This window comes from Salmo trutta, unplaced genomic scaffold (assembly GCF_901001165.1).
Source record: "Salmo trutta unplaced genomic scaffold, fSalTru1.1, whole genome shotgun sequence".
NCBI classification, from domain to species: domain Eukaryota; kingdom Metazoa; phylum Chordata; class Actinopteri; order Salmoniformes; family Salmonidae; genus Salmo; species Salmo trutta.
In genome coordinates, this window is record NW_021823445.1 from 25,743 (window position 1) to 150,251 (window position 124,509).

The 124,509-nt window shown below is 41.9% G+C and overlaps 2 protein-coding genes across 4 annotated transcripts; one reads left to right on the top strand and one right to left on the bottom strand.

Moving 5' to 3' along the window:
- Window positions 1-5,965: 5,965 nt before the first annotated feature.
- On the bottom strand, window positions 5,966-100,885 carry galt (galactose-1-phosphate uridylyltransferase). 2 transcript variants are annotated; one of them, XM_029749019.1, is made up of 11 exons: window positions 100,757-100,885; window positions 99,869-100,038; window positions 74,907-75,031; window positions 67,529-67,658; window positions 60,447-60,503; window positions 50,617-50,739; window positions 40,103-40,235; window positions 20,499-20,582; window positions 8,439-8,593; window positions 6,936-7,076; window positions 6,431-6,526 (listed from the first exon to the last, which is right to left on the bottom strand). In XM_029749019.1, the coding sequence occupies exons 1-10, from the start codon at window positions 100,791-100,793 to the stop codon at window positions 6,957-6,959; spliced, it is 1,134 nt and encodes a 377-aa protein (XP_029604879.1). In that variant the 5' UTR covers window positions 100,794-100,885; the 3' UTR covers window positions 6,431-6,526; window positions 6,936-6,956. The 2 variants fall into 2 exon arrangements, with proteins under 2 accessions (XP_029604880.1, XP_029604879.1); XM_029749020.1 differs by lacking the exon at window positions 6,936-7,076 and having other exon boundaries at window positions 5,966-6,526.
- Window positions 100,886-100,942: 57 nt separating this feature from the next.
- On the top strand, window positions 100,943-110,405 carry sigmar1 (sigma non-opioid intracellular receptor 1). 2 transcript variants are annotated; one of them, XM_029749022.1, is made up of 4 exons: window positions 100,943-101,051; window positions 106,903-107,103; window positions 108,884-108,976; window positions 109,966-110,405. In XM_029749022.1, exons 1-4 carry the CDS (start codon window positions 101,024-101,026, stop codon window positions 110,193-110,195), a joined length of 552 nt encoding a protein of 183 aa, XP_029604882.1. In that variant the 5' UTR covers window positions 100,943-101,023; the 3' UTR covers window positions 110,196-110,405. The 2 variants fall into 2 exon arrangements, with proteins under 2 accessions (XP_029604882.1, XP_029604881.1); XM_029749021.1 differs by lacking the exon at window positions 100,943-101,051 and adding an exon at window positions 103,058-103,397.
- Window positions 110,406-124,509: the final 14,104 nt, after the last annotated feature.

Consider the following 124,509-nt stretch of genomic DNA (forward strand, 5'->3'; position numbering starts at 1 on the left):
TTACTTTAAGACATGGAGGTCAGTCAATTCGGAAAATTTCAAAAACTTTGAAAGTTTCTTCAAGTGCAGTTGCAAAAACCATCAAGCGCTATGATGAAACTGGCTCTCACGAGGACCGCCACAGGAAAGGAAAACCCAGAGTTACCTCTGCTGCAGAGGATAATTTTACCAGCCTCAGAAATTGCAGCCCAAATAAATGCTTCACAGAGTTCAAGTAACAGACACATCTCAACATCAACTGTTCAGAGGAGACTGCGTGAATCAGGCCTTCATGGTTGAATTGCTGCAAAGAAACCACTACTAAAGGACACTAATGAGAAGAAGATACTTGCTTGGGCCAAGAAACCCGAGCAATGGACATTAGACTGGTGGAAATCGGTCCTTTGGTCTAATGAGTCCAAATGTGAGATTTCTGGTTCCAACCGCCGTGTCTTTGTGAGATGCAGAGTAGGTGAATGGATGATCTCCGCATGTGTAGTTCTCACTGTGAAGCATGGAGGAGGTGGTGTGATGGTGCTTTGCTGGTGACACTGTCTGTGATTGATTTAAAATTCAAGGCACAGTTAACCAGAATGGCTACCACAGCATTCTGCAGCGATACGACATCCCATCTGGTTTGCGCTTAGTGGGACTATCATTTGTTTTTCAACAGGACAATGATCCAACACACCTCCAGGCTGTGTAAGGGCTATTTGACCAAGAAGGAGAGTGATGAAGTGCTGCATCAGATGACCTGGCCTCCACAATCACCCAACCTCAAACCAATTGAGATGGTTTGGGATGAGTTGAACTGCAGAATGAAGGAAAAGCAGCCAACAAGTGCTCAGCATATGTGGGAACTCCTTCAAGACTGTTGGAAAAGCATTCCTCATGAAGCTGGTTGAGAGAATGCCAAGAGTGTGCAAAGCTGTCATCAAAGCAAAGAGTGGCTATTTTGAAGAATCTTACTACATGATTCCATATGTGTTATTTCATAGTTTTGATGACTTCACTATTATTCTACAATGTAGAAAATAGTAAAAATAAATAAAACTCTTTAATAGGTGTGTCCAAACTTTTGACTGGTACTGTGTATGGAATGTGGACTGGAAGCTATTGGAAAATTGATCTGTACATTAATTAATAACCACAGCTGTAACATGTAAAATATTTTTACTAAATCAAAGTTGAGCAATTCAAAAATAATAAAAGGTGACAGATTAAAATCTAAAAATGTCTGAAAAATGAAACATATATCTTGATGATAGTTTACATAAGTATTGTCCCCCCTGAGACAATACATGTTAGTATCTTCTTTGGCAGTGATCACAGCTGTGAGTCTTTTTGGGTATGAGCTTTACACACCTGGATTGTAAAATATTTGCACATTTTTCTTTAAAAAAATTCTTCAAGCTCTGTCAAATTGGTTTTTGATCGATGCTAGAAAGCCATTTTCAAGTCTTGCCATAGATTTTCAAGCTGATTTAAGTCAAAATTGTAACTAGGCCACTCAGGAATATTCAATGTTATCTTGGTAAGCAACACCGGTGTGGATTTGGCTTTGTGTTTTAGGTTATAGTCCGGCTGAAAGGTGAATTCATCTCCCAGTGTCTGTTGGATAGAAAATTTAACCAGATTTCCCTCTATAATTTTGCTTAGCTGTATTCCATTTCTTTGTATCCTAAAAAACTCCCTAGTCCTTGCCGATGACAAGCATACCCATAACATGACACAGTCACCACCATTCGGTTTTGCCCTTAAGACCCTCACAAACTTTTACATATGCACAATTGAGAGCATCCTGTTGGGCTATATCACCACTTGGTACAGCAACTGCACCGCAAGCAGCCGCAGAGCTCTCCAGAGGGTAGTGAGGTCTGCCCAACGCATCACCGAGGGCACACTGCCTGTCCTCCAGGACACCTACAGCACCCGATGTAACAGGAAGGCCAAAAAGATCATCAAGGACATCAACCACCCGAGCCACGGCCTGTTGACCTCGCTATAATCAAGAAGGCGAGGTCAGTACAGGTTCATCAAAGCTGGGACAGAGAGACTGAAAAACAGCTTCTATCTCAAGGCCATCAGACTGTTAAATAGCCATCACTAGCCGGCTACCACCTGGTTACTCAACCCTGCACCTTGGAGGCTGCTGCCCTGTATACATAGACATGGAATCACTGGTTACTTTAATAATGTTTCCATACTGCTTTAATAATCTCATAAGTATATACAGTATTCTATTCTACTTTTAGTCAATGCCACTCCAACATTGCTCATCCTAATATTTACAGTTGAAGTCAGAAGTTTACATCCACTTAGGTTGGAGTCATTAAAACTCCTTTTTCAACCTCTCCCCACATTTCTTGTTAACAAACTATAGTTTTAGCAAGTCGGTTAGGACATCTACTTTGTGCATGACACAAGTATATTTTTCCAACAATTGTTTACAGACAGATTATTTCACTTATAATTCACTGTTTCACAATTCCAGTGGATCAGAAGTTTACATACACTAAGTTGACTGTGCCTTTAAACAGCTTGGAAAATTCCAGAAAATTATGTCATGGCTTTTAGAAGCTGATAGGCTAATTGACATAATTTGAGTCAATTGGAGGTGTACCTGTGGATGTATTTCAAGGCCTACCTTCAAACTCAGTGCCTCTTTGCTTGACATCATGGGAAAATCTAAAGAAATCAGCCAAGACCTCAGAAATAAAATGGTAGACCTCCACAAGGCTGGTTCATCCTTGGGAGCAATTTCCAAATGCCTGAAGGTACCACGTTCATCTGTACAAACAATAGTACGCAAGTATAAACACCATGGGACCACGCAGCCGTCATACCGCGCAGGAAGGAGAAGCGTTCTGTCTCCTAGAAATGAACGTACTTTGGTGCGAAAAGTGAAAATCAATCCCAGAACAACAGCAAAAGACCTTGTGAAGATGCTGGAGGAAACAGGTACGAAAGTATCTATATCCACAGTAAAACGAGTCCTATATCGACATAACCTGAAAGCCGCTCAGCAAGGAAGAAGCCACTGCCCCAAAACCGCCATAAAAAAGCCAGACCACGGTTTGCAACTGCACATGGGGACAAAGCTCGTACTTTTAGGAGAAATGCCCTCTGGTCTGATGAAACAAAAATAGAACCGTTTTGCCATAATGACAGTAGTTATGTTTGGAGGAAAAAGGTGGAGGCTTGCAAGCCGAAGAACACCATCCCAACCGTGAAGCACGGGGGTGGCAGCATCATGTTGTGGGGGTGCTTTGCTGCAGGAGGTACTGGTGCACTTCACAAAATAGATGGCATCATGAGGTGGGAAAATTATGTGGATATATTGAAGCAACATCTCAAGACATCAGTCAGGAAGTTCAAGCTTGGTCGCAAATAGGTCTTCGAAATGGACAATGACCCCAAGCATTCTTCCAAAGTTGTGGCAAAATGGCTTAAGGACAACAAAGTCAAGGTATTGGAGAGGCCATCACAAGCCCTGACCTCAATCCCATAGAAAATGTGTGGGCAGAACTGAAAAAGCGTGTGCGAGCAATGAGGTCTACAAACCTGACTCGGTTACACCAGCTCTGTCAGGAGGAATGGGCCAAAACTCACCCAACTTATTGTGGGAAGCTTGTGGAAGGCTACCCGAAACGTTTGACCCAAGTTAAACAATTTAAATGCAATGCTACCAAATACTAATTGAGTGTATTGACTCACTGGGAATGTGATGAAAGAAATAAAAGCTGAAATAAATCATTCTCTCTACTATTGACATTTCACATTCTTAAAATATTTTGGTGATCCTAACTGACCTAAGACAGGGAATTTTTACTAGGATTAAATGTCAGGAATTGTGAAAAATGGAGTTTAAATGTATTTGGCTAAGGTGTATGTGAACTTCTGACTTCAACTGTATATATTTCTTAATTGCGTTCTTTTACTTTTAGATGTGTGTGTATTGTTAGATATTACTGCACTGTTGGAGCTAGGAACACAAGCATTTAGCTATACCGTAATAACATCTGCTACACATGTGACCAATATGTTTTATTTATTTTATTTGATCATGCTTGAAAATGAAGAGGGGTACTCAGTGATGTGTTGTGTTGGATTTGCCCCAAACATAACGCTTGGTATTCAGGAAAAGCACCTTTAGTAAATCCGCTTTCTCTGTGAGAGCGTCCCATGTCTGGAATACACTGCCATCAGACACACATAACTGCACCACATATCACACTTTCACAAAATGCATGAAGACATGGCTAAAGGTCAATCAGATTTGTGAACATAATCCCTAGCTGTGTATTGCCGCTTTCCATGTTGTCTGTTGTCTGTAGCTTGTGAGGTGTGGAAACACTTTGTTTTTATGGATTTTGTCTTGTTGCTTTTTGTTCTATGTTGCTCTGTCTGTATGCTACATCTTGCTTGTCCTATGTTGCTCTGTCTGTATGCTATGTCTTGCTTGTCCTATGTTACTCTGCGTGTGCTCACTGTTCTATGATTGTCTATATTGTAATTGTTTTTAATAACCTGCCCAGGGACTGCGGTTGAAAATTAGCCGGCTGGCTAAAACCGGCACTTTTACTGAAACGTTGATTAATGTGCACTGTCCCTGTAAAAATAAAATAAACTCAAACTCAAACTCAGGACAAAAAGTTAATTTCTTTGCCACATTTTTTGCAGTTTTAATTTAGTGACTTGTTTCTATCACAGCTATAAATCTCTGTAACTGTTTTAAAGTCAACATTGGCCTCAGTGAAATCCCTGAGCGGTTTTCTTCCTCTTCGGCAACTGAGTTAGGAAGGACACCTGTACCTGTCACGACTTCCACCGAAGTCGGCTCCTCTACTTGTTCGGGCGGCATTCCGCAGTCGACGTCACCGACCTTCTAGCCATCGCCGCTCCATTTTTTCATTGTTCCGTTTGTTTTGTCTTATTCCCTGCACACCTGGTTTACATTCCCCAATCGCACGTATTTATTCCTCTGTTCCCCGCCATGTCTTTGTGTTAAATTGTTTTTGTTACGTGTTTCGTGTTACGCGCCAGGCTGGTTTTTCCCCTGTATTTCGTGATATTTCACGAGGATGTTTAATTGTTAAACATATGCTTATTTTTGTGACTGTTTCGCACCTTGCACTTTTTCCTTTGGCTGGAGGTTGACGCAGTGGCGTCGGTCTGTTTTATTGCCTCTGCCTAAATAAAGTGTGCGCCTGTTCACAACTCTCTGCTCTCCTGCACCCCGACTCCTCCTGCACCCCGACTCCTCCTGCACCTCGACTCCTCCTGCACCCCGACTCCTCCTGCACCCCGACTCCTCCTGCACCCCGACTCCTCCTGCACCCTCACTCCTCCTGCACCCTGACTCCTCCACCAGTAGAGCACAACATGGACAGTATCTTTGTAGTGACTGGGTGTATTGATACGCCATCCAAAGTGTAATTAATAACTTCACCATGCTCAAAGGGATATTCAATGTCTTTTTTTTACCCATCTACCAATAGGTGCCCTTCTTTGTGAGGCATTGAAAAACCTCCTTGGTATTTGTGGTTGAATCTGTGCTTGAAATGCACTACTCGATTGAGGGACCTTACAGATAATTGTATGTCTGGGGTACAGAGATGAGGCAGTTGTTCAAACATCATGTTAAACACTATTATTGCACACAGAGTGAGTACATGCAACTTATTATGTGACTTGTTAAGCAAATGTTTACTGCTGAACTTATTTAGGCCATAAATACTTTTTTATTTATTTTTTTTAATCAATTTACAAACATTATTCCAATTTAACATTATGGGGTATTGTGTGTAGGACAGTGATACAAAATCTTAATTTAATACATTTTTACTTCAGGCTGTAACACAACAAAATGTGGAAAACCTCAAGGGGTGTGAAAACTTTCTGAAGGCACTGTCAGCAATATTATATATTTCCCTTCTCGCCAAATCATCCCAAAAAGTGATCTAGTAGTATTTGTATCAAACTGTTTTGATTTCCTGTTATTCATACTTTAATATCTAATGTCAATGTGATAGACCAGGGTTCACAAACTGGTGGTATGCTGCTGAATCTAGTTGAATATCCTGTGGTAGGATCAGAGGTGTGGTAGGATCAGAGCTGTGGCAGGATCAGAGGTGTGGTAGGATCAGAGGTGTGGTAGAGGTGTGGTAGGATCAGAGGTGTGGTAGCATCAGAGGTGTGGTAGCATCAGAGGTGTGGTAAGATCAGAGGGTGTGGTAGGATCAGAGGTGTGGTAGAGGTGTGGTAGGATCAGAGGTGTGGTAGCATCAGAGGTGTGGTAGGATCAGAGGTGTGGTAGGATCAGAGGTGTGGTAGGATCAGAGGTGTGGCAGGATCAGAGGTGTGGCAGGATCAGAGGTGTGGTAGGATCAGAGGTGAGGTGTGGCAGGATCAGAGGTGTGGTAGGATCAGAGGTGTGGTAGAGTCAGAGGTGTGGTAGGGTCAGAGGTGTCTCTCCACCAATCTCTCCTCCCGTCTCAATGGTCTTGTAGTGTTCTTCTGGAAGGTTCCTCAGTCGTTCAGCAGCCTGAGGATGGAACACACACAGAGAGTAGTCACAGTAAAGTACAACAGAGACAGTTGAAACTGAACTAAGGTCATAATGTAATGTGGCAGACCAGGGGATTGGCTCAAGACGTTTACACAGATCAGACATGGACAGAGTATGATTAGCTCGGTTTCAAGGGTGTTTATTAAATAATAAATAAAAAGAAAATTATAGGTCTCCCCCATGAGACCCTCTCCGGGATACCGTCTTCTGAGCTCCAGGTCTTGCTGTATCCTGTCGGACACACAAACTCCCTCGTCTTAGCTCGGGCCCCGTCTCCAACTACACGGAAGTCACCTTACTTCCCCCAGTCCTCTCCTATGTGCTGCCTTCTGGCAGCTTCATGGGGCTTGTACAGCTGGTGAGCAATCAGCCCTTGATTACTCACCAACTCCGCAATCAGCCACAATTAGTCCTGGGTGGAGAGCCCGTCGAGACCTGGCACGTCCAGCAGATGGAGCCATTGCCTCGTAATGTATACTCCGTCTGTAACCAGGCCTTGACGAGTCTCCCCCTGGTGGCTGACCTGCTGTACGCCACAGTACATTATGTCATCAGCGACGGTCATGTGGGAAACAACAAGGGAATCCCTCCAATGTTTCATGACAGATTGGGCCTCATTCTGACAACCCAGAAGAGACTGTATTACTGCCAATAGTAGCAGAAGCATTTACTAAACCTTTTACAGTGTGAATAGCGTATGTCTGCTGCATTCCAAGCTAACCCAGGGTTGTAGAGTAGTGAACTACAGTACTGTATGTCCGCGTCATCTGTGGATATTTTGGGGCGGTATGCGAATTGGAGTGGGTATAGGGTTTCTGGCAGGATGGTGTTGATGTGAGCCATGACCAACCTTTCAAAGCACTTCATGGCTACCAACGTGAGTGCTACGTGACGGTAATCAATTAGGCAGGTTAACTTTGCTTTCTTGGGTACAAGAATGGTGGTCTGTTTGAAACATGTAGGTATTACAGACTCGGTCAGGGAGAGGTTGAAAATGTCAGTGAAGACACTTGCCAGTTGGTCCGCGCATGCTTTGAGTACACGTCCTGGTAATCTGTCTGGCCCAGCGGCTTTGTGAATATTGACCTGTTTAAAGGTCTTGCTCACATCGGCTATGGAGAGCGTTATCACACAGTCGTCCGGAACCGCTGGTGCTCTCATGCATGCTTTAGTGTTGCTTGCCTCGAAGAGAGTATAAAATACATTTAGCTCGTCTGGTAGGCTCACGTCACTGGGTAGCTAGAGGCTGGGTTTCCCCTTGTAGTCCGTAATAGTTTACAATTACGGACTACATTAGAGACACCTATTAGAGACACGTATTTCCCTCAGATTACACAGACCCACAAAGAATTTGAAAACAAATCCAATCTTAATAAACTCCCATATCTTTTGGGTGAAATAACAGTGTGCGACGACAGCAGCAAAATTTGAGACCTGAAAAGGGACACCAGAGGATTGGAACAACGCTGTCCATGTTTAATGACCAGATAGGAAGGATAATGCCGAAGGAGGAGTCTATCAGAGTTACAGCCTGGACCCTCCCTCAGAGTTACAGCCTGGACCCTCCCTCAGAGTTACAGACTGGACCCTCCCTCAGAGTTACAGCCTGGGCCCTCCCTCAGAGTTACAGCCTGGACCCTCCTTCAGAGTTACAGCCTGGACCCTCCCTCAGAGTTACAGACTGGACCCTCCTTCAGAGTTACAGCCTGGGCCCTCCCTCAGAGTAATACAGTTGAGGTAGACTGGTAACTTTATTAGGAGCTGTGGTAAATAACATGGACACATTGGAATACTTTAGCTAAATACCAAATGTTTTAGACCAATGAAGATCTGTGCTTATATATACTGTAGCATATGTTGCAGTAATACTGTTTCCCAAATGTATTACCTGTTCAGGTGTAAGGTCTCTCTGCTCCTGTGCCAGCATTTCATATCCCACCATGAACTTGCGTACGCTGGCGGATCGGAGCAGGGGGGGGTAGTAGTGAGCATGGAGCTGCCAGTGGAACTGGTCCTCTTTAAGATAGGGGCCGGTAGGGGCGCCTGGGAGGAGGAGAGAGAGGAGGAGAGAGTGAGAGGACGGTCTCTATGGGCTTAGAGAAGACCAGCAGTTTCTACTGTAAACTAATGGCTTAGTGAAGACTAGCAGGTCTCTACTATAGACTACTGGCTTAGTGATGACTAGCAGGACTAGGTCTCTACTATAGACTACAGGCTTAGTGAAAACCAGCAGGTCTCTACTGTAGACTACTAGCTTAGTGAAGACTGGCAGGTCTCTACTGTAGACTACTGGCTTAGTGAAGACAAGCAGGTCTCTACTGTAGACTACTAGCTTAGTGAAGACTAGCAGGTCTCTACTGTAGACTACAGGCTTAGTGAAGACTAGCAGGTCTCTACTGTTGACTACTGGCTTAGTGAAGACTAGCAGGTCTCTACTGTAGACTACTGGCTTAGTGAAGACTAGCAGGTCTCTACTGTAGACTACTGGCTTAGTGAAGACTAGCAGGTCTCTACTGTAGACTACAGGCTTAGTGAAGACTAGCAAGACGTGTAGTGTGGACGTATGGACCCGTTAGCCTCTCTCCCTCCATGCACCATAAAAGCGCCTGCTGGAAGGAAGGTTTCGTCATGGTAAATATGAACATATTAAGTTCTAAAAGGCTGTGAGAACCAGAGGTTTGGCTACGCTCCCAATCCCTATAAGCTCCTCTCCTATCCCCATATAATGAATGAATGAACAGCGTATCATGCTAGTTAAATCACATTCATCCTGTCTCCTCCTCCCCTCCTCTCCTCTCCTCCCTCCTCCCCTCTCCCCTCATCTCCTCCTCCCCTCTCCCCTATTCTACACTGCTATTAATTTCCTCTGTTACATTCAGGACATTCATGCTAAACTCTATTAAACTCGACTCTGGAAATGTCTACTCTAGATGTTTTAGGGTTTAAGACTATCTATACATGCTGTTGGTCCTGTTAGACTATGGGTTTGGGCCAGACACCCCCTTATCCTCGTCCTCAGAGTAGCTCAAGCGTCTCTTCCCATGTAACTCTCCCCTCTATCTCAGTGTAATAATGACAGCCCTGTCAAATAAAGGTAATGACAGCCCTGTCAAATAAAGGTAATGACAGCCCTGGCAAATAAAGGTAATGACAGCCCTGGTAAATAAAGGTAATGACAGCCCTGGCAAATAAAGGTAATGACAGCCCTGGCAAATAAAGGTAATGACAGCCCTGGCAAATAAAGGTAATGACAGCCCTGGCAAATAAAGGTAATGACAGCCCTGGCAAATAAAGGTAATGACAGCCCTGGTAAATAAAGGTAATGACAGCCCTGGCAAATAAAGGTAATGACAGCCCTGGCAAATAAAGGTAATGACAGCCCTGGTAAATAAAGGTAATGACAGCCCTGGCAAATAAAGGTAATGACAGCCCTGGTAAATAAAGGTAATGACAGCCCTGGTAAATAAAGGTAATGACAGCCCTGGCAAATAAAGGTAATGACAGCCCTGGCAAATAAAGGTAATGACAACACTGGCAAATAAAGGTAATGACAGCCCTGGCAAATAAAGGTAATGACAGCCCTGTGAAGGTGACAGCCCTGTGAAGGTGACAGCCCTGTGGAGGTGACAGCCCTGTGGAGGTGACTTCACTATCTCTCCTTTAAACAAAAATAATTAAGGACTGGAGACCCGCCCCTAACGAGCCGCCTGGCCGTAGCCACGGTAACGACACCCTGCTCGTTAAGCAGTTAAGCCACAGGCGAGAAATGAACCAACAACTCAATGCTGTTGACAACATCACCAATACACACACACACACACACACACACACACACACACACACACACACACACACCATTACTGACTCACATTACCAGTGAGGAAGCAACGATACAATCTGAAATGTGTCCTCTGATGTGACAAGATCAATTACCATCTACATGAATATAAGGATAGGAGTTCTGACCTGTGGATAGGAGTTCTGGCCAGCTGACCTGTGGATAGGAGTTCTGACCTGTTGACCTGTGGATAGGAGTTCTGACCAGTTGACCTGTGGATAGGAGTTCTGACCTGTGGATAGGAGTTCTGACCTGTGGATAGGAGTTCTGACCTGTTGACCTGTGGATAGGAGTTCTGACCTGTTGACCTGTGGATAGGAGTTCTGACCAGTTGACCTGCTGACCTGTGGATAGGAGTTCTGACCTGTGGATAGGAGTTCTGACCTGTTGACCTGTGGATAGGAGTTCTGACCAGTTGACCTGTGGATAGGAGTTCTGACCTGTTGACCTGTGGATAGGAGTTCTGACCTGTGGATAGGAGTTCTGACCTGTTGACCTGTGGATAGGAGTTCTGGCCTGTTGACCTGTGGATAGGAGTTCTGACCTGTGTATAGGAGTTCTGACCAGTTGACCTGTGGATAGGAGTTCTGACCAGTTGACCTGTGGACAGGAGTTCTGACCAGTTGACCTGTGGACAGGAGTTCTGACCAGTTGACCTGTGGATAGGAGTTCTGACCAGTTGACCTGTGGATAGGAGTTCTGACCTGTTGACCTGTGGATAGGAGTTCTGACCTGTTGACCTGTGGATAGGAGTTCTGACCTGTTGACCTGTGGATAGGAGTTCTGACCAGTTGACCTGCTGACCTGTGGATAGGAGTTCTGACCTGTGGATAGGAGTTCTGACCAGTTGACCTGTGGATAGGAGTTCTGGCCTGTTGACCTGTGGATAGGAGTTCTGACCAGTTGACCTGTGGATAGGAGTTCTGACCTGTGGATAGGAGTTCTGACCTGTGGATAGGAGTTCTGACCAGTTGACCTGTGGACAGGAGTTCTGACCAGTTGACCTGCTGACCTGTGGATAGGAGTTCTGACCTGTTGACCTGTGGATAGGAGTTCTGACCAGTTCACCTGTGGATAGGAGTTCTGACCTGTTGACCTGTGGATAGGAGTTCTGACCAGTTGACCTGTGGATAGGAGTTCTGACCTGTTGACCTGTGGATAGGAGTTCTGACCTGTGGACAGGAGTTCTGACCAGTTGACCTGTGGATAGGAGTTCTGACCAGTTGACCTGTGGATAGGAGTTCTGACCTGTTGACCTGTGGATAGGAGTTCTGACCTGTTGACCTGTGGATAGGAGTCCTGACCAGGTGACCTGTGGATAGGAGTTCTGACCTGTGGATAGGAGTTCTGACCTGTTGACCTGTGGATAGGAGTTCTGACCTGTTGACCTGTGGATAGGAGTTCTGACCTGTTGACCTGTGGATAGGAGTTCTGACCAGTTGACCTGCTGACCTGTGGATAGGAGTTCTGACCTGTGGATAGGAGTTCTGACCAGTTGACCTGTGGATAGGAGTTCTGACCAGTTGACCTGTGGATAGGAGTTCTGACCTGTTGACCTGTGGATAGGAGTTCTGACCTGTTGACCTGTAGATAGGAGTTCTGACCTGTTGACCTGTGGATAGGAGTTCTGACCTGTGGATAGGAGTTCTGACCTGCTGACCTGTGGATAGGAGTTCTGACCTGGTGACCTGTGGATAGGAGTTCTGACCTGTTGACCTGTGGATAGGAGTTCTGACCAGCTGACCTGTGGATAGGAGTTCTGACCTGTGGATAGGAGTTCTGACCTGTGGATAGGAGTTCTGACCAGTTGACCTGTGGATAGGAGTTCTGACCTGCTGACCTGTGGATAGGAGTTCTGACCAGGTGACCTGTGGATAGGAGTTCTGACCAGTTGACCTGTGGATAGGAGTTCTGACCTGTGGATAGGAGTTCTGACCAGTTGACCTGTGGATAGGAGTTCTGACCTGCTGACCTGTGGATAGGAGTTCTGACCTGCTGACCCGATAGGAGTTCTGACCTGCTGACCTGTGGATAGGAGTTCTGACTGTTGAACTGTGGATAGGAGTTCTGGCAGGTTAGAGCCGTGGATACTGATACTCAGCTTAGATCAGAAACAATGTTCTCCATCACTCTGTGAGGGATCTCTCATATCTTAGATCAGAAACAAGGTTCTCCATGACTCTGGTGAGGGATCTCTCATATCTTAGATCAGAAACAACGTTCTCCATCACTCTGGTGAGGGATCTCTCATATCTTAGATCAGAAACAAGGTTCTCCATGACTCTGGTGAGGGATCTCTCATATCTTAGATCAGAAACAACGTTCTCCATCACTCTGGCCTCTAAACTCTCATATGTGACCGACCGGCTCCAATCGGTCTTATGTCGCAAAATATTAAATTGTGTTTTTTTACCTTGGATAAAAGTAGAGACTCAGAGCCACAAAATGGTATATCACACACTGCATTTGAGGAACAATGGGAAAGTAATTCTGCTTTGAAAGTTGATCAACTTGTAAACTCACTTTTGAGAAAATCCCCTTTGAATGTTTTGGTATCTAGTGAAGAGCTCTTTGTCTACACCCATTCGGCATCGTTCACACTCTTTTAAGCTTTAGCCCCACCCATCTCGTTTCACTCTCGGAGTGCACACTTGACGCTCTGGCCGTTGATTTGTTTACCTCTGGATTACATGAAAACAGCCGAACCAGCTCTGCTGGCAACAATTACATGACTCTTTTTTGCAGACGTTTACTGACACCGGCCATATTAAACGGGTGTTGTACACACGTCACGTAACATTAGCTAATGAGCCAGCCAGCTAACATTAGCTACTTAAAAAACAATGAACAGTGCCAACAATGCCACAGTGCTGGGAGCTAACCAATCAGGTTCAATGTTATCTAGCTAACATTAGGCTCTAACTAGAAAAGCAAATGGCTCTGGGAAACAAATAATGACGTCCGCTAGGGAGCCAGCCAGTTAACATTAGCTAGCTAGCTCACAGTACACTTTAGCTTAAGACATATAGCTAGCTAGCTAGGTAAATAATGAACCTAGCTAGGTAAACAACGTTTAAGATCACACACGACACGTAACATTAGCTAACGAGCCAGCCAGCTAACGTTAGATAGTTAAACAACAATGAACAAAGTGCCAACAATGCCACAGTGCTGGGAGCTAACCAACCAGGTTAAATGTTAGCTAGCTAACATTAGGCTCTAACTAGAAAAGCAAATGGCTCTGGGAAACAAATAATAACGTCCGCTAGGGAGCCAGCCAGTTAACATTAGCTAGCTAGCTAACAGTACACTTTAGCTTAAGACATATAGCTAGCTAGCTAGGTAAATAATGAACCTTGCTAGGTAAACAACGTTTAAGATCACACACGTCACGTAACATTAGCTAACGAGCCAGCCAGCTAATCGTAGCTAGCTAGCTAACAGTACACTTTAGCTTGAAATGAAACCCCTTTCTGTCAAAATTAGAAATGTGTAATATTTGAAAATGTAGCGAGCTAGACCATCTTACCTGTATACATCATCATGCATGATGGACGCATCTCCGTGTCAGGAATGCCATACCACGGTTGCCCTTAGTTTGAAGATGTAATCCAGAGACAGGTGTTTTCTCCATCTCTTTAGCTATTCCACTGATTTCAAAACTTGATCCTCCAGAAAGTAGAGAGCAACACTTATGCAGCTCCACTACACAATACATTTAAAAAAAAAATGTCTCGACAGGATTACCAACACAGACTGACCGGCTCAAATAGACAGAAGCCTTCTATATGGCAGACCAATCCGAACTCCTCTCTCGGCATGTCCAGCCCACTCATTATCTCAGCCATTCATGGCTAGTGGGAAGGTTGCTGACTTTTTCTGTGGCTTAACCAACAAGGCTCGTAATTTAACAATTGTATTCATATTTACAGATGGCATACAACTTTGTTATTAAGGCACATGAAATTTCACATGTTCGAGAAGGCATTTCTGTAAAAAAAAATAGCATTTTGCTAAAAAACAAATGTACGTTCAAACGACTCGGAAGTCATGACTTGCGCCATATGCCTAGTTTCCTGAATCGGGTCACAAATAGACAGCTAAGAAAAATATAGATGAAAACTCTCTTGGTAAATATTATGGTCTGCAGCTTATCTTGAGCTATTCTCTCAGGCGAAACTAGAGACTTCCTTAACATTAGAGATCACGCACCAGAAGTTGCTAACAAAGAGACACACCCCTCTTCCCTTCGTCTCACTCAAGTCTGCCGTCCAGTGTTGATGATGCATAGAAAACCCCCAAGTCTGCCGTCCAGTGTTGATGATGCATAGAAAAACCCCAAGTCTGCCATCCAGTGTTGATGATGCATAGAAAAACCCCAAGTCTGCCGTCCAGTGTTGATGATGCATAGAAAACCCCCAAGTCTGCCGTCCAGTGTTGATGATGCATAGAAAAATCAGCGAGATGTATATCCAACTGGATATCGCCTTGAACGGAGCTGATCCGGTTTGATCTGCAGTTATTGCAGATTCTCCAATAGGACAGAGGACAATGGCAGTCTATTTGCTCACCAACGTAGTCTCGTTAGGTTGCCTGCCTCTCTTTCGCCACTGCTTCCTCTTTAGAGTCCCAGGGATCAGGGCCTGGTCCGGAGTAAGCAGAATGTCCAGAGCTGCCGACTAGTTGTAGTAGAAATGTTCATCCAAATGGAAGTTAGTGATCGCCTGTTCTGATGTCCACAAGCTACGATTAGGGTAAAAAAAAGAGAGTGTCTGCTATCAACTGCAACGCCCTCTTATATACTCATCAAACAGGCAAAGCATCAATACAGGATTAAGATGGAATCCTACTACACCGAATCTGACGCTCGACGGATGTGGCAAAGCTTGCAAACTATCTCAGATTACAAAGGGAAACCCAGCTGCGAGCTGCCCAGTGACGCAAACCTACCAGACGAGCTAAATGCCTTCTATGCTCTCTTCGAGGCAGGCACCAGTGAACCATGCATGAGAGCACCAGCTGTTTCGGATGACTGTGGGAACTCGCTCTCCGTTGCCGATGTGAGTAAGACCTTTAACCTATCTAGGGTAGGGGGCAGTATTTTCACATCCGGATAAAAAACGTACCCGATTTAATCTGGTTATTACTACTGCCCAGAAACTAGAATATGCATATAATTGTTTGATTTGGATAGAAAACACCCTAAAGTTTCTAAAACTGTTTGAATGGTGTCTGTGAGTATAACAGAACTCATATGGCAGGCCAAAACCTGAGAAGATTCTGTACAGGAAGTGCCCTCTCTGACCATTTCTTGGCCTTCTATACCCTCTTCATTGAAAACAGAGGATATCTGCTGTAACGTGACACTTTCTACTGCTCTCAGAAGGCGCCAGAACGTTGAATGATGACTTTGCTGTCCCTGGCTGAAAAACATTAGCGCATTTGGATAGTGGTCGATCTGAGAACAATGAGACGGGTGCGCGCGTGCACGTGAAGAGTCCATTTTAGATTTTCAGTCTATGAACGAAAAAGACGTCTCCCGGTCGGAATATTATCGCTATTTTACGAGAAAAATTGCATAAAAATTGATTTCTAACAGCGTTTGACATGCTTCGAAGTACGGTAATGGAATATTTTGAATTTTTTTGTCACGATACGCGTCCGCGCGTCACCGTTCGGATAGTGTCTTGAACGCAAGAACAAAACAGAGGATATTTGAACATAACTATGGATTATTTTGAACCAAAACAACATTTGTGGATGAAGTAGAAGTCCTGGGAGTGCATTCTGATGAAGAACACCAAAGGTAATCCAATTTTTCTTATAGTAAATCTGAGTTTGGTGAATGCCAAACTTGGTGGGTGTCAAAATAGCTTGCCTGTGATGGCCGGGCTATCTACTCAGAATATTGCAAAATGTGCTTTCACCGAAAAGCTATGTTAAAATCGGACACCGCGATTGCATAAAGGAGTTCTGTATCTATAATTCTTAAAATAATTATGTTTTTTTGTGAACGTTTATCGTGAGTAATTTAGTAAATTCACCGGAAGTTTTCGTTATGTTTGCTAGTTCTGAACGTCACATGCTAATGTAAAAAGCAGTTGTTTTATATAAATATGAACTTGATTGAACAAAACATGCATGTATTGTATAACATAATGTCCTAGGAGTGTCATCTGATGAAGATCATCAAAGGTTAGTGCTACATTTAGCTGTGGTTTTGGTTTTTGTGACATTATATGCTAGCTTGAAAAATGGGTGTGTGATTATTTCTGGCTGGGTACTCTGCTGACATAATCTAATGTTTTGTTTTCGTTGTAAAGCCTTTTTGAAATCGGACAATGTGGTTAGATTAATGAGAGTCTTGTCTTTAAAATGGTGTAAAATAGTCATATGTTTGAGAAATTGAAGTAATAGCATTTCTAAGGTATTTGAATATCGCGCCACTCGATTCCACTGGCTGTTGACTATGTGGGATGATTTCGTCCCACATACCCTAGAGAGGTTAAACAGGTTCAAATTTGCAAACGGAAAACTCAGACAAAGTACTCAGAGCATGGGCTGACCATCTGTCAAGTGTCGTCACTGACAATTAAAACCTGCTTCAAGCAGACCACCATAGTCCCTGTGCCCAAGAATGCCAAGGTAACCTGCCTAAAAGACTATCGCCTAGCAGCACACATCTGTAGCCATGAAATGCTTTGAAAGGCTGGTGATGGCTCACATCAACACCATCATCTCAGACACCATGGACCACTCCAACTCGCATGCCGCCCCAACAGATCCACAGATGACGCAATCTCTATTGCACTCCACACTGCCCTCACCCTCCTGGACAAAAGGAATACCTATTTAAGAATTCTGTTCATTGACTACAGCTCAGCTGAAACGCATGCAGTGCTGTAGGAAAGAGTTACGCATCAGGTCTGCTCTGGCATACAGTACAAGAAGGTACCAACACACGTTGCCCAGGGTGGAAGAGTGGAGTAGGTCGGCGACGCCGGTCAGCGAACCGTTTCTGGGAGAGGGACGCTTGATGGAGGTGCCGATGTGTGGCCTCCCAAACCTGCTCGCTCCATCAAATCCACTTATCGACGGCAGGCACAGTTCCTGGCTCGGTCTCCCATGGGAACATGGGGGTTGGTACCAAAGGACACACTGAAAAGGAGTGAGGAAATCACCAAGGAATTCTGTGCATATTTGGCCCAGGCTAGATAGCGACTCCACTCGTGTGGTTGGTGGGTGCAGTGTTGGCGAAGGTACTTCCCTATTTCCTGACGCAGATGTTCCGTCTGCCCATTGGTTTGGGGATGGTATCCGGAGGATAGGCTGATGGAGACTCGGCCATATCTATGAACCAGGCCAACACCAGTAAGGGTCTGAATACTTTCTGAATGAACTGTATATCTAAGAACCAGGCCAGTAAGGGTCTGAATACTTTCTGAAAGGACTGTATATCTATGAGCCAGGCCAACACCAGTAAGGGTCTGAATACTTTCTGAATGGACTGTATATCTATGAACCAGGCCAACACCAGTAAGGGTCTGAATACTTTCTGAATGAACTGTTAATCTATGAACCAGGCCAACACCAGTAAGGGTCTGAATACTTTCTGAATGGACTGTATATCTATGAACCAGGCCAACACCAGTAAGGGTCTGAATACTTTCTGAATGGATGTTCCCTCTGTGGCTGTGGATGCCCCTCCAGCTACCTCTCCCTGTCCTAGTCAATCAACTGCCTGGGCACAGCCTGGACCACCGTGGGCCCTCTCCGCTGGGCAGTGCTCTCTGGATCAGAGATCTGTCCCTTTGCCTGTTGTGGCCTGCACACAGCCTGAACCACCACTCTCTGGATCAGAGCTCTGTCCCTTTGCCTGTTGTGGCCTGCACACAGCCTGAACCACCACTCTCTGGATCAGAGCTCTGTCCCTTTGGCTGTTGTGGCCTGCACACAGCCTGAACCACCACTCTCTCGATCTGTTCTCTGTCCCTTTGGTTGCTGTGTCCTGCACACAGCCGGTGTCTCAGCAGCCCTCTTCTCTACTGTTCTGTGGCTCTGGCCTCGCAATCTGCTTCAAGACACGACAGAGGCCGGATCATTCTGGCTATTGTGACTGGGAGTTCGATGGTGAGGCATATATCTGTACCTGGGGCAAAGGCTTTGTGTTTTCCTGGGGAAAAAGTTCACAATATCAGCAGGGTACTTCCCGAGGCTGTGAGTCAGTCACCAGGGGCTGATACTGTCATGGTTCATGTGAGGTCAAAGTTCACGATATCACCAGGTTGCTTCCCGAGGCTGTGAGTCAGTCACCTGGGACTGATACTGTCATGGTTCATGTGAGGTCAAAGTTCACGATATCACCAGGTTGCTTCCCGAGGCTGTGAGTCAGTCACCTGGGACTGATACTGTCATGGTTCATGTGGGGTCGAAGGGCATTATGAAGGGCAGCTCAGAACAGCTGAAGATGGATTTTAAAGAACTGATTGGGTCTCTACTTGACACCAACAAACGCCCCATAATATCTGTCCCTCTGCTCTCCCTAAATCGTGGCATTGAACGGTTCAGCAGACTGTTAGCCCTCCATAACTGGCTACCAGACTACTGCAGCTCTGTGGGTGTAACATTTATTGACAAATTTGATACCTTCTGGAAACAAAGCTTGTATTATAAAAATGGAATCCACACAAATCATGTGGGTTCCTGTATGCATGATAGCATACAGTAGGATGATATTAGATAGATGGTCTACAGTAGGATGATAGTAGGTATATATCCTACAGTAGGATGATAGTTGATATATAGCCTACAGTAGGATGATAGTAGATTTTAATCCTACAGTATGATGATAGTAGATAAATAGAATACTGTAGTATGATAGATAAATAGATATATAGTCTACACTAGGATGAAGATAGATAGATAGATAGATAGATATAGTAGTAGATAGATATCTATATGCTGTCATCCTACCTAACAGTAGGATGATAGTATATAGATATCCTAAAGTAGGATGATAGTATATAGATATCTAACAGTAGGATGATAGTATATATATATATATATATATCCTACAGTAGGATGATAGCATATAGATATCTAACAGTAGGATGATAGTATATAGATATCTAACAGTAGGATGATAGCATATAGATATCCAACAGTAGGATGATAGTAGATTTTAATCCTACAGTATGATGATAGTAGATAAATAGAATACTGTAGTATGATAGATAAATAGATATATAGTCTACACTAGGATGAAGATAGATATAGTAGTAGATAGGTAGCCTACAGTAGGATGATAGCATATAGATATCTAACAGTAGGATGATAGTATATAGATATCCTAAAGTAGGATGATAGTATATAGATATCTAACAGTAGGATGATAGTATATATATATCCTACAGTAGGATGATAGCATATAGATATCTAACAGTAGGATGATAGTATATAGATATCTAACAGTAGGATGATAGCATATAGATGTCCAACAGTAGGATGATAGCATATAGATATCCAACAGTAGGATGACAATATATAGATGTAGAAAATTGTAAAAATAAAGAAAAACCCTTGAATGAGTAGGTGTTGTAATACTTTTGACCGGTACCGTACGTCTACTATCATCCTACTGTAGGATATCTATATACGGTCATCTTACTGTTGGATATCGTAGAATAATAGTGAAGACATCAAAATAAATAACACATATGGAATCTAGTAGTAGCGAAAGAAAGTGTTAAACAAATCAAAATATAGTTTATATTTGAGATTCTTCAAATAGCCACACTTTGCCTTGATGACAGCTTTGCACACTCTTGGCAAAAGCTGTATTTGTCAATACAAAATTGCTTTTTAATTCTGTCATGGAAATAAATGTATTTCCTGTTACCAAGCAATTTACGGTTTCTATGTCTTTAGTTTTCCATGTGGTCCAATTTATCGGTGAATTTTGAAAACACTTTTGATGAACACATTTTCAAGAAGCAAGACAATTCCCTCCAAGCAATTTGACAGCTGTTATAATCTATAATAAATAATAGCTATATTTGGCAGTATAATCTTCTTTTTTCATATTGTTTCTGAGAATTGTTTCTCTCTTACCGTGCCAGCCCATGGAGTAGGGGAAGGAGATCTGAAACAGGTTATCATATTTAGTCAAGAGTCTCTTCATAATGGAGGCCAGTCCTGGAATAGAAAGAGTTAGAAAGAGAGAGTTCAGACTAATATACCTGGAGCAATCTGGAACACATTCATATACATAGTATCACTTACTACACTTCCTGGAGCAATCTAGAACATATACATATTAGCACTAACTACACTTCCTGGAGCAATCTAGAACACATTCATTTACATAGTAGCACTTACTACACTTCCTGGACCAATCTAGAACACATTCATATACATATTAGCACTAACTACACTTCCTGGAGCAATCTAGAACACGTTCATATACATATTAGCACTAACTACACTTCCTGGAGCAATCTAGAACATATACATATTAGCACTAACTACACTTCCTGGAGCTATCTAGAACACATTCATATACATATTAGCACTAACTACACTTCCTGGAACCATCTAGAACATATACATATTAGCACTAACTACACTTCCTGGAGCAATCTAGAACACATTCATATACATATTAGCACTAACTACACTTCCTAGAGCTATCTAGAACACATTCATATACATATTAGCACTAACTACACTTCCTGGAGCAATCTAGAACACATTCATATACATATTAGCACTAACTACACTTCCTGGAGCAATCTAGAACACATTCATATACATATTAGCACTAACTACACTTCCTGGAGCAATCTAGAACACATTCATATACATATTAGCACTAACTACACTTCCTGGAGCAATCTAGAACACATTCATATACATATTAGCACTAACTACACTTTCTGGAGCAATCTAGAACACATGCATATACATATTAGCACTAACTACACTTCCTGGAGCAATCTAGAACACATTCATATACATATTAGCACTAACTACACTTCCTGGAGCTATCTAGAACACATTCATATACATATTAGCACTAACTACACTTCCTGGAGCTATCTAGAACACATTCATATACATATTAGCACTAACTACACTTCCTGGAGCTATCTAGAACACATTCATATACATATTAACACTAGCTACACTTCCTGGAGCCATCTAGAACATATACATATTAGCACTAACTACACTTCCTGGAGCAATCTAGAACACATTCATATACATATTAGCACTAACTACACTTCCTGGAGCCATCTAGAACATATACATATTAGCACTAACTACACTTCCTGGAGCAATCTAGAACACATTCATATACATATTAGCACTAACTACACTTCCTAGAGCTGTCTAGAACACATTCATATACATATTAACACTAACTACACTTCCTGGAGCAATCTAGAACACATTCATATACATATTAGCACTAACTACACTTCCTGGAGCAATCTAGAACACATTCATATACATATTAGCACTAACTACACTTCCTGGAGCAATCTAGAACACATGCATATACATATTAGCACTAACTACACTTCCTGGAGCAATCTAGAACACATGCATATACATATTAGCACTAACTACACTTCCTGGAGCAATCTAGAACACATGCATATACATATTAGCACTAACTACACTTCCTGGAGCAATCTAGAACACATTCATATACATATTAGCACTAACTACACTTCCTGGAGCTATCTAGAACACATTCATATACATATTAGCACTAGCTACACTTCCTGGAGCCATCTAGAACATATACATATTAGCACTAACTACACTTCCTGGAGCAATCTAGAACACATTCATATTAGCACTAACTACACTTCCTGGAGCAATCTAGAACACATTCATATACATATTAGCACTAACTACACTTCCTGGAGCCATCTAGAACATATACATATTAGCACTAACTACACTTCCTGGAGCAATCTAGAACACATTCATATACATATTAGCACTAACTACACTTCCTAGAGCTATCTAGAACACATTCATATACATATTAGCACTAACTACACTTCCTGGAGCAATCTAGAACACATTCATATACATATTAGCACTAACTACACTTCCTGGAGCAATCTAGAACACATGCATATACATATTAGCACTAACTACACTTCCTGGAGCAATCTAGAACACATGCATATACATATTAGCACTAACTACACTTCCTGGAGCAATCTAGAACACATGCATATACATATTAGCACTAACTACACTTCCTGGAGCAATCTAGAACACATGCATATACATATTAGCACTAACTACACTTCCTGGAGCAATCTAGAACACATGCATATACATATTAGCACTAACTACACTTCCTGGAGCAATCTAGAACACATTCATATACATATTAGCACTAACTACACTTCCTGGAGCTATCTAGAACACATTCATATACATATTAGCACTAGCTACACTTCCTGGAGCCATCTAGAACATATACATATTAGCACTAACTACACTTCCTGGAGCAATCTAGAACACATTCATATTAGCACTAACTACACTTCCTGGAGCAATCTAGAACACATTCATATACATATTAGCACTAACTACACTTCCTGGAGCAATCTAGAACACATTCATATACATATTAGCACTAACTACACTTCCTGGTGGAATCTAGAACACATTCATATACATATTAGCACTAACTACACTTCCTGGAGCTATCTAGAACACATTCATATAAGCACTTACTACACTTTCTGGCGCCCGATCTCTCTCTTAGACGGTGTCACAGCCGCACGTACACACACACACACACACACACACACACACACACACACACACACACACACACACACACACACACAGCATCGGAGTCTGCTGGGGGAGGATGTCTCGTAGTTATGGTTGGAATGTTTGATACCATTCCCTTCACGCCAATCCAGTCATTATTATGAGTCCTCCTCTCCTCAGCAACCTCCACTGACACACATATATACACACACACAAACACTCCAAACAAACCACACTCCAGGCTGCATAGTTTATTATTTCCCAGAATTAACCTTCTGCTGATATTTGGATCAAATGAAATATGTCCTTCAAGGGCACCATACTGCTGGGAAAACAAACTAACCCACCAAGATAATTTTATGACAACACAACAGCTGCCTGTCATTTAAAAACAATGACAATAAAACAGGACAGAGGAATCTGTGTGAAAACACGTGATTTCTTTTCAAGCAACAGATTATAGAATGAGTCACATTCATGCTCCAATAATCCACAGTCTGTCCATGATAACACCATTACTGATGCAAAGATTAAATTGTGTTTCTCGCTTTACAATACAGATAAGGGGATTATATTATTACGGACTACAAAGGGAAACACAGACGTGAGCTGCCCAGTGACACGAGCCTACCAGACGAGCTAAATGCTTTTTACGCTCGCTTCGAGTCAAGCAACACTGAAGCATGCACGTGAGCACCAGCTGTTCTGGACGACTGTGTGATAACACTCCGTAGCCAATGTGAGCAAGACCTTTAAACAGGTCAACATTCACAAAGCCGCTGGGCCAGACAGATTACCAGGACGTGTATTCAAAGCATGCGCGGACCAACTGGCAAGTGTCTTCATTGACATTTTTAACCTCACCCTGACTGAGTCTGTAAATACCAACATGTTTCAAGCAGACCACCATAGTCCCTGTGCCCAAGAACACTAAGGTAACCTGTCTAAATGACTACTGACCCATAGCACTCACGTCTGTAGCCATGAAGTGCTTTGAAAGGCTGGTCATGGCTCACAACACCATTATCCCAGAAACCCTACACCCACTCCAATTTACATACCTCCTTAACAGATCCACAGATGATGCAATCTCTATTGCACTCCACACTGCCCTTTCCCACCTGGACAAAAGGAACGCCGACATGAGAATACTATTAATTGATTACAGCTCAGCATTCAACACCATAGTGCCCTCAAAGCTCATCACGAAGCTAAGGACCCTGGGACTAAACACCTCCCTCTGCAACTGGATCCTGGACTTCCTGACTAGCCGACCCCAGGTGGTAAGGTTAGGTAACAACACATCTGCCACGCTAATCCTCAACACCGGGGCCCCTCAGGGGTGCGTGCTCAGTCCCCTCCTGTACTCCCTGTTCACTCACGGCTGCATGGCCAAGCACGACTCCAACACCATCATTAAGTTTCCCGATGACAAACACAACAGTGGTAGGCCTGATCACTGACAATGATGAGACAGCCTATAAGGAGGAGGTCAGAGACCTGGCAGTGTGGTGCCAGGATAACAACCTCTCCCTCAACCTGATCAAGACAAAGGAGATGATTGTGGACTACAGAAAAAGGAGGACCGAGCGCATCCCCATTCTCATCGACGGGGCTGTAGTGGAGCAGGTTGAGAGCTTAACTTCTTTGGGCTAGGGGGCAGTATTTTCACATCCGGATAAAAAACGTACCCGATTTAATCTGGTTACGACTCCTGCCCAGTAACTAGAATATGCATATAATTATTGGCTTTGGATAGAAAACACCCTAAAGTTTCTAAAACTGTTTGAATGGTGTCTGTGAGTATAACAGAATCCTATGGCAGGCAAAAACCTGAGAAGATTTCATGCAGGAAGTGGCCTGTCTGACAAGGTGTTGTTGTTCTTGCTTCTGTTTATTGAAGAGTCAGGATCTTAGCTGTAACGTGACACTTCCTACGGCTCCAATAGGCTCTCAGAGCCCGGGAAAAACCTGAACGATGACAAGGCAGCCTCAGGCTGAAACACATTAGCGCCTTTTCCAAGTGGCCCATCAGAGGACAATGGAATTAGGCGCGTGCCCGATTCGACCCCGTGCAGTATTTTCCTTCGGCTGTTTAGCTAATTGCAGATTCCCGGTCGGAATATTATCACTTTTTTACGAGAATAATGGCATAAAAATGTATTTTAAACAGCGGTTGACATGCTTCGAAGTACGGTAATGAAATATTTAGAAATCATTTGTCACGAAATGCGCCGTGCGCACGACCGTTATTTACCATTGGGATAGTGTCTAGAACGCACGAACAAAACGTCGCTGATGGAACATAACTATGGATTATTTGGGACCAAACCTACATTTGTTATTGAAGTAGAAGTCCTGGGAGTGCATTCTGACGAAGAACAGGAAAGGTAAGACCATTTTTTGTTATAGTAAATGTGATTTTGGTGAAGGCTAAACTTACCGGGTGTCTAAATAGCTAGCCCTGTGATGCCGGGCTATCTACTCAGAATATTGCAAAATGTGCTTCATCCGAAAAGCTATTTTAAAATCGGACATATCGAGTGCATAGAGGAGTAACGTATCTATAATTCTTAAAATAATTGTTATGCTTTTTGTGAACGTTTATCGTGAGTAATTTAGTAAATTGTTAGTAAATTCCCCGGAAGTTTGCGGGGGGTATGCTTTTTCTGAACGTCACATGCTAATGTAAAAAGCTGGTTTTTGATATAAATATGAACTTGATTGAACAAAACATGCATGTATTGTATAACATAATGTCCTAGGTGTGTCATCTGATGAAGATCATCAAAGGTTAGTGCTGCATTTAGCTGTCTTCTGGGTTTATGTGACATTATATGCTAGCTTGAAAAATGGGTGTCTGATTATTTCTGGCTGTGTACTCTGTTGACATAATCTAATGTTTTGCTTTCGTTGTAAAGCCTTTTTGAAATCGGACAGTGTGGTTAGATTAACGAGAGTCTTGTCTTTAAATCGCTGTAAAATAGTCATATGTTTGAGAAATTGAAGTAATAGCATTTCAAAGGTTTTGAAAATCGCGCCACAGGATTCAACTGGCTGTTACGTAGGTGGGACGAATTCGTCCCGCCGGTCCTATAGAGGTTAATGTTCCTTAGTGTCCACATCACCAACAATCTATCTTGATCCAAACACACCAAGACAGACGTGAAGAAGACACGACAATGCCTATTCCCCCGCAGGAGACGTGGCCCTTTTGGGTGTATATCGTGGCTCCACCCCTCTCTCATTCTCTCTCCCACATCAGGTTTTACAACGGTCATAAATTCCTGGTTAGAACTGCCATGCCGTATTGAGGGAGAGAGTCTATGGATAACAAAGAGCTTCTCTTGCAAAAACTCCTAATCCCCAAAATGGGAGAATTAAACAATATTTCTATTTTTGAGAATGTGGGAATGGTCCGCGGACAATAAAGGGACAGTCACGTCGAGTATGTTTCATTTGGTGATCTCATGAAGGACAGGAAACCCACATAACTGTATCTGTTAAAGTGTACATTTCCCATCTGAATGTTGTATAAGATGGATGAATAAGTATAAGAATACTTTTGAAAAGATAACAATGTGATTTAGTCTTCTAAATGAGAATTGGTTGTTTTATGGTAACTTAAGCACAGTCAGTGGCCACGCCCCTGTGAGTCAGACATTACGTCAGGTGTCATGGCACCGCCCTTTTCTACTTCAGAATAAAAGGACTCATGACATAATGTACATTTAGTCAAGATAACGCCGGGACTGTCACAGGATCCAACGAAAGTGGCGCCCCTCCTCGGTCGGGCGGCGCTCGGCGGTCGTCGTCGCCGGCCTATTAGCTGCCACCGATCGTTGTTTCTGTCGTTTAGTTTTGTCTGTCTGTTCCGCACCTGTTTTGTGTATGTCATTAGTGGGGACTTATTTAAGGTGTGTTTTCAGTTGGGATTTTGTGCGGGATTGTTTATTGTCCACGTTGTGTGATTTCGACAGTTTTGTTTTTGTATAAAGATTTACCGGGCTGCGCTCCTTGCCTTAGGAATTATATTTTTTGTGTTGTACGGGCGCAGTTAACTATTACTGGAACTTTGTGTAGCGCCCTGTGCTTTTCGGCGTGTGTGTGAGTAGGATCATTAAAAGACACTCACCTCCAGCACCTCTGTCTCCTGCACTTGATTCCACCTATCAGCCAGTCCAAGTCCGACGTGACAGAATCCCGCACCTGAAACTGATGGAGTCAGCAGGAGCAGAAGCGCCATCCATGGCTGAGCAGGTCTCCCAGCATGCCGGCCTCCTCCACCGCCTAGGCTCGGCCATGGATCAGGTGTTGGCCCGATTGGAGAGATGGGAGAGAAGTGCCTCCCCAGCAGGACCAGCTCCGGTCCCTCACCCTGCGCCCCTACCCACATCCACTGAAGCGGGTGCAAGCGGGATCCGGATTTCACCTCCCAGGGAATTCGATGGGACGGCCGCTGGGTGCAAGGGGTTCCTCCTCCAACTGGAACTGTACCTGGCGACCGTCCGCCCCCCTCCCTCCGACGAAGAGAGGGTGAGCGTCCTCGTCTCGTGTCTCACGGGTCGAGCCCTGGAATGGGCCAATGCGGTCTGGGATGCTCCAGACTCGGCCCGGGGTGACTACCCTGAGTTCACCCGCCGCTTCCGGGCGGTTTTCGATTATCCCCCGGAGGGCAGGGCGGCGGGTGAGCTACTATTCCATTTGAGACAGGAGACGAGGACCGCTCAGGATTTCGCGTTGGAATTCCGGACTCTCGCCGCTGGATCGGGGTGGAACGAGCGGGCCCTGATAGACCACTATAGGTGCAGCCTTCGCGAGGACGTCCGCCGGGAGCTGGCATGTAGGGACAACACCTCCACTCTGGACCAACTGGTGGATTTGTCCATTAGATTGGACAACCTGCTGGCTGCCCGGGGACGTTCCAGTCGGGGCCTGTTCGTTCCGCCTACCAGTCCTCCCGCTCCACAGCCCATGGAGATAGGGGGGGCTGCACCGAGGAGGACCGGAGGGAGGGGTCTCTCCTGCACCCGATGTGGACACAGAGGGCACACTGTGGACCGGTGCTGGAGAGGTCCCTCCGGGAGTTCGGAGGGCAGGCAGAGCACTGCTTCGGCCCCCCAGGTGAGTCCGCACCAGCCACACCCAGAGCCCCCTGTCGACCACTTGTACACCTCCGTTTGTTTCCCTAATTTTTCCCCTCACTTCCAGTATAAGGCGCTAGTCGATTCAGGTGCAGCTGGGAGTTTTATGGACCATGGGTTAGCGAAGAGGTTAGGGATTCCCCTGGTTCAGCTGGACCACCCCTTCCCCGTGCACGCCCTAGATAGTCGACCGCTAGGGTCAGGCCAAGTAGGGGAGATCACAGTGCCACTGGTTATGCAGACGTGGGGGGGTCATGTGGAGCGTATCAGCCTGTTCATCATTGCCTCCCCAGCGTTCCCAGTGGTACTGGGAATCCCCTGGCTAGCCACACACAACCCCCAGATTTCGTGGGGGCAGAGGGCTCTAACGGGGTGGTCGAGGGAGTGCTCAGGTAGGTGCATAGGAGTTTCCATCGGTGCGACTACGGTGGAGAGTCCAGACCAAGTCTCCACCGTGCACATTCCCTCAGAGTATGCCGATTTGGCTATCGCCTTCATAAGACGAAGGCGACTCTATTACCACCCCATCGACGAGGGGATTGTGCGATAAACCTCCAGGCTGACTCGGTTCTTCCTAGGAGTCACGTGTATCCTCTGTCTCAGGAGGAGACAGTGGCTATGGATACATACGTCACTGAGTCCTTGAGACAGGGATACATTCAGCCCTCTAAATCCCCCGTCTCCTCGAGCTTCTTTTTCGTGAAGAAGAAGGATGGAGGTCTGCGCCCGTGCATTGACTATAGAGGTCTAAATGCTATCACAGTGGGTTTCAGTTACCCGCTACCTCTCATTGCTACGGCAGTGGAGTCATTTCACGGGGCGCGCTTCTTCACGAAATTGGATCTCAGGAGTGCGTATAACTTGGTGCGTATCCGAGATGGAGACGAGTGGAAAACCGCATTTAGTACCACATCTGGCCATTATGAGTACCTCGTCATGCCGTATGGGTTAAAGAATGCTCCCGCCGTCTTCCAATCCTTTGTGGACGAGGTCCTTAGGGACATGCTCGGGCAGGGTGTGGTGGTGTACATCGATGACATCCTGATCTGCTCCGCCACACGCGCCGAGCATGTGTCCCTGGTGCGTAAAGTGCTTGGGCGGCTGCTGGAGCATAACCTATACGTCAAGGCTGAGAAATGTGAGTTCTTCAAAAGAGCCGTCTCATTTCTAGGATATCGCATTTCCACCTCGGGGGTGGAGGTGGAGTGTGACCGCGTGACGGCTGTGCGTAATTGGCCAACCCCAGCCACTGTGAAGGAGGTGCAGCGGTTCTTGGGGTTCGCTAATTACTATCGGAGGTTTATCCGGGGTTTTGGCCAGGTAGCAGCTCCCATTACCTCACTGATGAAGGGGGGGGCCGGTGCGGCTACGATGGTCAGCAGAGGCGGACAGAGCCTTCCATCGTCTGAAGGCTCTGTTTACCAATGCACCTGTCCTGGCGCATCCGGACCCCTCTTTGCCATTCATAGTGGAGGTGGACGCGTCCGAGGCTGGGGTAGGAGCTGTGCTATCGCAGCGCTCTGGCGTTCCTCCGAAGCTCCGCCCATGCGCGTTCTTTTCTAAGAAGCTGAGCCCGGTGGAGCGCAATTATGATGTGGGTGACCGGGAGCTGTTAGCCGTGGTCAGGGCTTTGACGGTGTGGAGACATTGGCTTGAGGGGGCACGTCACCCTTTTCTCATCTGGACCGACCACCGAAACCTGGAGTATATTCGGGCAGCGAGGAGGCTTAATCCCCGTCAGGCGAGGTGGGCTATGTTTTTTACGAGGTTTAACTTCACTCTCTCGTACATTCCAGGTTCCCGGAACCGGAAGGCTGACGCACTGTCGCGTCTCTACGACATCGAGGAGCGGACCATCGATCCTACTCCCATACTTCCTGCCTCCTGTCTGGTGGCACCGGTGGTATGGGAGGTGGATGCGGACATCGAGCGGGCGGGTCGGTCAGAACCTACTCCGCCGCAGTGTCCCGTGGGCCTGAAATACGTTCCGCTTGATGTTCGCGATCACCTGATCCGATGGTCCCATACTCTACCCTCCTCGGGTCATCCTGGGGTGGAACGGACAGTGCGGGGCCTGAAGGGGAGGTACTGGTGGCCCACCTTGGCTGAGGATGTCCGGCGTTATGTCTCGTCCTGTTCAGTATGCGCTCAGTGTAAGGCTCCTAGGCACCTACCTCGAGGGAAATTACAGCCCCTCCCTGTTCCACAGCGGCCCTGGACTCACCTCTCGGTGGATTTCCTTACGGATCTCCCGCCGTCTCAGGGGAACACGGCGATCCTGGTCGTTGTGGACAGGTTCTCTAAGTCCTGCCGTCTACTCCCTTTGCCCGGTCTTCCTACGGCCCTGCAGACCGCGGAGGCCCTGTTCACTCACGTCTTCCGGCACTATGGGGTGCCCGAGGACATCGTATCTGATCGAGGTCCCCAGTTTACGTCCAGGGTGTGGAAATCGTTTATGGAGAGGCTGGGGGTCTCGGTCAGCCTGACCTCGGGGTTCCACCCAGAGAGTAATGGGCAGGTAGAGCGCATTAACCAGGATGTGGGCAGGTTCCTGCGGTCGTATTGCCAGGACCGGCCAGGGGAGTGGGCGCAGTTCGTGCCATGGGCCGAGATGGCCCAGAACTCTCAGCGCCACTCCTCCACTAATCTGTCACCCTTCCAGGTGGTGCTGGGGTATCAGCCGGTCCTGGTGCCATGGCAACAGAGCCAGACGGAGGCTCCTGCGGTGGAGGCATGGGTCAAGCGCTCTCAGGAGACCTGGAACGCGGTCCAGGAATGTTTATGGAGGGCGAGCGAACGGCACAAGGAGAGCGCTGACCGCCACCGCAGTGACGCCCCCGTGTTTAACCCGGGGGATAGAGTCTGGCTCTCGACCCGGAACCTGCTTCTCCGCCTGCCCTGCCAGAAGCTGGGTCCGCGGTTTGTGGGGCCGTTTAAAGTCCTGAGGAGGATAAACGAGGTGTGTTACAGGTTACAACTTCCTTCGTATTACCGTATTAACCCCTCGTTTCATGTGTCTCTCCTCAGGCCGGTGGTAGCTGGTCCGCTGCAGGACAGTGAGGTGCTGGAGGCCCCCCCGCCCCCCCTGGACATCGGGGGGAGCCCGGCGTACACAGTCCGAGCCATCCTGGACTCCCGACGTCGGGTAGGGGGCCTGCAGTACCTCGTGGACTGGGAGGGGTACGGTCCGGAGGAGAGGTGCTGGGTTCCGGCGGCGGACGTTCTGGACCCCTCTATGCTGCAGGACTTCCACCGTCGCCGACCGGATCGGCCGGCGCCTCGCCCTCCGGGCCGTCCCCGAGGCCGGCGTCGGCGCGCGAGGTGTACTGTCACAGGATCCAACGAAAGTGGCGCCCCTCCTCGGTCGGCGGCGCTCGGCGGTCGTCGTCGCCGGCCTATTAGCTGCCACCGATCGTTGTTTCTGTCGTTTAGTTTTGTCTGTCTGTTCCGCACCTGTTTTGTGTATGTCATTAGTGGGGACTTATTTAAGGTGTGTTTTCAGTTGGGATTTTGTGCGGGATTGTTTATTGTCCACGTTGTGTGATTGACAGTTTTGTTTTTGTATAAAGATTTACCGGGCTGCGCTCCTTGCCTTAGGAATTATATTTTTTGTGTTGTACGGGCGCAGTTAACTATTACTGGAACTTTGTGTAGCGCCCTGTGCTTTTTGGCATGTGTGTGAGTAGGATCATTAAAAGACACTCACCTCCAGCACCTCTGTCTCCTGCACTTGATTCCACCTATCAGCCAGTCCAAGTCCGACGTGACAGGGACAGGGAGTTCCCATGCTGAAATGGCTGGAACTCTGAAACTTTCAACAGAGAAGAAATACTACTCGATGCCAAAGAGACCCACGGTAAGCCGGAAGTCTCAAATGGTTAAGAAGACCAGAAAATATGGAGCCGATGCTACATGTTGAAATGGTTAAGAACTACAACTCTACCGAAGGACAAGACCAGAGAATGTGGAGATCATTCCCATGTTGAAATGGTTAAGAACTGCAACTCTACCAAAGGACAAGACCAGAGAACGTGGAGATCATTCCCATAATGAAATGGTTAAGAACTGCAACTCTACCAAAGGACAAGACCAGAGAACGTGGAGATCATTCCCATGTTGAAATGGTTAAGAACTGCAACTCTAGCAAAGGACAAGACCAGAGAACGTGGAGATCATTCCCATGTTGAAATTAGTTAAGAACTGCAACGCAACCAGAGACTTTTCTGTCGATTCTCTTTAGCAGATGGACCGGCGACCACAGAGAGAGACAACAGGACATACGCTCGTAAATATGTAAATTGGTATTTCTTTTCACATAAGCGGTTGTTCGTATTCAAAGTATTAGCATTTTCTATGAGTGTAGTTATCAGCTATGAGTGTCCTGCTCTTGAGCGGTCCCTACACCCACCCCATTTCCTTTGTCTACCAAGCCGTCATATCAGTTTCGTCTACTAGGAACTTTTTCTTTGTATCATGTAGCACCCAATGTATAACTAATTGTAGGCTATCTTGGAGCGATCCGAGCGGAAGGAGAAGGGTCAAAGTTCGAAAATGAGGGCGCACTGAGCTAGAAATGCCCGATAGGTGCTCGACTTTCAATTGAAGTGTTTCGGGGGGGGGATGTGTAAACGTGGCTACCGAGAAGGTGGAGTGGCCAATGAGACAGCGCTGCTAGCAGCTGGTTTACTGTGGGGCTGTGGGGTTACCACCGTGGTAGGCTGCCTCCCAGACAGCCCACGGAATTGCTCCAGCAAACTGTCCAATGCCCGGTCATGGCGTTCAGCCAACATTTGGACCCCTTCCATAAGGCCACGAAGCAGTTCCTCGTGCCTCCCGACTCCTTGGGAGGAGATGACGTTGTGCAGCTGGCCCGGGTCTGCTGGGTCAGTCATGGCCAGTTCGTACAATCAGGATAAAGGTAAGACCCGGATTCAGACTGTGTCGAAGTAACAATGTTTATTACAGCAACTGGGGCAAAGGTACCGGACGGCAGGCAGGCTCAGGGTCAGAACAGGCAAGGGTCAAAACCATGAGGATGAGAAAAGAGAGACTGGGGAAAAGCAAGAGCTGATACAAAAAACGCTGGTTGACTTGACAAACAAGACGAACTGGCAAAGGACAAACAGAGAACACAGGCATAAATACACAGGGGATAATGGGGAAGATGGGCAACACCTGGAGGGAGGTGGAGACAATCACAGATGGCCACAATTGCTCCTGTATACAAGAAGGCAAAGGTAACTGAACGACTATCAGTTACCTTTGCACTCACTTCTGTCATCATGAAGCACTTTGAGAGACTAGTCAAGGATCATATCACCCCCATCCTACCTGTCACCCTAGACCCACTGCAATTTGTATACCGCTCCAAAAGGTCCACAGACGATGAAATTGCCATCACACTGCCCTATCCCATCTGGACAAGAGGAATACCTATGTAAAAATGCTGTTCATTGACTACAGCTCAGCATTTAACACCATAGTACCCTCCAAGCTCATCATTAAGCTTGAGGCCCTGGGTCTCAACTCCGCCCTGTGCGATTTGGTCCTGGACTTCCTGACGGGCTGACCCCAGGTGGTGAAGGTAGGAAACAACATCTCCACTTCGCTGATCCTCAACAATGGGGCCCCACAAGGGTGCGTGCTCAGCCCCCTCCTGTACTCTCTGTTCACCCATGACTGCGTGGCCATGCACGCCTCCAACTCAATCATGAAGTTTGCAGACGACACTACACAGGTAGGCTTGATCACCATCAACGACGACGAGACAGCCTATAGGGAGGAGGTGAGGGCACTCGGAGTGTGGTGTCAGGAAAACAACCTCTCACTCAACGTGAACAATACAAAGGAGATGATCGTGGACTTCAGGAAACAGCAGAGGGAGCACCCCCTATTCACATCGACGGGTCAGCAGTGGAGAAGGTGGAAAGTTTCAAGTTCCTCGGCGTACAAATCACGGACAATGGTCCACCCTATCTCTAACCCTAACCCTAACTTCAGGAGGCTGAAGAAATGTGGCTTGCCACCTAAAACCCTCACAAACGTCTAGAGATGCACAATTGAGAGCATCCTGTCGGGCTGTATCACCGCCTGGTATGGCAACTGCACCGTCCACAACAGCAGGGCTCTCCAGAGGGTAGTGCGGTTTGCACAACGCAACACCGGGGGCAAACTACCTGCCCTCCAGGACACCTACAGCACCTGATGTCACAGGAAGGCCGAAAATATCATCAAGGACAACAACCACCCGCGCCACTGCCTGTTCACCCCGCTACCATCCAGAAGGCGAGGTCAGTACAGGTGCATCAAAGCTGGGACCGAGAGACTGAAAAATAGCTTCTATCTCAAGGCCATCAGACTGTTAATAAACAGCCATCACTTACACAGAGAGGCTGCTGCCTACATACAGACTTGAATTCATTGGCCACTTTAATAAAATGGATCACTAGTCACTTTAATAATGTCACTATAATAATGATGTTTATATATTTTGCACTACTCATCCCAGATGTATATACTATATCTTATACCATCTATTGTATCTATTCTATGCCGGTCGGTCATGGCCCATCCATATATTTATATGTACATATTCTTATTCCATCCCTTTACTTAGATGTGTGTGTTAAATGGAGTTGTTGTGGAATTGTTAGATTACTCGTTAGATATTATATATATTAGCTGCACTATTGGAACTAGAAGCACAATGTCATGACTGTCCTGATCAGGTCAGGGTACAGGAGACCACCACCCTACAGATTATCTCCCAAACCCCCAACAGAGGAGGAGAGATCTAGGGGTCTGAAGATGTGGGGGTTTTATGACACCTCATGCCCATAATACAGAGAAATTCCTTTGTCCTAACAATGGAGAACTGGCCTCAGAACCTTAAACATGCAATAAAGGAACTTTGGAACAATGGTTTCCGTCAGCCACAATGGTGGTTATGACGAAAAGTGGAATATTAAAATGTATGTAACTTTGGTATTTGTTTTTAAAGGTTAAGAGATGACGTTATTATGAAAACATTGTACCTTTAAGAGTTTTCCCAGTATATGCCTGATGTTTATACATTGTACGCTGTTTGGAAAATATCCAAATCAAACAGAATGTTTTGATAAAGATGAAATGTGAAGTTAGTGTCTAAAATCAGATTTTTAGCCAAATCTAAGCCTTGCCCCCTGTACTTGGTCCGCCCAGAGAATCGCCCTAAAGGCTGTTACACCCACTTCTGACCCGAGGGTATAAGACAGGAGAGTGAAGAATTAACATAGTAGACTATTGACCCCAAGCTGCAGCCAAGGTCTAACAAAGTCGACGAACCCCAAAACGAAACACAAGGTTGAAGACAAAGAAATATTTTTCTACACGAGCTACGGACGAGTAGCTGTGTCTAAGCGGGTGAATTCAAGCCGAACCACCCAGCCTCCACTCTCCATTGAATCGTGGTATCGACACCATTCGAGCCGAAGCTGTGAGCTCTGAGCTACAGAGCTGTCTGTCCTCAGAAGACCCCTTTCCGATCAAGGGTGAGGATCAGACCACTTAGCCAAGAAGGACACTGACATCGTGAGGACAACCAGAGAGTTGCGCCGGAGAACTTCGTCATTTAGAAGCCTAAACGACCCACGCGGAGCTTCCCACCTGAGAACTACAACACGTAATTACATCATTATATTCTGACCCATAAGAGCGGCAGTTCGGGGCAAGGCTAATTTTAAATAAGCATGGCTGACAAATGAACCCAAATGTATATTTCTCTCGTGTACTTCCTTTCTTTCTCTCTCTTTAAAATCCCCATTTTGGGTAACAAGCGCCATAGTGTGTTGGCCCGTTATACTAAGTCCTAATCAATAGCTAGACTGTGTTTTGTGTATGTGCATTTTTATCATCATTTTAGCTTGCTCGTAAATAAATAATCAACTAAGATTGGTGTGGTAAATTCAGTGGTAAAGCCCGGGTCAGTGCAGATTCCCGGATTATACGACTTTCAGATTATGAGACTGTAGAGGAAACTGATTAATTTAGCGACTGTTGTAATCGATATTCTGATATCCCTTGAGTTAATTTGGGAAATAGAAACTCAATCAAAACAATGTTCCCATGGTGCCCCAGGTTAATGAGTTAATAATTGCTTGATTCATTGCTTAATTCATTTAATCACGTAATTATAAACCGTTAATCATTCGATGAGCAACAGTCGTCACATTAACTAATACAACGTCACGACAACAAGCACTTCGCTACACAAAATTATTATATTTATATATTATATTTATATATTGACCATTGTTACAGTGTTAATATGTACACTACCGTTCAAAAGTTTGGGGTCACTTAGAAATTTCCTTGTATTTGAAAGAAAAGCACATTTTTGGGTCCATTAAAATAACATCAAATTGATCAGAAATTCAGTGTAGACATTGTTAATGTTGTAGATACTATTGTAGCTGGAAACGGCAGATTTTTTATGGAATATCTACATAGGCCCATTATCAGCAACCATCACTCCTGTGTTCCAATGGCACGTTGTGTTAGCTAATCCAAGTTTCTCATTTAAAAGGCTAATTGATCATTAGAAAACCCTTTTGCAATTAAGTTAGCACAGCTGAAAACTGATGTGCTGATTTAAAGAAGCAATAAAATGGGCCTTCTTTAGACTAGTTGAGTATCTGGAGCATCAGCATTTGTGGGTTCGATTACAGGCTGAAAATGGACAGAAACAAAAGAACCTTCTTCTGAAACTGGTCAGTTTATTCTTGGTCTGAGAAATGAAGGCTATTCCATGTGAGAAATTGCCAAGAAACGGAAGATCTCGTACAATGCTGTGTACTACTCCCTTCACAGTACAGCACAAACTGTCTCTAACCAGAATAGACAGAGGAGTGGGAGGTCCTGGTGCACAACTGAGCAAGAGGACAAGTACATTAGAGTGTCTAGTTTGAGAAACAGACGCCTCACAAGTCCTCAACTGGCAGCTTCATTAAATAGTACCCGCAAAACACCAGTCTCAACGTCAACAGTAAAGATTGATTTATGTCTCTTTCAAATGTCAATATGCCTTGTATGGTGTTGTTTAGGATAGTTATCATTGTTTTAGTTTACAGTGGAGCTCCTAGTCCCACTCTACATCCCTCAGATTCCTCCTTTGTCCCACCTCCCACACATGCGGTGACTTCACCCAGTATAACCAGCACCTCCAGAGATGCAACCTCTCTTATCATCACTCAGTGCCTGGGCTTACCTCCACTGTACCCACACCCTACCATACCCCTGTCTGCACATTATGCCCTGAATCTATTCTACCACGCCCAGAAATCTGCTCCTTTTATTCTCTGTCCCCAACGCACTAGACGACCAGTTCTGGTACCCTTTAGCTGTACCCTCATCCTACTCCTCCTCTGTTCCTAGGGTGATGTAGAGGTTATCCCAGGCCCTGCGTGTCCCCAGGCACTCTCATTTGTTGACTTCTGTAATCGAAAAAGCCTTGGTTTCATGTATGTTAACATCAGAAGCCTCGTCCCTAAGTTTGTTTTACTCACTGCTTTAGCACACTCCGCCAACCCTGAGGTCCTTGCCGTGTCTGAATCCTGGATTAGGAAGGCCACCAACAATTCTGAGATTTCCATACCCAACTTCGACATTTTCCGTCAAGACAGAACTGCCAAAGGGGGAGGAGTTTCAATATACTGCAGAGATAGCTTGCAAAGTTCTGTCATACTTTCAAGGTCTATACCCAAACAGTTCGAGCTTCTAATTTTAAAAATGAATCTCTCCAGAAATAAGTCTCTCACCGTTGCCACCTGTTATAGACCCCCTCAATTCCCAGCTGTGCCCTGGACACCATATGTGAACTGATTAATCCTCATCTATCTTCAGAGTTCGTTCTGTTAGGTGACCTAAACTGGGATATGCTTAACACCCCGGCAGTCCTACAAGCTAAGCTAGATGCCCTCAATCTCACACAAATCACCAAGGAACCCACCAGGTACAACCCTAAATCCTTAAACATGGGCACACTATTAGATATTATCCTGACCAACTTGCCCTCCAAATACACCTCTGCTGTTTTCAATCAGGATCTCGGCGATCACTGCCTCATTGCCTGCATCCGCTATGGGTCCGCGGTCAAACGGACCCATCTTCCCTCATCACTGTCAAATGCCCCATAAAACACTTCTGCGAGCAGGCCTTTCTAATCGACCTGGCCCGGGTATCCTGGAAGGATATTGAACTCATCCCGTCAGTCGAGGATGCCTGGTCGTTCTTTAAAAGTAATTTCCTCACCATCTTAAATAAGCATGCCCCTTTCAAAAAATGTTGAACTAAGAACAGATATAGCCCTTGGTTCACTCCAGACCTGACTGCCCTCGACCAGCACAAAAACATCCTGTGGCGGACTGCAATAGCATCGAATAGTCCCAGCGACATGCAACTGTTCAGGGAAGTCAGGAACCAATACATGCAGTCAGTCAGGAAAGCAAAGGCTAGCTTAATTCAATCAACAATTTGCATCCTGTAGCTCTAACTCCAAAACGTTTTGGGACACTGTAAAGTCCATGGAGAACAAGAGCACCTCCTCCCAGATGCCCACTGCTCTGAGGCTAGGAAACACGGTCACCACCGATAATCGAAAATTTCAATAAGCATCTCTTTGGCTGGCCATACTTTCCTCCTGGCAACCCCCCCCCCCCCCGCAGCTACTTGCCCGAGCCTCCTCAGATTCTCCTTCACCCAAATCCAGACAGCAGATGTTCTGAAAGAGCTGCAAAACCTGGACCCGTACAAACAGCTGGGCTAGACAATCTGGACCCTCTGATTAGAGACCATATTTAAGTAGGTTTTTTTTTTCATTGTGTTTGTGGGTCGTTCATTTCTGTTTAGTTGTCTAACCTGACATAACTGTGGGCTGTCGTTTTGTTTCTTTGTTTATAGTGTTCTCTGTTTAATAAATTACAAGATGAGCACTAACCACGCTGCGCCTTGGTCTACTCCATTCAACAGCCGTTACAAGAGGTGAAATAAAAAATAAAAGACCACAGCGCCACTCGGAAGTGAATATATATTGACCATTGTTACAGTGTTAATATGTATAGATTTTATTTATATTATTTATTATGACATGTATTGTTTGTCCTACATTGTTGGAGCTCAGAGCTGCACTCTGTAATTACACCTGCAACCCTGCACATTGGAGCTCAGAGCTGCACTCTGTAATTACACCTCAACCCTGCACATTGGAGCTCAGAGCTGCACTCTGTAATAATTACACCTGCAACCCTGCACATTGGAGCTCAGAGCTGCACTCTGTAATAATTACACCTGCAACCCTGTACATTGGAGCTCAGAGCTGCACTCTGTAATTACACCTGCAACCCTGTACATTGGAGCTCAGAGCTGCACTCTGTAATTATACCTGCAACCCTGCACATTGGAGCTCAGAGCTGCTCTCGTAATAATTACACCTGCAACCCTGTACATGTGATTATTCAACTTCTCATCTAATAAAAACACTGTCCTGGTTACCCAGATTACATCACTACTACACAGCTAGGACATGCTGTTTCAGAGGAGGAGGTTTCACCAGGGATGATAGAGTGAGTGGTTTGTGTTAAGAGTGTGGAGGTTATTAAAGGTCACGGTGACATAGTGAACTGTAAGAGAGTTGAGTTGTGAGGGTCAAGGGTTAAGGGTTTAATACAGTAGGTTACAGTGATGTCAGGGGTTAAAGGTAAGGGGTTAGAGTGAGATCAGAGGTCGTACCCTCTCTCTCCTGGGCGGTGAGGTTAGTCAGTCTCTGGACATGTCTCCGTGGCAACAGCAACGTCTGGAACGGCCAGGTGGCCCAGTATGGAACCACAGCCAGCCAATCAGCATTCTGTACCACTACACGCTCCTAGAGAGAGAGACATAAGGAGGGGGAGATTGAGGGATAAAGATAGAAAAAGAGGGAGAGAGGGTGAGGAATAGAGAGAGACAGAGAGATGGAGAGAGAGAAAGACATAGAGAAAAGGAGCGAGAGGGAGAGAGATCAAAGTAGAGAGGGAGAGAGAGAGAGAGAGAGAAAGGGAGTGTGAGAGAGAGAAAGGGAGTGAGAGAGAGAGAGAAAGGAGAGAGAGAAGGAGAGAGAAAAGGAGAAAGAGAAGAGAGAGTGAGAAAGAGAGAGAGAGAGAGAAAAGGAGAAAGAGAGAGAGAGAGAAAGAGAGAGAGATTGAGAGAGAGAGAAAGAGAGAAAGAGAGAAAAGGAGAAAGAGAGAAAAAGAGAAGAGAGAGAAAGAGAGAGGGAGAGAGAGAGGGAGAGAGAGAGGGAGAGGGAGAGGGAGAGGGAGAGTGGGAGAGAGAGAGGGAGAGGGAGAGAAAGAGGGAGAGGGAGAGAAAGAGAGAGGGAGAGGGAGAGAAAGAGAGAGAGGGAGAGAGAGGGAGGGGGAGAGAAGACACAGTCAATCAGTATTCCAGCACTTCTGTGGTAAATAGAACAAACAGTGAGACTCAACAAGCAGCAACAGTCCAGAGGAGAAACACAACCACTCTGCAACATAACAATCTGTACTGTTGCTACTTCAGCATGTCTAACGGGTGAGTGCTTTTCAGAACAGTGTTACAATGATGAAAACAAAGGAAACATTCATATTAACATATCTTCCTGAGGTCCACAATGCTTCCTCCGATCAACCAAGCAGCAAACACCTGATTAGAAACACTACAGCAACAACACAGGACAGAGAGTAAAGACAACAACAAAAAAGACAACAAAAATATGCATTGTCACACACTGGGTACATGTTGTTGTATGTTTAGTAGTGATAGGTGTAGTGTAATGTGTTGTTTTACAGGGTCAGCCATACAGTAGTAGTACGATAGGTGTAGTGTAATGTGTTGTTTTACAGGGTCAGCCATACAGTAGTAGTACGATAGGTGCAATGTAATGTGTTGTTTTACAGGGTCAGTCAAAGTAGTATGATAGGTGAAGAGAACGGACAGCATAATACTACAATACACTATAATACTAAACTACTATTTTTCCACTATAATACTGTACCACTGTACTACTATTATACCACTATAATACTATACTACTGTTACACCACTATAATACTATACTACTATTATACCACTATAATACCGTACTACTATTACACCGCTATAATACTGAACTACTATTACACCACTATAATACTGTACTACTATTACACCACTATAATACTGAACTACTATTATACCACTATAACACTGTACTACTATTACACCACTATAATACTGAACTACTATTATACCACTATAACACTGAACTACTATTATACCACTATAACACTGTACCACTATACTACCACTATAATACTGTACTACTATTACACCACTATAATACTGTACTACTATTACACCACTATAATACTGTACTACTATTATACCACTATAATACTGTACTACTATTATACCACTATAATACTGTACTACTATTATACCACTATAACACTGTACTACTATTACACCACTATAATACTGTACCAGTGTACTACTATTATACCTCTATAATACTGAACTACTGTACTACTATTATACCACTATATTACCATTACACCACTATAATAGTGTACAATTTTTACACCAATATAATACTATACCAGTGTACTACCATTATACCTCTATAATACTGTACTACCACTATAACACTGTAACACTACTACTATTATACCACTATAAAACTGTACGACTGCACAACTATTATACCACTACGACAGTGTACTGCCATTATACCACCATAAGTGTACAACTATAATACCATAATATTATTGTATTACCATTATACCACAATGACAGTGTACCATCGTAATACTATAAAACTGCACCACTGTACTACTATTATACCACTATAATACTGTACCACTGTACTACTATTATACCACTACAATACTGTACCACTGTACTACTACAAAACTGTAACAATACTACCATTATACCACTATAAAACTGTACCACTGTACTACTACTATACCACTATAATACTGTGCCAGTGTACTACTATTATACCACTATAATACTGTACCACTATTATACCACTATAATACTGTACCACTATAATACTGTACTACTATTAGACCACTATAATACTGTACCACTATTATACCACTATAATATTGTACCACTGTACCACTATTATACCACTATAATACTACACCAATGTACCACTATTATACCACTATAATACTGTACCACTGTACTACTATTATACCACTGTACTACTATTTTACCACTATAATACTGTACCACTGTACTACTATTATACCACTGTACTACTATTATACCACTATAATACTGCACTACCAATAAACAACTATAATACTGTACAACTATACTACCACTATAATACTGTAACATTAATACCATTACACCACTATAATACTGTACCATTAATACCATTAAACCACTATAATACTGTACTACCATTAAACCACCATAATACTGAACTAGTATTATAACACTACTAAAATTACACCACTCTAATAGTTTACTACTGTTACACCACTATAATACTGTACTACTATTACACCACTATAATACTGTACCACTATTATACCACTATAATACTGAACTAGTATTATAACACTACTATTATACCACTATAATAACATTTTTACATTTCAGTCATTTAGCAAACGCTCTTATCCAGAGCGACTTACAGTGGAGTGCATACATTTTATTACATTTTAAATACCGGTCCCCCGTGGGAATCGAACCCATAACCCTGGCGTTGCAAGCGCCATGCTCAACCAACTGAGCTACAGTGTACTACTATTATACCATTATAATACTGTACTACTATAATACCACTATAATACTGAACTACTATTATACCACTATAATACTGTAATACTATTAAACCACTATAACACTGTACTACTATTAAACCACTATAATACTGTACTACTATTATACCACTATAATACTGAACTACTATTACACCACTATAATACTGTACTACTATTATACCACTATAATACTGAACTACTATTATACCACTATAATACTGTACTACTATTAAACCACTATAATACTGTACTACTATTAAACCACTATAATACTGTACTACTATTAAACAACTATAAAACTGTACTACTATTAAACCACTAAAATACTGTACTACTATTATACCACAAAAATACTGTACTACTATTATACCACTATAATACTGAACTACTATTATACCACAATAATACTGTACTACTATTATACCACTATAATACTGTACTACAATTATACCACTATAATACTGTACTACTATTATACCACTATAATACTGTACTACAATTATACCACTATAATACTGTACTACTATTATACCACTATAATACTGTACTACTATTATACCACTATAATACTGTACTACTATTATACCACTATAATACTGTACTACTATTATACCACTATAATAATGTACTACTATTAAACCACTATAATACTGTACTACTATTAAACCACTAAAATACTGTACTACTATTATACCACAATAATACTGTACTACTATTATACCACTATAATACTGTACTACTATTATACCACTATAATACTGTACTACTATTATACCACAATAATACTGTACTACTATTATACCACTATAATACTGTACTACTATTATACAACTATAATACTGTACTACTATTATACCACTTTAATACTGTACTACTATTATACCACTATAATACTGTACTACTATTTACCACTATAATACTGTACTACTATTATACCACTATAATACTGTACTACTATTATACCTCTATAATACTGAACTACTATTATACCACTATAATACTGTACTACTATTAAACCACTATAATACTGTACTACTATTAAACCACTATAATACTGTACTACTATTAAACAACTATAATACTGTACTAGTATTAAACCACTAAAATACTGTACTACTATTATACCACAATAATACTGTACCACTATTATACCACTATAATACTGTACTACTATTATACCACTATAATACTGTACTACTATTATACCACTATAATGCTGTACTACTATTATACCACTATAATACTGAACTACTATTATACCACTATTATACTGAACTACTATTATACCACTATAATACTGTGCTACTATTATACCACTATAATAATGTACTACTATTATACCACTATAATACTGTACTACTATTATACCACCAGAATAATATACTACTATTATAACACTATTATACTGTACTACTATTACACCACTATAATACTGTACCACTACTACTATTAAACCACTATAATACTGTACCACTATTATACCACTATAATACTGAACTACTATTATACCACTATAATACTGTACTACTATTAAACCACTATAATACTGTACTACTATTAAACCACTATAATACTGTACTACTATTAAACAACTATAATACTGTACTAGTATTAAACCACTAAAATACTGTACTACTATTATACCACAATAATACTGTACTACTATTATACCACTATAATACTGAACTACTATTATACCACTATAATACTGTACTACTATTATACCACTATAATGCTGTACTACTATTATACCACTATAATGCTGTACTACTATTATACCACTATAATGCTGTACTACTATTATACCACTATAATACTGTACTACTATTATACCACTATAATACTGTACTACTATTATACCACTATAATGCTGTACTACTATTATACCACTATAATACTGTACTACTATTATACCACCAGAATAATATACTACTATTATACCACTATTATACTGTACTACTATTACACCACTATAATACTGTACCACTACTACTATTAAACCACTATAATACTGTACCACTATTATACCACTATAATAATGTACTACTATTATACTGTACTGCTATTATACCACTATAATACTGTACTACTATTACACCACTATAATACTGTACTACTATTATACCACTATAATACTGAACTACTATTATACCACTATTATACTGAACTACTATTATACCACTATAATACTGTACTACTATTATACCACTATAATAATGTACTACTATTATACCACTATAATACTGTACTACTATTAAACCACTATAATACTGTACTACTATTAAACCACTAAAATACTGTACTACTATTATACCACAATAATACTGTACTACTATTATACCACTATAATACTGTACTACTATTATACCACTATAATACTGTACTACTATTATACCACTATAATACTGTACTACTATTATACAACTATAATACTGTACTACTATTATACCACTTTAATACTGTACTACTATTTACCACTATAATACTGTACTACTATTATACCACTATAATACTGTACTACTATTATACCACTATAATACTGAACTACTATTATACCACTATTATACTGAACTACTATTATACCACTATAATACTGTACTACTATTATACCACTATAATAATGTACTACTATTATACCACTATAATACTGTACTACTATTATACCACCATAATAATGTACTACTATTATACCACTATAATACTGTACCACTATTATACCACAATAATACTGTACTATTATACCACTATAATAATGTACTACTATTATACCACTATTATACTGTACTACTATTACACCACTATAATACTGTACTACTATTACACCACCATAATACTGTACTACTATTACACCACTATTATACTGTACTACTATTACACCACTATTATACTGAACTACTATTACACCACTATAAAACTGAACTACTATTATAGCACTATTATACTGAACTACTATTATACCACTATAATAATAATGTACTACTATTATACCACTATAATAATAATGTACTACTATTATACCACTATAATACTGTACTACTATTATACCACTATAATACTGTACTACTATTACACCACTATAATACTGTACTACTATTACACCACTATAATACTGTACTACTATTACACCACTATAATACTGTACTACTATTAAACCACTATAATACTGTACCACTATACAACCACTATAATACTGTACTACTATTATACCACTATAACACTGTACTACTATTATACCACTATAACACTGTACTACTATTAAACCACTATAACACTGTACTACTATTAAACCACTATAACACTGTACCACTATACTACCACTATAATAATGTACTACTATTAAACCACTATAATACTTTACTACTATTACACCACTATAATACTGTACTACTATTATACCACTATAACACTGTACTACTATTATACCACTATAACACTGTACTACTATTAAACCACTATAACACTGTACCACTATACTACCACTATAATACTGTACTACTATTAAACCACTATAATAATGTACTACTATTATACTGTACTACTATTACACCACTATAATACTGTACTACTATTATACCACTATAATACTGTCCTACTATTATACCACTATAACACTGTACTACTATTAAACCACTATAACACTGTACCACTATACTACCACTATAATACTGTACTACTATTAAACCACTATAATACTGTACTACTATTATACCACTATAACACTGTACTACTATTAAACCACTATATTACTGTACTACTATTATACCACTATAATAATGTACTACTATTATACTGTACTACTATTACACCACTATAATACTGTACTACTATTATACCACTATAATACTGTCCTACTATTATACCACTATAACACTGTACTACTATTAAACCACTATAACACTGTACCACTATACTACCACTATTAAACCACTATAATACTGTACTACTATTATACCACTATAATACTGTACTACTATTATACCACTATAATACTGTACTACTATTATACCACTATAATACTGTACTACTAGTATACCACTATTATACTGTACTACTATTACACCACTATAATACTGTACTACTATTATACCACTATAATACTGTACTACTATTAAACCACTATAATACTGTACCACTATACTACCACTATAATACTGTACTACTATTATACCACTATAACACTGTACTACTATTAAACCACTATAACACTGTACTACTATTAAACCACTATAACACTGTACCACTATACTACCACTATAATACTGTACTACTATTAAACCACTATAATACTTTACTACTATTACACCACTATAATACTGTACTACTATTATACCACTATAATACTGTACTACTATTATACCACTATAATACTGTACTACTATTATACCACTATAATACTGTACTATCATTATATTATCCCATAGTGAAGGCTTTAACCACTAGGCCTGGTCTAGTCCAGGGTAAAGGCTCTAAAGGCTCTAACCACTAGGCCTGGTCTAGTCCAGGGTGAAGGCTCTAACCCAGGCCTGGTCTAGTCCAGGGTGAAGGCTCTAACCCAGGCCTGGTCTAGTCCAGGGTGAAGGCTCTAACCCAGGCCTGGTCTAGTCCAGGGTGAAGGCTCTAACCCAGGCCTGGTCTAGTCCAGGGTGAAGGCTCTAACCCAGGCCTGGTTTAGAAACAGGTAGAGCTGAAGGATTTGTATTTATTTAATTATATGAACCTTTATTTAACTAGGCAAGTCAGTCAAGAACAAATTCTTATTTACCATGACGGCCTACCCCGGCCAAACCCGGATGCTGGGCCAATTGTGTGCCGCCCTATGGGTCTCCCAATCAAGGCCGGCAAAAACCATCAAGCGCTAAGATGAAACTGGCTCTAATGAGGACCGCCACATGAAAGGAAGACCCAGAGTTACCTCTACTACAGGACAAGTTCATTAGAGTTACCAGCCTCAGAAATTGCACCCCAAAAAAATGCTTCACAGAGTTCAAGTAACAGACACATCTCAACATCAACTGTTCAGAGGAGACTGTGAGTCAGGCCTTCATGGTTGAATTGCTGCAAAGAAACCACTACTAAAGGACACCAATAATAAGAAGAGACCTGCTTAGGCCAATAAACACGAGCAGTGGACATTAGACTGGTGGAAATCTGTCCTTTGGTCTGAGGAGTACAAATTTGAGATTTTTGGATCCAACCGCCGTGTCTTTGTGGGACGCAGAGTAGGTGAATGGATGATCTCTGTATGTGTGGTTCCCACCATGAAGCATGGAGGCAGAAATGTGATGGTGTGGGGGTGCTTTGCTGGTGACACTATCAGTGATTTATTTAGAATTCAAGGCACACTTAACCAGAATGGCTACCACAGCATTCTGCAGCGATACGACATCCCATCTGGTTTGCGCTTAGTGGGACTATCATTTGTTTTTCAACAGAACAATGACCCAACACACCTCCAGGCTGTGTAAGGGCTGTTTGACCAGGAAGGAGAGTGATGGAGTGCTGCATCAGATGACCTGGCCTCCACAATCACCCGACCTCAACCCAATTGAGATAGTTTTGGATGAGTTGGATCACAGAGTGAAGGAAAAGCAGCCAACAAGTGCTCGGCATATGTGGGAACTCCTTCAAGACTTTTCGAAAAGCATTCCAGGTGAAGATAGTTGAGAGAATGCCAAGTGTGTGCAAAGCTGTCATCAAGGCAACTTGATTGTATACTAAATGATTCCATGTGTTATTTAATAGTTTTGATGTCGTCACTATTATTCTACAATGTAGAAAACAGTAAAAATATAGAAAAACCCTTGAATGAGTAGGTGTGTCCAAACTTTTGACTGGTACTGTAGTTGAACAGCTGGTTTATAACAAGGCTTAGTACTACCACAGCTCAGTAGACAGTACTATTAGTATTACTATTAGTACAATCACAGATCAGTCTACTTTACTATTATAATTAGTACTTTCCACAGTTCAGCAAACATTAGTATTAGTACTACCACAGTCCATCCTACTCTACTATTAGTATTAGTACTACCACAGCCCATCCTACTCTACTATTAGTATTAGTACTACCACAGCTCAGCCTACTCTGCTATTAGTATTAGTACTACCACAGTCCATCCTACTCTACTATTATTATTAGTACTACCACAGTCCATCCTACTCTACTATTAGTATTAGTACTACCACAGTTCAGCCTACATTACTATTAGTAGTAGTACTATCACAGTTCAGCAGACAGTACTATTTGTAGTAGTACTACCACAGCTCAGCAGACAGTACTATTAGTAGTAGTACTACCACAGCTCAGCAGACAGTACTATTAGTAGTAGTACTATCACAGCTCAGCAGACAGTACTATTAGTAGTAGTACTACCACAGCTCAGCCTACATTACTATTAGTAGTAGTACTACCACAGCTCAGCAGACAGTACAATTAGTAGTAGTACTACCACAGCTCAGCAGACAGTACTATTAGTAGTAGTACTACTATCACAGCTCAGCAGACAGTACTATTAGTAGTAGTACTACCACAGCTCAGCCTACATTACTATTAGTAGTAGTACTACCACAGTTCAGCCTACATTACTATTAGTACTACCGCAGCTCAGCCTACATTACTATTAGTACTACCACAGTTCAGAAGACAGTACTATTTGTAGTAGTACTACCGCAGCTCAGCCTACATTACTATTAGTAGTAGTACTACCGCAGTTCAGCCTACATTACTATTAGTAGTAGTACTACCACAGCTCAGCAGACAGTACTATTAGTAGTAGTACTACCACAGCTCAGCCTACATTACTATTAGTAGTAGTACTACCACAGTTCAGCCTACATTACTATTACTACTATTAGATCAACATGTATGACGGTGTACTTTGTACTTCAATCTGAGAATAATGTATTTTTGTTGTTATATCTTTATCTTAACTCTGCATTGTTGGAAAAGGACCCGTAAGTCTACACCTGTTGTTTACGAAGCAGGTGATTTGTGCGTATCACAGGCCTCTGGTGCTGGTGGAACACACATCTAACCCACTGGGGAAATGGTCATCAGGCTTAACACAGATGGCCTGGAGATAAACACCAACAGAAGTCCTTCCTGTCTGGCATACAGCGGCATTAGAGGTTTATGGGTAGTCTAGTCATACATGTCTCTCTACCTCCATCTTAGAATACCGCAGCAGAAGAGTTTTATGGGTAGTGTAGTCCCACCTGTCTCTCTGCCTCCATCTTAGCATACTGCAGCAGTAGATATTTATTGGTAATGTATTCTCACCTGTTTGCCTCCATCTTAGCGTACTGCAGCAGTAGAGGTATTATGGGTAGTGTAGTCCTACCTGTCTCTCTGCCTCCATCTTAGAATACTGCAGCAGTAGAGGTAATATGGGTAGTGTAGTCCTACCTGTCTCTCTGCCTCCATCTTAGCGTACTGCAGCAGTAGAGGTATTATGGGTAGTGTAGTCCTACCTGTCTCTCTGCCTCCATCTTAGCGTACTGCAGCAGTAGAGGTTCTCCGTGGGTCTTCAGGTATTCTCTCTGACAGCGGTCCGACAGGGTGGCTTCATTAGGCAGGAAGTTACTGGCCCACACCTATGACATCACAGGAAGAGGACAAGACTGGGTGAGAGCACAGAAGTAAGAGCAGGGATCAGAGGAGACAGTGGAGAGGAGAGAGGGATTAGATGGAGGGAGGAGAGAGGAGGAGCAGAAACAGCAGCACACACACTGGGAGAGAGAGTTTTTCATGTCTGTCTGTCCCCTCTGGACAATAATAACACACTAACTCTAACCCAGCAGAATTGGCTCTTTAAATAACCCACCACAACGCAGGGCTGTACTCTCATATGTAAATATCAGGATATCATGGCTGATACTAGGCATTTAAACAGGGTCCAGTTATTTATCCTCAGACCCATTGGATTTAAGAAGCACTTTGATCATCCTCATCATTCCACATACCCGATAGCAACGGCCTCACTGGGGAGACTACAGGGACTACAGGGACTATAGGGACCAGAGGGACTACAGGGACTATAGGGGCTACAGGCACTACAGGGACTATGTTCTGTTTTCCCCCCAAACCACAGAAAGCAGCATGAGGCAACATGAAGATGGATGGACAGCAGAGCAGCAACAACATGGACCTCCCGAGTGGTGCAGCGGACTAAGGCACTGCAGACCCAGGCGTCACTACAGACCCAGGTTCGATCCCAGGCTGTGTCACAGCCGGCCGTGACTGGGAGACCCATGAGGCGGCGCACAACTGCCCCAGTGTCATCCGGGTTAGGGGAAGGTTTGGCTGACTGGGATTTCCTTGTCCCATCGTGCTAAGCAACTCCTTTTGGCGGGCCGGGCACTTGCAAGCTGGATGGTGTTTCTCCGACACATTGGTGCGGCTGGCTTACGGGTTAAGCGAGCAGTGCGGCTTGGCAGGGTGGTGTTTCGGAGGACACATGGCTCTCGACCATCGCCTCACCCGAGTCCGTAGGGGAGTTCAGCCAAAAGACAAGACAGTAACTACCAATTGAATATCACGAAATTGGGGAGAAAAATGGGTAAAATGTACCAAAACACTGTAATAATAGAGCAGCAGCAACAACATGAAGATGGATGGACAGCGGCGCAGCAACAACATGAGGCAGAGCGGCTCTTGGCTCGAGAGTCCTTGGCCACCAATCATTTAAACACACTGCCTTTAAAGGGAGAAGCAGAGTAGAAGGAGAGGCTGTCGACTTTGTGTTGGAGAGGTAGAGTGGAAGAGAGCGAGAGGAAGAGAGGAAGAGAGCGAGAGACACATCCCTCTGTCTTTTCATTCCCATCTCCAACTTCCCCATCAATCCATCTCTCCGTCCTTTCATCCCTCTTATCCTCCTGCCCTATCCATCCATCTTTCCCTCCATCCATCTCGCCTTTCATCCCCCATCTATCCATCTCTCCCTCCCTCCCTCCCTCCCTCCCTCACCGAGGGGTGGCTCGCAGGCTGCATCAAACCAATCTTACCTGCAGCACAGAGAGACAGAGAGGATTATATATTCCGTTTTTAAAGTTTTCAGATTTCATAACTATTTCATGGTTTACAATATCAGATGACTTGATACATTCAGGTATATTTACTCTAGATCGATCATATATACTGAACAAAAATAGAAATGCAACATGCAACAATTTCAAGAATGTTACTGAGTTACAGTTCATATAAGAGAATCAGTCAATTGAAAAAAATGAATCAGGACTAATCTATGGATTTCACAGGGCAGGGGCACAGCTATTGGTGGGCCTGGGAGGGCATAGGACCAACCACTGGGAGACAGGCCCCCGACAAAAGGGCATTATTACAGATAGAAATAGTCCTCAGCACTTCAATGTGCAAATAGTGAGGCTGGGGGGTAAAGGAAAGGTAGTAAAGGGGATGGGTGGGGCAAAAGCTTAAGAAGAAGAAGGGCTCTCCAGTAGTAGTACCAAAACATTCAAAGGCCATTATGTCAAAAGTGAATTTACATGTTTATCAACTTTCAAAGCAGAATTACTTTCCCATTGTCCCTCACCTGTAGTGTATGATATACCATTTTGTAGCTCTGAGTCTGTACATTTATCCAATGTAAAAAAAAAAAATCGGACTGTGCCTCGACACAATTCTGTCTCGGAGCTCTACGGACAATTCCTTCGACCTCATGGCTTGGTTTTTGCTCTGACATGCACTGTCAACTGTGGGACCTTGTGTAGACAGTTGTGTGCCTTTCCAAATTATATCAAATCAATTGAATTTACCACAGGTGGACTCCAATCAAATTGTAGAAACATCTCAAGGATGATCAATTTCGAGTCTCATAGCAAAGGGTCTGAATACTTATGTAAATAAGGTATCTGTTTTTTTTATACATTTGCAGACATTTAAAAAAACATTTTTGCCTTGTCACTATGGGGTATTGTGATGTCACTATGGGGTATTGTGATGTCATTATGAGGTATTGTGATGTCATTATGTGTAGATTGATGAGGGGAAAAAATGATTTAATCCATTTTAGAATAAAGCTGTAACGTAACAAAATGTGGAATAAGGGAAGGGGCCTGAATACTTTCTGAATTCACTGTAAATGTCTTGATGTATCAGCTTTCAGATTTGAAAAATAATACGCTTAAATCAAAGGATTAGATTCTCAGGTCGGGAGCTTCAGGTGACTGCTTCTGCTCACTAGCACTGCATTCTGCACACGGTCCCGTGTGGCTCAGTTGGTAGAGCATGGTGTTTGCAACACCAGGGTTGTGGGTTCGATTCCCATGGGGGACCAGTACGGGGAAAAAACATTTTTATGAAATGTATGCATTCACTACTGTAAGTCGCTCTGGATAAGAGCTTCTGCTAAATGAATAAAATGTAAATTATGGGACGTCAATGATTATAGCTTCTACACTTGGCCACTATATCAGTATGCAGCTACTTCATAGATGAGCCTCTTCTTTACAAGATGTTAAACATGTCTCCTGCCTCAACCATGGAACCAGTTTTATATTAAACACTGAAGTATACCGGAAGTCTTGAAATGTCTGTGGTGTCCCTTCTTAACACATTGTAATAGAGAGGCATTATTACTGAGACTACTGAGATTATTGAGACTACTGAGACTATTGACAAAGCTTCAGAAGCAAAGGAAGAAACTCTCTCTATTTCTGTAGCTGTACGTATAGAATGGGAGGCAGTTGATATCATTCCATTATTGTACATTTTCCCTTTAGATATTTCAGATTCACACTGAGGAGATGATATCTCATTAAGAGTTGTTGACTCATCATATAATCTATCTGCTGAAATTTAAATCAAATGTCTGATGTCCTGACAACATTTTTTATTTATTTATTTATTTCACCTTTATTTAACCAGGTAGGCAAGTTGAGAACAAGTTCTCATTTACAATTGCGACCTGGCCAAGATAAAGCAAAGCAGTTCGACAACATACAACAACACAGAGTTACACATGGGGTAAAACAACATACAATCAATGATGCAGTAGAAAAAAATAAGACTATATACAATGTGAGCAAATGATGTGAGATAAGGGAGGTAAAGGCAAAAAATGCCATGGTGGCAAAGTAAATAAAGTATAGCAAGAAAAACATTGGAATGGTAGATTTGTAGTTTGAAGAAAGTTCAAAGTTAAAATATAAATAATATGGTGCAAAGGAGCAAAATGAATAAAATAAATAAATAAATACAGTAGGGGAAGAGGTAGTAGTTTGGGCTAAATTATAGATGGGCTATGTACAGGTGCAGTGATCTGTGAGCTGCTCTGACAGCTGGTGCTTAAAGCTAGTGAGGGAGATAAGTGTTTCCAGTTTCAGAGATTTTTGTAGTTCGTTCCAGTCATTGGCAGCAGAGAACTAGAAGGAGAGACGACCAAAGGAGGAGTTGGCTTTAGGGGTGACCAGAGAGATATACCTGCTGGAGCGCGTGCCACAGGTGGGTGCTGCTATGGTGACCAGTGAGCGGAGATAAGGGGGGACTTTACCTAGCAGGGTCTTGTAGATGACCTGGAGCCAATGTCTTTGGCGACGATTATGAAGCGAAGGCCAGCCAACGAGAGCGTACAGGTCGCAGTGGTGGGTAGTATATGGGGCTTTGGTGACAAAACGGATGGCACTGTGATAGACTGCATCCAGCTTGTTGAGTAGGGTATTGGAGGCTATTTTGTAAATGACATCGCCGAAGTCGAGGATTGGTAGGATGGTCAGTTTTACGAGGGTATGTTTGGCAGCATGAGTGAAGGATGCTTTGTTGCGAAATAGGAAGCCAATTCTAGATTTCACTTTGGATTGGAGATGATTGATGTGAGTCTGGAAGGAGAGTTTACAGTCTAACCAGACACCTAGGTATTTGTAGTTGTCCAAAAATTCTAAGTTAGAACCGTCCAGAGAAGTTATGCTGGACGGGCGGGCAGGTGCAGGCAGCGATCGGTTGAAGAGCATGCATTTAGTTTACTTGTGTTTTGGAGCAGTTGGAGACCACGGAAGGAGAGTTGAATGGCATTGAAGCTCGTCTGGAGGGTTGTTAACACAGTGTCCAAAGAAGGGCCAGAAGTATACAGAATGGTGTCGTCTGCGTAGAGGTGGATCAGAGATTCACCAGCAGCAAGAGCGACATAATTTATGTATACAGAGAAAAGAGTTGGCCCAAGAATTGAACCCTGTGGTACCCCCATAGAGACTGCCAGAGGTCCAGACAGTAGGCCCTCCGATTTGACACACTGAACTCTGTCAGAGAAGTAGTTGGTGAACCAGGCGACGCAATCGTTTGAGAAACCAAGGCTACTGAGTCTGCCGATGAGGATGTGGTGATTAACAGTCAAAAGCTTTGGCCAGGTCAATGACCAGCTCTGAAACCAGATTGTATAGCGGAGAGGGTGCGGTGGGATTCGAAATAGTCGGTTATCTGTTTGTTGACTTGGCTTTCGAAGACCTTAGAAAGGCAGGGTAGGATGGATATAGGTCTGTAGCAATTTGGGTCAAGAGTGTCACCTCCTTTGAAGAGGGGGATGACAGCAGCTGCTTTCCAATCTATGGGAATCTCAATTTCGGCAGATAATTTTAGAAAGAAAGGGTCCAGATTGTCAAGCCCAGCTGATTTGTAGGGGTCCAGATTTTGCAGCTCTTTCAGAACATCAGCTGAATGGATTTGGGAGAAGGAGAAATGGGGGAGGCTTGGGCGAGTAGCTGTGGGGGGTGCAGTGCTGTTGAATGCAGTAGGGGTAGTTAGGTGGAAAGCATGGCCAGCCGTAGAAAAATGCTTATTGAAATTCTCAATTATAGTGGGGTTATCGGTGGTGACAGAGTTTCCTATCCTCAGTGCAGTGGGCAGTTGGGAGGTGTTCTTATTCTCCATGGACTTTACAAATGTCCCAGAACTTTTTAGAGTTGGAGTTGCACGAAGCAAATTTCTGTTTGAAAAAGCTGGCCTTGGCGTTTCTAACTGCCTGTGTGTATTGGTTTCTAACTTCCCTAAAAAGTTGCATATCGCGGGGGCAGTTCGATGCTAATGCAGAACGCCACAGGATATTTTTGTGTTGGTTAAGGGCAGTCAGGTCTGGGGAGAACCAAAGGCTATATCTGTTCCTGGTTCTAAATTTCTTGAAAGGGGCATGCTTATTTAAGATGGAGAGGAAGGTATTTTAAAAAAATAACCAGGCATCCTCTACTGACGGGATGAGGTCAATATCCTTCCAGGATACCAGGGCCAGGTCGATTAGAAAGGCTTGCTCGTTGAAATGTTTCAGGGAGCGTTTGACAGTGATGAGTGGAGGTCGTTTGACCGCTGACCCATTACGGGTGCAGGCAATGAGGCAGTGATCGCTGAGATCTTGGTTGAAAACAGCAGAGGTGTATTTAGAGGGCACGTTGGTTAGGATGATATCTATGAGGGTGCCCGTGTTTACGGCTTTGGGGTGGTACCTGGTGGGTTCATTAATAATTTGTGTGAGATTGAGGGCATCAAGCTTGGATTGTAGGATGGCTGGGGTGTTAAGCATGTCCCAGTTTAGGTCACCTAGTAGCACGAGCTCTGAAGATAGATGGGGGGCAATCAGTTCACATATGGTGTCCAGAGCACAGCTAGGGGCCGAGGGGGGTCTATAGCAGGCGGCAACGGTGAGAGACTTGTTTTTGGAGAGGTGGATTTTTAAAAGTAGAAGTTCAAATTGTTTGGGTACAGACCTGGATAGCAGGACAGAACTCTGCAGTAGATTGCAACACCGCCCCCTTTGGTCGTTCTATCTTGTCTGAAAACGTTGTAGTTAGGGATGAAGATTTCACCGTTTTTGGTGGACTTCCTAAGCCAAGATTCAGACACAGCTAGGACATCCGGGTTGGCAGAGTGTGCTAAAGCAGTGAATAAAACAAACTTAGGGAGGAGGCTTCTAACATCCTAGCTGTCAACAGAGTTTTCAACCTTTAAATTACATATTTGTCATGACATGAAAGCAATTTTATTATGAGTTGTGAAAACAACACATTGTGGATGTTGGTAGACTAAATTGAAGTGACATTTGCTCTCAGAAGTCCCTAGTGGTGTCAGTCTGTCTATCAGCATGCAGAGGGGTGGAGACGGAAGTAAGAGTTGATGAGATTAGAATACTAATTACTGTTTAGGTCGTGTGTAATCAACTTTGAATCCCCATTGTTAATACAAAGAAAGGCATGCTGTGTAGTCATATAGAGGATATACAGCAATAAGTTGCTGTAACTAGCCAAGACTGAGAAAATAAGTTGTGGCTTATGTCTCAAAAGACGGTAAAACTCAAAACCTATAACTAGCCTAGTCAGGGTCCATGGCCTCTGTTAAGGAGAGCTGGAACTAGCCTTCTAGAGGGAGATAGTTACTAACTACATAACTCTACTTTACAGCACCTCAAAGGTCTCTAACTCCCTAACCCCCGACAAGGAGAGCTGGAACTAGCCTTCTAGAGGGAGATAGTTACTAACTACATAACTGTGCTCCCTCTCCTTTCTCTTTGTCCATCTCGCTGTAATACTAGTGATAGATAGCATGCCAGTAAACTGCATAGTTTTCTGATGTCTTCATCAGAGGAATGTTCTTTAATGAGAGCTCCTTACACAACTTATAAAAATATCTTCACTAGACGACGGACTAATCCATTCCTCTTTGTACTTTGGTACAGCCCAGTCTGCTCCGTTTCCATATTAAATGTCCCTGGCCACAGAGAAACTAGTAAAACCCTGCGCTCATCCAGAGAGGCTGAACAGTTGAGTCCTTGATGCTATAAAACCATCACACACAGAGAAGGAGACAGGGGAGTTGAGGGGGACAGGGAGGGAGCGAGAGAGAGAGAGCGAGAGAGAGAGAGATGCTGGTTGAGTAACAGTTTTCAAAGTGCCTTTACAGTCCAGAGAGCCAACAATGATACCAAAAAAAATGTGTTTTAGAAAAACAAGACAAGGCGTATCATTTTACATTTAAAACTGTCAGCTATGCAGCTCAATTTAGGACGCTCAATAAAGTGTTTTTACTGACCTGTTTTTACACACAATGAACATCTAATAACAGTTGGAATAATCAAGGACTTGTTTCACGAGCTGGAGACCAGAGTAAAGTGTCCAACAAACATCTGGAAGTGAGCACAGCTTTGCATTAGTGTGTATTCATGGATGCCAAGGGAAGCAAGGCAAAACATTTACCATGAAAAAATGTAAAAACATACAATTATTTATCCTTTGTCTCTCTGTGTTTCATAATTTTCCTTCAATTCACACGGGATTGAATGTACACTACATATCCAACAGTATGTGGACACCTGCTCGTCGAACATCTCATTCCAAAATCATGGGCATTAATATGGAGTTGGTCCCTCCTTTGCTGCTATAACAGCCTCCACTCTTCTGGGAAGGCTTTCTACTAGATGTTGGAACATTGCTGTGGGGACTTGCTTCCATTCAGCCACGAGCATTAGTGAGGTTGGGCACTGATGTTGGGTGATTAGGCCCGGCTTGCAATTTGGATTCCAATTCATCCCAAAGGTGTTCGGTGGGGTTGAGGTCAGGGTTCTGTGCAGGCCAGTCAAGTTCTTCCACACTGATATCAACAAACCATTTCTGTATGGACCTCGCTTTGTGCACAGGGGCATTGTCATGCTGAAACAGGAAAGGGCCTTCCCGAAACTGTTGCCACAAAGTTGGAAGCACAGAATCATCTAGAATGTCATTGTATAATGTAGCGTTAAGATTTCCCTTCACTGGAATTAAGGGGCCTAGCCCGAAACATCAAAAACAGCCCAAAACCATCATTCCTCTTACACCAAACTTTACAGTTGGCACTATGCTTTTGTACAGGTAGCGTTCTCCTGGCATCCGCCAAACCCAGATTCGTCTGTCAGACTGCCAGTTGGTGAAGCGTGATTCATCACTCCAGAGAACACATTTCCACTGCTCCAGAGTCCAATGGCGGTGAGCTTTACACAACTCTAGCCGACGCTTGGCATTGCGCATGGTGATTATAGGCTTGTGTGCGGCTGCTCGGCCATGGAGACCAATTTCATGAAGCTCCCCACTAACAGTTCTTGTGCTGACGTTGCTTCCAGAGGCAGTTTGGAACTCGGTAGTGAGTGTTGCAACCGAGGACAGACAATTTGTACGTGCTTCAGCACTCGGCGGTCCCGTTCTGTGAGCAACACATCCTGAGCAGCTCATGTTATAGGCTGAAGTATGCTGCATGGCAGACCAATCTGAACTCTCGGGAATGTCCAGCCTAGCCATTATCTCAGCCAATTACGGCTAGCGGGAAGGTCCCTGGCTTTTTCTGTGGCTAGACCAACTAGGCATGTAATTTAACCATTTTATTCGTATTTACAGATTGCATACAATTTTGTTATTAAGGCAAAGTTCACATGTTCCAGAAGGCACTACTGCCCCAAAAAACCATTTTGCAAAAAAAACAACAAAAAAAACGTTCAAATGCCTTTCCTGTGAAGTAGTGACGCGCAACATATATCTAATTTCCTGAGACTAGTTACAGATGTAGTTCACCAGAGAAAGCATCCTAGTGAGCAAAACAGTGCCCCTCATCCTCTGTCTGTGTAGGCCATCTATCTGATGCTGTCTGGTCATAAAGAGTATGACATTGTTGCCGCCCATAGCATTGAATGCAAGGGAAGCCAGCGAGCATCTGGCCCCCATTGATTAAAAAAACACACACACAGTTACAAGCTAATGTAGCAGACTGTATAACAGTAATGTATGGTCCAACAACGTGAACATTATTACAGACTGCTGGAGGGTAATATACTGGACCGGTCTGCCTTGTTGTTCAACGGAGTCTAATGAAACTCTCTTTCAGGAGTGGGGACCAGAAAAGAAAGAGGATAGAGGCTGGAACAGGTTGGCTTACCTAGCTGGCTTACCTGGCTGGCTTACCTGGCTGGCTTACCTGGCTGGCTTACCTGGCAGTGAGGATGGGGGTTGGAACAGGCTGGCTTACCTGGCAGTGAGGATGGGGGTTGGAACAGGCTGGCTTACCTAGCTGGCTTACCTGGCTGGCTTACCTGGCTGGCTTACCTGGCTGGCTTACCTGGCAGTGAGGATGGGGGTTGGAACAGGCTGGCTTACCTGGCAGTGAGGATGGGGGTTGGAACAGGCTGGCTTACCTGGCAGTGAGGATGGGAACAGGCTGGCTTACCTGGCAGTGAGGATGGGAACAGGCTGGCTTACCTGGCTGGCTTACCTGGCAGTGAGGATGGGGGTTGGAACAGGCTGGCTTACCTGGCAGTGAGGATGGGGGTTGGAACAGGCTGGCTTACCTGGCAGTGAGGATGGGGGTTGGAACAGCCCATCATGGCTCCTTTATTCTCAAAGATCTGAAACACAGTTAAAGATAGGTCTTAGTTTAGTATGGTAGTCACGGATGGTTAAAGCCAGGTGGTGAACATACGATTGTGATTACATTTCAGAGTCCCTGAAAAGACACAAGGATTCCCCCACCACACACACCCGGACCCTACCAACTACACACACACCCTGTGAGGAAGCATCCTGTTGGAGGGAGGTTAAAGACTTCCCCTGTCCGTCCCCAGAGGGTGATAGAAGACAGGAGGTTAAAGACTTCCCCTGTCCGTCCCCAGAGGGTGATAGAAGACAGGAGGTTAAAGACTTCCCCTGTCCGTCCCCAGAGGGTGATAGAAGACAGGAGGTTAAAGACTTCCCCTGTCCGTCCCCAGAGGGTGATAGTAGTAGTAAACTACGTGAATAAACGTACCTTAACTAAAAATAATAGAGCCTCCATATCACTTATAAGCAGGCGAGTAACATGCAGGTCAATTTGACCCATCCCCCAATAATATCCAATGGTTTTTAGGAGCATATACCCACGTGGGTGACTGAAAGATGAACGAGGTTTACACTCCAGTTCAGTTGGTGGCGGAAGGTAGCCAAGCGATTAAGATGAGGCCAAGCGGTTAAAAGTGTTGGGCCAGTAATTGAAAGGTCGCTGGTTCGAATCCCTGAGCTGACTAATAAAAAAATCTGTTGATGAGCCCTTGACGCTAATTGATTATTTAAGTCGCTCTGGATAAGAGAGTCTGCTAAATAACTCAAATGTAAAAATGTGAGGCCTTAAAGTTGGTTGCCAACTGCCATATAAAATCCACAGAAGAAGATTTTGTATGACTCAAAATTATACAGATCCAGCTACAAAAAAGGACTATATGCAGTTCAGGTAAAATAACAACCCAATGTTTACTTCCCAGGACAGGCGTATGTCTCACGTCACTAAGGTTTTTTTTATTAGTACCAAAATGTGTTTTTTGGCAGAAATGCCTTCTGGAACATGTGAACTTTCATGTGCCTTAATACCAAACTTGTACGGCATCTGTAAATAAGAATACAATGGTTCAATTACCAGCCTAGTTGGTTTAGCCACAGAAAAAAGCAGGAACCTTCCCGCTAGCCATGATTGGCTGAGATATCGGATTGGTCTGCCATGTAGCATGTTTCTGTCTATAACATGAGCTGCTCAGTATGTGTAGATATGTCTTGCTACCGGGGTATGTAGCTTGTTGTTGTTCACAGGTCCAGGAATGGCTGAATAATTGCAATATTTACCTGGAGCTAAACCCTGCAGACAGCACTACTGGGTGATCTGATAACCCTGCAGATAGCACTACTGGGTGATCTGATAACCCTGCAGATAGCACTACTGGGTGATCTGATAACCCTGCAGACAGCACTACTGGGTGATCTGGTAACCCTGCAGACAGCACTACTGGGGGACCTGATAACCCTGCAGATAGCACTACTGCGTGATCTGGTAACCCTGCAGACTGGGTGATCTGATAACCCTGCAGACAGCACTACTGGGTGATCTGATAACCCTGCAGACAGCAATACTGGGTGATCTGGTAACCCTGCAGACTGGGTGATCTGATAACCCTGCAGACAGCACTACTGGGTGATCTGATAACCCTGCAGACAGTACTACTGGGGGATCTGATAACCCTGCAGATAGCACTACTGGGGGATCTGATAACCCTGCAGACTGGGGGATCTGATAACCCTGCAGATAGCACTACTGCGTGATCTGATAACCCTGCAGATAGCACTACTGGGTGATCTGATAACCCTGCAGACTGGGTGATCTGATAACCCTGCAGACAACACTACTGGGTGATCTGATAACCCTGCAGACAGCACTACTGGTTGATCTGATAACCCTGCAGACAGCACTACTGGTTGATCTGATAACCCTGCAGACAGCACTACTGGGTGATCTGATAACCCTGCAGATAGCACTACTGGGGGATCTGATAACCCTGCAGACTGGGGGTTCTGATAACCCTGCAGACTGGGTGATCTGATAACCCTGCAGACAGCACTACTGGGTGATCTGATAACCCTGCAGATAGCACTACTGGGGGATCTGATAACCCTGCAGATAGCACTACTGGGGGATCTGATAACCCTGCAGACTGGGGGATCTGATCAACCTGTAGTGCTATCTGCAGGGTTATCTGATAACCCTGCAGATAGCACTACTGGGGGATCTGATAACCCTGCAGATAGCACTACTGGGGGATCTGATAACCCTGCAGACAGCACTACTGGGTGATCTGATAACCCTGCAGATAGCACTACTGGGGGACCTGATAACCCTGCAGATAGCACTACTGGGTGATCTGATAACCCTGCAGACTGGGGGATCTGATAACCCTGCAGACAGCACTACTGGGGGATCTGATAACCCTACAGACTGGGGGATCTGATAACCCTGCAGACTGGGTGATCTGATAACCCTGCAGATAGCACTACTGGGTGATCTGATAACCCTGCAGATAGCACTACTGGTTGATCTGATAACCCTGCAGACAGCACTACTGGGTGATCTGATAACCCTGCAGACAGCACTACTGGGTGATCTGATAACCCTGCAGCCAGCACTACTGGGGGATCTGATAACCCTGCCGACTGGGTGATCTGATAACCCTGCAGATAGCACTACTGGGTGATCTGATAACCCTGCAGACAGCACTACTGGGTGATCTGATAACCCTGCAGATAGCACTACTGGGGGATCTGATAACCCTGCAGACTGGGGGATCTGATAACCCTGCAGACAGCATTACTGGGTGATCTGATAACCCTGCAGAAAGCACTACTGGGTGATCTGATAACCCTGCAGACAGCACTACTGGGTGATCTGATAACCCTGCAGACTGGCGGATCTGATAACCCTGCAGACAGCACTACTGGGTGATCTGATAACCCTGCAGACTGTGGGATCTGATAACCATGCAGACAGCACAACTGGGTGATCTGATAACCCTGCAGACAGCACTACTGGGTGATCTGATAACCCTGCAGACTGGGTGATCTGATCACCCTGCAGACAGCACTACTGGGGGATCTGATAACCCTGCAGACTGGGTGATCTGATAACCCTGCAGATAGCACTACTGGGGGATCTGATAACCCTGCAGATAGCACTACTGGGGGATCTGATAACCCTGCAGACAACACTACTGGGGTATCTGATAACCCTGCAGACAGCACTACTGGTTGATCTGATAACCCTGCAGACAGCACTACTGGGTGATCTGATAACCCTGCAGACAGCACTACTGGGGGATCTGATAACCCTGCAGACTGGGTGATCTGATAACCCTGCAGACAGCACTACTGGGTGGTCTGATAACCCTGCAGACTGGGGGATCTGATAACCCTGCAGACAGCACTACTGGGTGATCTGATAACCCTGCAGACGGTGGGATCTGATAACCATGCAGACAGCACTACTGGGTGATCTGATAACCCTGCAGACAGCACTACTGGGGGATCTGATAACCCTGCCGACTGGGTGATCTGATAACCCTGCAGACAGCACTACTGGGTGATCTGATAACCCTGCAGACAGCACTACTGGGTGATCTGATAACCCTGCAGACAGCACTACTGGGTGATCTGATAACCCTGCAGACAGCACTACTGGGTGATCTGATAACCCTGCAGATAGCACTACTGGGGGATCTGATAACCCTGCAGAAAGCACTACTGGGTGATCTGATAACCCTGCAGACAGCACTACTGGGTGATCTGATAACCCTGCAGACTGGCGGATCTGATAACCCTGCAGACAGCACTACTGGGTGATCTGATAACCCTGCAGACTGTGGGATCTGATAACCATGCAGACAGCACAACTGGGTGATCTGATAACCCTGCAGACAGCACTACTGGGTGATCTGATAACCCTGCAGACTGGGTGATCTGATAACCCTGCAGACAGCACTACTGGGGGATCTGATAACCCTGCAGACTGAGTGATCTGATAACCCTGCAGATAGCACTACTGGGGGATCTGATAACCCTGCAGATCGCACTACTGGGGGATCTGATAACCCTGCAGACAACACTACTGGGTGATCTGATAACCCTGCAGACAGCACTACTGGTTGATCTGATAACCCTGCAGACAGCACTACTGGGTGATCTGATAACCCTGCAGACAGCACTACTGGGGGATCTGATAACCCTGCAGACTGGGTGATCTGATAACCCTGCAGACAGCACTACTGGGGGATCTGATAACCCTGCAGACAGCACTACTGGGTGATCTGATAACCCTGCAGACAGCACTACTGGGTGATCTGATAACCCTGCAGACAGCACTACTGGGGGATCTGATAACCCTGCAGACTGGGGGATCTGATAACCCTGCAGACAGCACTACTGGGGGATCTGATAACCCTGCAGACAGCACTACTGGGGGATCTGATAACCCTGCAGACAGCACTACTGGGTGATCTGATAACCCTGCAGATAGCACTACTGGGTGATCTGATAACCCTGCAGACTGTGGGATCTGATAACCATGCAGACAGCACTACTGGGTGATCTGATAACCATGCAGACAGCACTACTGGGTGATCTGATAACCCTGCAGACAGCACTACTGGGGGATCTGATAACCATGCAGACAGCACTACTGGGTGATCTGATAACCCTGCAGACAGCACTACTGGGGGATCTGATAACCCTGCAGACAGCACTACTGGGTGATCTGATAACCCTGCAGACTGGGAGATCTGATAACCCTGCAGATAGCACTACTGGGGGATCTGATAACCCTGCAGATAACACTACTGGGTGATCTGATAACCCTGCAGATAGCACTACTGGGGGATCTGATAACCCTGCAGACTGGGGGATCTGATCACCCTGCAGACAGCACTACTGGGTGATCTGATAACCCTGCAGACTGGGTGATCTGATAACCCTGCAGACAGCACTACTGGGGGATCTGATAACCCTGCAGACTGGGTGATCTGATAACCCTGCAGACAGCACTACTGGGTGATCTGATAACCCTGCAGACAGCACTACTGGGGGATCTGATAACCATGCAGACAGCACTACTGGGGGATCTGATAACCCTGCAGACAGCACTACTGGGTGATCTGATAACCCTGCAGACAGCACTACTGGGGGATCTGAAAAGTCATAGTCAATCGATCAATAATATAATAATACTTTTAGCAACAACATTTTTTTTTAAATCTGTAGAAACAATGACAATAGAAAGGTTGAGAGCTTTTGTGAAAGATCACTTCACAGTTGAAAAATATATGGCAAATAGAAATCCAATATGGATGGTGTTAAGAGATAGATGGGAGGGGTTGAATGGAGCTGAAGGGTTGGACTAATAACAAGATAACCAATGTAAGAGATAGATGGGAGGGGTTGAATGGAGCTGAAGGTTGGGAATAATAAGATAACCAATGTAAGAGATAGATGGGAGGGGTTGAATGGAGCTGAAGGTTGGGAATAATAACAAGATAACCAATGTAAGAGATAGATGGGAGGGGTTGAACGGAGCTGAAGGTTGGGAATAATAACCCTAATAACAACAGAATAACTAGTGTAAAACATACTGTGGCCGTAAAACGTATATACCGTAATTTCCGGACTATTAAGCGCACCTGAATATAAGCCGCACCCACTGAATTTAAAACAATATATTATTTTGAACATAAATAAGCCCCACATGTCTATAAGCCGCAGGTGCCTACCGGTACATTGAAACAACAAACAAATTTACACAGGCTTTAACGAAACACGGCTTGTAACAAAAATAAATAGGCTTTAACGAAACACGGCTTGTAACAACAAAAAAAATAGGCTTTAACGAAACACGGCTTGTAACAAAAAATAAAAAATTAGCAGTAAGCTTTAGTTGTCTTTTTGCACTGAGTCAATTCCTCACGCTGCTGTTTCCAACGGCTTATCATCGACTCATTAAGACCAAGCTCCCGTGCAGCAGCTCCATTTCCTTTTCCAACAGCCAGATCAATCGCCTTCAACTTGAAAGCTGCATCATATGCATTTCTCCGTGTCTTTACCATGATGAGGGTGACAAAATGACTACCGCAATCAGAATGATGGGAAGTTTGAGAGCACTCGATTTAATCTAAACAATAAACCAAAAAGTTGTTTGACCTTAACCCGTTCGGCAATTTCATTGGTCTAATTAAAGCTTCATGCCGCCAAAAAACTGAGCAAGTCACAGAATGTTTTTTTTTGGAAAAAAAAATTGAAAGCGGGAAAAATCCATATATTAGCCGCGTCATTGTTTAAGCCGCGAGGCTCAAAGCGTGGGAAAAAAGTTGCGACTTATAGTCCGGAATTTACGGTAGTTTCAGAACTTTTTTGAAAGAGCACAGTTTGAAAGATATGGCAAATAGAAATAAAACTGGATCCTATATAACTACTGTCTATACACACCATCCTATATAACTACTGTCTATACATACCATCCTATATAACTATTGTCTATACTGTCTATACACACCATCCTATATAACTACTGTCTATACACACCATCCTATATAACTATTGTCTATACTGTCTATACACACCATCCTATATAACTACTGTCTATAAATATGGTGCATGTACAGTATGTATGTATGTTATTCCGGAATCGTTCTGATATTTCTTAATTTTTATTTTGAGGATTTGTGTGTATTGTTTTGTATTGTTAGCTATCCTGCCCTCTTGGGGATAGAAACATAAGCATTTCACCTGCGATAACATCTGCAAAATGTGTACGACTAATCAATTGGATATAACAGCCGATGGTCTGTGAATCTCCTGGCTGAAGGCCTTCTCTGTGGTATGTTGTATCAGTCCATGTTGACAGCAACCCTCCTCTGCCCTCGTGCTTCCCAGGGTGAGACAGCCATAAAGGGAATAACAGGATTAACACCAAAGTAGGAGTGCTGATCTCTGATCCGTTCTCCCTTTAAATCATAATGAATAAGATGATATGAACAGGGGGGACCTGATCCTAGACCAGCACTCCTGCTCAGACACTTTGTAGACCGGACCTTACCTGGACCCAGGGGTAGGTGGAGCCTAGATCCACCATCAGTTCCGCCCACTTGTCAATCACTTTGATGATGTCAGGAAGCGTCATGAGAGGCAGTGTGACGTCAGACCAGGGGTGGAAACACATCACCTTGCTGACAAACAAACAACAACAATAAACAACATCACCATACTGACAAACAAACAACAACAATAAATATCACCTTGCTGAGAAACAACAACACATCACCTTGCTGAGAAACAACAACATCCCATCACCTTGCTGACAAACAACAACATCCCATCACCTTGCTGAGAAACAACAACATCCCATCACCTTGCTGAGAAACAACAACATCCCATCACCTTGCTGAGAAACAACAACACATCACCTTGCTGAGAAACAACAACAACACATCACCTTGCTGAGAAACAACAACAACACATCACCTTGCTGAGAAACATCACCTTGCTGACAAACAACGACACATCAACTTGTAAACAACAACAACAATAATAAACAACACCACATCACCTCAGCCCCCAGGTACCTAACCAACTATTTTTCATTTGTTAGATATGTCCACCAGCATAACACCACAGGCAGATACAGTAGTATTCACTGTTTGAACTACAATAGTCTATCTGGTAAGAAGATCTTGTCATATACTGGTGCTGTTGAGTGGAACAAACTACCACATCAGCTCAAAGCCATACCAACCATCACCACTTTTAAAATAATGTCAAAGCTGGTTGAAGAGTGAACAGTAAAACCAAAAAATATATGAGCCACAATGGAAATAAGCACCCGACTTTATTGCGCAATCCCGGTTACATTTTTTAAAATCTTGGTACAGTATATATATTCACATAGTTGAAGTTGGAAGTTTACATACACCTTAGCCAAATACATTTAAACTCAGTTTTTCAGAATTCCTGACATTTAATCCTAGTAAAAATGTCCTGTCTTAGGTCAGTTAGGATCACCACTTTATTTTAAGAATGTGAAATGTCAATAGTAGAGAGAATGATTTATTTCAGCTTTTATTTCTTTCATCACATTCCCAGTGGGTCAGAGGTTTACATACACTCAATTAGTATTTGGTAGCATTGCCTTTAAATGGTTTGACTTGGGTCAAATGTTTCAGGTATCCTTCCACAAGCTTCCCACAATAAGTTGGGTGAATTTCGGCCCATTCCTCCTGACAGAGCTCGTGTAACAGGGTCAGGTTTGTAGGCCTCCTTGCTCGCACATGCTTTTTCAGTTCTGCCCACACATCGATCATAATCACAGTCTAGTATATTCCCCCCCCCCAAGCAGACACATCGACGGCCCTGAAAGAACTTCATTCAGCTCTATGTAAACTGGAAACCACATATCCTGAGGCTGCATTTATTGTAGCTGGGGATTTTAACAAGTCTATCTGAAAATAAGGCTTCCTAAATTCTATCAGCACATCGATTGCGCTACCAGGGCTGGCAAAACCCTAGATCATTGTTAGTCTAACTTCCGCGACGCATATAAGGCCCTCCCCCGCCCTCCTTTCGGAAAAGCTGACCACGACTCTATTTTGATGCTCCCAGCCTATAGACAGAAACTAAAACAGGAAGCACCTGTGCTCAGGTCTGTTCAACGCTGGTCCGACCAATCGGATTCCACGCTTCAAGATTGCTACGATCACGTGGACTGGGATATGTTCCGCATAACGTGGAACAACAACATTGACGAATACGCTGATTCGGTGAGTAAGTTTATTAACAAGTGCATCGGTGATGTTGTACCCACAGCGTCTATTAAAACATTTCCCAACCAGAAACGGCAGCATTCGCGCAAAACTGAAAGGGCGAACCACTGCTTTTAATCAGGGCAAGGTGATCGGAAACATGACCGAATACAAACAGTGTAGCTATTCCCTCCGCAAGGCAATCAAACAAGCTAAGCGTCAGTATAGAGACAAAGTGGAGTCGCAATTCAACGGCTCAGACACAAAGGTATGTGGCAGGGTCTACAGTCAATCACGGACTACAAAAGAAAAATCAGCCCCGTGGCGGATCACGATGCCTTGCTCCCAGACAGACTGTACAACTTCTTTGCTCGCTTTGAGGACAATACAGTGCCACTGACGCGGCCCGCTACCAAAACCTGCGGGCTCTCCTTCACTGCAGCCAACGTTAGTAAAACATTTAAACGTGTTAACCCTCGCAAGGCTGCCGGCCCAGACGGCATCCCCGGCCGCGTCCTCAGAGCATGCGCAGACCAGCTGGCTGGTGTGTTTACAGGCATATTCAATCAATCCTTATCCCAGTCTGCTGTTCCCACATGCTTCAAGAGGGCCACCATTGTTCCTGTTCCCAAGAAAGCTAAGGTAACTGAGCTAAATGACTAATGCCCTGTAGCACTCACTTCCGTCATCATGAAGTGCTTTGAGAGACTAGTCAAGGACCATATCACCTCCACCCTACCTGACACCCTAGACCCACTTCAGTTTGCTTACCGCCCCAATAGGTCCACAGATGACGCAATCGCCATCACACTGCACACTGCCCTAACCCATCTGGACAAGAGGAATACCTATGTAAGAATGTTGTTCATTGATTACAGCTCAGCATTTAACACCATAGTACCCTCCAAACTCGTCATTAAGCTCGAGACCCTGGGTCTCGACCCCACGCTGTGCATCTGGATCCTGGACTTCCTGACGGGCCGCCCCCAGGTGGTGAGGGTTGGTAACAACATCTCCACCCCGCTGATCCTCAACACTGGGGCCCCACAAGGGTGCGTTCTCAGCCCTCTCCTGTACTCTCTGTTCACCCATGACTGCGTGGCCATGCACGCCTCCAATTCAATCATCAAGTTTGCAGACGACACTACAGTGGTAGGCTTGATTACCAACAATAACCTCAAACTCAATGTCAACAAAACAAAGGAGATGATCGTGGACTTCAGGAAACAGCAGAGGGAGCAGCCCCCTATCCACATTGACGGGACAGTAGTGGAGAGGGTGGAAAGTTTTAAGTTCCTCGGCGAACACATCACGGACAAACTGAAATGGTCCATCCAGACAGACAGCGTGGTGAAGAAGGCGCAGCAGCGCATCTTCAACCTCAGGGGGCTGAAGAAATTCAGCTTGTCACCAAAAACACTCACAAACTTTTACAGATGCACAATCGAGAGCATCCAGTCGGGCTGTATCACCGCCTGGTATGGCAACTGCTCCGCCCATAACCGTAAGGCTCTCCAGAGGGTAGTGAGGTCTGCACAACGCATCACCGGGGGCAAACTACCTGCCCTCCAGGACACCTACAGCACCTGATGTCACAGGAAGGCTGAAAAGATCATCAAGGACAACAACCACCCGAGCCACTGCCTGTTCATCCTGCTACCATCCAGGAGGCGAGGTCAGTACAGGTGCATCAAAGCGGGGACCGAAAGACTGAAAAACAGCTTCTATATCTCAAGGCCATCAGACTGTTAAACAGCCATCACTAACATTGAGTGGCTGCTGCCAACAAACTGACTCAACTCTAGCCACTTTAATAATGGAAAGATTTATGTAATTATGTATCACTAGCCACTTTAAACAATGCCACTAATGTTTACATACCCTACATTACTCATCTCATATGTATATACTGTACTCTATACCATCTACTGCATCTTGCCATCTTGATGTGTATAAGGTAGTTGCTGTAAAATTGTTAGGTTAAATTACTTGTTAGATATTACTGCATGGTCGGAACTAGAAGCACAGGCATTTCGCTACACTCGCATTAACATCTGCTAACCATGTGTATGTGACAAATACAATGTGATTTGATTTGATTTTCTATAGGATTGAGGTCAGTGCTTTGTGATGGCCTCTCCAATACCTTGACTTTGTTGTCCTTTAGCCATTGTGCCACAACTTTGGAAGTATGCTTGGGGTCATTGTCCATTTGGAAGACCCATTTGCAACCAAGCTTTAACTTCCTGACTGATGTCTTGAGATGTTGCTTCAATATATCCACATAATTTTCCCACCTCATGATGGCATCTATTTTGTGAAGTGCACCAGTCCCTCCTGCAGCAAAGCACCCTCACAACATGATGCTGCCACCCTCGTGCTTCACGGTTGGGATGGTGTTCTTCGGCTTGCAAGCATCCCCCTTTTTTCCTCCAAACATAACGATGGTCATTATGGCCAAACAGTTACATTTTTGTTTCGTCAGACCAGAGGACATTTCTCCAAAAAGTACGATCTTTGTCCCCATGTGCAGTTGCAAACCGTAGTCTGGCTTTTTTATGGCGGTTTTGGAGCAGTGGCTTCTTCCTTGCTGAGCGGCCTTTCAGGTTATGTCGGTATAGGACTCGTTTTACTGTGGATATAGATACTTTTGTACCCGTTTCCTCCAGCATCTTCACAAGGTCCTTTGCTGTTGTTCTGGGATTGATTTGCACTTTTTGCACCAAAGTATGTTCATTTCTAGGAGACAGAACGCATCTCCTTCCTGAGCGGTATGACGGCTGCGTGGTCCCATGGTGTTTATACTTGCTTACTATTGTTTGTACAGATGAACGTGGTGCCTTCAAGCATTTGGAAATTGCTCCCAAGGATGAACCAGACTTGTGGAGGTCTACAATTTTAGCTGATTTATTTTGATTTTCCCATGATGTCAAGCAAAGAGGCACTGAGTTTGAAGATATGCCTTGAAATACATCCACAGGTACACCTCCAATTGACTCAAATGATGCCAATTAACCTTTCAGAAGCTTCTAAAGCCACATAATTTTCTGTAATTTTCCAAGCTGTTTAAAGGCAGAGTCAACTTAGTGTATGTACATTTCTGATCCACTGGGATTGTGATACAGTGAATTTAAATAATCTGTCTGTAAACAATTGTTGGAAAAATGACCTGTGTCATTCACAAAGTAGATGTCCTACCCGACTTGCCAAAACTATAGTTTGTTAACAAGAAATGTGTGAAGTGGTTGAAAAACAAGTTAATGACTCCAACCTAAGTGTATGTAAACTTCTGACTTCAACATTATGTATGTATGTATGTATGTATGTATGTATGTATGTATGTATGTATGTATGTATGTATGTATGTATGTATGTATGTATGTATATATATCTATATATATATATATTAGATATCGATATACATATATATATAGAGATATATATAGAGAGAGAGATATACACTACCATTCAAAAGTTTAGGGTCACTTAGAAATGTACTCGTTTTTTTAAGAAAAGCACATTGATTAGAAATTCAGTGTAGACATTGTTAATGTTCTAGATGACTATTGTAGCTGGAAATGGCTGATTTTTAGTGGAATATCTACATAGGCGTACAGAGGCCCATTATCAGCAACTTTCACTCCTGTGTTCCAATGGCACGTTGTGTTAGCTAATCCAAGTTTATCATTTTAAAAGGCTAATTGATCATTAGAAAACCCTTTTGCAATTAAGTTAGCACAGCTGAAAACTGTTGTTCTGATTAAAGAAGCAATAAACCTGGCCTTCTTTAGTTGAGTATATGGAGCATCAGCATTTGTGGGTTTGATTACAGGCTCCAAATGGCCAGAAACAAATAACCTTCTTCTGAAACTCATCAGTCTATTCTCGTTCTGAGAAATGAAGGCTATTCCATGTGAAAAATTGCCAAGAAACTGAAGATCTGGTACAACGCTGTGTACTACTCCCTTCACAGAACAGGCTCTAACCAGAATAGAAAGAGGAGTGGGAGACACCGGTGCACAACTGAGCAAGAGGACAAGTACATTAGAGTGTCTAGTTTGAGAAACAGAAGCCTCACGAGTCCTCAACTGGCAGCTTCATTAAATAGTACCCGCAAAACACCAGTCTCAACGTCAACAATGAAGAGGGGACTCCGGGATGCTGGCCTTCTAGGCAGTTCTCAACTGGCAGCTTCACATCCTACCCTAACGTAAAATATCCTACTCTACCATAAAATATCCTACCCTACATAAAATATCATACCCTACCATAAAATATCCTACCCTACCAACCCTACCATAACATATATCCTACCCTACCAACCCTACCCTACCATAACATAAAATACCCTACCATAACATAAAATATCCTACCCTACCATAACATATCCTACCAACCCAATCCTACCATAACATATCCTACTCTACCATAACATAAAAACCATACCATAACATAAAATATTGTACCCTACCATAACATATCCTACCCTACTCTACCATAAAATATCCTACTCTACCATAAAATATCCTACCCTACCCTAACATAAAATATCCTACCCTACTCTACCATAAAATATCCTACTCTACCATAAAATATCCTACTCTACCATCCCTACCCTAACATAAAATATCCGACCCTACCATAAAATATGCTACCCTAACATAAAATATCCTACCATAACATAAAATATACTACCCTACCATAAACTATCCTACCCTACCATAAAATATTCTACCCTACCAACCCTACCATAACATAAAATATCCTACCCTACCGTAAAATATCATACCCTGCCTTACCCTACCCTAACATAAAATATCCTACCCTACCATAAAATATCCTACTCTACCATAAAATATTCTACCCTACCATAACATAAAATATCCTACTCTACCATAAAATATCCTACCCTACCATAACATAAAATATCCTACTCTACCAACCCTACCCTACCATAAAATATCCTACCCTACCGTAACATAAATATCCTACTCTACCATAAAATATTCTACCCTACCATAAAATATTCTACTCTACCATAAAATATCCTACTCTACCATAAAATATCATACCCTACCATACATAACACGATCGACACGATCGCCAGGTGCACGGTGTTTCCTCCGACACATTGGTGCGGCTGGCTTTCGGGTTAAGTGGGCGTTGTGTCAAGAAGCAGTGCAGCTTGATTGGGTTGTGTTGCGGAGGACGCATGGCTCTCGACCTTCGCCTCTCTCGAGTCCGTAAGGGATTTGCAGCGATGAGACAAGACTGTAAATACCAATTGGATACCATGAAATTGGGGAGAAAACGGGGTAATAAAAAAAGTCCTGGGCTCAGAGAATGCAGTGTGAAAAAGCCTCGTTGTTTCTTTAATAATTCAGCATGTTAAACTGCTGTCAGTAGGCAGTAGGTCGGCACCTTGTGTCTGGGCTACATGTCAATATATCCTCAGCCTTGAGATCCTCAAGGTCTGGTCTTGGATTCTTTAGACAGCGTCGCCACCTAGTGGTCATAGCTGATTAGAAACTAAAGCAGGAATAATGCTGTCTTCAATTTGCCTCCCAAGAGCTGTTTAAAACAGCATCTAGTTATATTTGTCTTGTCTGAGTTGTTATTAATATCACACCAAGATGAATTGATTTATCTGGAGATGAATAATAATAATGTTCTCCTCACCAGACGCCCCTGGCTGCTTTGGACTGGAACAGAGGATGTTGGTTAAACCCTGGGTCAGGAGCATCAGGCTGCAGGGCTGGGAAGTCATTCTCAAACACATATGTGTTGTTGTAGTCTGGGTTCACCTGGGAGGGACAAACAGACAGTTAGACAGACAGACAGACAGACAGACAGACAGACAGACAGACAGACAGACAGACAGACAGACAGACAGACAGACAGACAGACAGACAGACAGACAGACAGACAGACAGACACAGACAGACAGACAGACAGACAGAGACAGACAGACAGACAGACAGACAGACAGACAGGGTTCACCTGGAAGGGACAAACGGACGGACAGACAGACAGACAGACAGACAGACAGACAGACAGACAGACAGACAGGGTTCACCTGGAAGGGACAAACGGACAGACAGACAGACAGACAGACAGACAGACAGACAGACAGACAGACAGACAGACAGACAGACAGACAGACAGACAGACAGGGTTCACCTGGAAGGGACAAACGGACAGACAGACAGACAGACAGACAGACAGACAGACAGACAGACAGACAGACAGACAGACAGACACAGACAGACAGGGTTCACCTGGAAGGGACAAACGGACGGACAGACAGACAGACAGACAGACAGACAGACAGACAGACAGACAGACAGACAGACAGACAGACAGGGTTCACCTGGAAGGGACAGACAGACAGACAGACAGGGTTCACCTGGAAGGGACAGACAGACAGACAGACAGACAGACAGACAGACAGACAGACAGACAGAGAAAGACAGGGTTCACCTGGAGGGGCAGACAGACAGACAGACAGACAGACAGACAGACAGAGAGTTCACCTGGAAGGGACAGACAGACAGACAGACAGGGTTCACCTGGAAGGGACAGACAGACAGACAGACAGACAGACAGGCAGAGAAAGACAGGGTTCACCTGGAGGGGCAGACAGACAGACAGACAGACAGACAGACAGACAGACAGACAGACAGACAGACAGACAGGCAGGCAGGCAGGCAGAGAAAGACAGGGTTCACCTGGAGGGGCAGACAGACAGACAGACAGACAGACAGACAGACAGACAGACAGACAGACAGACAGACAGACAGACAGACAGACAGACAGGGTTGACCTGGAAGGGACAAACAGGCAGACAGACAGACAGACAGACAGAGTTCACCTGGAAGGGACAGACAGACAGACAGACAGACAGACAGGGTTCACCTGGAAGGGACAGACAGACAGACAGACGGGGTTCACCTGGAAGGGACAGACAGACAGGGTTCACCTGGAAGGGACAGACAGACAGACAGACAGACAGACAGACAGACAGACAGACAGACAGACAGGGTTCACCTGGAAGGGATAGACAGACAGACAGACAGGGTTCACCTGGAAGGGACAGACAGACAGGGTTCACCTGGAAGGGACAGACAGACAGACAGACAGCCAGACAGACAGACAGACAGACAGACAGACAGACAGACAGACAGACAGACAGACAGACAGACAGACAGACAGACCAAGTTGATCATTCTTGGTTCATCTATTGAAGCACATTTCTAGAGATTATACAGAAACATCTGCAGCTATTCATACTATTTAGAATGACCTGCTCAGATGCCTGATAAAACCTGTGTGTGTGAATGACCTGCTGTAGAACAGGGGTTTTTCAGATGCCTGATAAAACCTGTGTGTGTGAATGAACTAAATAAGATTTTTCTGTCAAATCACCAGTTGGCAACCCATCTCTGACACAAACAGACACTACAATGATTCCCAGTGATGATTTATTTACCAGGTCAGTTGACTGAGAACACATTCTCATTTACAGCAACAACCTGCAGGATAGTTACAGGGGAGGGGAATGAGCCAGTTAGAAGCTGGGGATGATTAGGTGGCCGTGATGGTATGAGCCAGATTGGGAATTTAGCCAGGACACCGGGGTTAACACCCCTACTCTCACGATAAGTGCCATGGGATCTTTAATGACCTCAGAGAGTCAGGACACCCGGTTAACGTCCCATCTGAAAGACAGAACCCCATACAGGGAAATAACCCCAATCACTGCCAAGGGGTATTGGGATATTTTTTAGACCAGAGAAAGAGTGCCTCCTACTGGCCCTCTAACACCACTTCCAGCATCTGGTCTCCCATCCAGGGATCAACCCTACTTAGCTTCACAAGCAAGCCAGCAGTGGGATGCAGGGTTATATGCTGCTGATAATTCCCAGTGACAGATCTGTGCCGGTAGAATAAAACATAAATCAATACGTAAGAGTAGGTTATCATATAGTATTATAGTTATATTATATCTTATATTATATTATTATTGTTATATTATATGATAATATGTTATAGTATTAATAACCCTAGAGCAGTAAAAAAAATACAGAAAAATTAAACGGAAGGAGTTTGAACCTGGTCTAGCACAAAGAGAAGATTCAAGTGGGAGATATATTGGTCTACTCACAATCTATGGGATAAGTGTACCTATTAAGTTCACTTCCATCTTTAGATTTTAAAAAATGTATATATAATCTGCTGATTAATTTTTCAACTAATTAATCTGGTTGTTATATACATTGGGGCCCCACAAGGGTGCGTTCTCAGCCCCCTCCTGTACTCCCTGTTCACCCAAGACTGTGTGGCCATGCACGCCTCCAACTCAATCATCAAGTTTGCAAACAACACAACAGTGGTAGGCTTGATTACCAACAACGACGAGACGGCTTACAGGGAGGAGGTGAGGGCCCTCGGAGTGTGGTGTCTGGAAAATAACCTCTCACTCAATGTCAACAAAACAAAAGAGATGATCGTGGACTTCAGGAAACAGCAGAGGGAGCAGCCCCCTATCTACATTGACGGGACAGTAGTGGAGAAGGTGGAAAGTTTAAAGTTCCTCGGTATACAAATCACCGACAAACAGAAATGGTCCACGCACAAAGACAGTATGGTGAAGAATTCGCAACAGCGCCTCTTCAACCTCAGGAGGCTGAAAAAATTTGGCTTGTCACTCAAAACCCTCACTAACTTTTACAGGTGCACAATCGAGAGCATCCTGTTGGGCTGTATCACCGCCTGGTACACCAACTGCACCGCCGCATCCCCAGGGCTCTCCAGAGAGTGGTGCGGTCTGCCCAACGCATCACCGGGGGCAAACTACCTGCCCTCCAGGACACCTACACCACCCGATGTCACAGGAAGGCCAAAAAGATCATCAAGGACATCAACCACCTGAGCCACAGCCTGTTCACCCCGTTATCATCCAGAAGGCGAGGTCAGTACAGGTGTATCAAAGCTGGGACCAAGAGACTGAAAAACAGCTTCTATCTCAAGACCATCAGACTGTTAAATAGCCATCACTAGCCGTCTACCACCCAGTTACTCAACCCTGCACTCAACCCTGCACCTTAGAGGCTGCTGCCCCATATACATAGACATGGAATCACTCGTCACTTTAATAATGGAACACTGGTCACTTTAATAATGTTTACATTCTGCTTTACTCATCTCATATGTTGTCAAAGGAATTGTCTATCCTAATGATAATAATTAACAATCAATAAGCCTTGACTAATCCCCTAGGTTTGTAAGACACTGGGTTAATAATTAGGCAAGGACTCAGCTTTCTGCAAAAGGTCTTGTACAGATTATTCAGAGAACGTTCTGAGGTCCAAATAATAAAGATGTTCATTTTACTCCCTCTCTCTGCTTACGCACACACCCCCACACCAACAGTAGATAACCTACGCACACACAGACAGTAGGTAACCTACGCACACACCTCCACACCAACAGTAGATAACCTACGCACACACCTCCACACCAACAGTAGGTAACCTACGCACACACCTCCACACCAACAGTAGATAACCTACGCACACACCTCCACACCAACAGTAGATAACCTACGCACACACCTCCACACCAACAGTAGATAACCTACGCACACACCTCCACACCAACAGTAGGTAACCTATGCACACACATACACACAGACAGTAGGTGAACAGTATCTCTTCCTTGACCTCCCACCACTGTTCCAGCACTGCCTGTTCCTTTCCCCATAGATTAGGAGAACCTTGAAGGCTCCTCCCGGTATCTCACACACCCATGCCTAGACTTGATGGGACTAACGTTCAGTACATTGACTTACAGTTTATTATCCATGCTACATAACTACTAATTCATAATGGATTATTGATTCATTTACCTTCATTAGATAATTCTCTTATCATATGTATATATTGTATTCTAATGTATTTTAGTCATAGCCACTCCGACATTGCTTGTCCTAATATCTCTTAATTCCATTATTTTACTTTTAGATGTGTGTGTATTTTTGTGAATTGTTAGATAATTCTGCACTGTTAGATCTAGGAACACAAGCATTTTGCTACACCCACAATAACATCTGCTAAAAATGTGAATGTGACCAATAAAATTTGACTTGATTTGACTAGTCAGGATCGAGGCAAAAATGAACGGAGCAAAGTACAGAGATCCATGATGAAAACCTGCTCCAGAGCACTCAGGACTTCAGACTGGGGCGAAGGTTAACCTTCCAACAGGACAACTAGTTCCTCTGTCCACTGTCTGTGTTCTTTTGCCCATCTTAATCTTGTCTTTTTATTGGCCAGTCTGAGATATGGCTTTTTCTTTGCCTATCTACTTACATCTACTTAATCTACTTAATATCTACTGTATCTACCTATATATATCTACTTATATCTACCGGATCTACTTAATCTACCTATATCTACCTGTATCTACTGTATCTACTTAATCTACCTATATCTACTGTATCCACTGTATCTACCTATATCTATCTACTTATATCTACTATATATACTATATCTACCTATATCTAATGTATCTACCTATATCTACTTGTATCTACTTAATCTACTTATATCTACTGTATTACCTATATATATCTATATCTACTGTATCTACTTAATCTACTTATATCTACTGTATTTACCTATATCTATCTAAATCTACTGTATCTACTTATATCTTCTTAATCTACCTATATCTACTTACATCTACTTAATCTACTTAATATCTACTGTATCTACCTATATATATCTACTTATATCTACCGGATCTACTTAATCTACCTATATCTACCTGTATCTACTGTATCTACTTAATCTACCTATATCTACTGTATCCACTGTATCTACCTATATCTATCTACTTATATCTACTATATATACTATATCTACCTATATCTAATGTATCTACCTATATCTACTTGTATCTACTGTATCTACTTAATCTACTGTATCTACTTATATCAACTTAATCTACCTATATCTATCTATATCTACTTAATCTACCTATATCTACTTATATCTACTTATATCTACTGTATCTACTTATATCTACTGTATCTACTGTATCTACTGTATCTACATCTACCAATATCTACTTATATCTACAGTATCTACCTATATCTACTGTATCTACGTATATTTACTGTATCTACATACATCTACAGTATCTACATGTATTTACCTATATCTAATATCTACTGTATATAATTATATCTACTTATATCTACCTATATCTACATGCATCTACCTATATCTACTTAATCTACCTATATCTACAGTATCAACATGTAGCTACCTAATCTACCTATATCTACTGTATCTATTTAATCTACCTATATCTACTGTATCTACCTATATCTATCTACCTATATCTACTATATATACCTATATCTAATATATCTACCTAATCTACCTATATCTACTGTATCTACTTATATCAACTTAATCTACCTATATCTATCTATATCTACTTATATCTACTGTATCTACTGTATCTACCTATATCCACCTATATCCACCTATATCTACATCTACCAATATCTACTTATATCTACAGTATCTACTTATATTTACTGTATCTACATACATCTACAGTATCTACATGTATTTACCTATATCTAATATCTACTGTATATACTTATATCTACTTATATCTACCTATATCTACATGCATATACCTATATCTACTTAATCTACAGTATCAACATGTAGCAACCTATATCTACTTATATCTACCTATATCTAACTATATCTACCTATATATCTACCTGTATCTACCTGTATCTACCTATATATTTACCTGTATCTACCTATATATCTACCTGTATCTATATATATATATCTACTATATCTACCTATATCTACCTGTTTTTACCTATATCTACAAGTATCTGCCTACATCTACTGTACCATCTATATCTACCTGTATCTTCCTATATCTACTGTATCAAATATATCTACTGTATCAAATATATATATTGTATCTACCAATATCTACTGTATCTACCTATATCTACTGTATCTACCTATATCTCATGTATCTAATATATCTACCATATCTACCTATATCTACTGTATCTACCTACATCAACTGTATCTACTTATATCTACTGTATTTACCTATATCTATCTATATCTACTGTATCTACCTATTTATATCTACTTATATCTACTGTATCTACCTATATCTACTGAATCAACTTATATATACTGCATCTACCTATATCTACTGTGTCTAACTATATATACACTTATATCTACTGTATCTACCTATATCTACTAAATCAACTTATATCTACTGTAATTATATATCTACTGTATCTACCAATATTTACTGTATCTACTTATATCTACTGTATCTACTTATATATACTGTATCTACTTATATATACTGTATCTACCTATATCTACTGTGTCTAACTATATCTACTTATATCTACTGTATCTACCGTATCTACTTACAATCTACTGTATCTACCTATATCTACTTAATCTACCTAAATCTACCTATAGCTACTGTATCTACCTATATCCACCTATATCCACATCTACCAATATCTACTTATATCTACAGTATCTACTTATATTTACTGTATCTACATACATCTACAGTATCTACATGTATTTACCTATATCTAATATCTACTGTATATACTTATATCTACTTATATCTACCTATATCTACATGCATCTACCTATATCTACTTAATCTACCTATATCTACAGTATCAACATGTAGCAACCTATATCTACTTATATCTACCTATATGTACCTATATCTACCTATATATCTACCTGTATCTACCTGTATCTACCTATATATCTACCTGTATCTATATATATATTGTATCTACCTATATCTACTGTATCTACCTATATCTCATGTATCTAATATATCTACCATATCTACCTATATCTACTGTATCTACCTACATCAACTGTATCTACTTATATCTACTGTATTTACCTATATCTATCTATATCTACTGTATCTACCTATTTATATCTACTTATATCTACTGTATCTACCTATATCTACTGAATCAACTTATATATACTGCATCTACCTATATCTACTGTGTCTAACTATATATACACTTATATCTACTGTATCTACCTATATCTACTAAATCAACTTATATCTACTGTAATTATATATCTACTGTATCTACCAATATTTACTGTATCTACTTATATCTACTGTATCTACTTATATATACTGTATCTACTTATATATACTGTATCTACCTATATCTACTGTGTCTAACTATATCTACTTATATCTACTGTATCTACTGTATCTACTTAATCTATCTAAATCTACCTATAGCTACTGTATCTACCTATATCTACTTAATCTACTGTATCTACTTAATCTACCTATATCCACTGTATCTACTTATATCTACTATATCTACCTATATCTACTGTATCTACTGTATCTACCTATATATATCTATATCTACTGTATCTACTGTATCTACCTATATCAACAGTAATTCATATATATACCGGATCTACCTATATCTACTGTATCTACTTATCTACCTATATCTACCTATATCTACCTGTATCTACCTGTATCTACTGTATCTACCTATATCTATCTACTTATATCTACCTGTAAATACCTATATCTACCTATATCTAATCTACCTATATTTATCTATATCTACTTGTATCTACTGTATCAACCTATATCTACTGTATCTACTGTATCTACCTAAATATACTGTATCTACCTATATCTACTGTATCTACCTACATCTACTGTATCTAATTATATCTACTGTATTTACCTATATCTATCTATATCTACTGTATCTACTTAATATCTACTGTATCTACATATATCTACAGAATCAACTTATATCTACTGTATCTACTTATATATACTGTATCTACCTATATCTACTGTGTCTAACTATATATACACTTATATCTACTGTATCTACCTATATCTACTAAATCAACTTATATCTACTGTAATTAATATATCTACCGTATCTACATATTTCTACTGTATCTACCTAAATATACTGTATCTACCTATATCTACTGTATCTACCTATATCTACCAATATCTAATTATATCTACTATATCTACCTATATCTACCTGTATCTACATATATCTACCGTATCTACCTATATCTACTGTATCTACATATATCTACCAATATATAATTATATCTACCTATATCTACTTATATCTACCTAATCTACCTATATATCTACCTGTATATACCTATATATCTACCTGTATCTACCTATATCTACTGTATCTACCAATATCTACTGTATCTACCTATATCTACTGTATCTACCTATATCTACTGTATCTACCTATATCTACTTAATCTACCTAAATCTACCTATAGCTACTGTATCTACCTATATCTATCTATATCTACTTATATCTACTTCATCTACCTATATCTACTGTATCTACTTATATCAACTTAATCTACCGATATCTACTTAATCTTCCAATATCTACTTATATCTACTGTATCTACCTATATCCACCTATATCTACTGTATCTACCAATATCTATCTATATCTACTTATATCTATCTACATCTACCAATATCTACTGTATCTACTTATATCTATCTACATCTACCAATATCTACTTATATCTACAGTATCTACCTATATCTACAGTATCTACCTATATCTACATGTATCTACCTATATCTACTGTATCTACTTATATTTACTGTATCTACATACATCTACAGTATCTACATGTATTTACCTATATCTACTGTATCTACTTATATCTACCTATATCTCATGTATCTAATATTTCTACCATAACTACCTATATCTACTTATATCTACTGTATCTACCTACATCTACTGTATCTACTTATATCTACTGTATCTATCTACTTATATCTACTATATCTACCTATATCTAATGTATCTACCTATATCTACAGTATCAACATGTATCTACCTATATCTACTGTATCTACGTATATCTATTGTATCTACCAATATCTAATTATATCTACCTATATCTACCTATATCTACCTGTATCTACATATATCTACCGTATCTACCTATATCTACTGTATCTACATATATCTACCAATATAACATTTAACATTTAACATTTAAGTCATTTAGCAGACGCTCTTATCCAGAGCGACTTACAAATTGGTGCATTCACCTATAATATCCAGTAGAACAAACACTTTACAATAGTGCATCTAAATCCTTTAAAGGGGGGGGGGGGTTAGAAGGATTACTTTATCCTATCCCAGGTATTCCTTAAAGAGGTGGGGTTTCAGGTGTCTCCGGAAGGTGGTGATTGACTCCGCTGTCCTGGCATCGTGAGGGAGATTGTTCCACCATTGGGGTGCCAGAGCGGCGAACAGTTTTGACTGGGCTGAGCGGGAACTGTGCTTCCTCAGAGGTAGGGAGGCGAGCAGGCCAGAGGTGGATGAACGCAGTGCCCTTGTTTGGGTGTAGGGCCTGATCAGAGCCTGAAGGTACGGAGGTGCCGTTCCCCTCACAGCTCCGTAGGCAAGCACCATGGTCTTGTAGCGGATGCGAGCTTCAACTGGAAGCCAGTGGAGAGAGCGGAGGAGCGGGGTGACGTGAGAGAACTTGGGAAGGTTGAACACCAGACGGGCTGCGGCGTTCTGGATGAGTTGTAGGGGTTTGATGGCACAGGCAGGGAGCCCAGCCAACAGCGAGTTGCAGTAATCCAGACGGGAGATGACAAGTGCCTGGATTAGGACCTGCGCCGCTTCCTGTGTGAGGCAGGGTCGTACTCTGCGAATGTTGTAGAGCATGAACCTACAGGATCGGGTCACCGCCTTGATGTTAGTGGAGAACGACAGGGTGTTGTCCAGGATCACGCCAAGGTTCTTAGCACTCTGGGAGGAGGACACAATATATAATTATATCTACCTATATCAACTTATATCTACCTAATCTAACTGTATCTACCTATATATCTATCTGTATCTACCTATAAATCTACCTGTATCTATATATATCTACTATATCTACCTAGTGTATCTACCTATATCTACAAGTATCTGCCTACATCTACTGTACCTATCTATATCTACCTGTATCTTCCTATATCTACTGTATCAAATATATCTACTGTATCTACCTAAATATACTGTATCTACCTATATCTACTGTATCTACCTATATCTACCAATATCTAATTATATCTACCTATATCTACCTATATCTACCTGTATCTACCTATATCTACCAATATCTACCTATATCTACTATATCTACCTATATCTACCTGTATCTACATATATCTACCGTATCTACCTATATCTACTGTATCTACATATATCTACCAATATATAATTATATCTACCTATATCTACTTATATCTACCTAATCTACCTATATATCTACCTGTATATACCTATATATCTACCTGTATCTACCTATATCTACTGTATCTACCAATATCTACTGTATCTACTTAATCTACTTATATCTACTGTATCTACCTATATCTACTGTGTCTAACTATATCTACTGTATCTACCTATATCTACTTAATCTACCTAAATCTACCTATAGCTACTGTATCTACCTATATCTATCTATATCTACTTATATCTACTTCATCTACCTATATCTACTGTATCTACTTATATCAACTTAATCTACCGATATCTACTTAATCTACCAATATCTACTTATATCTACTGTATCTACCTATATCCACCTATATCTACTGTATCTACCAATATCTATCTATATCTACTTATATATATCTACATCTACCAATATCTACTGTATCTACTTATATCTATCTACATCTACCAATATCTACTTATATCTACAGTATCTACCTATATCTACAGTATCTACCTATATCTACATGTATCTACCTATATCTACTGCATCTACTTATATTTACTGTATCTACATACATCTACAGTATCTACATGTATTTACCTATATCTACTTATATCTACTGTATATACTTATATCTACCTATATTTACTGTATCTACCTATATCTACATGCATCTACCTATATCTACTTAATCTACCTATATCTACAGTATCAACATGTAACTACCTATATCTACAGTATCTACCTATATCTACTTATATCTACTGTATCTACCTATATCTACAGTATCAACATGTATCTACCTATATCTAATTATATCTACCTGTATCTACATATATCTACCTGTATCTACATATATCTACCGTATCTACATATATCTACCGTATCTACATATATCTACCGTATCTACCTATATCTACTGTATCTACATATATCTAACAATATCTAATTATATCTACCTATATCTACCTAATTTACTTATATCTACCTATATATACCTATATCTACCTATATCTACCGTATCTACCTATATCTATATATATATCTACTATATCTACCTAGTGTATCTACCTGTATCTTCCTATATCTACTGTATCAAATATATCTACTGTATCAAATATATCTACTGTATCTACCTATATCTACTGTATCTACTTATATCTACCTATATCTACTCTATCAAATATATCTACTGTATCTACCTAAATATACTGTATCTACTTATATCTACCTATATCTCATGTATCTAATATTTCTACCATATCTACCTATATCTACTGTATCTACCTATATCTACTGTATCTACTGTATTTACCTATATCTATCTATATCTACTGTATCTACTTATATCTACCTATATCTACTTACATCTACTTACATCTACTTAATCTACTTAATATCTACTGTATCTCCCTAATTATATCTACTTATATCTACCGGATCTACCTATATCTACTGTAATTAATATATCTACCGTATCTACATATATGTACTGAATCAAATTATATCTACTGTATCTACTTATATATACTGTATCTACCTATATCTACTGTATCTACCTATATCTACTGTATCTATCTACTTATATCTACTAGATCTACCTAAATATACTGTATCTACTTATATCTACCTATATCTACTGTATCAAAAATATCTACTGTATCTACCTAAATATACTGTATCTACTTATATCTACCTATATCTCATGTATCTAATATTTCTACCATATCTACCTATATCTACTTATATCTACTGTATCTACCTACATCTACTGTATCTACTTATATCTACTGTATCTACTTATATCTACTGTATCTATCTACTTATATCTACCTATATCTAATGTATCTACCTATATCTACAGTATCAACATGTATCTACCTATATCTACTGTATCTACGTATATCTATTGTATCTACCAATATCTAATTATATCTACCTATATCTACTAGATCTACCTAAATATACTGTATCTACTTATATCTACCTATATCTAATGTATCAAAAATATCTACTGTATCTACCTAAATATACTGTATCTACTTATATCTACCTATATCTCATGTATCTAATATTTCTACCATATCTACCTATATCTACTTATATCTACTGTATCTACCTACATCTACTGTATCTACTTATATCTACTGTATCTACTTATATCTACTGTATCTATCTACTTATATCTACTATATCTACCTATATCTACAGTATCAACATGTATCTACCTATATCTACTGTATCTACGTATATCTATTGTATCTACCAATATCTAATTATATCTACCTATATCTACTATATCTACCTATATCTACCTGTATCTATATATATCTACCGTATCTGCCTATATCTACTGTATCTACATATATCTACCAATATATAATTATATCTACCTATATCAACTTATATCTACCTAATCTACCTATATATCTACCTGTATCTACCTATAAATCTACCTGTATCTATATATATCTACTATATCTACCTAGTGTATCTACCTATATCTACAAGCATCTGCCTACATCTACTGTACCTATCTATATCTACCTGTATCTTCCTATATCTACTGTATCAAATATATCTACTGTATCTACCTAAATATACTGTATCTACCTATATCTACTGTATCTACCTATATCTACCAATATCTAATTATATCTACCTATATCTACTTATATCTACCTGTATCTACCTGTATCTACCTATAAATCTACCTGTATCTATATATATCTACTATATCTACCTAGTGTATCTACCTATATCTACAAGTATCTGCCTACATCTACTGTACCTATCTATATCTACCTGTACATATCTATATCTACCTGTATCTTCCTATATCTACTGTATCAAATATATCTACTGTATCAAATATATCTACTGTATCTACCTAAATATACTGTATCTACTGTATCTACCTATATCTACCAATATCTAATTATATCTACCTATATCTACTTATATCTACCTAATCTACCTGTATCTACCTATATACCTATATATATCTACCTGTATCTACCTGTATCTACCTATATCTACTATATATACCTATATCTACCTGTATTTACCTATATCTACAAGTATCTGCCTACATCTACTGTACCTATCTATATATCTACCTGTGTCTATATATATATATCTACTATATCTCCCTAGTGTATCTACCTATATCTACCTGTATCTTCCTATATCTACTGTATCAAATATATCTACTGTATCAAAAAAAATCTATTGTATCAAATATATCTACTGTATATACCTAAATATACTGTATCTACCTATATCTAATTATATCTACCTATATCTACTTATATCTACCTAATCTACCTGTATCTACCTATATATCTACCTGTATCTACCTGTATCTACCTATATCTATATATATCTACTATATCTACCTAGTGTATCTACCTATATCTACCTGTATTTACCTATATCTACAAGTATCTGCCTACATCTACTGTACCTATCTATATCTACCTGTATCTTCCTATATCTACTATATCAAATATATCTACTGTATCTACCAGTATCTTCCTATATCTACTGTATCAAATATATCTACTGTATCAAATATATCTACTGTATCAAATATATCTACTGTATATACCTAAATATACTGTATCTACCTATATCTAATTATATCTACCTATATCTACTTATATCTACCTAATCTACCTGTATATCTACCTGTATCTACCTGTATCTACCTATATCTATATATATCTACTATATCTACCTAGTGTATCTACCTATATCTACCTGTATTTACCTATATCTACAAGTATCTGCCTACATCTACTGTACCTATCTATATCTACCTGTATCTTCCTATATCTACTATATCAAATATATCTACTGTATCTACCAGTATCTTCCTATATCTACTGTATCAAATATATCTACTGTATCAAATATATCTACTGTATCAAATATATCTACTGTATATACCTAAATATACTGTATCTACCTATATCTACTGTATCTACCTATATCTACCAATATCTACTTATATCTACCTATATCTACCTAATCTACCTGTATCTACCTATATATCTACCTGTATCTACCTGTATCTACCTATATCTACCTGTATCTACCTATATCTCATGTATCTAATATATCTACCTACATCTACTGTATCTACTTATATCTACTGTATCTACCGTATCTACCTACATCTACTGTATCTACCAGTATCTTCCTATATCTACTGTATCAAATATATCTACTGTATCAAATATATCTACTGTATATACCTATATCTACTGTATCTACCTATATCTACCAATATCTAATTATATCTACCTATATCTACTTATATCTACCTAATCTACCTGTATCTACCTATATATCTACCTGTATCTACCTGTATCTACCTATATCTATATATATCTACCTAGTGTATATACCTATATCTACCTATATCTCATGTATCTAATATATCTACCTACATCTACTGTATCTACTTATATCTACTGTATCTACCTACATCTACTGTATCTACCTACATCTACTGTATTTACCTATATCTATCTATATCTACTGTATCTACTTAATATCTACTGTATCTACCTATTTATATCTACTTATATCTACTGTATCTACCTATATCTACTGAATCAACTTATATCTACTGTATCTACTTATATATACTGTATCTACCTATATCTACTGTGTCTAACTATATATACTTATATCTACTGTATCTACCTATATCTACTATATCTACCAATATCTACTGTATCTACTTATATCTACTGTATCTACTTATATATACTGTATCTACTTATATATACTGTATCTACCTATATCTACTGTGTCTAACTATATCTACTTATATCTACTGTATCTACCAATATATACTGTATCTACTTATAATCAACTGTATCTACCTATATCTACCTAAATATACCTATAGCTACTATATCTACCTATATCTACTTATATCTACTTCATCTACCTATATCAACCTATATCAACTTAATCTACCTATATCTACTGTATCTACCGATATCTACTTATATCAACTGTATCTACCTATATCTACCGTATCTACTTATATCTACTATATGTACCTATATATATATCTATATCTACTGTATCTACCTATATCGACTTATATCAACTGTATCTACCTATATCTACAGTAATTAATATATCTACCGGATCTACCTATGTACCTATGATCTACCTACTGTATCTACTTAATCTACCTATATCTACCTGTATCTACTGTATCCACTGTATCTACCTATATCTACCTATATCTAATGCATCTACTTGTATCTACTGTATCTACCTATATCTAACTATATCTACCTATATCTACAGTATCTACCTATATCTACCTATATCTACTGTATCTACTTATATCAACTTAATCTAGCTATATCTATATCTACTTAATCTACCAATATCTACTTAATATCTACTTATATCTACCTATAACTACTGTATCTACCTATATCCACCTATATCGACTGTATCTACCTATATCTACTTATATCTATCTACATCTACCAATATCTACTGTATCTACTTATATCTATCTACATCTACCAATATCTACTTATATCTACAGTATCTACCTATATCTACAGTATCTACCTATATCTACAGTATCTACCTATATCTACAGTAACAACATGTAACTACCTATATCTACAGCATCTACCTATATCTACAGTATCTACCTATATCTACAGTATCTACCTATATCTACAGTAACAACATGTAACTACCTATATCTACAGTATCTACCTATATCTACTGTATCTACAGTATCAACATGTATCTACCTATATCTACTTATATCTACCTATATCTACTGTATCTACTTATATCTATTGTATCTACCAATATCTAATTATATCTACCTATATCTACTATATCTACCTATATCTACATATATCTACCGTATCTACATATATCTACATATATCTACCAATATCTAATTATATCTACCTATATCTACCTAATTTACTTATATCTACCTATATCTACCTATATCTATCTACTATATCTACCTAGTGTATCTACCTATATCTACCTGTATTTACCTATATCTACAAGTATCTGCCTAGATCTACTGTACCTACCTATATCTACCTGTATCTTCCTATATCTACTGTATCAAATATTTCTACCGTATCAAATCTATCTACTGTATCTACCTAAATATACTGTATCTACTTAAATCTACCTATATCTACCGTATCAAATCTATCTACTGTATCTACCTGAATATACTGTATCTACTTATATCTACCTATATCTCATGTATCTAATATATCTACCATATCTACCTATATCTACTTATATCTACTGTATCTACCTACATCTACTGTATCTACTCATATCTACTGTATCTACTCATATCTACTGTATCTACTCATATCTACTGTATCTACTCATATCTATCTGTATCTACTGTATCTACTTATATCTACCTATATCTACTTACATCTACTTAATCTACTTAATATCTACCTATATCTACTGTTATTAATATATCTACATATATCTACTGAATCAACTTATATCTACTGTATCTACTTATATATACTGTATCTACCTATATCTACTGTGTCTAACTATATATACTGTATCTACCAATATATACTGTATCTACCAATATATACTGTATCTACCTATATGTACTGTATCTACCTATATCTACTGTATCTACCTATATCTACTGTTTCTAACTATATCTACTTATATATACTGTATCTACCAATATCTACTGTATCTACTTATAATCTACTGTATCTACCTATATCTACTTAATCTACCTAAATCTACCTATAGCTACTGTATCTACCTTTATATATCTATATCTACATCTACCTATATCTACTGTATCCACTTACACTACTTATATCTACTTATATCTAGTTTATATATACTTATATCTACCGTATCTACTTATATCTACTATATCTACCTATATATATCTATATATATCTACTGTATCTACTTAATCTCTACTTATATCTAGTTTATATATACTTATTTCTACTTAATCTACCGTATCTACTTATATCTACTATATCTATCTATATATATATGTCTATATCTACTGTATCTACCTATATCTATCTATATCTACTGTATCTACCTATATCTACTTATATCTACAGTATCTACTTATATCTACTGTATCAACTTATATTTACTGTATCTACATTATCTACAAGTATGTACTTATATCTACTGTATCTACATGTATTTACCAAAATCTACTTATATCTACCTATATCTACCTATATCGACAGAATCAACATGTATCTACCTATATCTACAGTATCTACCTATATCTACTGTATCTACCTATATCTACTGTATCTACCTATATCTACTGTATCTACTGTATCTATCTATATCTACTTATATCTACTTAATCTACTTAATATCTACTTATATCTACTGTATCTACTTATTTCTATCTATTTATATCTACAGTATCTACCTATATCTACTGTAATTAATATATCTACTTATATTTACTCTATCTACCTATATCTACAGAATCAACATGTATCTACCTATATCTACAGTATCTACCCATCTCTACCTATATCTACTGTATCTACCTATATATATTATATCTACAGTATCTACCTATATCTACTATATCTACCTAATCTGCCTATATCTACTGGATCTACTTATATCTACTGTATCTACTTATATCTACAGTATCTACTTATATCTACTGTATCTACTGTATCTACTGTATTTACCAATATCTACTGTATCTACTTATATCTACTTAATTTACTTAATCTACCTATATATACAGTATCTACATCTACTGTATCTATCTATTTATATCTACAGAATCCACCTATACCTACTGTAATTAATATATCTACCGTATCTATTGAGTCTACTTATATGTACTGTATCTACTTATATCTACCTATATCTTTATATCTACTGTATCTACTAATATCTACCTATATCTACTGTATTTACCTATATCTATCTATATCTACTGTATCTACTTAATCTACCTATATCTACTGGATCTACCTATATCTACTGTATCTAATATATCTACTGTAATTAATATATCTACCGTATCTACTGAATCTACTTACATCTACTTATATCTACTGTGTCTAACTGTATATATATTTATATCTACTGTATCTACCTATATCTGCTGTATCTACCTATTGCTACTATCTCTACTTAATCTACTGTATCTACCTATATCTATATCTACTGTATCTACTTATATCTACCTATATCTACTGTATATACCTATATCTACCTATATCTACCTGTAAATACCTATATCTACTGTATCTAATATATCTACCTATATCTACTGTATCTAATATATCTACTGTAATTAATATATCTACCATATCTACTGTATCTACTGTATTTATTGTGTCTAACTATATATATTTATATCTACCAATATCTACTGTATCTACATTTTTACATTTACATTTTAGTCATTTAGCAGACGCTCTTATCCAGAGCGACTTACAGTAGCGATGGCATACATTTCATGAATTTTTTTTTGTTTTGTTTTTGTACTGGCCCCCCGTGGGAATCGAGCCCACAACCCTGGCGTTGCACACACCATGCTGGCATTGCAAACACCATGCTCTACCAACTGAGCCACAGGGAAGACTACATATATCTACTGTATCTACCTATATCTATCTATATCTACTTATCTCTACTTAATCTACCTATATCAACTTAATCTACTTATTCTACCTATATCTACTGTATCTACCTATATGTACCTATATGTACCTATATCTAACTATATCTAACTACATCTACCTATATCTATCTACATCTACCAATATCTACTTATATCTATCTATATCTACTTATATCTACCTGTATCTACCTATATCTACCTATATCTACCTATATCTATTGTATCTACTTAATCTACTTAATATCTCCTTGTATCTACCTATATCTAACTATATATAACTATATCTACCTATATCTACTTATATCTATCTACATCTATCTACATCTACTGTATCTACTTATATCTACTTGTATCTACTGTATCTACCTATATCTATCTACATCTACCAATATATACTGTATCTACTTAATATCTACCTGTATCTACCTATATCTACTGTATCTACTATATCTACCTGTATCTATCTATTTATATCTACTGTATCTACTTTATCTACTGAGCTACTTATATTTACTTATCTACTTACATATACTTATATCTACTTAAAGCTACTTATATCTACTGTATTCATATATACTTTGGACACTGTGTTAACTAACCTCCAGACGAGCTTCAATGCCATACAACTCTCCTTCCGTGGCCTCAAACTGCTCTTAAATGCATGCAAAACTAAATGCATGCTCTTCAACCGATCGCTGCCCGCACATGCCCGCCCGTCCAGCATCACTACTCTGGACGGTTCTGACTTAGAATATGTGGACAACTACAAATACCTAGGTGTCTGGTTAGACTGTAAACTCTCTTTCCAGACTCACATTAAGCATCTCCAATCCAAAATTAAATCTAGAATCGGCTTCCTATTTCGCAACAAAGCATCCTTCACTCATGCTGCCAAACACACCCTAGTAAAACTGACCATCCTACCAATCCTTGACTTCGGCGATGTCATTTACAAAATAGCCAACACTCTACTCAGCAAATTGGATGCAGTCTATCACAGTGCCATCCGTTTTGTTACCAAAGCCCCATATACTACCCACCACTGCGACCTGTATGCTCTCGTTGGCTGGACCTTGCTTCATATCCATCGCCAAACCCACTGGCTCCAGGTCATCTATAAGTCGTTGCCAGGTAAAGCCCCGCCTTATCTCAGCTCACTGGTCACCATAGCAGCACCCACCCGCAGCATGTGCTCCAGCAGGTATATCTCACTGGTCACCCCCAATGCCAATTCCTCCTTTGGCCGCCTTTCCTTCCAGTTCTCTGCTGCCAATGACTGGAATGAACTGCAAAAATCACTAAAGCTGGAGACTCATATCTCCCGCACTAGCTTTAAGCACCAGCTGTCAGAGCAGCTCACAGATCACTGCACCTGTACATAGCTCATCTGTAAATAGCCCATCCAACTACCTCATCACCATATTGTTATTCATCTTCTGCACATCTATCACCCCAGTGTTTAATTTGCCATACTGTAATACTGTTTCGCCACTATGGCCTATTTATTGCCTCATCCCCCTTATCTTACCTCATTTGCACACACTGTATATAGACTTTCTCTATTGTGTTATTAACTGTATGTTTGTTTATTCCATGTGTAACTCTGTGTTGTTGTTTGTGTCGCACTGCTTTGCTTTATCTTGGCCAGGTCGCAGTTGTAAATGAGAACTTGTTCTCAACTAGCCTACCTGGTTAAATAAAGGTGAAATATATATTTTTTTATAAAAGTATCTACCTATATCTACTGTATCTACCTATATCTATTGTACCTACCTATATCTACTGTACCTACCTATATCTACAGTATCTACCTAAATCTAAAAGTATCTAACTATATCTACCTAACGTTGAAGTTGGAAGTTTACGTACACTTAGGTTGGAGTCATTAAAACTCGTTTTTCAACAATTATAGTTTTGGCAAGACGATCAGGACATCTACTTTGTGCATGACACAAGTAATTTTTCCAACAATTGTTTACAGACAGATTATTTCACTGTATCACAATTCCAGTGGGTCATAAGTTTACAGACACTAAGTTGACTGTGCCTTTAAACAGCTTGGAAAATTCCAGAAAATGATGTCATGGCTTTAGAAGCTTCTGATAGGCTAATTGACATCATTTGAGTCAATTGGAGGTGTACTTGTGGATGTTTTTCAAGGCCTACCTTCAAACTCAGTGCCTCTTTGCTTGACATCGTGGGAAAATCAAAAGAAATCAGCCAAAAATTGTAGACCTCCACAAGTCTGGTTCATCCTTGGGAGCAATTTCCAAATGCCTGAAGGTACCACGTTCATCTGTACAAACAATAGTACGCAAGTATAAACACCATGGAACGACGCAGCCGTCATACCGCTCAGGAAGGAGACTCGTTCTGTCTCCTAGAGATGAACGTACTTTGGTGCGAAAAGTGCAAATCAATCCCAGAACAACAGCAAAGGATCTTGTGAAGATGCTGGAGGAAACAGGCACAAACATTATCTATATCCACAGTAAAACAAGTCCTATATCGACATAACCTGAAAGGCCGCTCAGCAAGGAAGAAGCCACTGCTCCAAAACCACTATAAAAAAGCCAGACTACGGTTTGCAACTGCACATGGGGACAAAGATCGTACATTTTGCAGAAATGCCCTCTGGTCTGATGAAACAAAAATAGAACTGTTTGGCCATAATGACCATCATTATGTTTGGAGATAAAAGGGGGAGGCTTGCAAGCCGAAGAACACCATCACACCGTGAAGCACGGGGGTGGCAGCATCATGTTGTGGGGGTGCTTTGCTGCAGGAGGGACTGGTGCTCTTCACAAAATAGATGGCATCATGAGGTGGGAAAATAATGTGGATATATTGAAGCAACATATCAAGACATCAGTCAGGAAGTTAAAGCTTGGTCGCAAATGGGTCTTCCAAATGGACAATGACCCCAAGCATACTTCCAAAGTTGTGACAAAATGGCTTAAGGACAACAAAGTCAAGGTATTGGAGTGGCCATCACAAAGCTCTGACCTCAATCCTATAGAAAATATGTGGGCAGAACTAAAAAAGGGTGTGTGAGCAAAGAGGCCTTCAAACCTGACTCAGTTACACCAGCTCTGTCAGGAGGAATGGGACAAAATTCACCCAACTTATTGTGAAAAACTGAGTTTAAATGTATTTGGCTAAAGTGTATGTAAACATCCGACTTCAACTGTATCTACTGCATCTACCTATCTACAGCATCTACCTATCTAATATATCTACCTACTATATCTACCTATCTAATGTATATCTACTTTATCTAACATATATACCTACTTTATCTCTACCCATCTACTGTATCTACCTACTTTATATCTACCTATCTACTGCATCTACCTACTTTATCTCTACCTATCTAATGTATCTACCTACTTTATCTCTACTGTATCTACCTATCTCTACTGTATCTATCTACTGTATCTACCTATTGTATCTTTGGGGCGGCATATAGCCTAGTGGTTAGAGCATTGGGCCAGTAACCGAAAGGTTGCCAGATCAAATCCCTGAGCTGACAAGGTAAAAATCTGTCGTTTTGCCCCTGAACAAGGCTGTTAACCCACTGTTCCTACGCCATCATTGTAAATAAGAATTAGTTCTTAACCGTCGTGCCTTGTTAAATAAAGGTTAAAAAAAAATACACATCATAAAATCTATCTACTGTATTTACTATATCTAAGTGGGGGGAAAAAGTATTTGATCCCCTGCTGATTTTGTACGTTTGCCCACTGATAAAGAAAGGATCAGTCTATAATTTTAATGGTAGGTTTGTTTGAACAGTGAGAGACAGAATAACAACAAAAATATCCAGAAAAACGCATGTCAAACATGATATAAATTGATTTACATTTTAATGAGGGAAATAAGTATTTGACCCCCTCTCAATCAGAAAGATTTCTGGCTCCCAGGTGTCTTTTATACAGGTAACGAGCTGAGATTAGGAGCACACTCTTAAAGGGAGTGCTCCTAACCGCAGCTTGTTACCTGTATAAAAGACACCTGTCCACAGAAGCAATCAATCAATCAGATTCCAAACTCTCCACCATGGCCAAGACCAACGAGCTCTCCAAGGATGTCAGGGACAAGATTGTAGACCTACACAAGGCTGGAATGGGCTACAAGACCATCGCCAAGCAGCTTGGTGAGAAGGTGACAACATTTGGTGCAATTATTCGCAAATGGAAGAAACACAAAAGAACTGTCAATCTCCCTCGGCCTGGGGCTCCATGCAAGATCTCACCTCGTGGGGTTGCAATGATCATGAGAACGGTGAGGAATCAGCCCAGAACTACACGGGAGGATCTTGTCAATGATCAAGGCAGCTGGGACCATAGTCACCAAGAAAACAATTGGTAACACACTACGCCATGAAGGACTGAAATCCTGCAGCGCCCGCAAGGTCCCCCTGCTCAAGAAAGCACATTTACATGCCCGTCTGAAGTTTGCCAATGAACATCTGAATGATTCAGAGGACAACTGGTGAAAGTGTTGTGGTCAGATTAGACCAAAATGGAGCTCTTTGGCATCAACTCAACTCGCCGTGTTTAGAGGAGGAGGAATGCTGCCTATGACCCCAAGAACACCATCTCCACCGTCAAACATGGAGGTGGAAACATTATGCTTTGGGGGTGTTTTTCTGCTAAGGGGACAGGACAACTTCACCGCATCAAAGGGACGATGGACGGGGCCATGTACCGTCAAATCTTGGGTGAGAACATCCTTCCCTCAGCCAGGGCATTGAAAATGGGTCGTGGATGGGTATTCCAGCATGACAATGACCCAAAACACACGGTCAAGGCAACAAAGGAGTGGCTCAAGAAGAAGCACATTAAGGTCCTGGAGTGGCCAAGCCAGTCTCCAGACCTTAATCCCATAGAAAATCTGTGGAGGGAGCTGAAGGTTCAAGTTGCCAAACGTCAGCCTCGAAACCTCCTGAGATGTGTGCAAACCTGGTGGCCAACTACAAGAAACGTCTGACCTCTGTGATTGCCAACAAGGGTTTTGCCACCAAGTACTAAGTCATGTTTTGCAGAGGGGTCAAATACTTATTTGCCTCATTAAAATGCCAATCATTTTATAACATTTTTGACATGCGTTTTTCTGGATTTCTTTGTTGTTATTCTGTCTCTCACTGTTCAAATAAACCTACCATTAAAATTATAGACTGATCATTTCTTTGTAAGTGGGCAAACGTACAAAATCAGCAGGGGATCAAATACTTTTTTCCCCCCACTGTACTATATACTGTATCTATCTATCTGCTGTACTTACTGTATCTACTATATACTGTACCTATCTCTGTGTGTGTGTGTCCTCTCTGTTGGTGTTCCCAGGACAGAGGGGGTTGTGTCAGGGTTATATGGTTAGAGGTCAAGGTGCTCACCTCTCCGTTGGCCCTGGTGTTCCCAGGACAGAGGGGGTTGTTAGGGTTGTCAGGGTTATATGGTTAGAGGTCAAGGTTCTCACCTCTCCGTTGGCCCTGGTGTTTCCAGGACAGAGGGGGTTGTTAGGGTTATATGGTTAGAGGTCAAGGTGCTCACCTCTCCGTTGGCCCTGGTGTTCCCAGGACAGAGGGGGTTGTTTGGGTCATGTTGAGGTACTCGGTCCTCCTCTTCCTTCTCCACCTGGCCACTCCAGGGTCTCTTCATCCTGTGGGCCGACACCAGAACCCACGTGTCCCGCAGGGGGTTGTAGCGCAGGTGCTGGTGCTCTGAGACAGACACAGACACAGAGAGAGAGAGAGACACAGAGACAAACACAGACACAGAGAGAGAGAGAGAGAGAGAAACACAGACACAGAGAGAGAGAGAGAGAGAGAGAGAGAGAGAGAGAGAGAGAGAGAGAGACAAACAGACACAGAGAGAGACACATAGACACAGAGAGTGAGAGAGACACAGAGACAAACACAGAGAGAGAGACACAGAGAGACAGAGAGACAGAGAGACAGACAGACAGACAGACAGACAGACAGAGACACAGAGACACAGAGAGTGAGAGACACAGAGAGTGAGAGACACAGAGAGAGAGACACAGAGAGAGAGAGAGAGAGAGAGAGAGACACACATACACACAGTTAGCTAATCAGGTAATCTCAAGAACTAACCCCAGATTCTATTGCATGTTTTATAGGTCTAGAGGTTCAATCACAGGTGAAAGTTATACCAATTAAAGTGTATCTGGACTGTGCTCTATAACATGGTCTGCAGGTGGCACCAGAGATGTATCCATGTACTTTTTTATGAATCTACCAAAACAGGAACTGAATCACGGGTTGTATTCTGTGGTAACATAAACTCTTGCTGACTGAACAAGTCATTGGACTATAAAGAGTAACATTATGCTCCTTTAATCAATAACTCCTAAAAGACCAAATGCACTAATAGTCTGTAGTCTCATTTTAGTAGTGTGTTCCAGGAAAGAGATATTACCCTTTGGATCAAAGCGGAGTTCATTATTGCTGCTCATTGCGTTGGTCTATGTTGTTGTCACAACGTCGACGACGTGAAATCCACCAGTGTCCAGTACTACTTTACTAAACCTCTCTGTGTGTCAGTACCGCTGGTGGCTCGGACTGTCTTCAGTCTGACATCTATAAGATTAACCCTAACCCTGCTTTGAGTTCGTGCTGTTTGGAAACCGCTCTGCCGCTAACTACTCTCGGAATCGAACCAGCGGAGAGAATCGTAGCTGCGCAGATGAACGCAGGATTCCAGGTGTTGTCCGGTTCGTAACCAAGGTTTACTAGGAGAACGATGCGGAACATTCAGATAGATATGTGTTGTTAAATATTTGTCTTGGTAGGACACAATCTTACATCTAGTGGTTTTCTGATAGCTAGAACAACACAAGTGACTTCATGTCGCCAAAAGCAAGCTGAACTACAATATTGACCCTGCCACCATGCCTGCGTGACATTTTTCACGATTCTGATTGGATAGCATTTCATTACTCGACTCATCAATTCTTCCGCCCCCATTCGATCTAGGTTGGTCAGTTACAGAATGAGGATGGATATCTACTCTCATATGGGGAATTTCTTCATACATTTAAAATTCCATTAACCCTGAAAGAATATGCAATTGTTTTTTGATGCGATTCCAAGGGGGCTTGTGTCTCTTTTAAATTCCTCTGTGGTTGATGTAAGTAACATAGATTTACATGAAAATATATTCATAGGCAATATTAACATCAAAGATAAATGAAGTAATAAACAGTTTAGGAATATGTTTTGTGATACTATAATTCCCTCAGCAAGATTATTTTGGTCAAATATCTATGGTGATATAAAATTGCGGAAAGCATGGAAAATTGCTAACAAATATTGTACCAGTGTAACAGTGTAACTTCCGTCCCTCTCTTCGCCCCAACCTGGGCTCGAACCAGGGACCCTCTGCACACATCAACAACTGATACCCACCGAAGCATCGTTACCCATCGCGCCACAAAAGCCGCGGCCCTTGCAAGGGGAACAACTACTTCAGGTCTCAGAGCGAGTGACGTCACTGATTGAAACGCTATTAGCGCGCACCACCGCTAACTAACTAGCCATTTCACATCGGTTACACCACCGCTAACTAACTAGCCATTTCACATCGGTTACACCACCGCTAACTAACTAGCCATTTCACATCGGTTTCACCACCGCTAACTAACTAGCCATTTCACATCGGTTACACCACTGCTAACTAACTAGCCATTTCACATCGGTTACACCACCGCTAACTAACTAGCCATTTCACATCGGTTACACCACCGCTAACTAACTAGCCATTTCACATCGGTTACACCACCGCTAACTAACTAGCCATTTCACATCGGTTACACCACCGCTAACTAACTAGCCATTTCACATCGGTTACACCACCGCTAACTAACTAGCCATTTCACATCGGTTACACCACCGCTAACTAACTAGCCATTTCACATCGGTTACACCACCGCTAACTAACTAGCCATTTCACATCGGTTACACCAGTAACAAGGTAAAGGAAGTTTAATTTAAAATGTTACATAGAATATATCCTGTGAAACATGTTCTGGAAAGATTCAAGCTGAATATTGACTATAAATGTGATTTCTGTGGAATGGAGGAGGAGACAGACCATTTTTCATGTGTTATCTGCCTGTATTTATAGTATAATTTTGGGATTGACAAACAGAATTTCATTACAAAATAAATAGAACCAGTTGCACAATTTAATTGTTTTGATATAATGATTTATTTCAGAAATTCTGTCATTGATAAAGATGTAGTATATTTAATTATTAGGTACATTTCATATTCACACATGCAAATGGTCTAATTCAAAACCAAATTTTTTCACTTTATAAATGAATTTAAGAATTTAAACAATATGTCACTACTTTAACTAAAATGAAAAACAAAAAGCCAATTAAAAGTTGTTGTATTAATAATGAATATGATTTGTTTGTTGGCCATGTAAATAGTTTGTAAATAGTTTGTATGTGACTATTCCTCTTCTGTTAGTTAATAAAAGTAAAGAAGAACCGTTCCAGGTTGGGGGAAGAACAGAGCTGAAGGTTAAGGCGCCTCCCCCATAGAGAATGATAGAGACCTGTAGTGGCTTCCGCCACAGGGGTTCCGCCTTCCGCCAGGTCAATGGAGTCAACTGGGTGGGACTTCCAACTTCATTGGGTAATCCCTCCTGGTGACCCGGTTGAAGTCATGTCCAATAGGGTCATCAGGAGGGATCAGCCAATCATTTAGGAGAAAATGGACTACTTCAAACTGGAGATAAACTCGTTGGCGCTGCCCATGCTGTCTCAGATGCGATAACGACACAGACACAGATGAGTCATGTATCTATCTCTATGGGTGCCTTCGCATAACTTCCGTCTCGTCTTCAGCGCAGCTCTTACTGTCTGTTTCTCTGGTCGTGGTGTTGCACCACTCAATCTCAGTCATGTATTGGACAACTAAAGTGTTAAAGTTAATCGTGCTGGCTGGAGTGTCTGTGTTGATGGTGATGTACCTGCGGCAGTGGATGGCTAGTAAACAGTATGTCTTCACAAAGGAAGATGTTGCTGTACTGGCCAAGCGATACGCAGGTAAATGGGTAGTTGTCTAGTCAGGGGAGCATTCATTACGGAAAAGCTACACGGAAGCAAACAGAGCAAACGATAGTTTCTATTGGACAAATTCAGATAGTTCAATCCGTTTAAGAAACGTTTTACAACATAATCTGCGTAATGAATACGCTCCAGATAAGCATTAAATTGATATTTATGATGGTTAGTTTAACGTGAGAAAGACTAGTGAAATGAAGTGATAATGCCATGTAAGCCTTTTATACAACGGGTTACCAACATATTCAAATACATATTTTCATTCAACTTTAGTTTGATGCATTTATTCATACTATTTCATCCTTCTACAAGATATAGTCCTGACACAAAGCTCGGGTTGTTACCAAAGCCGGCTGGTCGTTCGTTCAATCGGTTCGGGTGTAAAAGACAACCCAGTCGTTCAGTCTATTTGTTCTGTATCTATGGACGCGACCCAGTCGTTCAGTCTATTTGTTCTGTATCTATGGACGCGACCCAGTCGTTCAGTCTATTTGTTCTGTATCTATGGACGCGACCCAGTCGTTCAGTCTATTTGTTCTGTATCTATGGACGCGACCCAGTCTTTGTCTTGTTGTTCTGTATCTATGGACGCGACCCAGTCGTTCAGTCTTGTTGTTCTGTATCTATGGACGTGACCCAGTCGTTGTCTATTTGTTCTGTATCTATGGACGTGACTCAGTCGTTCAGTCTTGTTGTTCTGTATCTATGGACGCGACCCAGTCGTTCAGTCTATTTGTTCTGTATCTATGGACGTGACCCAGTCGTTCAGTCTATTTGTTCTGTATCTATGGACGTGACCCAGTCGTTCAGTCTATTTGTTCTGTATCTATGGACGTGACCCAGTCGTTGTCTTGTTGTTCTGTATCTATGGACGTGACCCAGTCGTTGTCTTGTTGTTCTGTATCTATGGACGTGACCCAGTCGTTCAGTCTATTTGTTCTGTATCTATGGACGTGACCCAGTCGTTCAGTCTTGTTGTTCTGTATCTATGGACGCGACCCAGTCGTTCAGTCTTGTTGTTCTGTATCTATGGACGCGACCCAGTCGTTCAGTCTTGTTGTTCTGTATCTATGGACGCGACCCAGTCGTTCGGTCTAAATGTTCCATTGCCATACTGGCTGGCAACGTTCTTATCGCTAGCTAGCCAACTACGGCTAACTTAGTCACGTCAACAAGCCAGAATAACAGTGAAGTAGCTGCATTTGTTTAAGCTGTTTTCTAGTGACATGTATTTGGATACATCCATAACAATGAGCCAATGAGGCGATATTTCGCCTGGGATAGAAAATGTGCTCACTCATCAGGACACTGTTGTTCAGAGGAGCTAGCCAACAACACGGCCAACCACACGGCCAACCACACGGCCAAAACAATTACTTTAAACTGAAGCTGGAAAGACCGCAAACTAGCTGCACGTCGTTTCGTTTGACCTTTTTCAATTCAAATGTATTTGTATACATCCACATCCATACAAAAGCTGCCAGCTGATTCATGATTTCGGCTGCCTCTCTGTCTCGTCCACCCCAGCCACATGAATTCATGGGAGATCAAATTTGGAGCTGGAGATAAAATTTGAATATTGAAACAAAGTTGCAAATGTCGGAGATTCAGACGGGTTTATACAAATCTCTGTGGTTGAAAGCTAAATGTGAGATAATATCTAGATGCTTTTTATAGTGGAGATCAAGTTTATAAATTGCCTGGCTGGGCTGATGAGACAGTCAGATGGAACAGAGTAAATAGGCATTTTAACATCAGATTTAGCTGGTGGTAACTTGTGGAATAGACTCTGCATGTAATGTTGTTTTAACCAATCAGCATTCAGGATTAGACCCAACCCTTGTATAATTAAACAATAAGCCACCTCGGGTTTGTGGTATATGGGCAATATACCACGACTAATGGCTGTTCTTTTGCACGATGCAATGCGGAGTGCCTGGATACAGCCATTAGCCATTTAAACATTATAAACAGGGTGGTTCGAGTCCTGAATGCTGATTGGCTGAAAGGCGTGGTATATCAGACCATATACCAAAGGTATGACAAAACATTTATTTTTACTGCTCTAATTACATTGGTAACCAGTTTATAATAGCAATAAGGCACCTCGGGTTTGTGGTATATGGCCAATATAACACTGGTAAGGGCTGTATCTATGCACGCCTCTTTGTGCGTAAGAACAGCCCTTAGCCGTGGTATATTAGCCATATACCACACCTCCTGGTGTCTTATTGCTTCAATAACCTAGCATAGTTGATTGGCTATGCCAAGTCAGCAACTGGCTGTAGGGTTAGACCCAAGCATGTAGCTAGCTAGCTGTAATTGTATTATGCCAGCCTTCCAGATCTAGTTACAGCCACATGACCCTACTAGCCAAATGGTTTTGACTAGAAGGAGGTGGATTAGCAGTTGAGAGAGGCGAGTGAGAGCTCTCGCAAGCTAACATCAGCATGCTATCTTTTTAAAATGGGAGGGTTCATCGATGATAAGAGTGAGGTCAGGGACATGCTAGACATGGGGTGTAGTTTACTGCTGTTGACAAGAAACCTCTACCATTCCATAGTTGTATTTTCTCATGTCTGGTAATACTGATTTATCACTGCTCTACATGTGATTTTGAGGCCAGGACCAAACAACTGTGTTGTTGATGATGTTGTCTCCTCCAGGACCACGACCAGGCGTTCTGTGTTGTTGATGTTGTCTCCTCCAGGCCAGGACCACGACCAGGCGTTCTGTGTTGTTGATGATGTTGTCTCCTCCAGGCCAGGACCACGACCAGGCGTTCTGTGTTGATGATGTTGTCTCCTCCAGGCCAGGACCACGACCAGGCGTTCTGTGTTGTTGATGATGTTGTCTCCTCCAGGCCAGGACCACGACCAGGCGTTCTGTGTTGTTGATGATGTTGTCTCCTCCAGGCCAGGACCACGACCAGGTGTTCTGTGTTGTTGATGATGATGTCTCCTCCAGGCCAGGACCACGACCAGGCGTTCTGTGTTGTTGATGATGTTGTCTCCTCCAGGCCAGGACCACGACCAGGCGTTCTGTGTTGTTGATGATGTTGTCTCCTCCAGGCCAGGACCACGACCAGGTGTTCTGTGTTGTTGATGATGATGTCTCCTCCAGGCCAGGACCACGACCAGGCGTTCTGTGTTGTTGATGATGTTGTCTCCTCCAGGCCAGGACCACGACCAGGCGTTCTGTGTTGTTGATGATGATGTGTCCTCCAGGCCAGGACCACGACCAGGCGTTCTGTGTTGTTGATGATGATGTCTCCTCCAGGCCAGGACCACGACCAGGCGTTCTGTGTTGTTGATGATGTTGTCTCCTCCAGGCCAGGACCACGACCAGGCGTTCTGTGTTGTTGATGATGATGTCTCCTCCAGGCCAGGACCACGACCAGGCGTTCTGTGTTGTTGATGATGTTGTCTCCTCCAGGCCAGGACCACGACCAGGTGTTCTGTGTTGTTGATGATGTTGTCTCCTCCAGGCCAGGACCACGACCAGGCGTTCTCCAAGGTGGTGGTGGAGCTGCGGAGGAAGTACCCGGGTCACATCCTGCCGGACGAGGACCTGCAGTGGGTGTTTGTCAACGCAGGCGGCTGGATGGGGTCCATGTGTCTGCTCCACGCCTCCCTCACTGAGTACGTCCTGCTGTTCGGCACCGCCGTGGACACCGGAGGACACTCAGGTCAGGATCTCTCTGGGTTCACACACTGCCTCTATGGGCCCTGGTCATAAGTAAAACATGTATTGTCATATTTTTTTTAACCTTTTTATTTAACCAGGTAGGCTAGTTGAGAACAAGTCCTTTATTTAACACGTAGGCTAGTTGAGAACAAGTCCTTTATTTAACCAGGTTGGCTAGTTGAGAACAAGTTCTCATTTACAACTGCGACCTGGCCAAGATAAAGCAAAGCAGTGTGACACAAAAATAACTGAAAGGTTGCAAGATCAAATCCCAGAGCTGACAAGGTAAAAATCTGTCCTTCTGCCCCTGAACAAGGCAGTCAACCCACTGTTCCTAGGCCGTCATTGAAAATAAGAACTTGTTCTTAACTGACTTGCCTAGTTAAATAAAGGACCTGTTCTCAACTAGCCTACCTAGTTAAATAAAGGTTAAATGAAACAATAGGTGCAGTGTAATGTGTTGTTTTACAGGTTCAGCCATAGTAGTATGATAGGTCAAATCAAACTTCATTTGTCACATGGGCCGAATACAACTTACAGTGAAATGCTTACTTACAATCCTTAACCAACAATGCAGTTCAAGAAAGTGTTATGAAAATATTTACCAAATAAGCTAAAGTAAAAAATAATATAAATGTAACACAATAAAATAACAATAACGAGGCAAATACCGGTACTGAGTCAGTGTGGGGGGGTGCAGGTTAGTCAAGGTAAGTTGTACATGTAGGTAGGGGTAAAGTGACTATGCATAGATAATTAACAGCAAGTAGCAGTAGTGTAAAAACAAATAGGGGGGTTGTGTGTCAATGTAAATAGTCTGGGTGGCCATTTGATTAATTGTTCAGCAGTCTTATAGCTTGGGGGTAAAAGCTGTTAAGGAGCCTTTTGGTCCTAGACTTGGCGCTCCGGTACCGATTGCTGTGCGGTAGCAGAGAGAACAGTCTATGACTAGGGTGACTGGAGTCTGACAATTGTTTGGGCCTTCCTCTGACACCGCCTGGTATAGAGGTCCTGGATGGCAGGAAGCTTGGCCCCAGTGATGTACTGGGCCGTACGCACTACCCTCTGTAGCACCTTACGGTCAGATGCCAAGCAGTTGCAATACCAGGCAGTGATGCGACTCTGTAACCACTAGGCTACCTGCTGGTTACTGGCCCAACGCTCTAACCACTAGGCTACCTGCTGGTTACTGGCCCAACGCTCTAACCACTAGGCTACCTGCTGGTTACTGGCCCAACGCTCTAACCACTAGGCTACCTGCTGGTTACTGGCCCAACGCTCTAACCACTAGGCTACCTGCTGGTTACTGGCCCAACGCTTTAACCACTAGGCTACCTGCTGGTAACTGACCCAACGCGTTAACCACTAGACTACCTGCTGGTTACTGGCCCAACGCTCTAACCACTAGGCTACCTGCTGGTTACTGGCCCAACGCTCTAACCACTAGGCTACCTGCTGGTTACTGGCCCAACTCTGTAACCACTAGGCTACCTGCTAGTTACTGGCCCAACTCTGTAACTACTAGGCTACCTGCTGGTTACTGTCCCAACGCTCTAACCAATAGGCTACCTGCTGGTTACTGGCCCAACTCTGTAACCACTAGGCTACCTGCTGGTTACTGGCCCAACGCTCTAACCACTAGACTACCTGCTGGTTACTGGCCCAACGCTCTAACCACTAGGCTACCTGCTACCAGCTACCTTAACGTCTTCTTTTCTCCATCGTATCACTCTGTGCCTCCTGTTTGGTTTTTGTTATTAACTTGTTGAAATTCTCTTAAGGTCGTTACTGGGCTGAAATATCAGACACCATCATCTCTGGGACCTTCAGGCAGTGGAAGGAGGGATCAACTAAGAGTGAAATGTACTATCCAGGTAAGACCACAGAGATCCTATTAAATTCTATATTTAAATGTATAAATTTAGACACTACAGCTGTTCTACCCAGGTAAAACACGGGTCAATGAGGTGAGGCAGGTAGCCTAGTGGTTAAGAGTGTATGGTCAGTAACTAAAGGTCTCTGAGCCGACTAGGTGAAAATCTTTACACAGGCTTTAACGAAACACTGCTTGTATCAAAAATAAATAGGCTTTAACGAAACACGGCTTGTAACAAAAATAAATAGGCTTTAACGAAACATGGCTTGTAACAAAACATTTAAAATTAGCAGTAAGCTTTAGTTGTCTTTTTGCACTGAGTCAATTCCTCACGCTGCTGTTTCCAACGTCTTATCATCGACTCATTAAGACCAAGCTCCCGTGCAGCAGCTCTATTTCCTTTTCCAACAGCCAGATCAATTGCCTTCAACTTGAAAGCTGCATCATATGCATTTCTCCGTGTCTTTGCCATGATGAGGGTGACAAAATGACTACCGTAATCAGAATGATGGGACGTTTGAGAGCGCTCGATTTAATCTAAACAGTAAACAAAAAAGTTGTTTGACCTTAACCCATTCGGCAATTTCATTGGTCTAATGAAAACTTCATGCCGCCAAAAAACTGAGCACGTCACAGAATGTGTTTTTTTGGAGAAAAAAAAATTGAGAGGGAAAAATCCATATATTAGCGCGTCATTGTTTAAGCCGCGAGGTTCAAAGCCTGGGAAAAAAGTTGCGGCTTATAGTCCGGAATTTACGGTAATTGCTCTTGTAAGTGGCTCTGGATAAGAGAGTCTGCTAAATGACTCACTACTGTAAGTGGCTCTGGATAAGAGAGTCTGCTAAATGACTCACTACTATAAGTGGCTCTAAATTACTAACATGTCAAAGTAAACTAGCCTACCTACTAGTAAGGTGGAGTGGGCCTACGTTGTAGCATCTTCTGTATCAGGTGTGTGTGTTGACAGGTGTGTGTGTGTGTTGACAGGTGATACGATAGTCCACACGGTAGGCGAGGCAACGTCGGTCCAGTGGAGTGCTGGGACGTGGATGGTGGAGTACGGCAGAGGATTCATCCCCTCCACCCTGGGCTTCGCCCTGGCAGACACTCTGTTCAGCACACAGGACTTCCTCACTATGTTCTACACCGTACGGGTCTACGTCAAGGGAATGCTGCTGGAGGCCAATACACTACTCACTGAGGCTGGCGTCTTCTGAGTTATCTGACCCCTACCCCTTTCGGAGGAAGGCATCTTCTGAGGAACCTGATCCCTAACCCTCTCGGAGCCTGGAATCTTCTGAGGAACCTGACCTCTAAACCTTGAAACCTATTGAGTTAAATATACAGTACCAGTCAAAAGTTTGGACACCTACTCATTCAAGGGTTTTTCTTTGTTTTTACTATTTTCTACATTGTAGAATAATAGTGAAGACAAACTATGAAATAACACATATGGAATCATGTAGTAACCAAAAAAGTGTTAAACAAATAAAAATATGTTTTATATTTTAGATTCTTCAAAGTAGCAACCCTTTGCCTTGATTACAGCTTTGCACACTCTTGGCATTCTCTTTCTCTCAACCAGCTTCACCTGGAATGCTTTTCCAACAGTCTTGAAGGAGTTCCCTTCATATGCTGAGCACTTGTTGACTGCTTTTCCTTCACTTTGCGGTTCAACTCATCCCAAACTATCTCAATGGCTTGAGGTTGGGTGATTTGTGGAGGCCAGGTCATCTGATGCAGCACTCCATCACTCTCCTTCTTGGACAAATAGCCCTTACACAGCCTGGAGGTGTGTTGAGTCATTGTCCTGTTGAAAACAAATGATTGTCCCACTAAGCACAAACCAGATGGGATGTCGTATCGCTGCAGAATGCTGTGGTAGCCATTCTGGTTAACTGTGCCTTGAATTTTAAATCAATCACAGACAGTGTCACCAGCAAAGCACCATCACACCACCTCCTCCATGCTTCACAGTGAGAACTACACATGCGGAGATCATCCATTCACCTACTCTGCATCTCACAAAGACACGGCGGTTGGAACCAGAAATCTCACATTTGGACTCATTAGACCAAAGGACCGATTTCCACCAGTCTAATGTCCACTGCTCGTGTTTCTTGGCTCATGCAAGTCTCTTCTTATTATTGGTGTCCTTCAGTAGTGGTTTCTTTGCAGAAATTTGACCATGAAGGCCTGACTCACAGTCTCCTCTGAACAGTTTGTTACTTGAACTCTGTAAAGCATTTATTTGGGCTGCAATTTCTGAGGCTGGTAACTTATCCTCTGCAGCAGAGGTAACTCTGGGTCTTCCTTTCCTGTGGTGGTCCTCATGGGAGCCAGTTTCATCATAGCACTTGATGGTTTTTGCGACTGCACTTGAAGAAACATTCAAAGTTCTTGACATTTTCTGGATTGACTGACCTTCATGTCTTAAAGTAATGATGGACTGTGGTTTCTCTTTGCTTATTTGAGCTGTTCTTGCCATAATATGGACTTGGTCTTTAACCAAATAGAGCTATCTTCTGTACACCACCCCTACCTTGTCACAACACAACTGATTGGCCCAAACGCATTAAGAAGGAAAGAAATTCCACAAATGAACTATTAACAAGGCGCACCTGTTAATTGAAATGCATTCCAGGTGACTACCTCATAAAGTTGGTTGAGAGAATGCCAAGAGTGCAAAGCTGTCATCAAGGCAAATGGTGGCTACTTTGAAGAATCTCAAATATTTTAGGGGGTTACTACATGATTCCATATGTGTTATTTCATAGTTGTTGATGTTTTCACTAGTATTCTACAATGTAGAAAAAATAAAGAAACTTTGAATGAATACGTGTGTTCAAACTGTTGACTGGTACTGTACATGGTGATTGCGTCCTATCGACTAATAGCTACAGCTCCTTGCTCTGTTAGCTAGCAGGCTAATAAGGTAGCTAGCAAGTTGTGTGGTCATTTCGCTAGATGGCTGCAGTGCAACAAAAGCAATGTTCAACCTTCTCTAAACACATCAATGGCTATACATGTATGGCAAGTACTGTAGCAAATTGTATTTATTTGTCAACATTTTAAGGAATGAGTAGATGGACATAACCTACTGCAGTCATTCTGGTCGAACACATTAAAATACTTTTTTGGGTAGTGTGTGTGACACTTTTGGCCTTTACAGCCTTTTAGTTTGTCCTTGGTGAGATGAGAGTCTTTACAAATACTGCCGGTTGTCATTTCAGGAGATAGAAAGCCCACCCACAACCAGGTGAGGGGATTTCCTTACTAATTAGTGAGCTTAATTCATCAATCGGGGACTAGCGAAAAGCCGCAGACACTGGGCCCTCCATGGAATGAGTTTCACACATGTGGTGTAAGCATTGGAAGGAGGGAGTTTCCATTGCGAAATCCATGTTTAAATATTATAAAGTGCACACCTTGGGCGGAGGGAAGAGAATCAGGACTCCCCAATGACTCGCACTGTCCCCTTTTCTCCTAGCCAGCTTGGCCCTCCCCTCCTGCTCCTTGGCTGAGTGACTCATTGTGATCTTACAGAACAGGCCTCTGGGCAGCTGAGCAGAAATGAAGGAAAACTACACTTCTGGAGGACCTATCATCCTTCCACTCCATCCTCTCTACCTTCTTTTCCTCTGTATCTGCTACTAAAGCCACTTTCTACCACTCTAAATTGCAAGCTTCTGCCTCTAACCCTAGGAAACACTTCCACCTCCCCCTCCCTCCCTCCCTCCTCCTCCTCTGCGGACGACTTTGAAAAGAAGGTTGATGACATCCACTCCTTATTCACAAACAAAGGTCTTTGTTTCTGGTCATTTTGAGCCTGTAATCGAACCCACAAATGCTGATGCTCCAGATACTCAACTAGTCTAAAGAAGGCCAGTTTTATTGTTTCTTTAATTAGAACAACAGTTTTCAGCTGTGCTAACATAATTGCAAAATGGTTTTCTAATGATCAATTAGCCTTTTAAAATGATAAACTTGGATTAGCCAACACAATGTGCCATTGGAACACAGGAGTGATGGTTGCTGATAATGGGCCTCTGTACACCTATGTAGATATTCCATTAAAAATCTGCCTTTTCCAGCTACAATAGTCATTTAAAACATTAACAATGTCTACCCTGTATTTCTGATCAATTTGATGTTATTTTAATGGACAAAAAATTTGCTTTTTCAAAAATAAGGACATTTCTATGTGACCCAAAACTTTTGAATGGTAGTGTATGTGTCAACAGCACCCTTTTTCCTCTGTCTGTTTGTTAGGTCTAAATACAGTATAGTCTGTTTACAGGTCTAGATACAGTTAGATACAGTATAGTCTGTTTACAGGTCTAGATACAGTACAGTCTATTTACAGGTCTAAATACAGTTAGATACAGTATAGTCTGTTTACAGGTCTAGATACAGTTAGATACAGTATAGTCTGTTTACAGGTCTAAATACAGTTAAATACAGTATAGTCTGTTTACAGGTCTAGATACAGTTAGATACAGTATAGTCTGTTTACAGGTCTAGATACAGTATAGTCTGTTTACAGGTCTAGATACAGTTAGATACAGTATAGTCTATTTACAGGTCTAGATACAGTATTGTCTGTTTACAGGTCTAGATACAGTATTGTCTGTTTACAGGTCTAGATACAGTATAGTCTGTTTACAGGTCTAGATACAGTATCGTCTGTTTACAGGTCTAGATACAGTTAAATACAGTATCGTCTGTTTACAGGTCTAGATACAGTTAAATACAGTAACGTCTGTTTACAGGTCTAGATACAGTATAGTCTGTTTACAGGTCTAGATACAGTATAGTCTGTTTACAGGTCTAGATACAGTTAGATACAGTATAGTCTATTTACAGGTCTAGATACAGTATTGTCTGTTTACAGGTCTAGATACAGTATTGTCTGTTTACAGGTCCAGATACAGTATAGTCTGTTTACAGGTCTAGATACAGTATCGTCTGTTTACAGGTCTAGATACAGTTAAATACAGTATCGTCTGTTTACAGGTCTAGATACAGTTAAATACAGTAACGTCTGTTTACAGGTCTAGATACAGTATAGTCTGTTTACAGGTCTAGATACAGTATATTTGTATTTCTAATTATTATGGATACCCATTAGCTGCTGCCAAGGCAACTAATGGGGTTCAGGAAAATTAAGGCAGTTTTATATCTTTTTTTAAACATTACAATACATTCACAGATTTCCAGTTGTGGAAAAAGTACTCAATTGTCATAATTGAGTAAAAGTAAAATTACCTTAATAGAAAATGACTCAAGTAAAAGTGAAAGTCACCCAGTAAAATACTACTTGAGTAAAAGTCTGAAAGTATTTGGTTTTAAATGTACTGAAGTAAATGGAATTAATCAAATGTACTTAAGTATCAAAAGTAAAAGTGTAAATCATTTCAATTTCCTTATATTAAGCAAACCAGATGGCACCATTTTTTAAACACTTTTTATTGACAGATAGCCAGAGACACACTCCAACACTCAGACATAATTTACAAACAAAGCATTTGTGTTTATTGAGTCCACCAGATCAGAGGCAGTAGGGATGACCAGGGATGTTCTCTGTTTAGTGAGTCCTCCAGATCAGAGGCAGTAGGGATGACCAGGGATGTTCTCTGTTTAGTGAGTCCACCAGATCAGAGGCAGTAGGGATGACCAGGGATGTTCTCTGTTTAGTGAGTCCACCAGATCAGAGGCAGTAGGGATGACCAGGGATGTTCTCTGTTTAGTGAGTCCTCCAGATCAGAGGCAGTAGGGATGACCAGGGATGTTCTCTGTTTAGTGAGTCCTCCAGATCAGAGGCAGTAGGGATGACCAGGGATGTTCTCTGTTTAGTGAGTCCACCAGATCAGAGGCAATAGGGATGACCAGGGATGTTCTCTTGATAAATGTGTTCTCTTGAAAAATGTGACAATTTTCCTGTCAAAATGTAACGAGTACTTTTGGGTGTCAGGGAAAATGTATGTAAAAAGTACATTATTTTCTTTAGGAATGTAGTGAAGTGAAAGTAAATAAAAAATAAAAAATAGTAAAGTACAGATACCCCAAAAAACTACTTAAGTAGTACTTATAAAGTATTTTTACTTAAATACTTTACACCACTGCAGATTTCACAACACACTGTGTGCCCTCAGGCCCCTACTCCACCACATATCACAAAATCAATGTGTATGTGTGTGTATAGTGCGTATGTTATCGTGTTTTTGTATGCATGTGTCTGTGCCTATGTTTGTGTTGCTTCACAGTCCCCAGTGTTCCATAAGGTGTGTTTTTACCTGTTTTTTAAATCTGATTTTACTGCTGCATCAGTTACCTGATGTGGAATAGAGTTCCATGTAGTCATGGCTCTATGTAGTACTGTGCGCCTCCCATAGTCTGTTCTGGACTTGGGGACTGTGAAGAGACCTCTGGTGGCATGTCTTGTGGGGTATGGATGGGTGTCCGAGCTGTGTGCCAGTAGTTTAAACAGACAGCTTGGTGCATTCAACATGTCAATACCTCTCAGAAATAAAAGTAGTGATGAAGTCAATCTCTCCTCCACTTTCAGCCAGGAGAGATTGACATGCATATTATTAATATTAGCTCTCTGTGTACATCCAAGGGCCAGCCATGCTGCCCTGTTCTGAGCCAATTGTAAATGTTTTTAAGTCCCTCTGTGGCAGCTGACCACATGACTGAACAGTAGCCCAGGTGCGACAAAACTAGGGCCTGTAGGACCTGCCTTGTTGATAGTGTTGTTTAGAAGGTAAAGCAACGCTTTATTATAGACAGACTTCTCCCCATCGTAGCTACTGTTGTATCAATATTTTTTGACCATTACAGTTTAAAATCCAGGGTTTAGTCACCTCAACTTGCTCAATTTCCACATATTTTTTTACAAGATGTATTTGAGGTTTAGGGTTTAGTGAATGATTTGTCCCAAATACAATACTTTTAGTTTTACAAATATTTAGGACTAACATTCCTTGCCACCCACTCTGAAACTAACTGCAGCTCTTTAAGTGTTGCAGTCATTTCAGTCGCTGTAGTAGCTGACATGTATAGTGTTGAGTCATCTGCTACATAGACACACTGGCTTTACTCAAAGGGGGAATTCCTGATTCTACCTGGATTATGTTGGAGAGGCTTCCATTAAAGAACACCCTCTGTGTTATGTTAGACAGGTAACTCTTTATCCACATTATAGCAGGGGGTGTAAAGCCATAACACATGTTTTTCCAGCAGCAGACTATGATCAATAATGTCAAAAGCTGCACTGAAGTCTAACAAGACAGCCCCAACAATCATTTTATCATCAGTTTCTCTCAGCCAATCGTCAGTCATTTGTGTAAGTGCTGTGCTTGTTGAATTTCCTTCCATATAAGCGTGCTGAAAGTTTGTCAGTTTGTTTACTGTAAAAATGCATAGTATCTGGTCAAACACAAAAAAAAAATCCAATAGTTTACTAAGGGTTGGTAACAGGCTGATTGGTCGGCCGTTTGAGCCAGTAACGGAGGCTTTACTATTCTTGGGTAGTGGAATGACTTTAGCTTCCCTCCAGGCCTGAGGGCACACACTTTCTAGTAAAGACAATATCATCCACTATTATCTTCAGTAAGTTTCCATCCAAGTTGTCAGACCCCGGTGACTTGTCATTGTTGATGGACAACAATTTCCACAGTCACTTTACAGAATTCAAAATTACAATTCTTGTCTTTCATAATTTGGTCAGATATATTTGGATGTGTAGTGTCAGTGTTTGTTGCTGGCATGTCATCCCTAAATTTGCTAATCTGGCCAATGAAATGAATGAAATTTAATGAAATCATTAAAGTAGTTGCCAATATCAGTGGGTTTAGTGATGAATGAACCATCTGATTATCAGTGGGTTTAGTGATGAATGAACCATCTGATTATCAGTGGGTTAAGTGATGAATGAGCATCTGATTATCAGTGGGTTTAGTGATGAATGAGCATCTGATTATCAGTGGGTTTAGTGATGAATGAGCCATCTGATTATCAGTGGGTTTAGTGATGAATGAGCCATCTGATTATCAGTGGGTTTAGTGATGAATGAGCATCTGATTATCAGTGGGTTTAGTGATGAATGAACATCTGATTCAATGAATGGTGGAGCTGAGTTAGCTTTTTTTCCCAAAATTTCATTTAAGGTGCTCCAAAGCTTTTTACTATCATTCTTTACGTCATTTATCTTCATTTCATAAATGTACAATTCACGAGGTGACTAGCCTCATTAGCAATGAAAGTACAAGGCGAACGTTAGCTTTCCTTTGGCAAATTTTGTAACACTATCATATAACATGTCAATATCGATAATGATTATAAAACAATACGGTTTTCAGCGTAACATGCATTAGATATAATTGTAAAAGTAAAAACACCACATGAATCACGTTACATACAATTGAAGTCGGAAGTTTACATACACTCAATGAGTACTTGGTAGCATTGCTTTTAAATTGTTTAACTTGGGTTAAACGTTTCGGGTAGCCTTCCACAAGCTTCCCACAATAAGTTGGGTGACTTTTGGTCCATTCCTCCTGACAGAGCTGGTGTAACTGAGTCAGGTTTGAAGGCCTCCTTGCTCGCACACGCTTCTTCAGTTCTGCCCACAAATTTTCTATAGGATTGAGGTCAGGGCTTTGTGATGGCCTCTCCAATACCTTGACTTTGTTGTCCTTAAGCCATTTTGCTACAACTTTGGAAGTATGCTTGGGGTCATTGTCCATTTGGAAGACCCATTTGCGACCAAGCTTTAACTTCCTGACTGATGTCTTGAGATGTTGCTTCAATATATCCACATCATTTTCCTGCACCAGTCCCTCCTGCAGCAAATCCCTCCTGCACCAGTCCCTCCTGCAGCAAAGCACCCTCACAACATGATGCTGCCACCCCCGTGCTTCACGGTTGGGATGGTGTTCTTCGGCTTGCAAGCATCCCCCTTTTTTCCTGCAAACATAACGATGGTCATTATGGCCAAACAGTTCTATTTTTGTTTCATCAGACCAGAGGACATTTCTCCTAAAAGTGCGATCTTTGTCCCCATGTGCAGTTGCAAACCGTAGTCTAGATTTTTTATGGCGGTTTTGGAGCAGTGGCTTCTTCCTTGCTGAGCGGCCTTTCAGGTTATGTCGATATAGGACTCGTTTTACTGTGGATATAGATACTTTGTACCCGTTTCCTCCAGCATCTTCACAAGGTCCTTTTGCTGTTGTTCTGGGATTGATTTGCACTTTTTGCACCAAAGTACGTTCATCTCTAGGAGACAGAACGCGTTTCCTTCCTGAGCGGTATGACGGCTGCGTGGTCCCATGGTGTTTATACTTGCGTACTATTGTTTGTACAGATGAACGTGGTACCTTCAGGCATTTGGAAATTGCTCCTAAGGATGAACCAGACTTGTGGAGGTCTATCATTTTTTTTCTGAGGTCTTGGCTGATTTCTTTTGATTTTCCCATGATGTCAAGCAAAGAGACACTGAGTATGAAGGTAGGCCTTGAAATACATCCACAGGTACACCTCCAATTGACTCAAATGATGTCAATTAGCCTATCAGAAGCTTCTAAAGCCATGACATCCTTTTCTGGAATTTTCCAAGCTGTTTAAAGGCAGAGTCAACTTAGTGTATGTACATTTCTGACCCACTGGAATTGTGAAACAGTGAATTATATGTGAAATAATCTGTCTGTTAACACTTGTTGGAAAAATGACTTGTGTCATTCACAAAGTAGATGTCCTAACCGACTTGCCAAAACTATAGTTTGTTAACAAGAAATTTGTGGAGTGGTTGAAAAACGATTTTTATTGACTCCAACCTAAGTGTATGTAATCTTCCGACTCCAACTGTATATACCTTTGACCAGATGCTGTGGTGATTATGTGCACACACATATCAATAATAGTACCAGTCAAACATTTGGACACACCTGCTCATTCAAGGCTTTTTCTTTATTTGTACTATTTTCTACATTGTAGAATAATAGTGAAGACATCAAAACTATGAAATAACACATATGGAATCATGTAGTAACCAAAAAAGTGTTAAATCAAAATATATTTTATATTTCAAATTCTTCAAAGTAGCCACCCTTTGCCTTGACAGCTTTGAACACTCTTGGCATTCTCTCAAACAACTTCACCTGGAATTATTTTCCAACAGTCTTGAAGGAGTTCCCACATATGCTGAACACTTGTTGGCTGCTTTTCCTTCACTCTTTGTTCCAACTCATCCCAAACCATCTTAAGTGGGAGGCCAGGTCATCCGATACTATCAAGACACAAGCAGACACTGGAGGCAGATGGTTGGAGTATTGCAATGTTTATTAATCCAAAAGGAGTAGGCAAGAGAATGGTCGTGGACAGGCAAAAATATTAAAATCAGATCAGAGTCCAGGAGGTAGAGTGGCAGACAGGCCCGTGGTCAAGCCAGGCAGAATGGTACGGAGTCCAGAACAGGCAAGGGTCAAAACCAGGAGGACTAGAAGAAGGAGAATAGCAAAAAGCAGGAAAATTAGAAAAACGCTGTTTGACTTGGAAACACAAGACGAACTGGCACAGAGAGACAGGAAACACAACGATAAATACACTGGGGAAAATAAGCGACACCTGGAGGGGGTGGAGACAATCCCAGGGACAGGTGAAACAGATCAGGGCGTGACAGATACAGCACTCCATCACTCCTTCTTGGTCAAACAGCCTGGAGGGGTCATTGTCCTGTAGAAAAACAAATGATAGTCCCACTAAGCGCAAACCAGATGGGATGTCGTATCGCTGCAGAATGCTGTGGTAGCCATGCTGGTTAAGTGTGCCTTGGATAGTGTATTAACATAATAATCTGATTTTGCTTTTTTAATTCGTTTTACACAGATTTCTCAATCAACTGAAAGACTGCCAGTCTGGGCCAGAGTCTGTGAATCTATCTTTGGTCCAGGCAGCATCTCTATTGGGCTTCAGATAGCTCTGGACTAAACCAAGGGAAAGACCCACTTTTAATTCTCCGTTTTTTAAAGGGAGCATGTTCATCAAAGCATCCGTATATTCTTGACACATACAATGGGTCAGTGGTCACTAATATTCAAAGCAAATACCCCACTCCCAGCATATTTCTCTGGAGTATTTGTAAATATGAGGTCAATCAAAATCGATTTCGAAGAGTCCGTTAAGTTCGGACGAGTAGGCTATGTAATCAGCTAGGACAAATTTAGATTAGTAAAAAAATCCTTTAAACAGTCAGCATCCTGCATTCCCCGTGTAAAATTAAAATCTCCAGCAATTAAATCAGTGAGTTCGTTTAGTACACAGATTCCTATAACTTATTTTTTAGTTTGAACCCAACTGAAGACTTAAAGTGAACAATTCAAATAGTTTAGGACTGGAGGTGGCCTTTGACAGAGACACAGAAAGAAGATTATTTGTGTAAATAGCAACACCACCACCTTTGCCTTTCCTATCAGCCCTAAACACATTGTAACCATCTATAGCAACCTCAGAGTACAGGGTCTAAGGCACTGCATCTCAGTGCAAGAGATGTAACTATAGTACCTGGTTCAAATCCAGGCTGTGTCACATCCGGCCGTGATTGGGAGTCCCATAGGGCGGCGCACAATTGACCCAGCGTTGTCCGGGTTTGGCCGGAGTAGGCCGTCATTGTAAATAAGAATTTGTTTTTAACTGACTTGCTTAGTTAAAAAAGGTTAAATTAAAAAAAAAATGTAAAAAATCTTGACATGATCCATTTTGGGTAATAAACTACAAATTTTAAGATGTAAAAATGTCAAAACATTTCTGCATTTAAAATCACACGGAATTTAAATACAAGTCAGATTACTTTGAGATTTCAGAACAACAGGAGACTCAAAGATCGGATTATAACTATTAGGAAAAGAAACCAAAGTAGGAATAGCAGTGACAGTTCTACGGTTAGCACCATTAGTCATGTCAATCAATCAAATGTATTTATAAAGCCCTTTTTACATCAGCCGATTTCACAATGTGCTGTACAGAAACCCAGCCTAAAACTCCAAACAGCAAGCAATGCAGATGTAGAAGCACGATGGCTATGAAAAATTCCCTAGCAAGGCCAGAACTTAGGAAGAAACCTAGAGAGGAACCAGGCTCTGAGGGGTGGCCAGTCCTCTTCTGGCTGTGCCGGGTGGAGATTATAACAGTACATGGCCAAGATGTTCAAACGTTCATAGATGACCAGCAGGGTCAGACAATAATAATCACAGTGGTTGTAGAGGGTGCAACAGGTCAGCACCTCAAGAGTAAATGTCAGTTGGCTTTTCATAGCCAATCATTCAGAATTTGAGACAGCAGGTTCGGTAGAGAGAGGGTCCAAAACAGCAGGTCTGGGACAAGGTAGTACGTCCAGTGAACAGGTCAGGGTTCCATAGCCGCAGGCAGAACAGTTGAAACTGGAGCAGCAGCATGACCAGGTGGACTGGGGACAGCAAGGAGTCATCAGGCCAGGTAGTCCTGAGGCATGGTCCTAGGGCTCATGTCCACCGAGAGAAGAGAGAGACAAAGAGAGAGAGAGAGAGAATTAGAGGGAGCATACTTAAATTCACACAGGACACAGACAGGAGATATGCTCCAGACATAACAGACTGACCCTAGCACCCCAAAAAATAAACTATTGCAGCATAAATAGTGGAGGCTAAGACAGGAGGGGTCGGGAGACACTGTGGCCCCATCTGACGATACTCCCGGACAGGGCCAAACAGGCAGGATATAAGCCCACCCACTTTGCCAAAGCACAGCCCCCACACCACTAGAGGGATATCTTCAGCCACCAACCTACTACCCTGAGACAAGGCCGAGTATAGCCCACGAAGATCTCCCCCACGGCACGAGCCCGAGGGGGGCGCCAACCCGGACAGGAAGATCACGTCAGTCACTCAACCCAATCAAGTGACGCACCCCTCGTAGGGACGGCATGGAAGAACACCAGTAAGCCAGTGACTCAGCCCCTGTAATAGGGTTAGAGGCAGAGAATCCCAGTGGAGAGAGGGGAACCGTCCAGGCAGAGACAGCAAGGGTGGTTTGTCGCTCCAGTACCTTTCCATTCACCTTCACACTCCTGGGCCAGACTACACTCAATCATAGGACCTACTGAAGAGATGAGTCTTCAATAAAGACTTGAAGGTTGAGACCGAGTCTGCGTCTCTCACATGGATAGGCAGACCATTCCATAAAAATGGAGCTCAATAGGAGAAAGCCCTGCCTCCAGCTGTTTGCTTAGAAATTCTAGGGACAGTAAGGAGGCCTGCATCTTGTGACCGTAGCGTACGTGTAGGTATGTACAGCAGGACCAAATTGGAAAGATAGGTAGGAGCAAGCCCATGTAATGCTTTGTAGGTTAGCAGTAAAACCCTGAAATCAGCCCTAGCCTTAACAGGAAGCCAGTGTAGGGAGGCTAGCACTGGAGTAATATGATCAACTTTTTGGGTTCTAGTCAAGATTCGCCTGTGTTTAGCACTAACTGAAGTTTATTTAGTGCTTTATCCGGGTAGACGAAAAGTAGAGCATTGCAGTAGTCTAATCTAGAAGTGACAAAAGCATGGATACATTTTTCTGCATGATTTTTTAACAGAAAGTTTCTGATTTTTGCAATGTTACATAGATGGAAAAAAGCTATCCTTGAAACAGTGTTGATATGTTCGTCAAAAGAGAGATCAGGGTCCAGAGTAACGCCGAGGTCCTTCACAGTTTATTTGAGACGACTGTACAACCATCCAGATTAATTGTCAGATTCCACAGAAGATCTCTTTGTTTCTTGGGACCTAGAACTAGCATCTCTGTTTTGTCAGAGTTTAAAAGTAAAACATTTGCCGCCATCCACTTCCTTATGTCTGAAACACAGACTTCCAGGGAGGGCAATTTTGGGCCTTCACCATGTTCCATCGAAATGTACAGCTGTGTATCGTCCCCATAGTAGTGAAAGTTAACATTATGTTTCCGAATGACATCACCAATATATAGTGAAAACAATAGTGGTCCTAAAACGTAACCTTGAGGAACACCGAAGTGTACAGTTGATTTGTCAGAAGACAAACCATCCACAGGGACAAACTGATGTCTTTCCGACAGATAAGATCTAAACCAGGCCAGAACTTGTCCGTGTAGACCAATTTGGGTTTCCAGTCTCTCCAAAGAATGTCGTGATCGATGGTATCAAAAACAGCACTAAGGTCTAGGAGCACGAGGACTTGGTCTGATGCCATTAAAAGGTAATTTACCACCTTCACGAGTGCAGTCTCAGTGCTATGATGGAGTCTAAAACCAGACTGAAGCATTTCGTATGTCACCACTTTCAGATACAACATGTGGAACTCTCATAGAGACTAAAGAGGAGATGGTAAAAACTGACTTACATGTAATGATAATATTGTCCTCGTATCAATTTAACTGACCAACAACCTTTCCAATGTTTGATGACAACAGCCGGGAGCCATTTTCACCCAGGTGAATTCCGTCTTCCACAAAGTAGCCAGGCCTATTCCAGAAGGAGTCAAAATTGTTGACGAAGGACTTTCCCAAGTCCTTGGTCAGACTCATTAACCACTGGTGAAGAGACCAAAGATGGCTAAAACACTCAGTCCCACAAGGCGAGGAGATGTAATTGGGCCAGAGACAACTATACGTTATGCTAATTTATGAGCACTCTCCAAGAGCTGTAATAAATTGTCTCTTAGCTTTACAGATTTCACATAATATCATTAGACCCAATATGCAACACAACTGTTTTCAGAGCAGGAATCTGTTTCTTGATGGTGGGCATGACTTCTGATAACTCCAATACCTTAGCTCCAGGAAAACAAAGTGTATGGGTATTTCTGACTTCCACCAATCTAACAATGGAGCTTCCCATAATAATTGTTGATGGCTGTTGTCCATTTCGAGCCGAAGCCCTCAGCCCAACCCATCAGGGGCTCCTCTAAGTCGCCCCCCACAAATGACAGGAATAGCAGAACCCACCTTATACCCCGGCGATGCCATCACAATGTTGGCCGATACGGAAGGAACCTCCTACGCTGTATGACAAGATGGCGCCAGGACATCATGCTCCAGAGCAGCGAAGCTATTTCGATGTTGTCAGCCCATTCATGAATCACGTCACCGCAGAGGGCTCAGAAAGTGGAGGATGCCGCCCTCGACTTCCGCAATGAACGGTGACGTGTCTGCCTGTCCGGCCAGCCAGGTCCAGGAGAGGATCATCCCGCCGACTCCATTCTCCGTTGGTGAGTGATCAATTCCTAGCAGCGGCCAGTCCACCAAGGAAGGCGAGACTCCCATCAGCCCAGCGCAATGCACGGCCCTTGGAGTGGAGAAAAATGAGAAAATCGCAGGTCTTGGCTTTCCCAGAAGCCTGTGCAAATTAGCTATTTGTATGCCCAGCGACTTCTTCTCTGTAGCCCTCCATGAGCAGGCAATTATCGCACTGAAAGTGAGAGTGTTCGACTTCCTCCAGGAACAGGGCGAAGTATATACAACTCCTACAGAGTTGAT

What these genes read in the sequence shown, in the direction of transcription:
- galt (XM_029749019.1), bottom strand. Translation starts at nt 100,793, where the DNA reads ATGAGCAGCAATAATGAACTCCGCTTTGATCCAAAGG. An exon ending in ACCCCCATCCTCACTGCCAG is followed by an intron (nt 50,740 to 60,446) that starts GTAAGCCAGCCT and finishes GTGATGTCATAG; the next exon opens with GTGTGGGCCAGTAACTTCCT. An exon ending in CTACTCCATGGGCTGGCACG is followed by an intron (nt 8,594 to 20,498) that starts GTAAGAGAGAAA and finishes TCCTCCTCCCAG; the next exon opens with GCGCCCCTACCGGCCCCTAT.
- sigmar1 (XM_029749021.1), top strand. Translation starts at nt 103,253, where the DNA reads ATGTATTGGACAACTAAAGTGTTAAAGTTAATCGTGCTGGCTGGAGTG. An exon ending in ACTGGCCAAGCGATACGCAG is followed by an intron (nt 103,398 to 106,902) that starts GTAAATGGGTAG and finishes TGTCTCCTCCAG; the next exon opens with GCCAGGACCACGACCAGGCG. An exon ending in GGACACCGGAGGACACTCAG is followed by an intron (nt 107,104 to 108,883) that starts GTCAGGATCTCT and finishes AATTCTCTTAAG; the next exon opens with GTCGTTACTGGGCTGAAATA.